The sequence below is a fragment of the Rattus norvegicus genome, chromosome X (genome assembly GCF_036323735.1).
Source record: "Rattus norvegicus strain BN/NHsdMcwi chromosome X, GRCr8, whole genome shotgun sequence".
Classification (NCBI taxonomy): Eukaryota; Metazoa; Chordata; class Mammalia; order Rodentia; family Muridae; genus Rattus; species Rattus norvegicus.
This window is the reverse complement of record NC_086039.1, coordinates 137,567,787-137,689,963: the sequence shown is the minus strand read 5'-3', so window position 1 is coordinate 137,689,963 and position 122,177 is coordinate 137,567,787. Positions and strand designations below refer to the sequence as shown.

Below are 122,177 nucleotides of genomic sequence, written 5' to 3'. Positions count from 1 at the left end.
AAAATTATTAGCATTACATCCCCTCAAATGAGGTTAAATAAATGCGGAGGCTTTCTTTCCTAGCTGTTAGCTACCTTCTGGCTTTGTTAGGCAAACAGCTAAAACATTATACTAAAAACAGAAAATCCTCCATGATAGACTATAGCAAGTATCAGGCAGATTTGGGTTATATCTGGCCTGTTATGGCTTAACAATAACTTTTGAAGCATCTATTTTTTTCCTGTAGTAACTAATGCCGTGGGAGCATTTACTGTTCTATGTCACCTACCCTACTGTAGCTAATGAATGTTTCGGATAAGCCCATGAGGAAAACAGCACTGGGCTGCTAAGATAGCTCAGCAGGTAAATGTACTTGCCACCAAACTTGACCACCCGAATTCAAGTGCTGACACCTCCAAGGTGGAAGGAAGAGAACCTATTCTCAAAGGTTATCCTCTAACCTCCACACACCCTCTATGGGATGAGTACACCCCCTCCAAAAATGTGAAAAGAGGAAAAGACAACACTCCCACTACCAGGTTCTAAATGTCAGTAACCAGATGCCAAGTCACTATTAAGGGCAGACAATCTAGCCCAGAGCAGGGCCAGAGCTCTTGGCTACCCACTCATTCAGCAACCATCATGGAAGCTGTCTTCTAGGCACTCTTCAACTCACCTAGTGCACACCAGTGAATGACACAGGTGGCAACTCAGCTAGAACCCACACCCTTGGCAGGCAGAGGCAGGAAGTCTGAAGCCAGTCTGGAATAAGAGAGCCCTGCCTCGGTGGTTTTGCCTGCTGGACATGGTGGCATACCCCTTTCATTTGAACACCAGGGAAGCAGAGGCAGATGGTTGTCTGTGAGTTCGAGGCCAGCAAGGTTTACATAGTGAGTTGGAACTATGTAACAGACAGACCTTGTCACAAAGTGGTTTGTCTTCTATGGAACTTAGTCTAGCATGGGGTTGGGCAAGTAGCAAAGAATGAACACAAATGTAAATTACATGGCATCCTATTCATTTACATCCCTTCAAACTGCCAATATCCAAGTCAGGAATTGTTTCACCTACGAAAAGTCATCTCACATGGCTCTATAACTAGGGTCCGCAGGTGGACCTCGGTAGGTGACATTCTATGGGAGGAAAGGACTCAGCAGTTATTCTTGACACTGTTACTGTGTCACATGTAACACCACCAGGCTATGAAGAAGAAATGAGAAAACAGAAGGGAAATGTTTTGTAACCTAGTCAGGAATGTGGCAACTCTTCATATTTAATTACATTTGTTTATCAGCTTGGTATATGTGTGCACATGCGTGCCTGTGTGTAAAGGTGACGAGACAACTTCTGGAGTCCCCTCTTTCACCATGTGGGTGCTCCTAGTGATGGCAGCAAACCTTTGCCAACTGACCCATCTCACCAGCTAGACTGGAGCAGGTTCTTACTTATTGTTATTTAAACTTACCTATTTTGTCTGGAGAGATGGATCATTGGGTAAGGGCAGTGACTGCTCTTCCAGGGGCCCCAAGTTCAATTCCCAGCAACTACATGGTGGCTCACAACCATCTGCAATGGGATCTGATGCCCTCTTCTGGGCTGATGAGGGCTACAGTGTACTCATAGACATTATTTTTTTAAAAAAAAAAAAAGCTCCCTATGTTACCGCTAAAATAAGAACACTGTCTAAAAGGAATAAAAATATGCACTGTACCACAAGGTTGCTAGTTCATACCTCACAGTAACAGTTTAAAATATTTCTCTTACTCTGAAAAGACAAAACAACTGTTTTACTGTTATTGTTCTTTGCTCAATAAAGCTTTATCCACACCAAAAAGGTAACAGGACGGGATTTAGCTCAGTGGTAGAGCGCTTGCCTAGCAAGAGCAAGGCCCTGGGTTTGGTCCCCAGCTCTGAAAAAAAGAAAAAAAAAAGGTAACAGGACATGTCTGAAAACAAACTGTAGGTCAGACTGCAGTCTGAACAACCTCAGAAAGCTAAGAGAAAGCCATGTTCTCTTATAAAGCATAGTAAATCATGCTGAGTGTATGTAATTGATTGTTTCAGGTAGGTAAGGGCTTTCCCGCTCTACCATTCTACCACATACCACTACTTGCAATGCTAACCCAGTATTAAAACTAAATTAGCTACTAAAACATGCAAAGGGGACCCATGGAAAAGTATACTAAATTAATTTGTAGAGAAATGATAGGCATGGAGAATTCCTTTAAAGAGATAGTCCTTAGTTTTAAGGAAAAAAAACTCAAAATTTGTAAATTTTTAGAATGTATTTATTTGCATTTAAAAGGAACGGTTGACAACGATTCACACTGCTGAAACATGTTTATTCCACTGGGGAAACCTCTTAGATGCTGTTACTGATATGAAACTGAGCGCTTTAGACTATTCTAAATTAACAATATCACATCTTTCTCTCCTGAATATATAAAAATTAAAATACCAATTAAAAAACTAATACAGCTTCTTTTTAAATCCTTCTTACAGATACAATCTCAGTATTATTATTTAACAGTGGTAATTTAAGAGATCTGTCTGTCTCACAAGGGAAGTGACAATCTACCTGACGGTAGGCTGCCTACAGGCTCATAGTGCAAATCAAAAGGGACGCAGCAACAGACATTTCTAAAAATAAAAACCATAAAATTCATAGAAGGTTCATGCAAAAGCTTTACTAAGTAGATGGCCACAGGACTAGAACGTCTGCTAGTTCTTTACTGGCCACATCAACAGGACTCTTGTAGATTCAACTTGCCGCTGTCTTTTAGGCTTTGTACTTGGCTTTTCCACTTTCGCTGATGACACAAACATGCTATAGAATAAGACATTCACATTAGAAAAATGGATTCTGAAGAGACAACACCAGCATTAGAGAATCCCCTACACCGCCTGGGTTCCTACCAAGCAAGGTATTTTGGACCAGCAATTGAAGAGAACATACTTTGAAAACAAAGCAGAAAATTGTAGTCCATTACTTTGCCTTTTCTTTGTCTTACTATGTTAACTTTAAGAAACATAAAGCTGGAATCAAAATAGGGGCCCAGGTAAGTAAAATAAAAAGCATACTTTAGATAATACTGTCCACATAGTCTTTCTAACTGCTCCTGGGCCATGCTCGGAAAACTCGCCCGAGGGGCCCCTTCCCTCTGAGCAGGAACACTGATATCTGAAGCAAAGTCAATTACAAAATTCAAACTGAATCATTTATTTCTTACTTATGACTATATTTATCATGTGAAATAACAATGAGACAGTTATTATATATTAAAGCTGTTCAACTATTTCAGCCAGCAAGGAGTGTCACCCTAGCCTGGCCAAGTTCCAGTTCTAAGGACATCTGTACTTGACTACAGCTTTATGTGACTAATGGGAACCATCAGTCTGGTCAAATTACGAGGTGCTGGAAGGAGAAAACAATTCTTCCCTTTCCTAAATTTTTATGTGGGTTTTTGAAAAATGAGAGCGAGAAAAAAGAGAAGCATTACTTACATTCAAATCCCTGAAGTGCTCATTATAGTCAAGGGCATATCCAACAACAAACTTGTCTGGAATTTCAAATCCAACAACTGTAAGTAAATAATCACAATTTCGTCTTTAGAGAAAATAATAATACTTTCAAATTAATAGTTGCAAATGTACCTTACAAATGTTCTCTACGGTTAACTCTAAGCCACTTCATAGTTAACTGTTTCAGTTACAAGATGGATAAATGATTGGCCAAAGGGTATCTACTTACAGTCTGGCCTGTATCCAACACTTCGAGAGGTCCTTTTCACCAGCAAGCTGTTAATTACAAAAAATTACATGGGACATATGGGAAGACTACAGAGCATTACAAAGAAAACATCAGCGTTCTTAAGTAGTATCATCTGCATGTAGAATATGGTCAGCTTTGCATACCCACAGGAAGACTGAAAGGGAGAAGTAAATCCCAGAGAGTTCACATGAAGGTCAATGCCCCTCACTGCTCAGCACCTGGAACCTGCTAAGATGCTTCTGAGAGCAGAGTCCTAACCACCCACACTGAAATGCAACTCATGAGGAGGACGAATGCATGGGGAATGCCAATACTCGAATGAGAAAAGCTAAGGGGGCTAGATTCAGAATCCTTGAAATACAAGCCCTGTGCCTGTAAGGGAGGTAAGAAATGCTTCCATCAAGACCTTTAATACCTGCCTCATGAATGGGAAGTTTTTGCAGTGGATACTGAACCCAGAGCCTTGATCACACTAAGAATGTACTCGAACACTGAGCTACTTACTCATTCCATTTTTAAATGATATTTTCAACTTTTTGACTCTTGCTAAAAACCTGTTTTATTTTTTACATTATACTTTTATTGATTATTTATAGAAATCATGAATTTGCAAATGTAGTTTGATTAGATAATTATATAAAACTATAAAGTTAAATGAGAATTTTCTAATGTTTGTCATATATGCATACAACCATAGTTGAAACCCTAATATCACCAAAAAAGGTTAATGGCTTTCAAAATTTTATTTTCACAGAAGTCACAAAAGAAAAAAAATCACAAGGCTCTCTAGTGTCATATTTCAGCAGATTATCAGAACCAGAACATGGACATTGGTGAACTAAGTGACTTTGTACAGATTTCACCAATTTTATATCATGAGACACTAATCTAATCACTACCACAATCATGCACGCTCCCTCCTGTATTCTCTCAACCTCTGGCAACCCCCAATCCATTCTCATCTGTCTAATTTTGTCATTTCAAACTGGGTTATATAAGTAGACCCATACAGTTTTATTGCTTTGCCTTTAGTGTCCTATTATACTAGCCTTGAAAATTTTAAGAAACCTTGGGCATATCAAAATGGGGAGACAGGTAAGCAGTTTAAACAGAAAGAACAAAGCCCGCGCCTTATGTCCTTCTGAAAGTGCTGGTGGTACAGTGCCAGGAATGCTCCTCTCAACTGCCGCATAATAACGCTTCTTCCTTTTTATTGCTGATTTGATGGGATAAGTGTGCTCCAGTTTTGTTCAAATTTTGTGCTTCTTAATTCTCGGCTATCACAGATGATGTGAACGCTCGTACTCAGATTTGAGTAGGGAGATATAAGACAGGTTCTCATGATACAGCTCAGGCTGCTGTCTCAAATTCAATATGATCCTCCTGCCTTCACTTTCCAAAAGCTGAGATCATAGGGGTGAACCAACATACCTGACTATCAACCAATAAATATAGATGTTGATAAAATATATCAACATATATTTTCACTTTCCAGGGGTAAGTACTCAGTACAACTTCTGATGTCTTCTGATAGTTCCCTATGCAGTTTTAAAAGAAACTACTTTCTAAAGTAACCGTACTACTACAAAATAAGTCTTTAATTTTTAATTTGGGAAAGACCAAACAAAATACACTTGTGTAGGACAACTACGTCATCAGAAATTATTCAAGTATTCTCTGAACACAACTCCCTCCAGCATGACAAAAATTCACTGAGGCATATTTGCACCATCTATCCAAAAAGACCATGAGGATAAACTACTGAAATAGGTTTGAATAAAACTATAGCGATTCAAAGACTTTCCAGAGACTCTGATCTTTTCAAATGATTTTATAAAGCCAGGTTAATTGGTCAGCACAGATAGCTTAGTAGTGTATAAGGCTACTGCTGCCAAGACTGCCAACCTGTATTCCACCACCATCCCCCACCCCCAGGACTAACTCCCTTAGGCTGTCCTCTGAGCAACACAAGTGCAAGTGGCACGTGCCTACATTCCTTCCACAATAAATAAGTGTAATTTTTTTAAAATTAAGAACCAACTAATTGACCAAAAAGACCTGAGCTTTCCTCTATACAAAAAGCACAGATTAGTCAAAGATTTTAAAATAAAAATGAAACTATAAAAGTAAAAATAAAGCAAAAAACAACAAAATAAAAAATGTTACTTTTAACAACAAAATCCAATTTAAAATAGCAGAAGCATCAACTGGGCCAGGTTCCCTATGTTCGAATCTTCTCTCTATAACTTATTAGCTCTGCGTCTGTGAGCAATTCCCTAGGCTTCAGTATCCTCATCTATAAGATAACGCTTATAGAATCAAGCTATAAGGAAGGATACAAACAGAAAAGAACTATGAAAGCAAAAGCCAAATATCCAGACACTGCAAGCTGTGAGACTTCAGAAAAAGGAAGCAAGTGTGGTAAAATTTCAGTGACAACACAAAATAGGAAGCCTTATTCACCACTCCAATCCATGAGATCCAGATGTTAGGGTCCACCACTTGTTACTACCTTTGGTATGACTTCTTTCAAATTCACAAGGGGACCTTAGATCATCTGCCATGGTACTCAGAACAAGTGTGATATAAGTGACGTGCTGCAATACCAATTGTTATTGAACTCTGTGCATGTGAGAGTTCCATTTCGAAAACCTCGTGGATCAAGACGAGACATTGTAGGCATTGGGGAGGTGACTCAGTGGATAAGAGTATTTGGTCTGCAAGCACAAGCTCTTGAGTTGGACTCCAAATGTTCATAGAGAAAGTTGGCCATGGCTGTATGTGCTTATGACCTCAGCGCTGGGGTTGGAGATGGATGCAAAAAAAAAAAAAAAGTCACCAATGAGCCTGCATGGCTAAAGCTTTGAGCTTACAGCTCAGTTAGAGACCTCATCACAGGCAATAGAGTAAACAGCAGTTGAAGATATTGAGTCCTGCCCTGGTCTTCACCTATCTGCACATGAATGTGTGTACTCACCTGCATATAATACATACATGACACACATAAATAAACAATACTCTAAATAACTATACTACAAATATCTATGAACACTGTGATAAGTGTTATAGTATATGGGAGAATATGCATTAGGGTCTGTGCAAACACTCTTATCATTAAAAAAATTTGTACTTATTTATGTGTGGGTGTAGTACACATGGAGGTCAGAGGGAGTCAGTTCTCTCTCTCTACCACATGGGTCCTAGGGATCGAACTCAGGCTGTCAGGCTTGGCAACAGATGACTTTACTCACTGTGCCATGTCACCAGCCCTTCTGACATTCTTTATGAAGGACTTAAATATCTAGGTCACACATCCAAGAGTGTATGTGCAGCACCAATTGTTTGGATAGGTTAAAAAAAATACAAAGTTGGGTAGGTAGGGAAGGGAGGACAGATCTGGGAGGAGTAGGGAGAGGGAAGGAACGTAGACAAGATGCAGTGTTAGTATCTGAAGTAGTTCTGAACCCAAGGCCTTACATATACTCCGTGTGTGTGTGTATATTTTATGTGTGTGTGTGTGTATACATATATATATGTGCATATACATATATAAGGAATTGACTATAATAGCTTTATTAACACACAAAAGCATCCTACTTTAAAATGGCATACATACCTTGCAACCTTAACCATTTTGGGGCTGTACTGCTTGACCAAGGAAAGCAAAGTCTGCATTGTTTTACCAGTGTCAATTATATCCTTTTAAAAAGAAAAGACACATTTAATGGTAAATAAAATGAGCACATTTTTAAAGTCAGTCATTATTACAAATGTAAATACCAAACCCAATATTCTAGTATTCTATGGCACAATTTTCAGCATCACAAAATCTCACAATTCAAAGATAGTCTGGAACTTACTGCCTATCTGGTTCTAAGCAAGCAGTGGGAATGTCAATCCCAGAACTAGATTTCATAGGTGTGACAAGGTCAAAAACAGTAAACAGAAATGTGTACATGTAAACACCACACACATATGCATTTTTTTTGTTATATTTCACACAGGGTCTAGCTATGTAGCTCAGGCTGGTGGCCTTAAACTCAAGATCCTCCTGCTTTAGACTCCTAAGAGGTAGGGCTGCAGGCATTAACTACCATGCTTAATTCTGTACAGGGTATACTAGATTTTCCTTTGTAAATTAGAGACTAGAGACTCTTACATCCCAAACTCTAATACTCTAAGAAACGTTGCTTTGTGTTATCTCTTTTTACAAAAAGATGTATTTAGGGCCAGAGAGATGGTTCAGTGGTTAAGAGCACTGACTGTTCCTCCAGAAGTCCTGAGTTCAATTCCCAGCAACCACATGGTGGCTCACAACCATCTATAATGAGATCTGATGCTCTCTTCTGGTGTGTCTGAAAACAGCTACAGTATATTCATATCTAATAAATAAATGAATAAATCTTTCTTTTAAAAAAGAGAACCGGGGTTGGGGATTTAGCTCAGTGGTAGAGCGCTTGCCTAGGAAGCGCAAGGCCCTGGGTTCGGTCCCCAGCTCCGAAAAAAAAAAAGAACCAAAAAAATAAAAAAGAGAACAGTGTCCCTCACTTGGCAGTCACACCAGACACTGTACAGTGCCATCATCCTACATGAACTTTGTAAAAATTACATTTGTTGGGTGTGTGTGTTTACAAACTGGCCATGGTTCAAGGACAGCCTGGTTTACATAGCAAGTTCCAGTACAGCAGGACATAAACAGTGAGACCCCATCTTCAAAAAAAATGTGACGGAAGCCAGACACAAAGGGCAATTAACTACTATCTAATTCCATTCGTATATGTCCTCAAAAAGCAAATCTTAGAAACTGGCGAAGGGGAAGGAAGAAAAAAGAAATGATGTCTAAGGACACTGGATTTTCTGTAGGGAAATGAAGATGTTTCATAGACCTCCATGTGCATTCTGTGTCAAGCCAAAGGTGGGGGATAACTATAAAGAAACAATGTTTTCTGACACAGTACAGCAGTTGCACATTGACATCAGTTGAGAATGTATGCACAAAACCTGTGCAGAATCATAACAGACAAAATTCCCAGCATGGAATGAGGGAAGTGGACATCATGCCTACCCAGAGTGAGGGAATTAATTGATGATAGCTTTGGATAGAGGAGTCAGCTTTCTTTAAGTCTATGTCTCCTGGTGTGTTGACCACTCTCTTGTGAAGGTCACACATCCAAGAGTATATGTGCAGCACAAATTGTATTGATAGGTTAAAAAAAGACACAAAGTTGGGTAGGTAGGGAAGGGAGGACAGATCTGGGAGGAGTAGGGAGAGGGAGGGAACATAAACAAGATGCAGTGTACTAAATTTTAAAAGAACCAATTAAAAAGAGAAGAGAATCTTGAAAAGAAATGCAAACAGATCAATGGCGGTACACACCTGCAATTCCATCATGTGAAAAGGCAGAAGGGTTAAGAGTTTAAAGCCAGCATGGAGGGCAGGCATGGTGGCCTACAACTGTAATGATAGCATTCGGAGGGAAGAGGCACCAGGTCTGCATAGTGAGACCCAGGACAGATGACGCCACACTAAGACTAGGTCTCATAGAAGGAAAATACCCATCTTGAGCTGTATGACAAGATCCTGCTGAAAGAAGAAAAGAAGGAAGGAGGGGGTAAAGGATGAAGGGATGGAATAAGGGAAAGAGAGGGGGAAGAAGGGACAAGGAGGATGGTAGATGCCTACAATCCCAGGACGTGACTTGAGAGGTAAAGGCAGGTGGGATGGAGGTAAGAGTCTAGCCTGAGATATTTATCTATCTCTCTCAAAACAAGCAAACAAACACCAAAGAACTATGGGTGAAGCCTGGTGGTAGAGCACTTGTTTAGCATGCTCTGGGTTTCACACCTAGCACCCCACAAAAACAAAGAATAAAATTTCTTTTGTTAAAAAAGGGGGCCGGAGAGGTGGCTCAGTGGTTAACTATGGTAGCTAGAGTTTATACCTCACTCAGCACTCACACAAAATCCAGGCAATCTGCTCCCATCACACCCAGCTCTGAGAAGGCAGGAAGCAGGAGGACTGCTTGGGTTTGCTAGCTTCTGGTCTATGTAAGAAAATGTGAGGCCCAAGTTCAGGGAGAGACCCTGCCTCATAGGACAGACAGCACAATAGAGCAGGGCACAAATCCTCTCCTGGCTTCTGTTGTTAAGCACAGGCAAGCATACTTGCACACACATACATATACACTCAGATAAACAAAGCAATGCACAAAAATAAATGACAAAAAGCAAAATAGGAACCAAGAGATTACAAAAACGAAAAGCAACTACTAAGGGATAGAAAAATGATGCTCCTGGAAATGCAGAAAGTATAAAGAATGAAAAATGATGGAGAATGAGGTTGATATGTATTCTGAAACGACACTGAAAATCTATTAAAAGGAATACTTAAGAACTGAGGAACAGAGTCAAGGTAGGAGGAAGATCACAATCTATGATGTACAGGGGTATGTATAGAGTTCAATTAGGCAGGTAGATATGAAATAGGGAAGCCACAGACAAAAAATAAAGTGTGTGTGTAGGAAGTTAAACAGTGATTTAAAAGAGTTCTAAAAGCAAAAGGAAATCGAAGACATGGAAATGTAAGATTTATGTAGGACAGCCAAAGAAGGCCTTAATGAGAAAGTGATTTCTGAGTAAATCAATGGTTCTTGAAGCTTAGCATGCATCAGAATCAGCTCAAGGTTTGCTCAAAAAAAAAAGATTGATGGTGTTCATCACAAAGATTCTGAGTAAGTAGGCTCCTGGCTGATGCTTTTGGGCTTTCGGGATAGCGATGAAAAGCAATGGGCTATAGCCAATGATGGTTTGAGCCTTTACTTACTTGCTAAGAATATTTGATACTTTAGATAAAATGATAAAATTCTTATAACATTCCATAAAATAAGCACACTAAATCACATACACCTTTCTATATACATATAGTATGATTAGTTTTAAAAGAAATATCAGAATTGACAAAGGAAGTGTGTAACTTTTTTCATGAGCAGCAAAATAGATCGCTTACAAAATAATTGTGTTTTGTTTTGTTTTTAAAATAAAATAAGGATTCTCTCTGGCTTTGCTTTAAAGTCACTATGTAGCCCAGACTAACCCAGGAATTCATGAGCCTCCTGAGTGTTCCAGGCATGCCCTACTGTACCTGGCTTCTCTTAGGGTTAGAAAACACAGGTCTCCCTGGCTTACCTTTATTAATATACATACCAATTTAGAAAACTGTAAACAGTATATCAAAAGTAAATGTAGAACTTACTTCAACAATCAAGACGTTCTAGAAGAAAACGGAGAAATAAAAATTTTTACATGAAGTGAGATAAGTATTTCCAATTATCAGTGAAATCATAAAACAAATTCTAAGAAATTACCCCAATTCATACTTATAAGTACTTTCATTAGTGAATCCTTCTTAATACAAGTGGGCTATTAGAACTCAGAAGTCCTTAATATTAAATCTTTCATACAGATTTGACCCATGTGTTCATTTCTCATAAAAGGCTCTTAATCCTTAATGCACGATCTTAGGCAACTTGTGAAATTTCTCTGGATCTCAGTGTCTCATATGTAAACTGAGGAACTTGAACCAGCTGGCCTTTATGCATATTGATTCTAATATTCCAAGAACTGTAATCTATACAAACATATTCAAAAATAATGTATTTAACATAATATAGAATGCAAAATTTTTATTTTCCCATCAAGCTAAAACCAGCCTGGTTGTGCACCTATTTGGGGAACTGCGAAAAGATACCAATACTCCCACCATAAACCCTAAATCCATCCCAACTCACTCTTCTTCTCTTTTACTCTGTAGCCCAGGCTGACTTAGAACTCATAATGTAGCCAAAGCTGTCCTCAAACTGGCAGCACCATTCCTGCCTCAATCTACTGAATACTAAGATTACAGTTGTGATTTCCCATGCCTGGTTCCTCACTGCCCCACCTTCTGTGTTTATGCTAGTTAGAGGAACAAGGTGACATTTCACATGCCCACAATGCTCACTGAACAGATTTATTCTATACTGTGTCTATAGTTCCTCAATTCACTCTGCCAAACAACCATAATATCAGAATTGCAATGTCCTCTTTATTATTCTAAGGGAGTGATTATCAAGGTTGAATACATAGCATTCACTGGAGTTCATGAAGATTCAAAATTCTTTCTCACCTTGTAGTTTGAAAAATTTCCCCCATAGGTTCTAACATTGGAATGCTTGGACCTTGTTCGTAGAACTGTTTTGAGAAGGATTAATAGGTGTGGCCTTGTTGGAGGATGTTATGTACTGGGAGTGGGCTTCTAAAGTGACATTTCAAAAGCCCACACCACAGTCTCTGGTACTCTGTACATCTAATGTGTACATAACATGTAAGCTCTCAGCTACTGCTCCAGTGTTATGCTGCCTGCCTGCCACTAGGCTACCCTCCAGGATGATTATAGACGTACCCTCTGAAATCACATGCTTTCTTTTATAAATTGCCTTGGTATTGTATGTATTCAAAGTAATGAAAGACAAACTTCATTTTGTTTAACCTATAGTTTTAAGTACTTTACAGGCTGGAGAGATGGCTCAGTGGTTAAGAGCACTGGCTGCTCTTCCAGAGATCCTGAGTTCAAATCTGCAGCAACCACATGGTGGCTCACAACCATCTGTGATGATAGCTGATGCCCTCTCCTGGTATGTCTGTACTAATATATAATTTACTTTAAATAATATATATTTTATATTAATATATAATTTACTTTAAAAGATAAATTACTACCAAAAGACTTATGTAGTTTATAAATACATATGTTGTGGGTAAATGTGTTTAGTGATTGAGCATGAAAATATTTGGAGAATCACAGCTTATGCATTAAAAAAATTAAAATCAAGAAAACTTCTAATGTCCATGTTTTAGAGCAGTTTATCAAAGAAGGCAGTATCTAGGAGTATCTAGGTCTAGGAATAATATTCAGACATGGTTAAGCCCAGAACTTCTGGCAAACAAGCTACAACTGCAGTCCATTCTATAGACAGGAAAAGGTCACTTTAAAGTAAAGCTCAGGATATGCACAGAAAATAAAACAAGATATTGTAATTTGGGACATTTTAGAGGCATAGACTATGGAATAAATGAATAACATGACTATGTTTTAATTATGTGGTTTATATAAATTCTAAGTAAACTGAATATGCATTAATATACTGAGAAAAAAGCAATGTAGCTACTCAAATGAATACTAGTATAGTGTAAGAAACACAGAACTGGACTAAGACATTTCTTTATTCAAATACTGGTTCTGTCATCTAATAGTTGTATGACTGAATTTCAACATCTTTCTCTATGGAAAAGGGATAATGAGTCCCTTATAGGGCAACTATGAATGCCACATAAAGTCATAAACATAAGATACTACAATGTAAATCTTCAGCAAAAGTAAAACAGTTAACTCATGAATCAGTAATTGTTTCCTTATCCACTATGCCTTTTCTCAACACTTTGGCCCCTGCCTTGAACATCTGAAAGGTAACATAGCCCATCAATAAATGGTTCACAGCTGCAGTTATACTGCTGCAATATTATAAAATTATAGAGTGGTAAAGCATGGGCTTTTAGGACAGATGAATTACTGGTCTAATCTTGTATCTAACAGTAAACAAACTTTGTTGTGCACATATGTATATATTTTAATTCTTTGCATTTACTTTATGTTTCATTGGGGAGGTTGTAGCATAGATTACATGTAGAAATCAGGTCTTAGTGGTGTTTTCTTGCATCAACCCTTCTTGCTGGCCCATCACTATAGATTTTATTAGCATAAGCCATCTTATACAAACCAACAAAGTCCAGAGGTTAAGTATTTTTACAATACAAAACTGTACTAGACTATTGTTCTACTATAGAGGCTGAGAATTGCTACCACAGTTTATTTTGTCAAGTTGCTACTCATTACTTAATAATGAAAGCAATGAGGCTTGGTTATCAAATAACCTGCCTAAGGTAGTAAACAGAGTAGTGCAAGAGGAAGGGTTTGAATAAAAGTGAATTTTGGATTCAAACACTACATTCTCAAGTGTTAATGGGAAAATGTGTGCATTATGTCTGTACTTGAATACACATAAGATAAATTTCCACAAAAAATGTTTTAAATAAACCCATAATCTCATCCCCAAGATTTAACTTCACTAAAATTTTACTCCTTGATGTTCTCCACAATAAAGAGAATCTATTGTGGCTATCATGAAAAGGTATTTTAGAAGCAGAGATCTGTTGAAGATCATAGAGCTGTGTAGTGGGACAGAGCCATTAGGTGAAAAAGACAAGGTTCAACTAAATCCCAGGAGGCCTTGAGGCTAGGCCACTTCTAGGCCAAAAACTGTCTAGGCCAAAAACTGATTATAGAAGATTTCAAATAGCTTCTAAATATGGACAAAGCATGCCAAAAGGGAAGGAGGTCTGGCAGTTGTACACCAAAATGGACAGCAGAGAAAAAGAACCAACAGATTGCAATCTCTCCCCTTAGTTTCTAAACACTGCTGATAGCAACATTAGTTTGGCATGACCCTGATACAGGACTACAGAATTTCACAAGTATTTTATGTTAAAGTTCCCCTAAAGATGTTCAGTATAGTAAGTAGGAGTAAGTTGTGTAAGGAAGTAGTGAGCACTAAGAGCTAAAAGCTACAGGGAAGAAAATTTGGCGCCAGCATGCATGCTCTTCCACTTCCTGCTTGTGTGATTTTGAGGCTGTTTACATCTCATAATCCCATGCAGTTTTTGAAAATCTAAGTGTACTGCTTAATTTCCTGATCTGCAAAATGGAAATTTAACTGTCCTCACTAGATTACTGTGAAATTTACCAGATTAATACATATATGGCACAGTGCCTACAAGTAAAAAATAACTAGCAGCTTAGAAAACATATCAGTCTAGTATGGTGGCTCATGCTTGCAATCCTAGCTTTTGGGAGGCTGAAGCCAACCTGATTTGTATATGAGATGTTCAAGGACAGTGTGAGCTACAAAGTAAGGCTGTGTCTCAGGAAAAACAAGCAAGTGCTGGTGAGACGGATTGGGCGGAAAGGCACTCAGCACCAAGCCAGATGATGTGAACACACCCCTGAACTTTATGGTAGAGAGAACTGACTCCTGTATATTGTCCTCTGACATCTACACACTCATGCCTGCCTCCTACATGTGCACACACACATGCACACACAGGCACATGCACATAGGAATAAACCAATGTTAAAAATGTAACAAAATAAAAAATAAAGCAAGACTCTACAGATTTCTCTCATAGTATTATATTTCAATTTATTCACAGTATTTATTTATCAGAAACTAATATAAACTCTAATATGGTAAGAACTCTACCAATAAGCACTTAATCCTCTTACTCTGCAGTAGCCACCACTAAGACCTTAGGTCTACCTACCTCTGGGGCACAGAGGATGCCTCCCCAATGTCACAGAGTTAGGAAAGGCTGAGTCAGGTTTTTGATCAATACTGTCAGATTCTACAACTCATGTTTCCAGCCACAACCCAATACAAATTTTCTGTCTTTTTAGGGATATCAAAGGGGGGAAGCCTGGGGGCTCATGGGTAAGAATCATAAGGCCTGGAGTTAAGATCACAGCACTCATATATATATAACAAGTGGTGCATCCTGTAATGCCTGTAACTTCAGCTTTGATGAATTTAACACCTCTTCTAGCCTGTGTGCATATCCAGGTTCGCAAACTGGCATACACACAGAGAAGTGCGCGCTTGTGTGAGCACACACACACACCTTAAAATGAAACTATATTTGAATCTATTTAAAAAAAGACTGCCCCTCCCCAGCCGTATTTTCTGATGGATCACAAGTTAGATTTTCAAAGTGTTATAGAAAGCAGTAATTAGCAATATGGAATGTGATGTTCTGCTGTCATTTAGCTATAAATCCAGGAGATTAATCTATATCATTAATCTATAACATTAATCTATATCAAGTACTTTTAAGAGTTAAACAATGCCTCCTTATTTTTATTAATAAAATAACTCTGAGTAGTTGAAAGCAGTTACTAATTGATTCTTGGTATAAAAATGTTTTCTTTCCCCTTCAAGATACATACCTTTCCAGTTAAAGTTGAGAGATCATCTCCACCAATAACTTTTATGTCCCCCGTTGACTGGTCATTCTAGTTAAAAAAAATCATTTATATGCATATTCTTGTGTGCTTACAAGAATCTCAAATTATTAGATGTCATCTATAAGATCTAAGAAGTTAGCTATCTAATGGTTACAATATTATGGTATTTTTAATTATATAAATTATAAGAATTAGGTTTCTAGAAATGAATGACTAGGTAAATTTCACATAGAGATTAGTACAAATTAAAAATCTTAATTGGCGGGGGTTGGGGATTTAGCTCAGTGGTAGAGCGCTTGCCTAGTGAGTGCAAGGCCCTGGGTTCGGTCCCCAGCTCCGAAAAAAAAAAAAAAAACCAAAAAACAAAAATCTTAATTGGCCAATACTAGTATTTGATACTCTGAAGAGTCCTAAAAATAGAGTATATCCATTTCTGAGTGGGAATATTATAGCTACTCATCATCAATCAGGTGCTTCTCAACCACAAAGGACAATTTATTAGCATGACAGGTGTCTGCTTCTGGCCCTGTACCATTCCTGTGACTTACACAAGTTGTAGGAGGTGGTCCGTATCACATTCAACCCTGCTCATATCCAGGTCATTTTCAGAACTGTCTGAGAAACCAGGTCTGAATACTAGTCTATTAGAACATACTTCTTAGGTTCTCATTTCCTTCTCAGAGAAATTAGCAGAAAACCTTACAGCGGTTTCAAAGGAGAGTGATTAACACTCACTACAGTTGGTGGAAATAGCTATAATTTGGATGTGCTGGAATTAAGATAAAACTGAGTTTAAAATGGATGATTAAAAGAGCTTGGGCTTACTCTACTGGGACAGCAAAGCATACCAAAAGCTACAGCAACTCCCTTGGTATAGAACCAGCACACTGACTGACAAAAAGTTCAAGGGACCAAGTAAAATCCAGAAACAGACCCAAAAACACATGACAATTTAGTATATGACAATGATATTTTGAGTCAGTAATTAGGAGATGAATTACTCAACAAATGGTGTTCGGTCAATTACTTATCCATTTGGGAAAAAATAAAGCATGGTTCCTACCTCACACCATGCACAAAAATAAATTCCAGATGGAATAAAATCTAAATGTAAAAAACAGAACTATAAGTGGATTAGAAGAAAATGTAGGAATATATTTTATTTTGAAATTTATTTATTTTATGTATATGGATACACTGTAGCTGTCCTCAGACACACCAGAAGAGGGCATCAGATCTCATTATAGATGGTTGTGAGCCACCATGTGGTTACTGGAAATTGAACTCAGGACCTTTGGAAGAGTAGACAGTGCTCTTAACCGCTGAGCCATCTCTCTAGGCCCTAGGAATATATGTTTTTCCCCTGTATTCTTGGCAAAAAACTAATCCCGGACATCAACTAAAAAGCTCTGTAACCACCATTCCTAAGGTATATTATTCTTCAAGGTAAGAGCCCACCGGACGGGACTGGAGAGAAAGATCAGCCATCACTAGCACTTGCTCATCTTGCAAAGGGCCTGAGTTCAGTTTCCAGCACCCGCACGGCAGCTCACAACTGTCCACACCTCCAGTTTCAGGTGATCTGATCTGATCCCTTCTTGTGGCCTCAAATGCAACAGACATTCACATGGTGTGCATACATGCATCCTGGCATTCACACATATACACAAAGCAAAACAATTTTTTTAAAAAAAGAACTGCTGGAAAATGTTGAACAATTTATAAAGTCTATAACATAAAATGATGGCAATCTGACAAATCCTACATGTGATTCTACTGTGTTCATGCATCCACATTTACAGCACTTAAACCTGATAATATATTGAGGAGAAACAAATACTCAAGTTGCTGGTTAGATTACAGAAAGCAATATGACATCTTTTGAAAAAACACAGTAATGCCTATTAATATTATACACAAAAGAAATACTACTATTAAAAAACTATTAGGGGGTTGGGGATTTAGCTCAGTGGTAGAGCGTTTGCCTAGCAAGCGCAAGGCCCTGGGTTCGGTCCCCAGCTCCAAAAAAAAAAAAAAAAAAACTATTAAAAAGAATCACACAATTGAATATATTCTTTTTTTAATCGAATATATTCTTGTATGTATCAATACGAGTTAATAACACCAAGTAGCAAACCAATATACTACCTATCAAACGATTTTTATTTGGTATTTTGAAGTATGGGGGGGGCACTTTGAAGGTGAGGAGCAGGTTTCAGTTGGAGATTACTGTGGGCTACCTTACAAAACCCTATCTCAAAATATTTTTCTAAAAAAAAAATGATAGCTTAGTTGATAAAATGTTTACCTAGCATGTGTGTGTGGGGGGGGGGGCAAAATAAAAATATACTACTAGTCCAAGCTGTAACCTAAATATTGGCGTTTTAATTTTTGCATATTATTTCTTGTATTAGTCCAACCTAGAACTCAGAATTTCAAACACACAGAACCGATTAATGGCACAAAGAAAAAAGAAAAAGAACTGTACAAAACTTGAAAGTAATAAAGAGGGAATTATGCTGAGTGCTATCTAGTAATGGCAAACCCTGGTAAATCCTGCCATCTGCTGTAGAAAGGTGGTATTACAGTCCAGCACCAATTCCTTCCCATTTCAAAGGAAGGGCAGACAAAAGGAATTAAGATCTAAGAATTCAACGGGTATCCAAAGGCTACTGCTACAGGGCCAGAGGAAACAGAACCCCAAAGCACACAGAACACTGGCACTCTAAGATGTTCAAATTTCTACAGACCTATTAACCTCAAGTGTTTCAGCTTATGTTTACCTGAAACTTTTTTCTAGGAAACAGCTTCCTTTTAAATGGAAGCTAATAAATAAGTTCATCAAAAGTTGTTATGCAAGTGCCTACACTGTTTACAAATGTAATCCATAAATTAATTACCTAACCTGAGTGGCCAGAAAAACTCTAGCAACCTCCCTGTCTGAACACAAATGTCACTTGGTGCCTCTCACATGCCTCATGTTTATTACTGTAAACTAAGAAGCCGTGATTGGAATGAAAAGGACAGTCCTTCCTCTCCAGATTTCCTCTTCTCTTTCTTTCCCTTTCTTTACTCCATCAGGCTGAAGTGTCCTTCATTCAGGTGTCACTACTGTCCGTTACCAAAAATTCCCAGAGGCGGCTGAAGAGGTGGCCCAGAGCAATGGTTAAATTCCCAGCATCCATACAGCCCTTCTCAATTGTCTATACCTGGCAATTCTAGGTGGGGCAGACACCCTATTCTGGCCTCTGTGGACTTCAAGCACACATGTGGTACACAGACATGTATACAGGCAAACATTCATTGCATATATATTTTCCCCAGAAGCTCAGGTTTCTATAAATACAGCCTCAATGTTTGTTTCTACTTTGTCTACCTCTCTGAATCCAGATGGGGAAAATGGGGCTGACAGGAAAGAAGTTTTATTCCTATTTTTCCATCACTGGCACTTCTGACAATCTCTAAATAGCAACAAGAGCTTGGGGATTAGAGCATATTTGCTTAGCATACTTAAGACCTTAGATTCATCCAACACTCAAAATAATTACAAATTTAAAAATAAAACTCAAAACATTACTTGTTTACTGACAAACTTTCCTCGTAAGGTCTAATTTTTTTATTCAACTATTTTAGAATTTTATAAAACTGAAATAAAACTCAAAATGGAACTTATTTGTGGTAGCAGAGTGCTGGGAACAGAAAAATGTCACCAAATATATAACACTGTATTTCACTGTTTGAACACGCACGTTCATACTTTATGAACGTTTATGTTTATCTGAAAACATAATTCATGGCACCATGTAACTAGAGAGGTAGTTTCTTTCTTAACAGCAGGCAAATGCAGTGGTATTGATTTTATTAATAAAATAGATATCTGGAAACCCTAGGTAGTTAAAAACTACCTGAGCTAACACTGATTATATAAGCTCTAAGTAGTATGAGTACATGTACAGAATGCGAAAACTCTTTCAATATTCAAAATAAAAAGTGCTCACGGGAGCTAGAGAGATGGCCCAATGCTTAAAAGTACGTACTGTCTTGTAGAGTACCCAGGCTTGGTTCTCAGCACCCACATGGCAACTCACAAACATCTGAAACTCCAATGATCCCATGTCTTCTGGCCTCTGCAGACATGAGGCACTCATATGGTCCACATACTCACATACACAAAAAAAACCCTCAAAAACATCAAATAAAATTGCATCTATTTTTTTAAAGTACACTGTGGAATGATTTAAACTTTTTCTCTATAGTTTTCTGCACTTTTACTTTTAAAACAAATACATATTTTAGCCAAGCAGTGAAGGTATACTCCTTTAATCCCAGCACTCAGGAGGCAGGGGGCTGAGTTCAAAGCCAGCCTGGTCTACATAGTGAGTTCCAGGACAGTCGGGACTACATAGTCAAAAAAGGAAAGGAAGATGACATTTCTTTTCTTTCATCATACTGTCAATGCTCAGTCATTTCAGACTCTAGCAAAGGTAAAGGGGCCCCAAGTCAAAAGTATTTCCTGTTTTCTGAGAAATAATCGCAATGTTAATAAGGCTTTGCTTAGACAACTCAGAATTCCTCTCAAAGCAATTTATCTCCGGTGAGATTTGCCACCATCATATACAGTGGAGAAAACACCAAGTCTCAATAGCAATTCTTTTTAAAAAAAAATTCTGTGTATGGATATTTCTGTTGCATGTTTGTTCCCCATTTGAGAGGCTGGTGCCTTCAGAGGCCAGAAGAGGGTGTCAGATCCCTAGGACCGGAGGTACAGAGCACTGTGATCCACTACATAGGTGCTAGGAATTGAACCTGTGTCCTCTGAAGAGCAGCCAGTGCCGCTTTTGACTATTGAGGTACTATAATTCTCTTAAGACTGAAATATTTTTATTTTATGTTTAGCAGTTTTTCCTGCATGCTTATATGCATGGAGCTTTACTACACAGATCATCTGGAACTGGAGCTACAGATAATTGTGAGCCATCTTTTGGGGTGCTAGTAACCAAACCCCAGTCCTCTACAAGTGCTTGTGACTGCTGAGCCATCTCATCTCTCCACTCCACTCAATAGCAATTCTTAGCACTTATGTTTCTGAAACATGAGAACAGCTGTGTGCAGTGCTGCCTATACTCCCAGTCCTAAGAGAAAAGGACTGTCTGAGCCACGCAGTTTGAGATTAGCCTGAGCAGTGTCAGGAAACAAATCAAAGTTCAGATCAAAATAAGACAACAGAAACATGTACAACTTTTATGTTGGTCATGAACTACAGTGATTAGTATTCTGTGTTGTGATGTAAAGTATCAATGAATTAATGATAATAATAATAGCGACAACAACAATCAGGGCCAGAAGTGGTAGCACCTGCCAGCAATCCCAGCTACTTGAGAAGCTGAGGCGAGATAACTGACATTTCCAGACGAGCCTCTGTAATGAGTTCAAGGATGGTCTGAGCAAGTTAGTGGAAAGGGTCTCAACTAAAATTTTAAAAAACAATTGGGATGGGCTAGAGATGGCTCAGTGGTTAAGAGTACTGACTGTTCTTCCAGAGGTCCTGAGTTCAATTCCCAGCAACCACATGATGGCTCACAACCATCTGTAATGGGATCTGATGTCCTCTTCTGGTGTGTCTGAAGACAGTGAAATTGTACTTATATATAATAAATAAATACATAAGTCTTTAAAAAAAAGACTGGGATGAAGCTCAATTTTATAATACTTAGGCCCTGGGTTCCACTCCAGCACAGAAAATTAATATATAATAATAGTAATTGCACCATCATCAAGTAAGATGATTACAGTATAGTTTAGAGAACTTCAAAGAAAAAAATATAGATACAACTAGAATAGTCCTTTTTTAAAAAATTGTAAGTTAATTATACTTACACAGTAGCTCTTCAGTCTGATAAAATCTACAGTCATAGGAATGGACCTATCACTATTTCTATTCAGCGCTTTAATGTAATCCAGCAGGTCAGCAAAGAACTTATAGCCCCCCTTCAGCACACAGAGGGCCACAATGTGATGGCCTCCCATCTCCTTCATGACATCTCGAGCAAGTCTTTCAGTCCTGCAGAAATAAAATCAGAAATTAAAGATTCTGAATATTTGTTTTATAACAAATACCTCTTAAGCATTAAACTTCTACAGGACACATCCTGTCTCCATGAAGGCAATTCTTGATTCATTAAGCAATTTTTTGCAAAAGTGAAGACTTTATTTTTCATATACCAAAGGTAAGATTTTTGGGGTATGGGGGGGGCGGTTAAAGAGAATTCCTTTAAATAGCCCAGGCTGGACTCTAAATCATAATCCTTGTCTCTATTTCCATGTGCGGAGATTAGAGATATACACCAATACAGACAGCAGCTCAACCAAAGTGAAAACTGGATACCTTTAAAACAGGAAATATGCTAAGCATGATGCCATGAGTTGAAAGACAGCCTGGACTACAGAGTACTAGATCACTTAGGGCTACATAACAAGATCCTGCCAGAGAAGAGAGGAGAGGAGAGGAAACAAGACAAGTACACTATAATATAAAATTTAAGATAGAAATAAAAAGATGTAATTTTCAAAGCTTACTAGATTGGCAAATATTGGTTAGTTGTTCTCTAATATATAATATTAGAAGAGCCTAAAGACAAACGAACTCTCACATACCCCTGAAGTACAAAATGATATAACTTTTGGAGGATGATTTTTGTCAGTATAGAAACATCCAATAAATACCGTTTCCTTGGCTAGTAATTTTTACTTGCCTAAAGCTAAGCAAGTGTAAAAGTGTGTATTTAAGATTTATTCCCTCTAATATAACTCTACTAAGTACAAAATATTGGAGATCTTAAGATTTATTATAATGAATAGACCTTTTTTATTTTATTATTTTATTTATTTATTTATATTATTATAACGAGTAGACCTTATATATAGACCTTATATATGTCTTCAGACACATCAGAAGAGGGCATCAGATCTCATTACAGATGGCTGTGAACCACCATGTGGTTGCTGGGAATTGAACTCAGGACCTCTGGAAGAACAGTTAGTGCTCTTAACCATTGAGCCATCTCTCCAACGAAAATAATGGAGATCTTAAGTGCCTATCAATAGTACAGGGTTAAATCAGTTATGGCACATTTGTGAATATAGTAGCCTATAATCTTTAAAATAAATGTAGCAGAGCTAGGATGGAGCTCAGCTGGTATAGTACATGCCTAGTACACACAGGAGGTCTTGAGTTCTACTCTCACAACTGCAAATTGGGCATGATGGCACACCAGGAGTTGAAGCTGTAGGATCAAAGTTCAGACCATCCTTAGCTACACATTGACTTAGAAGTCAATCTAAGCTCTTTAGGACAATTAAAAACAAAGTAGCATGTAGGGTTGAGTATGGTACACATACCTATGAGAGGCCGTTTGGAGGACTGCTGAGTTGAGGCCAGTCTGAAAGTTTCAAGCCAGACTGAGCTAAACAGTGAGATCCTATCTCAAAGAGCAAATGCTTCACACACACACACACACACACACACACACACACACACACACACACACACAGCTACATCAACTGTAAAGTAATTTTTAAATAACACTCGAAATGTATATAAGAAATACTCAAGTTAATAAAAAAAAAAAAAAAAAACAAAGTAAAGTAATTTTTAAAAGATAAATGACAGCTCTAGATGTAAATATTAAGAAGTCCATACATTTTAGTAGTATATGACCCAGTATGTAACTTGCATGCCTGTGTGTGTGTGCATACTTTACTTACAGTGTATGTGAATTGGTATTGTCTAGGTAGAAAATATGTACAGTAAGCTGAGAAAACAGAATAATCATCTTCTAACCTTCCTTCAAAAAGGTTGATTTATTTACTATGGATTCCCACTATTTATGTCTAAAACTGGGTGATTAACTAGTAAGGCTTCCTGCTGTGTGTGTGTGTTTGTGAGGAAAGGACTTTAAAAATAGAAAACATTGGGGCTGGAAAGACAGTTCATCAGTTAAGAGCACTCCCTGTTTTTGCAGAGGACCTAAGTTCAGTTCCCAGCACCCATACAGTGGTCCACAATGATCTGTAACTCCTGTTCCAGGGAATCCACCAGACTTCTGGCATCCTGGAATGCATATGCTTCACATACATACATGTAGGAACTCATATGTACAAGTAAAAAAATAGAAAACTTGTATTCATTAATAAATTGGCTTAGCTTATATATTCAAATATCAACTACTTAACAATTGCTAAGTTAGAATTAAAACCCTCTTGGCTGGAAAGATGGCTTGGCGTGTGAGAGCACTTGTGCAAGCATCAGGCCCTAGGTTTAGATCCCCCAGCACCCATATAAAAACCAGGTGTGGCTGCACCTGCTTGTAACTTCAGCACTGCGGGGCCAGATACAAGCAGATCCCTGGGCCTTGTTAGCCAGGCAGACAGCCTACCCATATCAGTATGTATGCTCCAGGTTCAATGAGAGACACTGATTCAAGGGAATAAGAGAGCAAGAGACTAGGATACCTAATGTCCTTCTCTGGATTCCATATACATGCATGCACTTCACATATATATCACATATGCCCCCCCACACCCCTCTAAAAATAACTTCAATCAAGGTCTTACTAACCTGTCCATAATCAGTCCATGAGGAATAAACACCTTTTCCAAATCTTCAGCATAATGATTAGGTATGCAAAATAAATCTAGGTCATAACCTGGTTCATCATCACTAATCTGCAAAAGAAAGACAGCTGTTTCAAAACAAAGCATTATAAGATATCCACATTTAATTCAACTTAAATAATAAGTCTTAGTTTACCAGAGGAATTTAGGTATGAGGGGGTATTTAGAGCAGTTAAATTTTACCGTTTTTGTAATAAATTATACTTCTCTAAGAAAACCATGTGTCTTATTGCTGAAAAGGGTCAAGAATGAGAAGTAAAACATGACACAGGGGTTGGAGATTTAGCTCAGCCGTGGAGCGCTTGCTTAGCAAGCGCAAGGCCCTGGGTTCGGTCCCCAGCTCCGGGGGCGGGGGATGACACAGAATTCCCTTTGGGTCACAAAGAGAAAAAGAGAAAAAACTGAGGTATGACAAACGTGACATATATAGAGAGAGTTCAGAGATTGAAACTGGGTCTAAAAATTTTACTTATGTTTTATGACTGGGTCTCTCATTGAACCTGGTCAACCAATTTTGCTAGTCTAGTTGGCCAGGAAGCGAAGGGATCTTCCTGTCTCTGCCTTCTCTGTGCTGGGGTTCCAACTTCAGGTCCTGAAGATGACATGGCCGGCACTTTATAGACTGAGCCATCTCCTTGATCCCCTAGATTATGTTATCTGTTGTGTGTGTGTGTGTGTGTGTGTGTGTGTGCAGGTCACCAAAAAACTGATCCTTCAAAAACTCAAAGTTAAAAGTCTGAGATGATTACAATCTAATACAATAACTTCACAGAAGATACTCCAAAACTGTTTTGCATTGTACCATATTGGTTATATTAGTATGTCCAGAGCCCAGCATACAAAATATTTAATAGTATTAATGATATGGTACCTTGGTGGAGAAAATATAGTATGATAGTTTTATAAATATACATGTACCTGTACACACAGAAAAAAGTACAGTAAATTCATTTAACAGCTAAAGCGGCACATCCCTATTAACCCAGTCCTTGGGAAACTGAGGTAGAAGTTCCTGAATGAGGCCAGCAGGTGTTACTAAGTAAATCCCAGGCTAGCTAGCTAGAGGCTACAAAGACCCTGTCTTTAAAAATATCCCCAAACTGTAAATCATAAAAGCCATTATCTTTGACAGTAAATGTTATAGTGAGATAGTGCAGGACGTGGGTGGGGTCTCTCTCATGGATCCAAACTGGGCTCAAACTCACTGTGCAGTTGACCTTCTACGCGTGAACCTTTGGTTTCTCCCTCTTGAGCATTTGGACTATGAACATGAGTTATCACAGCCCAGTTTACCTAGTGTTCAGTGTCAAACCCAGGGTTTCATGCATACTAGGCAAGCACTCCATCACAACCATCTGTAATGAAATCCGATGCCCTCTTGTGGTGTGTGTGAAGACAGCTATAGTGTACTTACATATATAATAATGAAATAGATAAAATTATAAAAAAACAAAAAATTCACATAATATTTACATTAAAATACATTTACTGGGTTGGGGATTTAGCTCAGTGGTAGAGCGCTTGCCTAGCAAGTGCAAGGCCCTGGGTTCGGTCCCCAGCTCCGAAAAAAATTAAAAAAAAAAATAAAATAAAATACATTTACTAGCAAAAATAGAAATTGGACATTTGTATCATATAAAGGAACATTCAAAGAGTATTTTATAAAAAAAAGCAGTTTTGTAAGTTTTCTTAAAAAAAGGTTCTGTGTTCACTCATATTTATTTATTTATTGATTTATTTATTTTTATTTTTTTATGTGCGTACACTGGCACTCTCTTCATACACACAAGAGGGCATCAGATCCCATTAACAGATGGTTGTGAGCCACCATGTGGTTGCTGGGAATTGAACTCAGGACCTCTGGAAGAGCAGTCAGTGCTCTTAACTGCTGAGCTATCCCTCCAGCCCCTGTAAGCTTTATTAAGGAAATTTTAGTTTATGTTTTGAGGAAAGATGACAGACTGGCAATTTTATAAGAAAAAAACATTCATGCCAGGCTCATGAGAATGTATGTACTATAATCTAACAAAAATAAACTCGGATCATTTCAAAGTACCTTAGAATCAAGATTAGTATACCACACGGACTTTCCTGAGGCATACTCACAAGCTCCACCGGCTCACTCGCTGTTTCTGTTGTGGCATATCACACCCAGGTTTCATCATACTACTGCACCTACCAAAATGGCTCAGTGCCTGACTACAGGTTCTACAGGTAACTACCCAAGAACTTCAAAGACTATTTCAATTAAACCCCATATGAACTCTGCCAAGTTCATCCCAGTCTTTTTATGTGTGTTGAAACAGGGTCTTATTATGTAACTCTATCTGTGCTGGACCTAGATATAGAGACTAGACTGGCCTCACACTTGCTATCATCTTCTCTCTGCTTCTTGCGTGCTGGGATTACAGATGTGCACCCAACTCTCAGTCATGTAGCCTAAGAATTCAAACAGATAATCAGGAATTACTCAAAAATAGAAATTCTATTTCTGTCATCACACCAAACTATTCACCAATGCAAAAGTCTTGATTTCTAATTAAAACAGATTCATGTTTGAGAATTTTCGTTTTGTTCTGAGATATTTATATTGTTATTTTAACAGTAAAAATTTTGTTTCTGATTTCAGATAGTCTTGGCTCTGTAGTCCACCCTAACCTGAATCTCATGATATAGACCAAGCCATCCTCAAACCTGGGGCAATCTTCCTGCTGTGGCTACCCATATGATGGGGTTTACAAGTATGAACCATCATACCCAATTTATTAAAGCCACAATGATACAATTCTTCCCCAAAAAGCAAAAATAGTGTTACAACTCTTCATATTAGATGCTTGTGTGTGTGTGTGTGTGTGTGTATTTACATGGGTTTGAATGTGTGTATGTGAAGGTCACACCTAGCAATTTCTGTCCATTCTAAAACTTTGAACATGCTGATTACTATTCCTAAAATACACAACAATTTTCTATTATTCTCACACACACACCCTTTCCTGTTTCATCACTGGCTGGTTTGGAACTCTCCCTGTCCTTGCTGGGATTAGAAGTATGTTCCACCACAACTGGCTTGTTATCCAACTCTTAATTCATAATAGTTTTCTTTTTTGAGACAGTCCCATGAGCTCAGGCTGGCTTTGAACTCACTATGAGGCTGAGAATGATTGAAGCCAACCTTCTCCCCCTGCCTCCCAAGTGAGTCCCACCTCCATTTAATGGAGTCTTGCTTGGGCCAATGAACAATGTTATTTTACTACAAAGGCTTACATAATCTGAATTGTATACAATGAGCTGATCATAGCTTAAGTTCATTTCCCCTTTTTATATTATTTCTGATAATGTACCTGTGTAACAAGAAATTTTATGTGGAAACCACAAGAATTTTCATGTGACTGCCATTAATACAAATATGCATTAATTTATAATAGGGATTTGTGCTGGGCGTGTTGGCATATACCTATAATCTCAGCATTCAGAAGTCTGAGACAGAAGACTACCAACTCTGAGGCCAGCCTTGGATACATAGTGAGACACTAACTTAATTCAAATATATTAAAATTCTTCAAAAACATTAAAACAGATAATAGGCTATCCTCAAGATAATTTATTTTACGTCTTAATATGATTTAAAAATTATAATTTAGTGATAGATACTCCTAAATGTGAAAACAACTTAAAATAGTACTATGTTCATCTTCTAATTTTTAACTTATAAGTTGTATAGAGTGTTTTTCTCCTTTCTAAGGGTTAAAGCTATCAGAAAAATTAAAATAAGGTAGGACTATTCCGCCCAGGAATAAATTATAACCACTCTAGGCTAGGAGGCCCCCGTAACTACCATACTGTATATGAATTTTAAAAAAACATAATCTTTCCCTTTAGTAATATGCACAGTAGTATAATTGATATGTTGACACTGAACAGCAAGAAAAAACTGAAGGTAGTTTCAAAGCAATTTGAAGTGTATGAATTCCTATTAAAAACAGATTATTTAAATTTTAGTTATTTTGGCAGTCCTCAACAGGAAAATAACAAGAGTCTCAATAGTACTATTATTGGTAGAAATTAACACTTTTATGTGATCTATCAATGTTAGTGAGTCCACACAACATAAAATTACAGAAAGACTGAACAAACACAATTTCAGTACCCCTTTACTATATAGGGAAGAAAAATTATATGGACCACTGTTTATCTAATTAATTATGGAAGAGTAAAACACATTCCACTGGGTATAGGGTGTCTGTAGTCCTCACTACCTGGAAAATTAAGGCAGGGCTAGCCTAGGCAATATAGCCAGATCCCATCTCAGGCTGCTAAGATGGTATGGTGGATGGTTTGGCTTGCTGCCAAACTTAATCTAACCTCTACACACAGTAGTAAGAGAGTTCCTGAATAGCCGCCACTACATAATGACATATTATCTCAAAAAAACAAAAAAAAAAAACAAACAAACCAAAAAACTACAAGAGCTATGCATGGTGGTAGATACCTATAATCCCAACACTCAGGCAGGAGGAATTTCTCTCGGTCCCACCCCTAGACAAAGAACTACAGGCAACCAATGACAACTGGGAAAAAATTTGCCATTCCCAGAAAGTTATCTTTTTGGCTATCCATTGCAGAGTGATCAACCTTGAAACCATTTACAGAGAACAGACAATATATGCCCACACATTTACATACATGTAACAAAAAAGGGACTCTAGGGTGGGCAAATGGGAAGAGTCAAAGGGAGAAAAGGGAAGGGGAAAGTGATAAAATTCTATTTAATTTGTCAAGTGTTGTGACACATGGCACACCTTTAATCCCAGAACTTGGGAACTAGAGGCAGGCAGATCTCTGAGTTCAGGGCCAGCAGCCTAGTCATAGTAAGTTCCAAGACAGCTAGGGCTATATAGAGACCTGTCTCAAACAAACAAACAAACAATAAAACAAAGAGTGAAAACTTTTTTTAAAAATTGAATGAAAATTTAAAAACCTGTAAAGGTCTCTGAACTATCAACTACACAAAAATATAAAAGTGAAAATTAAAATCGGGCTGGAGAGATGGCTCAGTGGTTAAGAGCACCCGACTGCTCTTCCAGAGGTCATGAGTTCAATTCCCAGCAACCACATGGTGGCTCACAACCATCTGTAAAGAGATCTGATGCCCTCTTCTGGTGTATCTGAGGACAGCTACAGTGTACTTGTATATAATAAATAAATAAGTCTTTAAAAAAAAAAAGAAAATTAAAATCATGATAGTAGTTCATTGTAACAATAAAACAAATTAGCTGTTTTTCCTTTCATCTAAAATTATACAAAGTGAAAAATACTGGGCATGGCAGTACATGCTTATAATCCCAACACTTAAGAGACTAAGAAGGATTCCCAGTCTGAGAGTAGCCTGACCTATATAAAGAAAATCTACCCTAAACTAAACTAATCCCTTGCAAAAGAACCCTACCGAAAATAAAACCGTAAGGCATCTTTTTTCTAATATAATTAAGTATTTTTCCTACCTGCTACAATAATCCAGATTTGTATTCAAATAATTAAGATAAATATATAACAAGAGTACAAAATTTACATAAAGAAACCTCTAAGAAGAACTGTTCCCATTTTTTAGTGATCAAAATAATTCATTTTGGTCTAATTTAGAAATGGATGATTTTTTTAGTTATTGACAATAACAAAAGTGTTAGACAGAAACTATAATATTTAACCAATTCTGAGAAAAAAAAAACCAGGGATTGTACGATGGCTCAATGGTTAGTAGTACTTGGACTACCTGGGGTTAGACCTCAGTGGGAGACCTGCTGGGGCAGTAGCAAAAGGGGGCGCTCCCCTTCTCTGAGGGAGCAATGGGGGGGGGGAGGAATTATAAGGGTGGGAGCGTAGGACTGGGAAGAGAGGAGGGAGGGGGCTGTGATCAGATAGAACATGAATTAAAAATAGATTAATTTTAAAAAAGTAGGAAATCCCAGGAGGAGGCTCACAATAGTTTGTTAATTCCAGTTCTAGGAGATGAAATGCCCTTTTCTGACATCCACAGGAATCCTAATGGTACACACATATATAATTCAGGCAAAACCCTCAAACATGTAACAGAAATAAGTCTTTAAAAACTGAAAAAATTAGCAGATGAATAAAGGTATAGTTCAATGGTAAACCATGCTTATCAGGGTATGTAAGACCTCGAGTTAGATCTTCAAAACACAGACTCACCCTTACTAGCACACCAAGCATGGCAGAATATGTCTATTTCTTTTTTTTTTTTTTTGGTTCTTTTTTTCGGAGCTGGGGACCGAACCCAGGGCCTTGCGCTTCCTAGGTAAGCGCTCTACCACTGAGCTAAATCCCCAGCCCCAGAATATGTCTATTTCTAATTCCCACACTCACAAGAGTTGGGAGACCAGCTTAGAACTACAGAGAAAGTATCTCAAAAAACATTTAAGCCAAGGGCTCATGATTCTAATTCTAGAACATGGAAGACATGGAAGGCAGAAGGATTAGTTTAAGGCCAGTAGACAACATTAATTTACAGAGTGTATCTTTGTCTTAAGACATTTTAAAATAAAAAAACATCGTTGGGTTTGGGATTTAGCTCAGCAGTAGAGCGCTTGCCTAGCAAGCACAAGGCCCTGGGTTCGGTCCCCAATTCCGAAGGAAAAAAAATCATTTAACAAGCTTTAAGTTCGGGGTTGGGGATTTAGCTCAGTGATAGAGTGCTTGCCTAGGAAGCGCAAGGCCCTGGGTTCGATCCCCAGCTCCGAAAAAAAAGAACCAAAAAAAAAAACAAGCTTTAAGTTCAGTTACTATATCATACTTTTATCTGGGTCATCCTGAAGTTTAAGTATACACCATATCACCACATAAAACCTATCTGGTGTTTCACATTAGTTTGCAAGAAGCCAGAAGCCTTTTCTAGACTGATAGTTACTTACAAACAGCATGTTTTCTCTCCATTAGGCACATCCTTCCTCTACCTTGTGTCACCCTAGTCACGTTAATGTTCATCACAAGGGGTACTTATTACATAACTTTAGGGTGTTGACATTAGATAATGTCCACAAAACAGTTGGCAATGCTAAAGGCAGAGCAAGTATTTAATAAACATCCACCGTAGCTCCTGACTTATGTTTACTGGTTAAGGGTAGAATCTGGGGCCAGATCAACAAGTTCAAATGTAGTAGCACTGAATGATGAAAGCAAGTTATTTAACTCCTCTGTGTAATTAAAGATGAAGTTAGGTAGGGGTTAGAGGGTGGCTCAGAGTACTCATTGTTCTTCCAGAGGACCTGGGTTCGATTCCCAGCACCCGTATGGCAGCTCTTCTGGACTCCACAGCAAACACATAACACACACACATATATATAGGCAAAATAGCCATATACAGAAAAAAATTGGAAAAGTCAAGTCAGCTAAAGAGCTTAGCATAGCAAGCAGCATGTAGTAAGCACTTTTTAAGTGTTTGTTATTCCTAGCAGACAATTTAGGGGAAGGAAACAAAAAAAAAATTAAAAAAGGAAGGGGAATTTGCAAACTAAAAATACAGTGAATTTCTTGATATTCAAACAAAACTAAGAATAGCCACTTCTAGCCCGAAGAACTAATGAACTCTACACTAAACAAGTACCATATCTCAAAGCTTAAAAGCAGCCATATAACTTCCTAACGAAATAAAAGTAACACCTACTGTATTATCTAATGTATCCACCATACAGTATGTACTTGCATAGACCCCAGACACAGACCAAGATTTGAAACATAGCTCTACTTTCTAAAATGTATCCTTGCTTCTGGTGCTGGTGATCTAAACCAGGGTTTAGTACCTAATTGGGGTGGGGCTCTCCCCTCTTGTGTCTGATAATGTGAACATGTCATTGTTACAGGGTCATTCTGAATACTAATTAGGATATGTTCCCAGTCAGGGACTACGTAAGTGTTGCTTACAATCTTCCAGTCCTTTCAACACCAGCAGCCAGCATCTCAGAAAAAGGCAAAACCAAATGGTAGTGTATGCTTGCTTTTAATTCCCACACTCGGGAAGAAGCAAGATGGCTGTAAGTTCAAGGCCTCTCTACTTGGAGCAAAGGCTACACAGGAAGAAGTTGTCTAAAAAAGAAAGCTTGAGCCCAGGTGAAGAAACTGAAGCCCACACAAAACATATTCTCAACAAGCAGGATTCCAGGTCACTAAGAACAGTGGTTTTGCCTTAAACCACAATGACTAATACAATGAGACAAGACTTTAGGGTTCAAATGGTTATTAATTCACCCAACAAACTATTAGTGAAAACTCCCCACAAACCAGACATTACACATGCTAAAGCTGTGAGTCCTGCCTTTAGAAGGGTTGTGTAGGGGCCTAGCCTTTGGCCCAGTAGAGAACTTGCTTACCTAGTAGAACAAGGGTTCTTTCCCTAAAATGGACTTTAAAATTAAAAAAAAAAAAAAACCAGCAGGACATGGTGATGCAGCATTTGGGAGGCAGAAGTCAGGATGACTGTCACAAGTTCAAGGCCAGTCTGGTGGTCTACATCACGACAATTACAGACCAGCCAGAGCTACATAATAAGACCCTGCCTGAAAAAGAAAATCAAACTAAATTAAGTATGTGTGAGTGGGAAAGTCAATCAACAAGTGAGTAGATAACTGCTAAATCTGTAGTATATAACGCATAATAATATGACATTTAAGTAGTACCAGAGGCAGTAAGAGAGAAGGCTAAAGTGGTGAATCAGAAGCAGTTTTGGGATGGTTTAGCAAGCATTATCAGCAAGGTTGTGAGGTGGGGGTAAATAAAGGGACAACAGCTTGGCAAGTTACAAAAATAGAGACAATGGGAGAAGAGGCGAGATATCATTTAAAACAAACAACCAAAATCCATACTTGTTATTTTTTTAACTCCCCACAGCATCCGAGGGCATGGGCTCCCAAGTCAACTGTATCTGAAGCCAAAGCCATTATTCTGGGCCATGGGGAAAAAAAACAAAACGAGCCGCCTTTCCACAATTCAGGTGGAAAATAGGCGTGATTTCCACTGCGCTGATTCAACGGAGCAATTGCGCATTCCCACAAATATGAATTATGGCATCTGCAGAATTAGAGGCAAAGCCCAGGCCTGAACATGCCCTCCCATGCTGTCGTCTGGGGTATCGAAGCTCCTTCTAGAGGTGCTCCCTGGCCGCCGAGTCCCAAACTTGCAGAGCTGGGCCTCTCCCGAGAGACCTCCCCCGCCCTCCCCGTGCGGGATCATTCCCGAAGCCCCCCCCCCCCCCCTCACCGCTGAGCGCGCCCGCTGGCCGCACATGTCAAGTCCAACGCCATTTCCACCTTCTGGGCCCACACGCAGCCAGCCCTCTCTCACTCTCTCGGGGCTCACTAGAGGGGCGCCCCGGCCCCGTACCCCGCCATTCCGTCCTGCCCGTCGCCCTCATGGGGCAACCAGCCAGACTCCAGGAATCTGCGACCGCCCACGCCCCCGAGAGTCCCGGCCGCCCCAACGCCCAGAGCCGGCCTCAGGAGCCTCAGGGCCCCGGCCGGCGTCACTGTGCGACCGGCCGCGTGGGGCTGGCCGTAGGGCTCTACCGGAGTCCCCCTGGCTCACCACGACGCTGGGACTGAGGGTCGACATGACAGAACCGGTCGGCTCGCGGGAAAAGCGGTCTGAGGAGGAAGCTGGCGGAGGAGGTGCTACCGCTAGGAAAAGCAGTGAGGTAAGTCCAACGCTCGTCTTCGCCGCCTCGACAACACCTCAGAGACGCCACGAATCAGGCCCCGCCCCTCGGACCGCCCCTCGGACCGCCCCCTCGGACCGCCCCCTCGGACCGCCCAGGTCCGGTCCCCTGAGGCTCTGCCGGGCGTTCTCCCAGGAGCCTCCACAGGCAGTTCCTGGACTCTGTTCTGACAAGTTGGGCCTGGGAATTTTGTTCCTGAAGAAAATGGTACTGGCCGTGCTGCAGCCCCCAGGCCCACTGTAGTCCCCCAGAGGACTCATAACCATACTTAATAACCCAAATAACCATACCTAACTCCTTCCGCATTTTACTCCCTCATGAGCTCTTAGGGTTCCCCCCCATGATGTGATTCCTCTTAGGCCCAGTTCTTTCAAACATTCTTACTTCGTCGTAAGAATTGAGCACCACAGCCCTAAACAGCCAGATCAGGGTACCAATACAAAAGGAAAACGAAGCTCCTTGGTAAGCTTATGAGAATTAGACCCTAAACTGCTTTGCCTTTACATAAAGTGAGCATTTTAAGCCTGGTATGGTGAGAATGGCTTATATGCCCAGCTACCAGGAAAGGAGGATTAGATCGCATGTATATTCAACCTACCCAGACAATTGAGATCTTGCCTCAAAATAAAATCTGATAAGGTGGAATAGGGTTTGAGAAAGACATCTTGTCATCAAATTGTGCCCTCCTCAAGCACCTGCACATGACTACAACACACACACACACAAAGAAATGGTGATAGAGATTCATATGTTACCAAATATATTACCAAATAAGATGTCATTTCTTAGATGTTGATTTTAGCCTCGTGTGGCGACACATACTTTTAATCCCAGCACTACAGAGGGAGAAGTAGGAGAATTGCAACTGTGAATTCCAGATGACCCTGAGTTACAAAGTGAGATCCTGGCTGAAAAATGATGAATGAACAAACAAACTGGTTAATGTTTGAAAAAAATAAAAGCCAGGAATATAACATAGCAGGGATACATTTGGGATGTAAAAGGCTCTGGGTTCAACTTATACAACAAGAAAAGAATGAATAAACAAATAAATAGGTAAGGTGAGCATATTAACAGTACTTGATGAGAATATGGGGAATTAAAGGACTCTGCACATGCATTTGAGCGAGCATACATATGGGACACAATATATATGCAAACTGTGGTTGTTATTCACATTTATTTTCTCCACAATTTCCTGCATGGATATTGCTTTATATTTTCCTTATTTATAAGATAGTCTGTTTTTGAGACAGGTCTGCCTATAGCCCAGGCTGAGTATGGCCTGGAACCCGTGTTCCTTTTGTCCCCACTTCCCAAGAAGCGGGATTACAAGCAGCTGACTATCCAATGTGGAATTAGAAAACAAAATCATCCTTTATTTACTCTCAGAAGCAATCAGCCGTTGCTACTTGCTACCGCTGATATTTCCATTAGTATCTGTCCAGCACCAATCACCACACTTGACTGTGGTCAGTGGCCTCTCTTATATACTAATACGAAAGATGTGATGGTAGATTTGGGGGTTTTGTTTTACTTGGTTTGGTTTGGTTTGGTTGTTTTCTGAAACAGGGTCTTTCTGTGTAGCTCTGGCTGTCCTGAGACTAACTCCATAGACCAGGCTGGCCTTGAACTCACAGTGATCTGCCTTCTCAGGGATGGGATTAAAGACGTGTGCCAGCACCGCCCTGATCTTCTTACATTTTAACAATGGTCTAGGGAGTTTTGTTTGTTTTGTGTCTTTTTAGTCCCTGTTGGCCTGGAATTTCTAACCTTCTTGCCTCATTGTACGGTGGGAAATAACCCACAGGGTGCAAGCTGATAGAAGTCCTGGTATTTTGAGAAGTTAACAACTTGGTATACAAAGCACTTTACTGAGATCAGACATTACATAGAATTGAAATGTTAAGTGTATTCATTCAAACTTTTGTTTTCCAATTTAATATGAGAATGGGAAAGTGACTATTACTAATTCTTACATGATACTACTGAAAATAATGTCATATACAGTCAAATGGATCCCAAATTTTCTCTGCCTTGAATCTGGAGTAACCCACTCATAGTTCAACAACAGGTGAGAGATTTGGGACTGACTCCAAGGCACTGCAAAAGAAAGAAATAGTACCACACTCCTACCTTTGTTTGGACAGTTATGAATTATCTGGGTACCATAAACAGTTCCATATATATGTTTCTGCTCCACAAGTTTCTTGATTTATTATTCATCTTTTCTGTTTCTTTACTTGCTTTCGTTTCCTTTTTAAGACAAATCCTGTCTCTTAGCCCATGATGCCCTTTAACTCCCTATGTAGACCAGACTTGAACTTAGGGTGATTGCCTGCTTTTGCACCCTGAAGCACTCAGACTGTAGAAATAAGTCACTATGTCAAGCAAGACTTTGGGCTATTATGTAATTGTTTTGGGTGTGTGTGTGTGTGTTGGGAGGGGTATTTGGAGGTCTGAGGGAGGATGAGAGGGTGATGTCAGTGTCTTTCTCAATTACTCTCTATCTCATATATTGAGGCATGGTCTCTCACTTGAACCCAGAATTCTCCTATTTGGCTAGTCTAGCTACTAGCTGGTTTGTTACGGGGACTTCCTGTCTCTCCCAAATGTGCGCTGGAATTACAGATGGCTACTAGCCTTCCACTAGCATTTATATGGGTGCTCGGGATCTGAACTCTGCTCCTCATGCTGCTATAGCAAGCATTTTACACACTAAAGCCATATCCCCTGTTCCCAAGAACCTAATTTTTACCTTGGTGTTATAGCATACCTCAGCTAGGTCTGGGTTCCAAGAGAAGGGGTGTCAGGGAGCAGCGAAACTTGATGTCAAATAGTGGGTCCAAGCCAGCAGCCTATGTTCTGTTGAGATAGCTTTCCAGAGTGCTCTCCCTCTCTCTTCTCCTCCCCTCCCTTCCCCTCTCCTCTCCTCTCCTCTCCTCTCCTCTCCCTCTCCTCTCCTCTCCTCTCCCTCTCTCTTCTCCTCCCCTCCCCTTCCCTCTCCTCTCCTCTCTTCTCTCTCTCTGTGCGAGTATGTCTGTGTGTGTGTGGGGGTGTGGGGTGGGGGTGTGGGGGTGTGTGTGGTGTGGTGTGGTGTGTGTGTGTGTGTGTGTGTGTGTGTGTTCTGTTCTGCTCTAGACAGCTTTTTCTTGCTATTTTAAAAACTCTTTGGTTGAGACAGCTAGCTTTTCTCTGCTAGTAAAAATCCTAAAAGGGGCTGGAGAGATGGCTCAGCGGTTAAGAGCACCCAACTGCTCTTCCAAAGGTCATGAGTTCAATTCCCAGCAACCACATGGTGGCTCACAACCATCTGTAAAGAGATCCGATACCCTCTTCTGGTGTATCTGAAGACAGCTACAATGTATTTATATATAATAAATTAATAAATCTTAAAAAAAAATCCTAAAAGTTCTCTGGATAGCTCATGGGTTTTCTGACCAAAGTCAGAACTGCTACTATAAAAAAAAAATTCTTGGTCTTCTGACCAAGTCAGAAATCCTATTAGGAAAAAATTTGACAAATAATTCTTGGGTTTTCCAATAAAACTCAGAAAGCCAGAAAAAATTCTAAGATACCTTGCTCTGGATAGCTGCTAGAAAACCTTCTTAAAAGAGCTGTGTTAGATCTCTACCTGATTCTTGGGATTTCTGATCTATTAGAAAAAGTCCTAAAAGAGCTACGAAAATTTCTAATAGAGCCATATTCGCTCTCCATGGATGTTCTGACTAAAATCAGAAATCGTTTTTTTTATTGGAGATTTAAATTTACCTTTCAAATGTTACCCCCTTTCCCAGTTTCCCGTCCATAAACTCCCCTACCCCACTCCCCTCCCCCTGCCTCCATGAGGGTGCTCCCCAACCCAACCACCCACTCCCTCCTGCCTCCCTGTCCTGGCATTATCCTACACTGGGGCATCCCGCCTTCATAGGACCAAGGGCTTCTCTTCCCACTGATGTCCTACAAGGCCCATCCTTTGCTACATAAGCGAATAGATCCATGGTTCACTTCATATGTATTCTTTCGATAGTGATTTAGACCCGGGGAGATCTGGGGTGTCTGGTTGGTTGATACTGTTGTTCTTATGGGATTGTAAACCCCAGAAAAAAATTCCTGAGTTTGCTCTCCCTCAATCTCCAGACAACTAAGTTCTCACTAGAGAAAAATTCTAAGAATAGCAGAAAAAGGACTGCTATTGTTTTATGCTAGCTCATCTCCTGCAGACCAAAAGCCCACGTTTTATTTACATATCAACGATTTATTCCAGGTTCCCTCTGGACCAGCCTATGAATCTGCATTCCATGACCTTAGCCCCAAGACTCTTGGGAAGAGACAGCAAGCAAAAGATATCTGGGTGGGACCCCACCCTGGAATTACCATTCCAATCGTGCTTGGCCCTAAATTCTCAAGCTGACCTTGAACTCAGGAATCTGCCTGCATTTGTATCTACTATCTTTGTATCTCTGACAAGCTGACTCATAGTGGAGTCTCTGTTCCTTTAGATCTGTGAATCTCTTTATATAATTTATATTTATTTCATCCTTATATTTTTGCATAGCTGAGAAATTATATATTTTTGAACTCATGCTTTTAGAGTTCTTTTCCACAGCCTTAAGGGCTGTCCTGAAGGGTCCAGTCTTTTTGCCATTTTGCTGAGACATTTGTCACACCTTCACCTCCTGGACTCAGGCTGTCTGATTGTCACTGTCTGATTGTCGTGGAGTCATGAATGTTAACAGGGTGGACATTCTTCAGAGGAACATGTGATAATATGTGCATTATTATACAATCAAGCCTTATGCCCACAACAGCCACTGACATTCGTGGAGGCCCATGCCTGCTAGCCCTGTCCCAGGGGCAGGAACCCTGTCATTCTGTCCCTACCAAGGCCATACTGGATTCTGAAATAATCCTTCAGATTTCTGGAGTTGGCTGAGATAGCTTACACTTAGAATCCCAGCACTTGGCAGGCTAAAGCAAGAGAACAGAGATCCTTTCATTTGTATCTGTCTGGAGATTGTGTGGGATAGCACATTTGAGGGCAGGCTGGGCTACAGAAGACTCTATCTCAAAAAAGAAAAGATATATATTTCCACAGAAATATTACACAAACCACTTATTCTATTTTTTTAATTTTTTAAGAATTATTTATTTCATGTATATGAATAGTACACTCTCACTGTCTTCAGACACACCAGAAGAGGGCATTGGATCCTATTACAGATGGTTGTGAGCCACCATCTGAGAATTGAACTCAGGACCTCTAGAAGAGCATTTAGTGGCCTTAACCACTGAGCTATCTCTCCACTTATTCTTAACATTAATTTTTTTTAAGTTTTTTGTTTTGTGTGTGTGCATGTGTGTGCTTGCTTAGGCGTGTGTGTGTGTGTGTGTGTGTGTGTGTGTGTGTGTATAATGTATCTGTGCATATTTAATATGTGTGCCCATGAGCATGGGGGCTAGAGGAGGCTCTGCCATTCTCTCCTTTATTCCTTGATCATGGAGCAGTCTGGCATCTGGACAGTTGCATAATTCTTCTCCATCCAGTCCTGTCCAGTTCCATGCTGACCTAGCTACCATTCTCCCCTTTTCACTGCCTCCAGAAGCCTTAAAGACAAACAGGAGATCACATGAATCCGACCTCCCGTCCTTACGCTTGCTCAACAAGGGCTCTAACTCACAATGTTGGAATTTTTTAAGTGACCCTCATTAGACTACATCTCCTCAGCTGATGATCATAAGAGAGCAAAGATCGACCTCCCTTGAGTGAGAAGGTATTTTTCCAGCAGACTGCATTGTAAACAGAATGTCAGCTCTTCCCTGAGTCTCCAACCTACTGGGACTACCCCTATCAAATTGGGACTCACCAGGGCCTTCACAATCATGTAAACCAAATTTAAAAAATTCTCTATCCCCCACCTCCTCTCTCCCCAAATAAATATCTTGAGAGATCTATGTAGACAGATTGGCTGTTTTTATGGAAAACTTCAACTAATAAAACTGATTTTCTAGTTGAAATGTCCAGTACCTAACTTGCATTCTTGAGCTATCTGTGAAGTCCAGTGATTTACTAGTGATCCTTATTAAAAGTATTGCATTACTTTTCATAATGAGCACAGAAACTTGATGTGGAACATAAGGCAGAAGAAGAGTCATTTGATCTAAGTAAAGGGGATTCAGAGGGCACTGGAGAACAAAGATTTTTTTGGGCAGTAGCACCTTTCTGCAATCTTTTAAAGCCCCCGATGAGCTCCCTCTCTTATATTCTGAATATAAGTTTCTCCAGTAATTTGTTTTCATTCAACCCTCCCTACATGTACTTGTTTGGAGACAGGGTGTCATACAACTCAGGTCACCTTGAACTCTTTTTGTTGCTAAGGATGACCTTGAACTTCTGATCCTGCCTTTATCTGCCAAATGCTACAAATTCTCAGAAAATGGGCTCAGTGGATGAACTACATAAATCGCATTCCAGATCTTCTGCCCTCTCTCTTTCTCTTCTTTCTCTTGTCCCTTCCCCCTATCTCATTCTCCCATTAAATCTCTCCACATGGAAAAAAATTGCATTCCAAACATATCTTCACTGTTTCCTACACCCTCTGTTCATCCACACCTAGAGTTGAGGAGTCTTGGGCTAGAAGATCCAATTTTGCCATGTGTTTCTGCACTAGGATCCAATCCAGGGACACATGTTATCTTTTTTTTTCTGTTTGTTTGTTTGTTCGTTTGTTTGTTTGTTTGTTTTGGAGACACCGCCTCACTCTGTAGCTCTGGCTGGTCTAGAATTACCTATGTAGACCAGGCTGGCCTTGGACTCAGAGAGACCCACCTGCCACTGCCTCTACCTCGGGAGTGCAGGAATCCACCATGCCTGGTTTATCTTTACTCATTTCCTTACCCACCCCTGGTTTATCTTTACTAATTTCCTTACTCTTTGTTGCCATGCAAGGCTTCTTCAGTCTCAGCCTGTCCTGTATTTCTGGAGAACACTGGCCAATTTCCACCTCTACATAGGTAATTCTAGACCAGCCAGAGCTACAGAGTGAGGCGGTGTCTCCAAAACAAACAAACAAACAAACGAACAAACAAACAAACAGAAAACAGAATTCCCTTCCAGTTGGGTTAGTCTGATATTACCACGTGATTAAATTCCAGGTGTTCTAATAAGTACCAGAAATGTAGTAATGGCGCTTGTCTTCAGTGTTCAGTGAGAGGTACATTTCCCAAAGAAGAAACACTTACTGCTTCTAGACAGACTGAGATTATTAGTCATCTTCAAATTAAGATGTGAGGGGATGGCATGTGGGGCTCACTGCCAAAGGTGAGTTTGTCTGCGATGCTGGGGATGAAACCCAGGACATACTAGACAAGCATTCTGCCACTGAGCTACATCACCAGCACCATTCGATTCCAGTTGAGGCTGTTAATAGATAACTTACAAATAGTCCTGAGGTAACTTTGGGCTTATCACAGGAAGATTAAGCGATAAGAGGACTGGAATTTGAGTTTCACATATGACATTTGGGATGTCTGGAAATCCAGGTCTATAAAAGACCCTTGAGCTGATCAGGGAGATTGCTATGTGGTTGACTTCTAGTGAATGCCAAAAGCAAGCTCCATAAATTTTCACCAGCATGATTGCCTATGCTGGAGCTACCCAGGGACAACAACACTGTGGGACAGGCCAAACTGAATGGGGAGTCTCATGAGGCCTCATCCCTACAGAATGGAGTATAGGAAACTGGGAGCAGAAGAGTGCTCTTCCCCAGGGAAGAACATGCCAGTCGTTTGTCCAGTGCCAAATGGCCAGCCCTAAAAACCAAAACATGGGGTTGCGGATTTAGCTCAGTGGTAGAGCGCTTGCCTAGGAAGCGCAAGGCCCTAGGTTCGGTCCCCAGCTCCGAAAAAAAAAAAAAAAAAAAGAACCAAAAAACACAAAAAAAACAAAAAAAACCCCAAAACATATAGTGCCAAATGGCCAGCCCTAAAAACCAAAACATATATGCAAGTAACATTATACAGATTAAGGTTTTATATATGTGTGTACATATGTATATATGTATATATATATTTATATATATTCCTACTCATACACAAGCAATCAATAATAATTAGTGAAAAAAGAAGTTATGAATTTGAAGGAGAGTAGGGAGGTATATATGGGAAGATTTGGGGGGAAGAAATATTATTATGTTGCAATCTCAAAAAAAAAAGCTAAAGACTCTTGAATAATAAGGTGCCGTGCATTTCGGGGATGCTAGGGGGAACAGCATGACCACAGAGAGCATGAGCACTCCATGACCCCACCCATACGCCATCTTTTCTAATAGCCTTTAGAGTACACTGCTAAGCATTAAGGGATTCCCTGTACTACAACTGTGCTTACCAGAACTGAATCTCAGGAGGTATCATGAGAACCTCTGTTTAATTGCTGGTTGGTCAGAAGTACAGGTCACAGCCTGGGACTTGGAATTGGCACCTGAAGTGGGAAAGAGTCTTATAAGACAGAGCCCTTAACCTGTAGGCTCTGATGCTATCTGCAACCTGGAGTTACTGATGTTATTTCTACCCTCTGAGATCTGTGAGGTCAATTGTTTTTTTTCCAGTCACAAGACATCCAGACGTTACCTTTTGCAGAATCTCTAGGAATGTGGGGATTTTCACACATGTCTGGCGACAAGCATACATTGTGCAATGTGTAAAAGTACAGACTATGGGGCTGGAGAGATTGCTCAATGGTTAAGAAAACTGGCTGCTCTTACAGGGGACCCAGGTTTGATTCGCAACATCTATATAGCGACTCACAATCTGTAACTTAAGTTTCACGGGATCCAAAGCTCTCTTCTGCCCTCCAGGAGTACTTCACACATATGGAATGCAGACACACAGGTAGACAAACACCTATTTACATTTTTAAAGATATATTTTTTAAAAGTGTAGACTATGATGAGCTCTAGTTATGGTATCCCATGTTCCACCCACCTTTATAGTAATAAAGTAATTTAGTAATAACCTCCTAGATTATTTCTGTTACCAAAGGCTAGCTTCTACATCCCATGACCCAAATGTTGTTGCCTCAAAAGCAAAAGGAGTAGAGCAGGGCAGGAGGCATAATTAATTATGAACTCCAGGGGTAGGTCAGTACTGAGCATTTGCATGGTCCTGAGTGTGGCGTTTTTTATACATTTTGAATAGATTTTTTTTAAAGATTTATTTATTTACTACATGTAAGTACACTGTAGCTGTCTTCAGACACACCAGAAGAGGGCATCAGATTCTGTTACAGATGGTTGTGAGCCACCATGTGGTTGCTGGGATTTGAACTCAGGACCTCTGGAAGAACAGTCAGTGCTCTTAACCACTGAGCCATCTCTCCAGCCACCTTGAATAGATTTTTGTACAGGGTCAGAGACACTAACATAAAGAAAAATGGAAAAAATAAAATAAAAGAGAAAGAAGGGCTAGGAAGATGACTCATCTGGTAAGGGAATTTCCCACCAAGCCTGGTAACGTTAATTCCACCCTTGAGATCCACATAGTGGAAGGAGAGAACCAATTACCATGAATTGTTCTCTGATCAACACATGTGTATAGTGGCACATGAAAACTCACATGCACAAAATGTAACAAAATTAGTTTGTTTTTATTTTACAATGATTGTATTAATTACTTATTATTAATTTATAATTTTAATTACCTTTGTTTTGTTTTGTTTTATTATTTTATGTGCATGTATGTTTTGTCTATATGTATGTCGATGTACCATGTAGGTGCCTGATACCCACAGAGGGCAGAAAAGGACTTCAGATTACCTAGAACTGGAGTTATAGACAATTGTGAGCCACCATTTGGGTGAAAGAGCAGACTGTGCTCTTAACCACTGAGCCATCCCTCAAACCCCCTGTCAAATTTACTAAAGTGAGAAAGAAGCGTGACTCATGTTAGGTTGTTTTTTAATAGGTAAAGTGTTTTTGTAATGAAATTATATCTTTTCCTGAGCCATCTCTCCAGCCCTTCTTTGAGAATCTTAATGGAATTGTTTCTACATTTTCCAGTGGGCATAGGCAAGCCCCTTGCCTATGTGCTTTGCCTCCAATCTTCAGTTTAATACAAGATGTCAGGTTATTAGTGCTCACATTTTGTTTTCATGCTGTTGGGAATGACTCCAGAATAGTCTATGAGCCATGGAAGCACTCTGACCCTGACCTATAACCCTAGCTTCTCCGTACCATTAAGGTGACCATAATGTCTCAAAAATTCATTACCAATGGACCATTCACCTCAATTTCTAAACCAAAAAAGTGTGACTTGCTGCTTGGTTGGTATGTTATTAGACTTTTCTGACTTGTGAGTAGGGTGTGCTTAAAGAAAAGGTTTCTAAGCTGTACTAAGAGGAAAACTCATAGCTCTGAGTGCCTGCAGAAAGAAACAGGAGAGAGCATATGTCAGCAGCTTGACAGCACACCTAAAAGCTCTAGAACAAAAAGAAGCAAATACACCCAGGAGGAGTAGAGGGCAGGAAATAATCAAACTCACAGCTGAAATCAACCAAGTAGAAACAAAGAGGACCATACAAAGAATCAACAGAACCAAAAGTTGGTTCTTTGAAAAAAAATCAACAAGATAGAATAAACTCTTAGCTAGACTAAACAGAGGACACAGAGAGTGTGTCCAAAGCAAAAAAATCAGAAAAGAAAAGGGAGACATAACTACAGAATCAGAGGAAATTCAAAAAATCATCAGATCTTACTATAAAAGCCTATATTCAACAAAACTTGAAAATCTGGAGGAAATGGACAATTTCCTAGACAGATACCAGGTACTGAAGTTAAATCAGGAACAGATAAACCAGTTAAACAACCCCACCACTCCTAAGGAAATAGAATCAGTCATTAAAGGTCTCCCAAACAAAAAGAGCCCAGGTCCAGACGGGTTTAGTGCAGAATTCTATCAGACCTTCATAGAAGACCTCATACCAATACTATCCAAACTATTCCACAAAATTGAAACAGATGGAGCACTACCGAATTACTTCTATGAAGCCACAATTACTCTTATACCTAAACCACACAAAGACCCAACAAAGAAAGAGAACTTCAGACCAATTTACCTTATGAATATCGACGCAAAAATACTCATTAAATTCTTAGAAACTGAATCCAAAAGCACATCAAAACAATCATCCACCATGGTCAAGTAGGCTTCATCCCAGACATGCAGGGATGGTTTAATATACGGAAAACCATCTATGTAATCCACTATATGAACAAACTGAAAGAACAAAACCACATGATCATTTCATTAGATGCTGAGAAAGCATTTGACAAAATTCAACACCCCTTCATGATAAAAGTCCTGGAAAGAATAGAAATTCAAGGCCCATACCTAAACATAGTAAAAGCCATATACAGCAAACCAGTTGCTAACATTAAACTAAATGGAGAGAAACTTGAAGCAATCCCACTAAAATCAGGGACTAGACAAGGCTGCCCACTCTCTCCCTACTGATTCAATATAGTTCTTGAAGTTCTAGCCAGAGCAATCAGAAAACAAAAGGAGATCAAGGGGATACAGATCGGAAGAGAAGAAGTCAAAATATCACTATTTGCAGATGATATGATAGTATATTTAAGTGATCCCAAAAGTTCCACCAGAGAACTACTAAAGCTGATAAACAACTTCAGCCAAGTGGCTGGGTATAAAATTAACTCAAATAAATCAGTAGCCTTCCTCTACACAAAAGAGAAATAAGCTGAGAAAGAAATTAGGGAAACAACACCCTTCATAATAGTTCCAAATAATATAAAATATATCAGTGTGACTTTAACCAAGCAAGTAAAAGATCTGTACAATAAGAACTTCAAGCCTCTGAAGAAAGAAATTGAAGAAGATCTCAGAAGATGGAAAGATCTCCCATGCTCATGGATTGGCAGGATTAATATAGAAAAAAATGGACATTTTACCAAAAGCGATCTACAGATTCAATGCAATCCCCATCAAAATACCAATCCAGGGCTGGAGAGATGGCTCAGTGGTTAAGAGCACCCAACTGCTCTTCCAGAGGTCATGAGTTCAATTCCCAGCAACCACATGGTGGCTCACAACCATCTGTAAAGAGATCTGATGCCCTCTTCTGGTGTATCTGAAGACAGCTACGGTGTACTTAGATATGTAATAAATAAAAATAAATCTTTAAAAAAAATACCAATCCAATTCTTCAAAGAGTTAGACAGAACAATTTGCAAATTCATCTGGAATAACAAAAAACCTAGGATAGCTAAAACTATCCTCAACAATAAAAGGACTTCAGGGGGAATCACTATCCCTGAACTCAAGCAGTATTACAGAGCAATAGTGATAAAAACTGTATGGTATTGGTACAGAGACAGGCAGATAGACCAGTGTAATAGAATTGAAGACCCAGAAATGAACCCACACACCTATGATCACTTGATTTTTGACAAAGGAGCCAAAACCATCCAATGGAAAAAGGATAGCATTTTCAGCAAATGGTGCTGGTTCAACTGGAGGTCAACATGTAGAAGAATGCAGATCGATCCATTCTTATCACCCTGTACACAGTTTAAGTCCAAGTGGACCAAGGACCTCCACATCAAACCAGATACACTCAAACTAATGGAAGAAAAAGTGGGGAAGAATCTTGAACACATGGTCACTGGAGAAAATTTCCTGAACAAAACACCAGTGGCTTATGCTCTAAGATCAAGAACTGACAAATGGGATCTCATAAAACTGCAAAGCTTCTGTAAGGCAAAGGACACTGTGGTTAGGACAAAACGGCAACCAACAGATTGGGAAAAGATCTTTACCATTCCTACAACAGATAGATGCCTTATATCCAAAATACACAAAGAACTCACGAAGTTAGACTGCAGGGAGACAAATAACCCTATTAAAAATGGGGTTCAGACCTAAACAAAGAATTCACAACTGAGGAATACTGAATGGCTGAGAAGCACCTAAAGAAATGTTCAACATCTTTAGTCATAAGGGAAATGCAAATCAAAACAACCCTGAGATTTCACCTCACACCAGTGAGAATGGCTAAGATAAAAAACTCCGCGGACAGCAGATGCTGGCGAGGATGTGGAGAAAGAGGAACACTCCTCCATTGTTGGTGGGATTGCAGACTGGTGCAACTATTCTGGAAATCAGTCTGAAGGTTCCTCAGAAAATTGGACATTGAACTACCTGAGGATCCAGCTATACCTCTCTTGGGCATATACCCAAAAGATGCCCCAACATATAAAAAAGACACGTGCTCCACTATGTTCATAGCAGCCTTATTTATAATAGCCAGAAGCTGGAAAGAACCCAGATGCCCTTCAACAGAGGAATGGATACTGAAAATGTGGTACATCTACACAATGGAATATTACTCAGCTATCAAAAACAACGACTTTATGAAATTCATAGGCAAATGGATGAAACTGGAAAATATCATCCTGAGTGAGGTAACCCAATCACAGAAAAACACACATGGTATGCACTCACCGATAAGTGGATATTAGACCAAATGCTTGAATTACCCTAGATGCACAGAACACGTGAAAGTCAAGAAGGATAACCAAAATGTGAATGCTTCACTCCTTCTTTAAAAGGGGAGTGAAGGGGTTGGGGATTTAGCTCAGTGGTAGAGCGCTTGCCTAGGAAGCGCAAGGCCCTGGGTTCGGTCCCCAGCTCCGAAAAAAAGAACCAAAAAAAAAAAAAAAAAAAAAAAAAAAAAAAAAAAAAAAAAAAAAAAAAGGGGAGTGAAGAAGAATACCCTTAGAAGGGGATAGGGAGGCAAAGTTTAGAACAGAGGCAGAAGGAACACCCATTCAGAGCCTGCCCCACATGTGGCCTATACATATACAGTCACCAAACTAGACAAGATGGATGAAGCAAAGAAGTGCAGACCGACAGGAGCCGGATGTAGATCGCTCCTGAGAGACACAGCCAGAATACAGCAAATACAGAGGCGAATGCCAGCAGCAAACCACTGAACTGAGAATGGGACCCCCGTTGAAGGAATCAGAGAAAGGACTGGAAGAGCTTGAAGGGGCTCGAGACCCCATATGAACAACAATGACAACCAACCAGAGCTTCCAGGGACTAAGCCACTACCCAAAGACTATGACCCTGGACTCTGACCTCATAGGTAGTGTAAGACTCTCAGAGAGAATCTTCCCTCAGGAGGGAGATCCTCAAGCCCAATGACCAGACCGAGTCCACAGGCTGCAATCTGCAAGAGGATTTTTATTGATCAGGATACACAGGTATCTGTGGGCGTCCCAGTCAATTTGGAAGACTGGCACGCCTAGCAGAACCAGGGACGGGTTTTTATAGGGCATTGGGGAGCAGAAGCAGGCTTACAGAAGCAGATGCATGGTTACAGGGATGTGATTGGTGGAGTAAATGAGGCATACGTGTATGTTACCTATTTTGGCTATAATCATAACAGTGAGTTAGCAAAAAGTACATGGTGGTCAGGGCTTCCGGGGGGTCAGGGACTTTTTCTTTTTCCTGCCAGGTGGCCCATGGAGCAATGCCCATAATTTAGTCTGGTTTCTGCATTTTGTTTTCTTTTATGGTCTGTTTCGTCTAAATGATGGGTCAGCTTGTCCCACATATCTAAAAACTTACTTTTTACTTCTATAGTTGAGGGCCTTGGGCTTGTACAATTCCCTTTCTGGGAGGTGGTCTTTCAGTAGCAATGAATAGCCTAGTAAGGGCACCAATGGAAGGGAAGCCCTTGGTCCTGCTAAGACTGAACCCCCAGTGAACAGGATTCTTGCGGGGAGGGCGGTAATGGGGGGAGGATGGGGGAGGGGAACACCCATATAGAAGGGGAGGGGAAGGGGTTAGGGGTATGTTGGCCTGGAAACCGGGAATGGGAACAATTATTGAAATGTAAATAATAAATACCCCGTTTAATAAAGATGGGGGAAAAAAAAGAAAAGATTTCTTGGGGCTGGAGAGATGGCTCAGCGGTTAAGAGCCCTGACTGCTCTTCCAGGGGTCCTGAGTTCAATTCCCAGCAACCACATGGTGGCTCACAACCATCTGTAATGGGATCTGATGCCTTCTTCTGGTGTGTCTGAGGACAGCAACAGTGTACAGTGTACTTACATAAAACAAACAAATCTTTAAAACAGAATATCTTTATGGCTTCAAGTGGAGTTCTCATAGCACACCTTCCTTGACTATACTATATATGTATATGCATGCAATTCCACATGTGTAATTATGTGCACACTGGGAAGGTATGAATATATGTGCTTGCATGTGTACTGCAGAAGTATCATCACTACTGTAAAAGGTCTGGGCTCCTCTGGAGGCAGCCCTTTCAGTTTTTAGCGTGAGAGTTTAAAAAAAAGAAACGGTTTCTTGTATTCTTGTTGTGCAGCGCAGGATAGCCTAAAACTTGAGATCCTTTGTCTTTCGTTCCTTCATGCTGGGTTACTGACATGTGCAACCATGAACATTTTAAATATCATTGTTTGCTTTTCACTTGCAAAAATAATTCTAACTACATGTATTTATTTGTCCACTTATTTGTTTGCTGATGTGTGTGTGTGTGCATTGTATGTATTCGCACATGTATACCGTGACCTGCTTATGGCTGTCAGAGGACAGTTTGCAGAAGTTGGTTCTTCCTGCTGGGTCCCAAACTCAAGTTGTGAAGCTTGGTATCCGGCAGCTTTGCTCTCTCTAAGCTGCGTTTCTGACCCTCGAAGTACGTTTTAAAAAAATCTCATTGTAGTTCAGTCTGGTTTGGATCCGAGCTTCTAGCTAAGGCTGGCCTCAACATTCTGGTAATCCTTCTGCCTTAGGCTTCTCAACTGCTGGGATTCCAGTGTGATGCACTGTTCTCATTTGCTTCCCACTGCTGTGATAAAATACTCCAACCAAAAGCAACATACAAAGGTTGCCACAATTCATCATGGACGGAAGTCAGAGCAGAAACTCAAGGCAGGAACCTGATCACTGGCTTGCTCTTTTAGTTGTTGTTTGTTTTGTTTTGGGATGTGTTTGTTTGTTTTAGAAAACATTTTTTGGGCTGGAAAGATAGCTCAGTTGTTAAGTGTACTGACTGCTCTTCCAGAGGTCCTGAGTTCAAATCCCAGCAATCACATGGTGGCTCACAACCATCTGTAATGGAATCCAATGCCCTCTTCTGGTGTGTCTGAAGACAGCTACAGTGTACATATAATAAATGAATAAATCTTTAAAAAAAAAAGAAAACATTTTTTGACATTTTTTAATATGCATGGGTGTTTTGCCTGCATGCATGTCTGTATACCACACGTGTGTAATATCCATCGAGGCCAGAAGATATTGAACTCTTGGAACTGGAGGTTCGGGGAGCTATGAGCTACCATGTGCTGGGATTAGAACCCGCATCCTCTGGAAGTACATCCAGTACTTTAACCACTCAGCCATCTCTTCAGCCCCAATGATAGTTTTCTTTACTTTCTTTCTTTCTATGATTATTTACTTACACTCTAGCTGTCCTCAGACACACCAGAAGCGGGCATCAGATCTCATTACAGATGGTTGTGAACCACCATGTAGTTGCTGGGATTTGAACTCAGGACCTCAGAGCAGTCGGTGATCTTAACCCCTGAACCATCTCTCCAACCCTTTCTTTTTTTGAGACAGGTTTTAACTATGTAGCTCTGCTGTCCTGCAACTCACTATATGTACATCAGGCTGCCCTCAAACTCACCGACATCCGCCTCCCCTTGCCTTTTGACTGCTGGAATTAAAGGCATGTGCCACTGTGCCCAGCCAATGCTAGCTTTCCTTTATACCCCAGGTCCCACCTGTCCAGGAACAGTGTTGCCCAAAGTAGAATGCTCCCTCCCACTTCAGTTAGCAGCTAAATTCCTCACACCCCACCCATGGCCACAGACCAAATAGATCAAGGCGGTCCTTCGTTTGATGTTCCCTACTCCCAAGTGACTCTAGGTGGTGTCAGGTTGATATTAAATGCTAAACAGAATACTCAACATACCCATCTAAATGTCTGTGTGTATGTGTGTGTGTGTCTGTGTGTGTGTGTGTGTGTGTCTGTGTGTGTGTGTGTGTGTGTGTGTGCTTGTGTGACTTCAGCATCCTAGTTGGAATTATATCATTCTCTCTAGTCTTTTTTTTAAAAGATTTATTTATTTATTTATTTATTTATTTATTTATTTATTTATTTATTTATTATGAGTACACTGGTACACTGAAGCTGTCTTCAGACACACCAGAAGAGGGCATCAGAGCTCATTACAGATGGTTGTGAGCCACCATATATGGTTGCAGGGAATTGAACTCAGGACATCTGGAAGAGCAGTCACTGAGCCATCTCTCCAGCCCCAATATCATTCTCAAGGATTGCAAAGTACTGTTAAAATCCAGGAGAACAGATAATGTTTCAACTGCAGGACAATTTGTAATTATTTCTTTACAATTTTAAATTAAACCAATTCAGTTTGAATAATGTTACTTTTGTGCATCTTTTTCAGGGCTAACCACTTGGCACTGGATAACCAATTGGTATGTGCTGGGAAAAACCACTTCTCCCACACCTTGGGTTGATTCTCTGTGTATCCTTGGCTGTCCTGGAACTCACTCTGTAAACCAGGCTGGCCTCAAATTCACAGAGATCCACTTGCTTTGCTTCCCAAGTACCAGAATTAAAGGTGTGCACTGCCACCACCTATCTAAATTGTGTTTTCAAAGAGGATCTGACACTTCAGCCTACGTTGTCCTGGAACTCACAAATAGCATTAACCAGCTGAGATGTAGTTTCTAAGTTCAATATTCCAATGCCTTTCTCAGGACTTCTCTTGTTCCTGGAGTTTGCTGTCACTAGATTTTACCTTCTTCAGAGCCTCTGGAGAAGAGTTGCTGTTTTGGCTAGTATATTCAACTTTGTGAAAGATTTAAAAATCACAGAAAAGTTGTACAAACGCCCCCTTTGTTCCTAAACACTGAATATGTTTTCTAAGGGCAATATTCTTTTATAAATTTCTTACATTTTTCATTTCCTCCCTTCTTTCCTCCTCCTCCTCCTCCTCTTCCTCCTCCTCCTCCTCCTCCTCCTCCTCCTCCTTCTCTCTCTCTCTCTCTCTCTCTCTCTCTCTCTCTCTCTCACACACACACACACACACACACACACACACACACACACACACACACACAGGAGTGTACACCTGGAATCTCAACCCCCAAGAGGCACAGGCAGGCAGATCTCTGTGAGTTTGAGGCCAGCCTGGTCTACAAAATGAGTTCCAGGTCAGCCAGGAGTGTTTACACATAGAAACCCTATCTCAAAAAAACAAGAGAAGATAGCCCTGCCCCTTGCCAGTTGTTGCATTCAGGAGAGCAGGCCCTGAGCCTCTCCTAGGCAGCACAGTAGAGTTGGCCCTGGTAGGGGGAGCACAGATTAGCTGGTCCTGTGGTTCCTTGTGCATGAGCTCAGAAGAGCTGGCCCCTAGATCATGAGAGATGGAAAGCTGGTCTTGCCTCTCACTGTTGGGAGAGCAGGCCTTACACCTCCCCTGGACAACACAGTGGAGCTGGCCCTGATCTCGAAGTCATGGGTGAGTCAGCCCCAAGGGTGTGATAGGACAAGAGCTGACCCACCCCCTTGCTGGCTGCAGCACTTGGGAGAATGGGCCCCATGCCTTGACTGTGCAGCACATTGGAGCCAGGTCCAGTCCCAGGGCAAGAGAGCAAGAGAACTAACCCTGCCTCCTGCTGATGTTGGCATTGGATGGTTTAGCAAGAGCAGTGCTAGACAGTTTGCTTGGGTGGTGCAGATAAGAAAGAGGCTCAGATCCAGGCATTTGAGATGGCCCAGCCGGACAGTTGTGAACTCTTAGGGCACTTCAAAGGGCCAGTGCTGCTTATCCAAAGCTGCAGGATCTCCATGACACAGGGCAACAACAGGATAACCTGAAGGAGTCCTGGTGAGGATCCAATATTGATGGTGTCACAGAAGCCAGAGGTCTCAAACCAGACCAATGACTCATTGCAGGGAACATTAGCTAGTGAAGATGTGTGGAGAGTGGGACACAGTGTGACACACTACAGCTTCCAAGACAAGATGGGGTGTGTGTGTGTTTTATTTTGTGAGGGGAAGTTGCAGGGGAAGAGGGCAGATATGAGTAAACAGGAAGATGAATGGGACTGGGGTGCATGATGTGAAACTCGAAAAGAATCAAAAAAAGAAATCCCCCTCCAAAAAAACTGTGAGACGAGAGTAAGACACACACACACACACACACACACACACACACACACACACACACGCACACACACAGAGAGAGAGACAGAGACAGAGAGAGACAGAGAGAGACACACAGAGAGAGACACACAGAGAGAGACACACAGAGAGAGAGAGAACACAAGAGATCGCAAGAGCACAGGATACACAGAGAGACACACAATGGAGACTGTACCACACTGCATATATGGAGGTCAGAGGACAACTACTGGGAGTAAGCTTTCTCCTTCCACCACATAGATTTTAAGAATCAAACTCGGGGTCTGGAGAGATGGCTCAGAGGTTAAGAGCACTGACTGCTCTTCCAGAGGTCCTGAGTTCAATCCCAATAACCACATGGTGGCTCACAACCATCTGTAATGGGCTCTGATGCCCTCTTCCGGTGTGTCTGAAGAGCGACCATGTACTCATATACATAAAATAGATAAATAAATCTTAAAAAAAAAAGAATCAAACTCAGGTTGTCAGGTTTGGCAGCAATCCCCTTTACCTGTGGAACCAACTCCCTAACCACAATATTTTTTATTTAATTTATTTATTATTATTTTTTGTTCTATTTTACACTCCAGATTTTAATCCCCTCCCCATCCTGCTGAGGCGGAGCATGACCCTGTAGGAAGACAGCATTCTCAATATTTTTTTCATTTTTGCAGTACTAGACTACTGTGCTACAACCCAGACCAAGGAGATTCTCTTACATAACTACAGACAATGACTACAATCAGGAAATTGACACATTATGTAGTACTCATCCCATATTTACCTTCAGCTTGTATACTTTCTAAAATGACCTTATAGTGAAATGGTCATTTTCTGATTGGGGGTGGAATTCCACATTGAGCATTCCTTCGGGTTAGCTTACCCCTTTTGTCACCATTTATCTCAATCAGATCTTAAGCCTTTCTCTGGTTTTTAAGACTTTTTTCAGGTGTTCAGGCCAGTGATTTTAAAGAACAAACTTCAACTTGTGGGTTTCTGCTATTTATTTATGATTTATAGCAACAATAAAATACTGCAAAGAATTCAAATGGTTCATGAAACAAAAGTGTGCTACAGAATTGACTATTAGGTAGCCAGTAAGAATAAGAGTTTATTTCATGACCTAGGAAAAGATTGCAATTTCTAAGCAAAAAAATCCTATTTATTTATTTATTTATTTATTTATTTATTTATTTATAAATACACTATAGTACTGATACACCAGAAGAGGGCATCAGATCCCATTACGGATGGTTTTGAGCCACCATGTGGTTGCTGGGAATCGAACTCAGGATCTCTGGAAAAACAGTCAGTGCTCTTAACCACTGAGCCACCTCTCCATCCTGAAAAAAAAACCTTAATGGGTGTGATGATTTGTATATGCTTGGCCAAGGGAGTGGCACTATTAGGAGGTGTGGCCTTGTTGGACTAGTTATGGCCTTGTGGGTGTGTGGCTTTAATATCCTTGTTCTAGCTGCCTAGAACAAGAAGTATTCTGCTAACAGCCGCCAGATGATGTAGAACTCCCAGTTCCCCCTGCACCATGCCTGCCTGGATGCTGCCATGCTCCAGCCTTGATGATAATGGACTGAACTTCTGAACCTGTAAGCCAGCCCCAATTAAATGTTGTCCTTATAAGAGTTGCCTTGGGGGCTGGAGAGATGGCTCAGCGGTTAAGAGCACCCAACTGCTCTTCCAAGGGTCATGAGTTCAATTCCCAGCAACCACATGGTGGCTCACAACCATCTGTAAAGAGATTTGATGCCCTCTTCTGGTGTATCTGAAGACAGCTACAGTGTACTTATATATATAATAAATAAAATAAATCTTAAAAAAAAAAAAAAGAGTTGCCTTGGTCATGGTGTCTGTTCACAGCAGTAAAACCCTAACTAAGACAATAGGTATAACAGAACATTTGTATAAAAGTTGTAGCCTTATGAGGCCTAGAACTCTCTATGTATACTAGGCTGGTCTTGAACTCACAGAGATCAAGGAGACTGAGAGCAGTAGAAAAAAACTGCCCAGATTCTACTTGCCAACATTCAAATTCAGTCGCAGGCTTTTTGGGCCATAAAACTAACTTTCTTTCTTTCTTTCTTTCTTTCTTTCTTTCTTTCTTTCTTTCTTTCTTTCTTTCCTTTCTTCCTTCCTCCTTCCTTCCTTTCCTTCCTTCCTTCCTTCCTTCCTTCCTTCCTTTGTTTTACTTTACTGTTTCTTTTAATTAATTAATTAATTAATTAATTTATTTATTTATTTAATGTATGTGAGTACACTTTCAATGTCTTCAGAAACACCAGAAGAGGTCATCAGATCTCATTACAGATGGTTGTGAGCCACCATGTGGTTGCTGGGACTTGAACACAGGACCTTTGGATGAGCAGTTAGTGTTCTTAACCACTGAGCCATCTCTCCAGCCCCTTTTACTGTTTCTTTACAAGAATGTGGGTACTTCCTTTATGGGCTGAAGGAAGAACAGAAGGTATTTGGTTTCTAAGGGGTGTACCAACAGGTGGTTCTGTTTTGATCGACGGGCTTATTAGATTATGTAAGCTTTTGCTCTCAGTACATGCCTGTTCCCACAATGCATCTGATTTTAATCATATGCACACCCAATTATGCATAGGTACAAGCAGGTAAAAAAGAGTTTTTCCCTATAATTCGCTCTAGGACAGTTTACTTTTCTGTGCAGTATTCCAAAAACAGTTCAGATAACTTCCTTTCCTGCCTGACAAGCTCACAAAAACCTGGGAACATATTTGAGTGGAAACTGACCAGAAAAGGAGTATTTTTCAAGCTAGAGGAGGAGAAAGGTATTCCATTGTTTGCAATATGGTGTACCTGCAACTTGATGAAGGTGGACATCTTAGGTTGCCAGGTACATTGTTAAAGGAAGGGTGCATGTCTAGGCCAAGCCAACTGCAGGCCCAGGTTGATAAGCTATCTCTAAGCTTACATGCCTCACGAGGGCTTCAATTTTGGGTTTTGCTTGCTTTTGAGTCAGAGTTTCACACCCTAGCCCAGAATGGCTAGAACATACTATGTATTCCAGACTAGCCTCAAACTCATGACAATCTTTCTTCCTCAGCCTCCTAAGTGTTGGGATTATGGGCAAGGGCCAACACCTGGCCTCAAATTTTGATCTGGCTTTATTTTCCATGCAAGATTTTCCCTAAGCAAATCAGTTCTGAAAAACCCCCATTTCTCCTGACACACCTTGTTTCCGCTTCCATTCCTCTCACTTCACTCCTGCCCCTTTTATGGCCTCAGGATCTACAGTCGTCTACCCTTATATCTGGGCAGTTTTGCCTTTACTTTGCCAACAAATTACCAACTTTGGGGTAGGTTCCTATTAAATATCTGCCAGCAACTAAGAGGCTAGGCCAAGAGTCTGTGTAGAGCCACAGACTTTTAAATTTTAGTCCTACCATCTAATAGATGACTTCTATTTTGGGGTCATTGACAAAAGCAGATTAGCTGAGGACCTAGAGACAGCACTTAAACTAATGGGAATAAAAAATAAAGCCAAGGAGTAAGGGAACAATTAGAAAGGCCACTGGTCTTTGCAGCAGGCACTGCAAACTCTGTCAGACTTGTTGAGAGTAAAATGAAAGCAAAATTGTGAGGTGCGAGCCAGCTTTAGAGACAACTACGTAAGTAGAGGTGAAGTAGAAGTTACAGTTGGACACGTGGGACAAAGGAGTAGTACAAAATTGGGGAAGGAGAAGTGAAACCAGCACAGTCACAAATAACCTTAGAATGCAGATGAACGACAATGGCCAAGAACTGCCCCCAAAAGAAAACGAAAGAACTAAAAGAAAACGAAAGCATTCTGTATGGCTTAAAAAGGGGAAGTAGAAGGGAAGAGACTCTGAAATGGCTTAAAAAACAACTTCTGCAAGTTGTCCTTTGACCTTTGTACACGTGTCATGGCACATGTATGCCCATACATTAACACACATGTAATAAATATATAGTTTAGATATAGACAGATTGTACATGCATGCCCACACATGAACATAGATGTTCTTGGATGGATGGATAGATTAGGTGGCTTTTGTTTGCTTTTTGAGTCAGGGTTTTACACTGTAGCTCAGAATGACTTGGAACATACTATGTAAACCAGGCTGGCCTCAAACTCATGACGATCCTATTTCATCAGCCTCCTAAGTGTTGGGATTATGGGCAAGATAGATAGATAGATTGATAGTAGGTAGGTAGGTAGGTAGATAGATAGATAGATACATAGATACATAGACAGACAGATAGATAGATAGACAGACATATTATTAGATAGACAGACAGATGACAGACAGATGGCACATGCATGCTCACACATGCACATATATGTGATTAGATGGAAGGAAGGAAGGAAGGATGGATGGATGGATAGATGGACAGACGGATGGATGGATGGATGGGTGGGTGGGTGGATAGATGGGTGGGTGGGTGGATGGATGGATGGACAGATGGATGTACAAAAGAGAGGATGGATCTAAAAGACAGAGGGACATATTTTTGAGAAATTTAGTAGTAGGTGGGGGTGGAGATAGAAGCCCATAGCTAGCAGACAGCAAGAACTCAAGGTCAGGAACATTTAGGTTGGGATTCATGCTTGAGTAGACATCACCCAGGCTAGAAATATCCATGAGAGGAGCTGAGAGCCTGGAGCTTCAGTAATGGATATCCACGTGGAGTATATAGGTGGGCAATGGTGAGAATATGGCAGAGACTGGAACACCAAGGCTATAGTTTGATCTGGTGTCTCCCTGGGGCACACATAAAAAGCTAGGTATCTTTGGCATGTGCTTGTACCCTCAGCTCCAGGGAAGCAAGACAAGTGACTCTCTCGGGCCTGCTGGTTAGGTGTGTTCGCCTGCTGGTGCTATTCTGAGGCTGTGGAACCTTTGGGAGGTGAGGCCTAGCAGGAGAATTTTAGGTTACTGAGAATGTCTGTGTATGAGAGTGTAGGGTACTATTCTCATCCACATAGTTTCCTGGATAAGAGGAGCAGTTCTACTCTGCTATGTGCTCCCATCATGGAAGACCTCATTAGAGACCCAAAGGAATGTGCCACTTACCTCACCCTGGGACTCCCAAACCTCAGAGCACAAATGACTTCTTTTTCTTTGAGTGTGTTGTGGGGAGGAGGTGCACACATTCATATGTGTTCCTGTATGTGTACATGGAGGCCAAGGTCAATGATGGGTGTCTTCCTCTATCATTCTCCAGCTTGTTTCTTGAAACATGGTCTGTCACTGGAGGTTATTGATGCAACCAGACAACCTGGTCAGCAAGACCGAGAGATTCTCTTGTCTTGCATCCCTGGAGCTGAGGGTACACGTGCATGCCAACCACACCTAGTTTTTTATGTGGGTGCTGGAGAAAAAGAAACAGGTCCTGATGTTTACACAAGCAGCACTTTACCATCTGAGACATCTTCCTAGTACCTCCTTTTTCTTTCGTGTGTGCATGCATGGTGTGTGTGTGTGTGTGTGTGTGTGTGTGTGTGTGTGTGTGTGTGTGTGTGTATTATATGTGTATGTGTGTATGGTGTGTGTGTATATGTGTGTGTACACAAATGCATGCATATGTGTCTGACGTCTAGAGATCAATCAGTATCTAGCATCTTCACTGCTCTCCACCTTATTTGAGATAAGGTTGCTGACTGAGCCTGCAGCTCTTCCTTTCAGCTAAACTGGCTAGCCAGAAAACCCCAGGGATTCTGTCTCCATTCTCCAGTATTAGGATTTTATACATGCACTGCTACACCTGCCTTCTACATGTATGCTGGGAATTGGAACTAAGTCCTGGTTTTTATATATCAGGCATGTGACCCACTTATCTCCCCAGACTCCTTCCTGTATCTTTTCCTTTTTTAGATAAAGGGTTATAGGGCCTAGTGTAATGGTTTGTATATTCATGGGCCAGGGAGTGGCAGTATTAGGAGGTGTGGTCCTGTTGGAGTAGGTGTGTCACTGTGGGCGAGGGCTTTAATACCCTGGTCCTAGCTGCCTAGAAGTCAGTCTTCTCTTAGAGGCCTGCAGATGAAGATGTAGAGCTCTCAGCTCCTGCACCATGTCTGCCTGGATGCTGCCATGCTCCTTCCTTGATGATACTGGACTGAATCTCTGAACCTGCAAGCCAGCCCCAATTAAATGTTGTCCTTATTAAGAGTTGCCTTGGTCATGGTGTCTGTTCACAGCAGTAAAACCGTAAGACACGGGTTGGGGATTTAGCTCAGTGGTAGAGCGCTTGCCTAGGAAGCGCAAGGCCCTGGGTTCGGTCCCCAGCTCCGAAAAAAAAGAACCAAAAAAAAAAAAAAAACGGTAAGACACCTATTTTGGCTTCCAACTCATTAAGTAGCTGAGAATGACCTTGAACTCCTTGAACTCCTGCATGTAGTGCTGGGAATGAAACCTGAGAATTCCCTCATGCTAGGCAAGCTCTCTACCCACTCTATCACTAGCTTTAAGTGCTACCTATTTTGTTCAGCGTTTATCTTACACTCCCAGCATTCTGGCTAGCTCCCTTAAGTCATTGGGGTACATAGGATAGGTTGAAATGCTCGAACAGTTCTTTTAAAACATGCCTAGAAAAAAAATATACTTAAAAACCATGCTAAACTGGAGGAAGGTAGGGATGCAAGGCTTTAATCCCAGCACTTACAAGGCAGAAGCAGGTGGATGTTTGCATTCAAGGCCAGCCTGGTCTACACAAGGAGTTCCAGGACAGCTGGGGTTACAGAGAGAACCCTGCCAATAAACAGAGTCAGTATGTAAATTAAGCTTGCTGTTGGCTTCTTTATCTTTAATTCCATCTCTTAGGGAGGCAGAGGGAAGCAAACTTCTGTGAATTTGAGGCCAGCCTGGTCTTGCTGGGTTTTAGTCTCATTCCTGTCTTCTCTATATCCTCATTTGAAGCCCTAGCGACTCCTGTCTTTAAACTATTTTCAGAAAGTTCAATTGAATCATTACTCCTTTTTAAACCATGTTATCCTGGGAAAACATCACTTTTGTCATGTACTACAGGTAAACTGCCCAGAGAGGAGTAGGACGCCTCCACAAAATGATCACAACAAGCTAAATACAAAGAGAATACAATGACATCAAGCACAAGGAGCCCTAGCAACAACTAAGGGCACCCTGGGCATAATCCCTGCAGGGCTTTGCTTCTCCAAGGTACACTCATAGTAGCCATGCTAACGGGTGAGCTCCAATGCTGGATGCAGTCCCACTGGCCTGGACACTGCCACCACAGAAAGTTCCAGAACTCTCAGGACTAAATGGTGACTTTTTTTCACCACCAGAATGTTAAGATTTCAGCTTTTAGTGCCCAGAGAGATGGCTCAGAGGGTAAAGCACTTTCGTACAAGCACAAGGACCAGAGTTTCAATTCCAGGAACCTATAAAAAAATCCAGGAATGCATGCGTGTAATTCCAGTGCTCCAATGATGAGATATCAAAGGCAGGTTATCCGGGTGTAAGCAGCAGCAAACAAGGTACATGGTGATGGCTGGCACCTAAGGTTCTCCTTGACCTACACATACACTCACACACACACACACACACACACACACACACACACACACACACACACACAGAGCAGCGCTCTGTGATCAGTAATTTTGGAAACCACGTATCTTCTGTGCTTGTTCTCTAACTAAAAACACATGCAAAGAATCATTGCAGGGTTGGGAGGAAGGAGGAATGGCTGGAGAGATGGATCAGCGGTTAAGAGCACTGGCTGCCCTTCCAGAGGTCCTGAGTTCAAATCCCAGTGACCACATGGTGGCTCACAACCATCTGTAATGGGATCTCATGCCCTCTTCAGGCCTTCAGGCTGCATGCAGGAGGAATACTGTATTCATAATAAATAAATCTTAAAACAAACAAACAAAAAGAATCATTGCTTCCAGTGCTACCAAATCCATATCAAATATAGAATGTAAGTCTATTGGGGGCTTAAGGATCAGGAAGATTTGAAAATACTCCTTTGTATTCAATTGTCTACCGGTGAAAGGTAAATGAATGACTGTAGTTCCAATGACTATTGAAGTTCTAAGTTACACAAAGGACTCTAATGAAGTCACTTTATTTTGTTGGCCCTACCTAATTATTTAACAAACTGATAATGATCAAATAAATACAAACACAATCAAAGGCTGGGTTACTAGTAAAACATCAAAATTGTTTTTGTAATGCTTGACATTGCAAAAAATTAAAATGTTTTACTAATGTTATAATACCGATTAGCATAGAATGTAATTTTGGGAATTAGAAAATAATTTCATGTGTTGATTCAGCCTTGACTGCGTTCATTTAGATACTTTGATGTGACTAGCCAGCATAATAGGTCCCTGTTTGTTTGGGTTTTTTAACTAATAATTTCTTTTCAGACATTGTAGACATTGCTAAATTCAAATTGCTTGTAATTGCCTTATAAAAAATCATTTTTAGCAAATGAACAAAAGCTCATTTCCTAGCTAGTTTTATTATTTATGCAAAGCCAAAACAAGCAGCTGAAAAGTTAGAAGTTCAAATGATGCTTTACTTTTTCACAAAAGCAACCAGCTGTTAGACACAGTTATAACTGGGGTTAAGAGCCACGACACAGCATAAAGCTATGCAAATTCTTCAGTAATATGTTGCCCTTGCCAAGTACATGGGACTGAAGCAGTATGACCCTGGATGTGGAGAAGCAAGCCTATCTGGAAACACTAGACAATAGTGCAAAACATGCTATTCTTCAGAAATCAAGAGAAAGGAAAATGACCATCCACCACGGTTAGTAAAACATAGGAAATGAAAACAGTGTGGTTTTGGGTTGAGGTGAGTAGGGGCAAGGTCTCCTGGTAGCACAGGCTACCTTTGAACAAGCCATGTACCTGAGCATGACCTTGAACTTCTGACTCTCCTTGCTTCATCTTCCCAAATGCTGGAATTCCTGGGGTAAATCACTAGTCCCAGCCAAAATAAAGCCTTTTAATTCTTTTGGAAATGGAAACATAGTGAGTGCCTGGTTTCCCCAAAATAATTCACGTATCACTGAGATATAGTCATGGCTTCACAGAAAAATCTAAAACCCACAGAACCACACCATGTTCCCCCTCCCCATTAATTTTAGCACAGTTTACTTTTTTATTTATGTAATTGGTGTGATGGTGTCAGATATCCCAGATCTGGACAGTTAGAAATGGTTGCAAGTTGTCATGTGGGTGCTGGTACTTGAATCCAGGTCCTCTGGAAGAGAGCAGCCAGTGCTCTTAACCACCAAGACACTCCTTCAGCCTTTTCAAGTACATTTTTTTCCAGAGACAGGGTCTTACATTCTCCTCATGGCTGGCTGAAACTCATTAGGTAACCCAGGCTAGCCCCAAACTAATGACAGTCCTCCTGTCTTAGGCTTATTAGTGCTGGAATAAGATTATGGGCATGAGCCATCATGGCTGTCAGTACCCTTCAAAAGTTGAAAAGCAGACAAACAAGTTACAAATGGCATGAAATGTTGCTTGAGTGGCAATTCTTATCATGACTTATCATGACTTGAAACATACATACTCAGCCCATACACACCCAGAACCCAGAGGTTGGAGGGAGGGAGAGAGGGAGGGGGAGGAGAGAGAGAGAGAGAGAGAGAGAGAGAGAGAGAGAGAGAGAGAGAGAGAGAGTCTTCTATATGCATAAAAGCATGTATAAGGAAACTTATGCAATAGTTTGGGGGAAGTAGATTGTGGGGAAAAGGGACAGTTCACATATACCTTTCTACACTTTAAATGTATGTAATGACCACATACTAGGTGTGTGGGTGGGTGGGTGCTCTTATGTAGCTCAAGTTGTTTTCAAGCTCACTATGTAGCTGAGGACATCCCTGACATTCTAATTCTGCTTCAGCCTCCTCTGGGCTTATAAGCAAATGCATGCAACACCATTCCCAGCTTTAGTTTTGTAAAATGCTGAAGTAAAACTCATATAACATCAAATTCTTTCTCTTAAAGTGTGTTAATTCACTCACAACTAAAGGCTCAGAGATCATTTCAGAAGAGAGAGTTGAAAGAATCTGAGAGCCAGAGGATCAGGCAGTGGCTGTGAGATTGTCTTCTAGGAATTTCAAGCTATCCCCATAACGTCTCAGCAATATGATTGGATTGCCCAAACATGAGCTGAACAAGGGTGATAATAGACATGCTAACATGGAAGGGGGAAAGGCCTTGAGCCCTCAAATCTCCAAGAAGAAACAATGGCAAATGAGGAATGCTGACAGCGGGAGAAACAGTCTTCCAAGTGAAGAGCTCACCAATCAGTTATCCTATACAAAATGGACAACCCTAAAACCATACATACAAGTAAAATACTGGCTAAATAGGTTATATTTAGGAATATGGTTTTTTTAAAATATGGAACGCTTCACGAATTTGTGTGTCATCCTTGGGCAGGGGCCATGCTAATCTCTGTATCGTTCAAATTTTAGTACATGTGCTGCCAAAGCAAGCACTAGGAATATATATGGGTGCAACAACAATTAATGTAAAAAGGAGACCACTGGGTGGGGGGGAGGTTGGAGAGATGGCTCAGTGGTTAAGAGCACTGACTGCTCTTCCAGAGGTCCTGAGTTCAAATCCCAGCAACCACATGGTGGCTCACAACCATCTGTAAAGGGGTCTGGTGCCCTCTTCTGGTGTGTCTGAAGACTGCTACAGTGTACTCATATAAATAAAATAGATCTTTTTTTAAAATTTGAAAGGGAACAAGGAGAGGTTACATAGGGAGAAAAAGGAAGGGGGAAAGGATGTAATTTTTATTATAGTCTCAAAATATAAAAAATAGTTTAAAAAACAAGTGTACAATTTGTAATATCAGTGTATTTGTAAGGTCATAAAACTATCGACCATTATCTTTTTTCACTCTTCATTGACAAAAGATAGCCCTACACCTACTAACATATTCAATGCACCATCTCTGTACATACTGACGATAATCTGCCTTTTTTTTTTAACTTTTGACTCTCTGGGAACCTTGTATAAATTAAATCATACCATTTGTAACTTATTGTGTCTGGCTTCTTTTTTTAAAGCTTAAATATATACTGTAGCTGTCTTCAGACACATCAGAAGAGGGCATCAGCTCTCATTACAGATGGTTGTGAGCCACCATGTGGTTGCTGGGATTTGAACTCAGGACCTCCAGAAGGGCAGTCAGTGCTTTTAACCACTGAGCCAACTCTCCAGCCCCCATGTAGGCCCTCTTAGTGGTTGGTTTCTCCTGGGACTTTCTCTTTTGCCTCTAAGGAATGATAAAGGCTTATCTGAACCTTATTAGAGTTGCTACTGGCCCTCACTGGTCTCAGTGGGAGAGGATGTGTCAAATCCTGTGGAGACTTGATGCCACAGGGAAGGGGGATGCCTAGGGGTATAGATGCCCTTTTCAGGTGAAGGGGAGAGGGGATGAAGAACTCTGGGAGGGGGACTGGGGACAAAAATGAGCATGTAATGATCAAAAAATCATGGCCCCTGTGCTGGCTCAGTGATGCATTGTAGTGGCTAGGCTGAATTGTATATATTTCCTGTGTATTTTCCTGTATGAGTTACCCTTTCCTGTGTGGTTTTTGATTAGAGAGATTTGTGTGTTTGTTGTGTAGATTTGAAGTACTGGGGAGGGAACTCCAGGCCCTACACATGCTAGGCAGGGACCCTACCACTGAGCTCTATCTCTAACCCCATTAGAGTGGTCCATAAACAAATGCACTGAGGTGGAGATGTGGAAGGCAGAAGGAACGCTATGGGCAGTTTTCAGCACACACACACACACACACACACACACACACACACACACACACACACCTTGACCCATATGTGCCGACACTACATGTGATCTGAGCCTCTGACTGATCAATCAAACCTTCCACGTATCCCACAATTTCTGTCCCATGATGTGTTTCCGTACTGCAGATTAAGGGACATCGTCCCCTCTCAACCATAAAATGAAAACTTCAGCATGAGATATCAAGCACCTAACTTACTCTACAGAGACTGTTCCCCAGCTCCTATGATATGAGCTGTCAAATCCCAGGCACAGATGCTCTCCTCTCCACAATGTGATGGGGTTGCCACCCCACAGTCAAAACTCTGACCCAGAATTGTTCCTGTTTGAAAGAACTGCAGGGACAAAAATGGAGAAAATCCTGAGGAAAAGGAAGTACAGAGTCAGGCCCAAGGTCGGATCCATCTCAAGGGGAGACCCCAAGACCTGACACCATTACTGAGGCTATGGGGCGTTCACAAAAAGGGAGCTCTCATGACTGCCCTCCCAAAGACCCAACAAGCAGCTGAAAGAGTCAGATGCAGATGTGTGCACCCAACCAATGGACAGAAGCTGCTGACCCCTGTGGTTGAATTAGGGGAAAGCTGGAGGAAGCTGAGGAGGAGGGCGGCCCTGTAGAAGGACCAGCAGTCTCAACTAACCTGGACCCCCGGGATCTCTCAGACACTGGACCACCAACCACGAGGCATACACCAGCTGAGATGAGCCCCCCAACACATATACAGCAGACGACAGCCCGGGTCTGGGTTTAGTCAGAGAAGATGCACCTAACCCTCAAGAGACTGGAGGCCCCACATGGAACCTATCCTGTCACATGGACCTTGATGTGTCGAAGTTCAAATAACTTGGTTCCAAACCCAGAATTGTAATAAAAATCAAGATGGCTGCCTGCACAGACAGCACAATTTGCTGTCTTTTTGGCCCCATTCCCATGAGATGGCAAGCCTTAGCAAAAGCTAGGATTTGTATTAAGAAATCTCTGAGCTGATCACTATACTTTTTGGTCCCAAAGGCAGCTATAGAGCTGACTCCCCATACACAAATGGCTTTTCACATGTGCTTGACCACCCATGTCAACCTAGGCCATTTGGGTCCTGCAGCCAGTTCCTGTCTTAGAGCTGCCTCTCTGAGAGCCATCATCCCCAAGGCTAGACCTGAATCAAACCACTCACTATGACAGCATAGCATCCCAGGGCAGTCTGAAAACACTAAACACCAGAGCCAGAAAGCCAGTTGAATGAGGTTTATTGTTTCAGATTGGGTTTGCCCCATCCCTTGAAGTTTTACTCCCCGCGCTGGCATTGGTGGTAGTAGGCCTCCCGCTCTTCAAGGTACTTGGCCCTCAGAACCGCAGCCCTCTCCTCGTAGGGGATTTTATCCGCTTCTGAACACCTGGCCCACATCCTCCCTGCAGCCTTGGCCACCTGCGCCACAGTCCAGTTTGGGTGTTGTTCTTTTATCTCGTCAAAATGGTCCTGGGAGAAGAGCAGGAACGAGGATGGTGGCTTCCGCGGTGCATCTGGATCTCTCCTTCTTCTCTCCCTTCTCGGTCCGGAATAGTTTCTCATTTCACGTTGGTACCGATCTTTGTCGCGCTTGGCCAGGGCTTCATACTTCTTTTTTTCCTTCTTTGAGATGGTCTTCCATTTTTCAGAACACTTTCTAGAAAATTCGGTAAAATCATAATAGGTGTTTGGCTGTTGCTCCCTTGTTTGATTTCTGAAATCCATCATAAAATGGACATAAGGAGAGACGTTCACTTTCGGTCTTACTTTGCTGTCTTTTCCCATGTTTATAGAAGCTCGAATTCCGATCCTGCTGATTGGAGAGCAGCGATTGGTCTTCACTACAGGAGCAGCCTAGACAGTGTCCTCCATGGGGTGAAATCTTCCCTCTGTGTGCGCCTCAGCCAGGGCCCAGCCTTTTCAGTGCTGGTGGGCATTGTTGCGTCAAAGAAGGGAAAATGTGATGTCATCCCTGAGCTGACCAATGGCAGCCAAGCTCAGTCACTTACAGGAAGGCCCTCTTCTTTAAAAAAAAAAAAGATTTATTTATGATATATAAGTACTCTGTAGCTGTCTTCAGACACACCAGAGGAGGGCATCAGATCCCATTACAGATGGTTGTGAGCCACCATGTGGTTGTTGGGAATTGAACTCAGGACCTCTGGAAGAGCAATCAGTGCTCTTAACCACTGAGCCATCTCTCCAGCCCTAGATTCCTTTTTTAAAATTATGTGTCTGTATGTGGGAATGTCCGTTTGTAAGTACAAGTACCTGAGGTACAAGTCCAGAAGAAGGGTGAGATCCCCTGAAACTGGACTTACAGGTGGTTGTGAGCTGCCCAACACGGGTGCTGGAAAGTGAAATTGGTTCCTTTGCAAGGGTAGCTGTAACTCCTGAGCCATCTCTTCAGCTCTTCCACAGTACTTCTATAAAGGATTTAACCTCTATTTCTAATTATATGCATATGTATGCATCTATATGTGGGCACGTGTGCATGAGTACAGGTGCCCAACAAGGCCATGTAATGGATCCTCTAGAACTAGAATTAGAGGCAGTTTCCTGCTCATTGTAGGAACTCAACTTCTGAGTCATCTGTCCAACCCCGTAGATTACTTTTGTAAGTTAAAAAAAAAAGTCTGTAAGCTGATTTCTAAAATGTGCAGAAACACTTTACCCTTATATACAAATCATTTTCTAGAAATCCCAACAGAGCATCTTGAAACCCAGCATCCGTGTTACACTAGTTTGGCCTCAATAACGCTCAGTAATCTCTAGCAAGAGATCGTATTTCCAAGATTAACGACCCCCATTCAAAACCAGTTCTTTGTTTCTTGTTTGAAAAGATGGGTTCTAACAGGCTCCCAAAACAGGACTTTTGTTTTCACATCATGTTATTTAAGTACTATCATTCATATAGTACACCTGGCCTTGTCCATCCGGCTTTTATTTTCCTAATCTCCCTGCCAGTACCATAAAAGAAACAGAGCTACGGAGAAGTAAAAGGCATAATTTGGAAGTCTGAGATCTGTTCTTTTCTAAGACAGTCTTGGGTAGCCAGGCTGGTCTTGAGCTTGTTAGGTAAATGAAGATGGTCTTAAACTCCTGATCCCTTAAATGCTAAGATTACAGGTGTGTACCACTGTTCATTTTTTTTTTGTGGTTCTTTTTTTCGGGGTTGGGGACCGAACCCAGGGCCTTGCACTTCCTAGGCAAGGGCTCTACCACTGAGCTAAATCCCCAACCCCCACTGTTCATTTTTGAGACTGAGTGTCACCAGGTAACCCAAAGTTGGTTCTAAGTGTATGATCCGCTTACCTCTGGCTCCTGAGTGCTGGAATAAATTATGGACCACTTTGCCCCCCTGCTTCCCTCCTGCTCTACAGATTACATCTCCATATGTAGCTTTGTAGACTAGGCTGGCTTTCACTCACAGAGATCCAACTGCCCCTGTTTCCCAAGAGTTGGAACTAAAAGTGGGTGCTACCATGCCTAGCTCTCTGCTGTATTTTGACAAAAAGTCAGGTCTGATTGACTTCACAACACTGACCACATACATGGACAACATATCTACCACAGTGAGTTTCAAATATAACTTTTCTTTTCTTTTTTTTTTTTTTTCGGAGCTGGGGCCCGAACCCAGGGCCTTGCGCTCGCTAGGCAAGCACTCTACCGCTGAGCTAAATCCCCAACCCCCAAATATAACTTTTCAAGTAATGGTACTTGATAGTTTTTCTCTTCTGCATGAAGTCAAGTGCATGTTTGTCATATACTATTTATGTCCATTTGAATCCTCATCCAAACAAGGTGACCAGAGAAGTACATGAACTAGCACTTTGCCTACACAACTGAAGACAATATACAAGGAGGTTTTCCTGTTGATATTTTTAAGAGGTAGATGTGGGGATCAGTAGTTTAATTTGTTGCTTTTGCAGAGGACCCAAGTTTGGTGCCTGGCACGCATCTGTCATATGGCTCACAGCTCCAGGAGTTCTGCTAACCTCTCCTGGATTCCTCAGAAACTGAAACATCCTCTCCCTCTCCCCCCTCCCCTCACACACACTTTTCTTTAAAAAAAAAATTGGACCTAGTAGGTAAACTAGGCATAGCTATATACACACACCTCTAACAACAGTACTTGGAGAGGTAGAGGCAGGAGAATCAGTAGATCAGTCACCCTTGACTATATCGATTATGCTATGACACCTTATCTCTAAATAAATAGACAGATGGCCTTGTCATTGAATTTTGCTCGAAATAGTAATAGGGTTTTGGTATGTCTTTCAGCAATTGCTAGGGACTGTAGATGAAACATTAAGCAAATTGTCAACAGGTGTAATTAGCTAAAGAGAACCATGTAACTAATTTTCATGTTTGTATTATAGTCTTTTAGTTGAGACTTAATCATGGATTTTAAATACACATACACACACACACACACACACACACACACACACACACACACGGGCTGGAGGGATGGCTCAGCGGTTAAGAGCACTGACTGCTCTTCCAGAGGTCCTGAGTTCAATTCCCAGCAACCACATGGTGGCTCACAACCATCTGTAATGGGATCTGATGCCCTCTTCTGGTGTGTCTGAAGACAGGACAGTGTACTAATATATAATACACACACACACACGCGCGCGCGCGTGTAGTTATGATATATAGGAAAGCATGCTCTGTGTGTCCCAGCCATCTTTTTATAAGAACAGAGGGTTAGAAACTACGCCTGGGAAAAGTGAAGTCCAGGAAGAAAAACTTTGATTTCTGACCGGGGTAGGAACCAGTAGCACAGATGTACAAAGTTCCAGCAGCAAGCGGTCTGTGGGAAGGGAATAACCTAGGTGTATGGTGTGGAACAGCTGAATGACCTGTTACCTGTGAAATAATCTGTACAGGCATGTTGGTGTGCTCACTCTCAGAGTTGCATACTGACTTGGAGGCAGTGGACTTGATTTAAGCCGTGGGGATCTGCACCATGTATCAGAAGGACCAAGACGAAACACAACTTTCTGGTTTTTCAAAGGCTGCTATTTCTCCCCATGATGTCTTTATATTGTGAAAGTCTGAACTGATCATACTCATTTTTGTTTAACCACAGCCCTCCAGTCCATCTGTATTTTGAGTTTCTTTGTTTGTTTTGTCATACCAAGGGACTGAACTCAGGTCAAAGAGTATGCTAGAACTACTCTTTACCCCCTCCCATATCTGTTTACTGTCCAGCTATTAAATGTCCTAGGCATTTGTAGTACTTCGAGGTAAAGCAAGAGAAACACGGCACTATAACTGTTACCCCTGATACACACTTTCACAAAACAGAACCGCAGACCTGAAATTCAGAACTCATTTATTGAATGAATAGTATATGCAAGAATACCATTTAAAGGAAACTAATACTACAAACTACAATTTTGAAAATAAAGCCAATATAACAGGAACAAAATATACATAACATTGAGGAATGTTTGATTTCTGACCCATGATGCATTCCTTATCTTTACAATTAACTTAAATGTCTGTTAAAACAAAACTGTGCCTTGGTCTAACTTCAGTGCTTTTTCAAAAAGCAACAACATTCTACAACACTTTTGCTTTGAGATATTTGAGATTCACACATTTGTTCAAGTACATAGATTCGATTTGATAGCAGATCTGTAGATCGATCATGTTACTCTCTTAGGATCTTGAGTCATGTACTAAGCAAGTACCACCTCAAGTTTGGAAACTGCTGATCCTTGACATGAAATTCATTTCAGGTGTGGCTTTTAAAACAATGAGATGAAAGCAAAACTCCCCCTCCCCCCAGGAACAAAGAGGTCTTATTAAAGTATAGAAACTCAAGTCTACCCTTCTACTCTAAAGAACATGTCTCACTAACATTTCTGGTAAGGCAATAAATGCTCCAGAATAATCTTCAATATACGCTTGCAAAGATTACACAGTTTAATATTAATAATGACAAAAAGGAACAAAACAAATGAAGAAAAAAAACAAGAAAAATAGACGCATCAAAATTTCAGGCTAAAAATACGCGTTAGACGGCAATGGAAGTATTTTTGGAAATGATGTAAATGCCATATATTTGCCAAATAATGTCATGCTTATTAAAACTACAGTTAAGGACTTAAGAGTTGTACAGTAAATACACTGCTGAGGTCTATTTATCTAAATATTAATACCACAATGTGATTGCTAGCCAGATGATGAAGATGCTACTTGGGAACGTAAGTACTGTACAATTTTTACATTGTAAGGCACTTTTACTCAGCATAGAATGAAAACAGGAACAAAGAATCAAAATATTGGAAGTTTACAACCAAACGTGAGTGTTTAATGTGACTTCAGTTTACATCGCAACTTTAAATGAAGGTTATTTAGCCAATCACACCACAGTGAAAAAAAAACCAGGTAGTTAGCCACTTATCTAAGCAACCAAAAGGTAAAGTGCTTTTCTGGTTGCTAGTGGCAGAGAAAGGGCTGAAGAAACCCATACAAAGTCATACATGTATTACATATCAAATCCATCAACTGACAGCTATAGTATTTGAAGTCCTTTATATAATTATTGACTGGCCATAATTACCCCTGGCACCTTCCATTTTTCTTTAAAAAAATCATTACAGTAGTTGTCCAAAAATGAAGGAGCTCTATTTCTCCATGGGTAATTCTATGGCACACAATGTAAAAATTACCTAGACACAGTGATTTAAAGATTTAAAAAATAATGGTTTTCAAGCTGTTATAAGGAAATAAAGTACAGATCCTTTGGGAAAAGTCACATCGCTTGGTAAACAAACTAAGATCTGTCCTTGCACTTCAAGTCGTGATGAACCTTGAAAATTAATCATACACATCATGGCATGTTAAGAGCAGAAGGAGAAGACGCACAAGGCAATCCACTACTAAAGCTAGTTTCCTTCTAAAATAACAATAAAAGATGGTTAAAAGAAAGCGAGCATTGAGTCCCTTGATTTAAGTAAATGTGTAAATACACACCTTAACAAAAATGATCTTAAGGGACTAGCAGTTTAAAAACCCAGTCAATAAGCACAGTGTGATTTTCCACCTGTTACATTTAAAAATGCTGCTCTACCAGCTACAGAACAGAACAATGTACAGTCAGTTAGTACGGTATTTCTTATTTGCAAATCTGATTCATTGTGGTAGGGTAACTAATGATTTGGACTCAGAATCCTTACCTTTCATATTGAGGTGCTATGGTAACATTAGGCAGACTGCAACTAAAGTTTTTGGTTTTGCCATAAAGAAATATGTAAGTGTGCTTCAGCAGGTAAGTGGATGTGTGTCACAAGCGAGAAACACCAGGGGAAAGCCTTTCTAAAATTCTGGTCATTAAGAAAACACTTGTGAGCCCTCGAAGAAAAACAGGGCACAAAAGCTTATTCAACATGTAAGCAAACTGATGACTGAAAGCGTTAATGTTTCTAAAATAGTGGTCACAGAATCAAAAATAAATACTGTTTTGCACAAAGATGGTTCCTTTTTTTAAAAAAAAATCTTTTAGCACATAAGACCTCCTTATATACATTGGGCCAATATGTGAAGTGTTCCACACAACAGGGCACTTGAGAGAAACTGGTTTCAGACAGGATGTCCAAAGTCCTTAGCGCGTTGGTGACCTCTTTCATCTCAAAGAGGTTTAATCTGATGTTGCCAAATGTTATTTTGATCTTGGTACGATTCCATTATGTCGCCAGAAGCTCTCTGTACAGCACAGAAAGGCGCACTGTCAAGAGTTTTGGCAGAAGCACTGGAACTCAGTTTGTCATCACCAGTCGCCCAGAGTCCATGCTGCTCAGTGACAACAACTGTAAAAAGGACCAAAGGAAGGCTTCAGCACGCTCCTTGAAAGAAATGGTTAGAGCATGTGCTGTCAAAGCCAAGACCAAAAGAAGGTTCTCTTCATTTGTAGTTTCCACTGCTTGAGTATGAAAACAAGAAAAAGTCCCCACATTACCAGATGTTGCTACCAGAGGCGTGTTTGCATGGTGAAGCCCAACTTGCTTCCGGTTTCCTTTGCGCATGGATCTACTACACAAACTTAAACACTCTAAATAGTAGAACTTTGTTCAGTCCAGAAATACAGTTTACTTCACTCAATGTCTGCTTTAACTGTTGACAGTATACACAGGGCTAATAGTGTTTCGATTGCTTCCCAGAAACTGCAAACTACAGCTACATAATATCAGTATGTCAAATCCGGCCATCTACTGAAGGCTAAGAAAACTAACAAGGTATTTTTAGACAGTTCAATGAAGGATCTAAGAGGCGGGCAGTAAAAAGTTACAAACCCTTTATTTTAGAAAAGAGTGGAAAAGAAGCACAGGAGTTATAGTTGTCTTATTCTCAGTTTTTTAACTCTCTCTGTCCCACGAACCTGTTTAAAAGATGATAAAAAATGTAAAATATGATGCTTAAGGTGATATAATCAACATAACATTATTGAGGAACAAGGGTATCTTATTGATGCCATATTCTAACTATGAGTACTGATGACATAGATAACTTGGTTATGACTCCAAAATTGACCAGCTAAAAGCAAAGCAAATACAACTGCACAGGGCTACACAACCCTAAGCATCCTGCCCCCACTTTTATAACTCCATACCACTTAACGCTTTTGCTGCATCCCGTCCTTCTGTTTCAGTGTGCATGGTATTCTGACAACAGAGCTTTAAATCAACTTGCATACCTAGTTTCCGTTAAGCTGCTGCTGGGTTAGTTGCTGATCAATCGCTACTCTTCCACGGCTTTTACTCTCTCGCTCCTCGTCTTCTTCATCTCGTTCATCGTTCCCACTATGGTTTTTACAATATAGTCTGCAATGATGAAAGACAAACATCTCAAAATCCTTTCTCCAATGGTGATAAGAATATAACCATCACTGCTAGCAGACGACGTCGGTTCCCTTGTAAGATAAGGGTTTGCTCGTTCACACTTGGTACCATGAGGTACGTCATCAGGTAATGGCACCTGACGATAAAAGCCCACATGGCGGAAGGAGAAAATGGACACAGAAAAGTTGTCATCGGATCTCCTCTTATACACCATGCCACACACGTACACCCACCCAACAAATAAATAAAATACACTTAACAAATTTCTTCTAAAACACAACTTTTATGGATAGGAGGGCTTTTATGAGTTCAAGGCCAGCCTGGGTTCCAACCCGACACTGTGTTTTAAGACAATTCAAAACAAAATCCAAAAGTCAACTTTGAGGTAAACAAATGAACTAATCAAACAGCACAAATTTATATCATGTACATAATTTACAACTACACTTTAAGAGAAATGTAGTTTTAAAGCATATTTACTTTGTATTTGTCTCTGTGGTAGGCACACCCAAAAGCCAGAGAAGGAAACCAGATCCCCTCAAAGAGCACAATGATCCATCTCTCTGGCCAAGGAATATATTAAAGGTGCTTTCCACCAACCCTACTGTCCAGTGTTTAATCCTCAGGACCCACATAGTCGGAGAACACAAATGAACGAATGAACACACACACACACACACACACACACACACGCACACACACTCATGCACACACATGCACACAGTCATAGGAAAGGTGATCTGAAGAAAATATGGCACATGCATTCAATAGTTTTGCTTAGCCATCAAGAATACATTTGTATTGGTACAGAAAAATGGGTGGAAGTGGAGAGAATGTCCTGTTAAGACCAATTTCATGAAGACAAAGTGTGTGGAGGTTACAGGCTGGAAAGACCTCAAAACTAAAAGGGGACCATTAAGCATGGGGTAGGGGAGAAGAAAGTAACAGGGCTGAGGGTGAGTAAAGTATATTGTATAGATACTGTAACATAGCCCACTTATACAGTTAGCATATAGTAACAAAAAGAAGGGGGAGAAAAAGAGGATGGTGGTCTAACTCAAACTTGGTCTTAGGTAGCTTTTACACTACACAAAGATAGAACAGTATCCTTTTGTGGTTACCTCTGGATAAAAATAGGCATTTATTCCCCACAAGGTTTACAACTAACATTTGAATAGAATAGACGGTAAGCATGGGCTTGGCGTATTGTAATAACTGACTACAAGCTATGTGAGGATTTTTGAGAAGGGGTCTCATTATGTAGCCAATGAGAACAAGCAATCCTAGAGGCCAACCTACAATTTGTATGTAGCCTAGCTCAGATTCATTATTGTATGAGTGACATCAATGAGCTATGTCTCCCGCCATCCTTAATTTAGGACTTTTTGGTTTGTTTGTTCTGTTTCACCAAGATAGACTTATATAGCCCAGGTCCCCCTCAAACTCATTGTAGCTGAGGCTGGCCTCTGTATTCGGAGTGCTAGGATAACATGCATGAACTATTCTTGCTCAGATTGTCAATCTAGTTTTGTTCATACCTCAGGTTGTAAAACATTTAACAGCTTCACAGAGATCTGTACTCTTCAAATACTGCACATTGGAACTACATCATGTAAATCAATTATTCTTAAACCAGACGTTCAGAGATTCAGAGTGAGAACTCTAGGCAGCACCATCATCTGTTAAGCATCTTCCCCCAAACATAGCCCCAGTCTAACTTAAACCTTTGAACCAAATTGAAGTTTACAGGAAAGGTGGAGAGGGAAGAGGAAACAGAGTAAGAATCAGGACAGTAAACAGAGAAGTACAGAATTAGAGAACTTTTCCAAGGAAGCTTACAAAGATCATTCAAGTAGGAGAGGAGAGATGGGAGTGATGGGGTGGAGTCTGTACTAAGTGTTTTCTGTTCTATAGAAGAACCATCATGGCATCTGCCTCCCTACCCCACATCTCTCTCTCTCTGGCATGTACCACCACACCCAAATTCCCTTGACTTTTCAACTATAAAGTCAGAGATTAAAAATAGCTGTTCGACGGGGCAGGAGAGATAGCTAGGTGGTTAAGAGCGCCAGCTGTTCTTACAGAGGACCCAGGTTCAATTCCCAGCACCCACATGGCAGCTCACAACTGTCTACAGCTCCGGTTCCAGGGGATCTGACACCTTTATACAGACAAACATGCAGTCTAATCACCGATGTCCATAAAATAAAAATAAATAATTTAAAATGGCTGTTAAAGAAGGGAGACCATACTTAAGTGGCCCAGATGCCACTTCATTCAGAAATATTCCTTTGCATTTGCTATTTCTCTCCATAATCTATGTGCACAAGGACACCCATTTGAGATCAACAGTCTATCAACAGATGTTACGGGGATTTCAGGAGACACACACACACACACACACACACACACACACACACACACGATTTTTTAAGTTTGTTTTCTTAAGATTATTATGTACAAAGTGTTCTGCCTGCATATAAGTCTGCATGCCACAAGAGGGCATCAGATCTCATCACAGATGGTTGTAAGCCACCATGTGGTTGCTGGGAATTGAACTCAGGACCTCTGGAAAGGCAGTCAGTGCTCTCAACCGCTGAGCCATCTCTCCAGTCCTTAGGAAGCATATTTTACTGTGAAAAGTTTAAAGAACAATTTTAAATTATCATGGCCAAATACTTTTTAGAGGTGGCCACTGAAACATGACTTTTTTTCTTCACTTATTTGAGACAGTAGGCACTCATAAAGCCTCATATGACCTTGAGTTTGCTATAGAGCATAGGATGACCTTGAACCGCTAAATACCCATCTCCACACTCAAAGTGCTATACACACCCATTTTTATGCTGTGACAGGGATTGAATTCAGGGCTTCATGCATGCTAGGCAAGTCTCCACCAACTAAGCCAACCCAGCCCCATAATATGATTTTCTGGCAGCCAAGAAGTTAATCTAAATGTCTAAAACAGGAGCCAATAAAAAAGTGATTAACCAATACAATGAAAAACCATACAACCATAAAACAGATGTAGAATTGTTCAATGTCCCAGATACAACAAAGGGAAAACAGATTGTAACCAACTGTCTCCCACATCTGACATCTTTTCTGTGTGCCCCTCAATCCTGTTTAATTATGCTCATTACTGCTTAGATAAAATTGTTAACATTTTTGGATCTGCTTAACATTCTATTGGTTTTTACATTAATTTGGTGACTAGGTATCTTTCAATGCTAAATCCTTCTACTGAGGAATGTAATATAGTTCACTTGAGTGCTTAGCAAAATGCAATTGTTTTCAAAGCTGGATAAAGTATGTGCATGTGTGCATGTGCACATAGGGAGACAGAGGGGAAACATTTTTCCTTTACATTTTCAAACCAATTATGACTGAAATTGCCTTTTAAAAAGCATCTCATATTGTACAATCTTAATTTGCTTTCATTCATTTTCCTGAGTTTACACTTGATTCTTTTGTATTTTCTTAGTAGATAATATCAGTAACCAGAACTAATCACTGTATTTATTTGTTTTCTTTTTGTGGTGCTGGGAATGAAACTTGGCTTTGAATGTTCTAGTCAACTGTGCTGCTGTTGAGCTACACACTAGCCCTTCTCTCTTCTTTTGTTGCAAGAGCTAACCCTGTGGAGTATGTTGGAGATAATGCTGGTGTGGGTGCCTTTGTCTTGTTCCTAACCTGAATAAATATGTATTTAGTCTAATTGTTCTATTAGGGATGAACATGAGAATGGCCTCAAGTTTGACCCTCATTGCAGACCTACTGAATTAAAACATCTGTGGTAGGACACAGGCATAGACAGTTCCAAAAAAGGCCCAGTCTAAGTCTGGTGATTCTGAGGCCCAACCCTGGGTTGGGAACATTGCTTTTACTTTAACACTAAATAAACTATTTGTTGATTTCTCCTGGTCATCCTATTAAGATTCCCAACTTAGTAAAAGTACCCTTGATATAATACTCTAAGATTCTGCATTGACACTCAAGAGTTATAAACTGGACTCTCACCTTTTACTTGGGAGGTGGTAACATGGTTTTTTTCTTTGCTAATTTACAATAAATCACATGAACACTTATTTTCAATTTTTTGAGTTGTATGTTTATAATTTATATTAACATATATAAAATTTATACTGACTTTATAATTCATACTGATGAGACAGGTAGTTTGTTGATTTGAATTGTTTGCCATTAGTTAAGAATGTCTTACACAGGGGTTGGGGATTTAGCTCAGTGGTAAAGCATTTGCCTAGCAAGCACAAGGTCCTCAGCTTCAAAGGAAAAAAAAAAAGAAAGAATGTCTTACACAATAAAGTAGAAGTCTTCCATTTCTTGCTTTGTGTTAGATGTCTATATAATAATCTTCACAATATCTGTTGCTCAAAGGCCTAACAGCACTAGCATATTTTTTAAATATTTATTTTATCTATTTGAGTATATGGTTGCTATCTTCAGACACACCAGAAGAGGGCATTGGATTCCATTACAGATGGTTGTGAGCCACCATGTGGTTGCTGGGACTTTAACTCAGGACCTCTGGAAGAGCAGTCAGTGCTCTTAACCTCTGAGCCATCTCTCCAGTCCCCCAGCATTAGCATGTTATGTGGGCACCCAAAGGGTTTGATGACTTAATGTGTAGCTGCTTTATCCACAAACACAAGAGCACAAAGTAATTGTTTCATTGAATGTTAGTTATTGTTTTACTGCATATTAACCCCCATGAAAGTGTTTCACAAGTTTCAAAGACACATCAAGTTCAGGGATTCCTATCCAATTACTCTGCTTCTGATGGAAAGAATGGAACCAGTATAAATACACAGGTAAGTGGAAAACGAAGAGCAATGTGCAATCCTGAATTTCAGAATACATTCTATCTGCAGCTCTTAGGGGAGGAGTGACAGCAGAACTTAGATACAACAAACAAGCACCTGAATCTGAGAACATGAGGTCGAGCAGAAGCAAAAGGACACAAGAGGGATGAACAGGCTATTGAGAGTGACCGAGGTGGGAACTGGTGACACTTTAGTGTGCAGTTGTGAGGGTAGCCACCAAATACAAATACCTCTAATCCCAACACCAAGGCAAAAGATGTTTGAGTTGGACACCAGTGAGGCTACACAGTGAGAACCCTGTCTTAAAAATAAAATAAAACCAAAACCAAGTCTTAAGCTAGAGTTCCTCTCAGTGCTGGCGTGCTTATGTACAGCAGGTTCACCTTTGCCCTCTTGGTCTTGGCTCTAGCACATTTCAAAAGCAAACTCAAATACTTCTTACCACGGGTTAGGTCACCTCTTTCATCTCCAGTATTATAGCTGTTTGTAACTACTTATGAGTGAATACATAAATACATTTAATTTAAAAAACTAGTGTTATCTTTTTAAGGGCACTAGGTGTTTTTATAATGTATAATTGAGCACTGATTTGTCTGGTCATTTAATTAAAAGGTAGAGCTGTAGGGAGAGCCCAATAAACTGTAAGCTTCCTGAGTCCAGTCTTGTCAATATCAGCTCCCGCATAGTTTACAAATGGATGAATGCTAAACCAGGGGCGTATATACAGTCAGAGAAAAGGCTAACTGGAGTTCTCACTCCTTGTACAATAGTCTTAATATTCTAAATTTGCCTGAAACATTGTCAAATAATAGAGATTAAAAAAAAAAACTAGTGTTCCCTTGGGGACTCCTAGAGACTGAGCCACCAAACAAAGACTGAGCTTGGGCTGGAGACAGGCCCCTGCATATATGTAGCAAATGAGCAGCTTGGTCTTCATGTGGGTCCACCAACAACCGAAGCAGGCTGTCCCTGACCCTGTCCTGACCTGCCTGTCTGTGGATCCTGCACACTTAAATGGGTTTCAGTGGAAGAAGATGTGCCTAGTCCTATAGCAACTTGACTTGCAAGAATAGGGGTGGGAGGTTTCAGTGTGGGGGTGACACCCAGAGAGGACTTCTCCTTCTCTTTTGGGAAGGGACATGTTTGACCCTGTTGCCTGCTTGCCTGTCTGTGGATCCTGCACCCCTAAATGGACCGCCTTGTCTGGCCTAAGTGGGAGAAGATGTGCCTAGTCCTTTAGCAACTTGATGTATAGGGTGGGGGTGGAGGGTGACACTGAAAGGAGGGTTTCCCCTTCTAAGGGAAATGGGGGAAAATTTAATAAAAAACTAGTGTTATCTTTTTAAAGGCACTAACTTAACTGACATGTTAGGAAAAACAGACACTTGTTATCTTACTTGTAAATTCCTCGGGACATGTTTTCAATGTATTTTGCCTTGTCTTGTACTCCACAGTGGTAATGGTAGGTTTTAACACAGGCTTTTATTTCACATCCAATAGTAGCACCAGGCTGACTGCAAAGTGTACATTTCTGTTAAAAAAAAGAAAGAATAATGAGGGGCAATACTTCAAGGTTCAGGCAATCTTATGTATTCTATGTTTTAGCCAACTACTTCAGTTTACACACACACACACACACACACACACACACACACACACACACACACACACACACACACACAAAGAGCTGGTGCAATAACCCAGTGGTGAAGAGTACTGGCTGTTCTTGCAGAGGATCAGAGTTCAGTTCCCAGCAACCATGCTCCATAGCTCACAATGCCTATAACTCCAGCTACCTAGTACTCATGGGTTGCAGGCAGCTTGTAACTGCCTGTAGCTCTGGGTACCTGATCCCCTCTTCTGGCCTTCATGGTCAACCACATACATGTGTGCATACAGCCAGACAGACATACCCATAAACAAAAATAAGTAGTAAGAAAAGAAGAAAAACAGTAGCCATTTCTGTGGCAAAAAATACCCCAAAAAAGTAAGTTTATATAGCATATGATCAAAGTCATGACTCCATGTAAGGTTGGACTCTAAATATAGATGACACTCCTTAATTTTACTAGCACAAAAAGAATGATACTGTATATTTTAGTGGTTTGACTCCCTTTCCTTCCTGAAATGAGATCCTTTCCAATTATGATTGGAAAAAATGAGAAAAACAGGAAAGCAATCCCTGCACTAGGAGGCTCTGTAAAGTTTCCAGAATGGAACGGGGAAAACGATGGGGCCAAAATCCTTTCAAAGCTTCTGAGTATAGCCTAGATAAGCTTCTCCTAAATAAAGCTGCGAGATTAACTGGTGCCCGCTGCAAAAGAGGGTTCATAGTGCACTCAGACCGACAAGCAGGAGGCAAACATTCTTTTTTCTAGAATGTTTCAAAGCCCTTCTCAGGGAAGGGGGGCATAGCAAACAGCTTGCAAGTTCATTCAACTGCAGATGCCCTTTTATTATTGAGTGCTGGGGGAGGACTGTGATGGGCTCACTTCTATTAGAGTACATGCAGGGGGCTGGTTAGCATTTACCCTAACCTTTAACAGAGCCATACAGTAAGTTCATGAAGAAAACTAAACTTCTGTCCCATTCACTTTAGACTTCTGTTAAACATCATAGCACTGTTTGCTGTGGAGAAGGTGGTTTTCCTATTAGGTTTTAGTACTAACGATTTCAGTGAAAGTGATCAAAATTAACAACCAAATGACTTGAATCTAAAAAACAGGTCATTTTCCCTTTAAAATAAGAAGCTCCACAAAAACAGGCATTTCTAGTGGATCTGACAAGAACCATAACCATCTGAGGTTCACACATGAAAGACTGAAGAACTTCACAAAAGGGGAAACAAATGGACCAACTCATCCCAGACAGCCATTGTGGACTTGATAAGTCCACATGGGATGATACAGTCCTTCCTGTGTAATAGTATTATGGCTCTAAGAGGTGAAACCAAGTCTGTTTATGTCCTTATGTGTAATTCCTATTTGACAACTTTTTAAAAATTGTCTTATATTATGAGTGTTTTGACTGAATGTATGTATGTATACTACATGAATGCCTAGATCCCTTGGAACTAAAGTTACAGACAATTGATCACTGTGTGGGTACTGGGGACTGATCCTGGGTCCTCTGTAAGAACAGCCAGCACTCTTAACTGCTAAGCCATCTCTCTAACCTCTTATTTAATTTTTCAAAGTATTTCTTTTATTCTAAATTAGGTTTCTATGTGTGTATCTATGTGTGGAAATGTGCACATGTGAGTACAGGTACCTGTAGAATTCAGAAGGGGTGTTGGACCTGGACCTAGAGTTACAGGGAATTACAGGGAGTTACAGGGAGTTATGATCTGGGTGCTGGGCACCTAATTCAGGTCCTCTCAAAGACAAGTATGTTCTCTTATCTCTTAGGCCTTGAGCTGTCTTTCTAGGCTTTGTAATTCCCGCTTTAAATATAAATATGGAGGATGAAAAAAAAAGATTAAAAAGAAAACAACGGGATGTAAAATAAATCATAGGAAATGACGTAGAGGGGGCTAAAGAGATGGCTCAGCAGTTAAGAGCAGATTCAATTCCCAGCAACCCTGTGATGGTTCAGAACTGTCTTTAGCTCCAGTTCCAAAGTACCCAAACCAATAAACCCATTTTCTGACCTCCACAGGCACTTCATGCACATGAATATATGCAGACCAAATACCCATCCAGATTATAATATATATGAGAACCACTGCAGGAGCTGGGGAGATGGCTCAATTGTAAAGAATATATACCAGTCTACCCATCCAGATTATAATATATATGAGAACCACTGCAGGAGCTGGGGAGATGGCTCGATGGTAAAGAATATTTACCAGTCTTGCAGAGGTGCATCCACATTGTGGTTAACAACCTCCTGTTACTCTAGCTATAGTGACTCTAATGCCCTTTTATGGCTTTTGTAGGCACATGCATAAACATGTATACATAGAAATACATACATACACATACACATACATACACTGAGAGAGAGGGACAGAGAGAGAGGAGGAAAGGGAGAGGGAGAGGGAGAGGGAGAGGGAGAAGGAGAGGGAGAGGGAGAGGGAGAAAGAGACCTAAAAATAAAGTGTAAAATTGGAAAAAAGCCCATAAGACATTTCATAGGAAGACCACTGAAGTTGCTGTTCACCAGCCTAGCTCCAGGTTCAGAGAAAAACTAATTCAAAGGAACAAGGTAGAGAGAAACAGAGCAGGACACCTGACATCTGACTCTTGCCTCCAAACACACTCACACAGGCACAAAGCAACACAGACACACACAGACACACACACAGACACACACACAGACACACACACACACACACACACACACAGATCATAAGAGTTGATACAACAAGAATTGAAAGCACAGGTGACTTCAGTACTATACCTGGTAACTTGGTAACTGATGAATCAGGGTAAGGACTGGTATTGTTACCAGCCTGAAATTTTTCAAAACCAAACTTGAAAAAGTTTGCCTTCCACTGACACTCTCTGCAGTCACCAACTCTAAGGTTACACTTCTTAAAGCTACTGGCCAGTGGCCATATTAAAACTATGAAGTGCTTTACATTAATTTTCTTGATAACTGGATAGATAGGGGATGTATCCTAAATTTAAAGCAGAATCAAAAGTATCATGGCATAACACAAATACATATATAATAAAATCACAGACCATCCTTTTTCCTCGCTTAATCTCCTGAAGTACAGTTTTAATATCAAAATCTCCAAATTCTGCTCTTGATGTTGTTGTGAGCTGCACAGTGCCAGAAGAAAACAACTACAAAAGAAAAACACAAACCATCACTCCTGCACCGCTCTCAGGAGAAAAGACTGTGAACAGCACAGTAACAGTGACATTCATGAACCTCCCAGAGCAAAAGACTTTGCCTAAGGAATCAGTATCAACTCAAGTATTTTAAATATTTTCTTGTCTCATTACAATATAAACCAAAATGGAAACAATTAAAAACCCAACTAAGATTAAATACCCAGCTTTAAAGAACAAAGATTCCAATAATACTATCACCCTGTTTGCCTAGTTAATATTCCCAGAAAATTTTTGAAAAGTAGTTTAAATTGGTGAGTTTCAACTAATGATACAATTAGAATACTTTCTGATCTTCTAATTCTAAAACAAATATATAAAGTAAAATCTAATCCATGCAGGTCCCTTAAGACACATATTTTGAAAAAGAAAAATCTGGGTAAATCTACTATGCATTCTAGTCCAGAACTTCTGTTTATTTGGATATTTATTGAGGGGTTATTGTCTTAAATTTTTTATTATACTTACACATTTCTATATGTGACACTTTATGTGGGTGGAGGTCAAAGAACTCAAAGTTGTCTGTCCTTTCTGACTTTCAAGTCCTGGAGGTAGCAAATGCCGTTACCTGACTGGGCCCTTTGACTGGTCCAATTTATTTAGATTTTAAGGCAGTACCTCACTATTTGCTATAGGCTGGCCTTGAACTTAAACTTGAGACACTCCTTCTGTTTCAGCTTCCAAAGTGCAGGGTTCGCAGCCTCATGACTTCACACTTAAGTAACAACTTCTTATCTAAATAACTTTTCAAAATTAATCATAAGTGAGATTAGTAATTCGATACAATCTAGCTCAAAAGATCAATCAGATCAGGATCTGTAGGTGTAAAATAGAATCTCTCCAAGGGACATTAGAGTCTAATAGAAAAAAATACATTTATAAATAACAGCAATATAGTGTGTTATATACCATAATAGTGATATTTATTAGGTTATAAGTTGAAGCCCAAAACATTTATACACATTCATAAATGTTTTAATGATGATTATAAAGATGAAATGCTTATACTATAAATTAATTATAGTATATTTCAATATGTTTTTTAAAAAAGTCATAAGTGTATTAAGACTTGGTGTCCAGTGGTGGTGGCACAGGCTTTTAATCTTAGCACTCAGGAGGCAGAGGCAGGTAGATCTGTGAGTTCAAGGCCAGCCTAGTCAAGTTCCAGGGCAGTACAGGGCTATACAGACAAACCCTGCCTTGAAAAATTCAGAGCATAACATATTAATTGTGATGATTTGTAGTCATTGCCAATTTGACACAATCTGTCGGAACCCTGGAGACAAATCTTCAGATGTCTGTTAGGGAATTTCTAGATTAGGCTGAGGTGAGGAGACATACCCTAAATGCAGGTAGCATCACTTCATGGACTGGGGTCCCAAACTGAATAAGAGAAGCAAACTGAGCACCAACGGTCACTGTCCTGGATACACTGTGACCAGCTGCCTCATGCTCCTGCCACATCACCTCACTTCCCCATCACCATGGACATTCCCCTCATAGTATAATCCAAACTAAACAAACCTACCTACTGTCTTCCCCTCCCTCCCTCTATTTTTCTTTTTCTTTTTGTCTTTTGAGACAGGGTCTCATTATGAAGCTCTGGCTGGCCTTGAACTCCGAGACCTGCCTGCCTTTGCCTCCCTAGTGCTGGGATTAAAGGCAAGCGCAGCACTCCTTTCCTCCCAAGCCTTCCTTTCTTAAGCTGCTCATGTATTTTGTCAAAGCAATGCGGAAAGTAATACTTCACTATATTTTACTATGCAAAGCCCTAAAACAATGTTGGAAGCAAAAGTACCATATTAGATTACCAGCTAAATGATTTTTTAAAAATACACAAGAAATACCATGCCTACCATGCACTTGTAATGCGCGGCTGCCTTCTTGGCATTAAATATATGCAATTTCCCTCTTGCTTCATTTTCTTCCTCCCCTACATGGCAAAATCCACATTTAGGCCTGGTATCATTAGGACTGCTCCTGTGTGGAGACCTATCTCGCTGTAAATAAAAAGGAGGAAAACCCTTATAAATCGATTCAAAGCTTATTTACTACTTCAAACAGTAAGACTTCCCTGTAGACACAGTTCAAATGAAACTATTCATGTTGCAACAAATGGGAGAAGTCCACTAGGTCTGACTTACGTAGGAACTGCTTTCCGTTTCATCTGTTCCATGGGAGGATGTGGATCTGGTGTCTTCCGCCAGACCTTTAAGGTTGGTTTTTCTTGGTCTTCCTTTGCGACTTTTCTTCTTAGTTTTTGGAGATGAGGGCTCCAGTTCATGTTCATTAAAACTTTCTTCTAAATCAGCTGCTCAAAAAGAAACCGAAGCTCTACATGGGTCAACCTTAACAACCAGCAGTAGATCCAGGGGTCTCCAGAAACTATGCTTTTCACTAGCATGAAGGAGCCCCTAGGAGGGACGCCTGGTCTATGGTCTACTCAACAGGGTTCAATCTCATGTCTCAAATAACTGAATACAACAAGCCTTTTGATTGTAACCACTGTAGCCTTATTTCCTTTGACTTTGTAATTCTATAAAAATGGGTTCTGTGATACAAGTTGTTTGGCTTCTAAACATTATTAGGTCAGTTATAATAAAAAAAAAATCTGACTTTTTTCTATGCACACTGACCATATCTCAAAACCTAATTTGCCACACCAGGCAAGTGGCAACAGTGTCAGCAGACACCTGACCTGCTACCATTACTGCATTTTGAATTGGACAGCATTGATGTAGATAGTTCCTCCATTATGAAAACTGAATGAACAACTTCAACTTGAAAGCCATCTATGATTGAGCTAATCGATCAAGTAACGAAACATGTTCCAATACAAAAAGCTCTAACATAAGCAATAAAAAGCCATTTTGTGAGTTAGCTGTATATACATATATACTTTCATGAAACTCTTAGAAATACAACTACTTTTTCCCATAAATAAAACAATTCTACCATTAACAGAAAGTGTTTGACTCAGCTATTCATTATAAATATTTATTTATTAAAGGCCCACTATATGGGTCCATGAAATGGCATGTTGGGTGAAGGTGTTGCAACCAAGCTTGGTAACCTAACTTTGATTCCCAGAACCAACAGAACAGTGGAAATAGAAGTTGTCCTGACCTCTACATGTGCTCAAACATGCATCATACATACACACAGTAAACATTTTTAATCTCATTATATATAATGTATTTAGTATTGAAAATGGTATAACAACCAAATATTAATTCACCTTGGGTCCAAACTATAAATGTTTTAGGCAAAACTCTCTAAAACATTCATTGACTTTCCTTTAGCATGCTACTGACTGTAATTTTAGAAACTAATTTTTCAATTAGAAATTATATCAGCTCCTATTCTCAGATGCCAATACCTTTCTTTAGGACATGCATTCACGACAGTAAAGGACATTTCAATTGGTATATTTGAATACACGTAAACTCAGGCATAATACAAGTATTAGATTTTAAATGTTATATCAATTAGTCCCAAAGTGTGAGAAGAGAGTATTGAAAACCAACTTTGGGGCCTGTGAAATAGTGAGTCAGTAGGTAAAGTGCTTAGTGCCAACCCTGACTACATGAGTTCAATCCCTAGGATCTGCATGATGGAAAGAGAGAACCAAGTCTAATGTGCACACTGTGGCATGTGCATGATCCCCTCCCCCCAAACACACACACACACAAGTAAATGTAGTAAAAACGTTAAACTAATTTTAACAGCACCTTTGTACTATTTGGTGGTTTAAAGAAGCTGCATCTGCTTTTCTAATTGTAAGAATGGGGACTATTCATCCATCCCTGAGGAGAATATATCTCGTACAATTTTTATTCTTTTTTACTTAGAAAGCTCTGCTTATTTTATTCTACATGTATGGATGTGCCACCACGAATGTATGTTTATTATATATGTGCCTGATGCTGAAGGAAGTCAGAAAAGGGCACTGCACCCCTCAGAATTGGAATTATAAACAATTATGAGGCACCCCATAGGTACTGGGAACCAAATTCAGGCTCTCTGCAACTGCGGCATTGCTCCAAACCTCTTTTAAACATTTTTCAAGACTGGTTTGCACTTTGTAGTCTGGGCTGACCCTGGATTTATGGCATCCCTCTTCCTTGACCCCTGAGTGCTAGAGCCGTAGGTTTGAGTGGCCATATCTGCAGCCTAAAAATTATCTTCAAATAAACCACCTTTCATAATCATAGTTTCTTGTAGCTACTCAAAGTGCTTAGTGGTTATAAATTATGCTATCAAATTATTTCAATAAGCATAGAAGAGTAGTAATAATTGTAAGCTAGACCTAGTTGCTAATGCTAATACTCACCTTTTTAAAGATTTAGTTTTATGTTTTTGCATGTGTACACACTCACACTGGCTTCTACAGAAGCCAGAAGAAGATGCTGGATCCACAGGATCTGGAGTTACAGGAGTAGCCACCTGATGCGAGTATTGGGCATTGTGTATTCTACAAGAGCAGCACGTGCTCTTAACACCGTGCCAACTATCCAGCCCCGTGTTTATTAATTTAAAACTTCTATTGAAGTTGCATTTCTTTTTACTGTATGTGTATGGGTATTTTGCCTGACTATATGTCTGTGTACCATGTATGTGCAGTGTGTACAGAGGCTAGAAGAAAGTGTCAGTACCTCTGGGTCTGGAGTTACAGACAGGTGGCATGTGGGTGCTGGGTACCAAACCTAGGCTCTCTGTAAGAGTACCCGGATCTCCGAATTGCTGAGTCATCTCTCTGGCCCCATGATTACTATCTTTAAGCTGTTGCTTTCAAAAGGAGTAAAAAGGGGCCAGAGAGTTGGCTCAGTGGGTTAAGATGCTTGTCACCAAGCCTGACAATCTGAGTTTAGCCCCTACATACACATACAAACTTGTGCATGCACAAATACATACAGCTGTAAAAATGTGCAAATATAAAGTGAATAACTACAAAGTTAAAATAAAGACTAGAGCTCCTATCCGAACACACATGCACAGGAAGACAACAGAAGGTGTAGGCCTCCGCTAAGCCTGTGACAAATGCCCATGGTGCCTGCACTCAGCCAGAAAGCAGCAGGACACTGAGCTGGACATCAGCCTGGACTACACAGTGAGATCCTGTTTGAAAACAACACAAGGCAAAACACATGGGACTTGATTCTGGAAACTCATTAATTATATCAAAAACCTTGGGGTCACCTCTGATACTTCTGCCTCATCTTGATACTAGATTTAACCTTCAAGTTTTATTTCCAAAAGAGATGACATGGGTTTCAGACACTTAATATAAAATAATATTTTACTTAGGATTGGAAAATTAAATTGCTTTATTATAAAACTATACTTGAATTTAGTGTTCCACAACACTTCATGTTGTATAAGGCTAACACGACAGATTAATATCAGAAATATTGAGCTACAGACAGTAAATGGTAAAGAAACTGTCACAGGTATCAAGTCCTTTGCTCTAGAGACCAATGAAGTACATAGTTCTCAGGGAATGCCTAAAATAAAATCCTTTAAATCTCCATCATAAATTACAATCATAAAGTAGAACAAATTTCCCATCAGAACAAATCTTCGCTGTTTCTGACAAAGTACTCAATAGAAAATAAATTTGAGCTAAAAAGCCAAATTCTCTAAATGTAAATATGGCCAATACTGGGGCCAGGGAGATAGCTCATGGGTTCAAGCACTGACTGTTCTTCCGAGCACTCACACAACAGCTTGCAACTCTCAAGATCTCCAGTTCCAGGGGATCCAGAGCCTTCTGGCCTTCTCCATGGACAATAGGCATACGTGCAGTACAGGTGTACACAGCAAACGATTGTAAAAATATATCTTAAAAACTGCAATACTTGAAGATTATGCCTCAAATGCCACAATGTAAGTATAAACGTACGCTATATACGAAGGAAACAAAAAGGCCTGATAATCTATAGAACTATATTGTGAACCAAAATCAAGCCAATTTGAAGTTGTTCGTATAGTATGAAATAGAATTAGAACTCTCTCACTAAGAAAAAGTCACTCTTAAGTCATTTTAGTTGAGTCTTTGAGAAGATTCAGGCAGAAAAGTGCACTTACTAAGGCTGAAGACATGAATTCAATTCTGGGTTACCCAAGACAGGAGGAGAAAACTGACTCCCACACGTTAGTTTCTCTCTCTCTCTCTCTCTCTCTCTCTCTCTCTCTCTCTCTCTCTCACACACACACACACACACACACACACACACACACACACACACACACACTAAATAAATGTTAAAAAACAATTTTTATTCATCCTTGTTTATACAGTCTACACTGCAGTGGCTTCTCTCTACCACCAGAGGGAGAACTGGCTTCAGAAGTCTAGAAAGGAAAATAGGAGCCAGCTATGTTAATCAGTATATATTAATCATCTTTAAGTATTTCAAGTATCCCCGTCCAGTCCATTCATATACTTGTATTAATCAGATCATGAATCTTAATCCTCAGCTCTTCACATAGATGGCCACTCTAATCCTAAAGGACACTGCATAAATACACATTAACATCTTGAAGGAATGGAACTAAGGAACGCTCCCTTCCAACGGGTCTTCCTTTTAGGAATGGAACTGAGGAATGCTCCCTTACAACGGGTCTTCCTTTTAGGAATGGAACTGAGGAACGCTTCCTTGCAGTGGTTCCTTCTTCCTTTTTTTTTTTTTGGTTCTTTTTTTCGGAGCTGGGGACCGAACCCAAGGCCTTGTGCTTCCTAGGCAAGCGCTCTACCACTGAGCTAAATCCCCAACCCCCTTCTTCCTTTTTAAATGCAGTGTTGGAGTTAGAACCCAGAGCATCATGCATGCCAATCAAGCCACCTACCACTGACATATACTGCTAGTCCCTACTTATAGCTTTTCACAAAAGATGTTAGATTCAGTTCTAGAATTGAGAAAAAATAAAAACATAGTTATATGGGCTTTTCAGTCGCACTCTACCACCTCAAAGTATTTTGTTCTTATTGTTTATCCAGGCTATTTCCAATAAGGCCAGAAGAGGGCACTGGCTCCCTGGAGTTGGAGTTGGAGTGGGAGTCACAGGCAGATGGAGGGGCCTGCTAGGAACCAAAACCTTAGTTCTCTACAGTTAGCATTCAATGCTCTTAATCTCCAAGCCATATCTCCAGCCCTATACTCTCCTTTCTGAAAAAAGCACAAAAACTCTTTTAAAAAGTTCATTTATTATTTATGTACACGTGTGCCTGCTCATCTATATTCAATGTTGAGTTGAATTTATATTCAACTGCTATTTTATTTGTACATATTTATTTGTAGAAGACAGCACAATAACTCAATATAATCATGGTTACATGTATGTCTACTAAATCATTTCTTTTAAATATCTTAATTAACATATAATAAGTATGATATATACACAGCACAGGCAGATTTTAATACATGTATACGATGATAATATTTTGAACCAGCAGTTTGTATTAATATAGACTTCAAATGTGAAAATAGTATGGTTTTCTATTATGAAAACAAATTGTAAGAGATCAAAAGGAAAACCAGGTTTAATATTTATACTAGGAGTTAGGTACATCTATTCTAAAGATTTACTTTGCTATTCTTGTGTGTGTGTGTGTGTGTGTGTGTGTGTGTGTGTGTGTGTGTGTGTGTGTGTGTGTGTATGTTTTAGGTATATATGAATATAGGTGCCCATAGAAGCCAGAGACATCAGACCCCAGGAGTTGCCCAGCATGGGAGTTGGGAACTCGTCTCAAATCCTTTACAAGAAGGCTATATAACTCTCTAGCCTCTAGCTAAGTCTTTAAAAAGATCAAACTTCCAAAGCCCAGTATGGTGGCACACACCTTTAATCCCAGCAATTTTGGGAGGCAGAGGCAGGTGAATATCTTTGAGTTCAGGCCAGCCTGGTCTATAGTAAGTTCCAGGACAGTCCAGGCTACATAATAGAGACCCTGTCTCAAAAGGACCAACTGGCTAAAATATCAGTATCTGATCCATTTTTGCCTTTGAACAGAACAGTCTTAGAAGGTAACAAAAAATTAGATTGAGTCAAAGCTAAATGAAAACAGAATAATCTGAGATTGAATCTAATCCATGTTATACTGCAACTAAATGTATCAAAACATCTGTTTGAACAGGTTTGACCCAGAGCTGGAGAGATGGCTCAGTGGTTAAGAGCACTAGCTAGTCTTCCAGAGATCTACGTTTGATTCCCAGCAACCACATGGTGGTTCACCACCATCTAGAACTCCAGTTCCAGAATATTTGACACCCCTTTTTGAACTTCATGGACACCACACATGCTCATGGTCCACAGATATATGCAGGCAAAGCACTCACACACTTAAAATAGAATAAACATTTTAAAGAAAGTTTGATTCAAGTCAGAGTTCAACTTTAGAACTAACTTCCTCAGATCTTTTAAAACCAAATATAACTTGGCTAACAATATATAAACATCACTAAACTAGTTTTATAAATTTAAGTGAAAACAAAGTATAAGATAAATTGATAAGCCTCTATTTTAAATTTAGTTACTTACAAACTTTTTTCTGGAAATCATAGTATGTCTCCACTTATTTCTCAGAGGGATGTTATTCCCAGTGGATAAACAAAACCATGAACAATACTAAATGTGGTTTCCTACACATGCCTACACATTATAAAGTCTGACTTAAAAATTTTGGACACAGTAAGACATTAACAACTATTAATAAAACATAATATATTTAAATCAAACTGATTTAAAATGTGTTTCTTTTCGGAAACTTTCATTTTTGGATCATGACAGCTCATGAAATATCTGAACCATGAAAAAACAAAACCATAGATAAGGCATTGAAATTTTACCAGACTGTATACTGATCCAAAGTACATTAGTATTCCTAGGTTCACGCCATCTATAATAGTGGATGGGAGGAAGAATCCCAATTACCAACCGCAGAGAAATGGGTCACCCCTACCACTGTTTCTTCTGAATATGCCATAAGTTTTCAGTGTATACTTTACAAGATTTCTAGGACAATTTTTTTATTTAATAATTTAGCTCTTTTTGACTATTTACATTGGTTTGATATAATAACATCCCCAATTATAAAGATATTGAATAATAAGACCTATCTTAAGGAAAAACTTAATTTAGGACTATTTGTTCACATTTTATTCTCATTTCCTCTTGAAACTTACAACTGTCTAAAGAAACATACCTTCAGAGTTATGGGCAGTTTTCTTGTGTTTTCGACAATAAACCCTGAGGGGGGAAAATACAAAATTAGGAACTACGCAAACTAAATTCAATTCATTTTTCATATTTCAAAAATGAGCAGCACAGTCCACCCTATTCATAAACTGGATTTATTTTTATAAACCTCTGTATGACACTTCTTTAGTCATTTCTTTAATATAGTGATGATGAAATGATTTGAGTGGAGGAAGATGTGAAAGCCTGAAGGACAGTGTGACTGCTTTAAAACCAAGCAAAATGAAAGAGTTACATGTAAATCCCTTGCGAAGGTTTCTCTCGGATCTGAGCTTTATCATGCAGTGCACAGTGGTAGTGGTATGTCCTGTGGCAGGTTTTCACATCACAGCCAATGGTTGCTCCAGGACAATGACAAAGAGAACACATCTAGGGAAAAACAACAAAACAATATTCAAATGTAATTCTGCTAATACTGTCACAAACAGGCTAGGGACACTCCAATTTCTGCCAGAAAAAAAAGCAAACTGGTTATAGAAAAAAAGTCGAATTCATGTTATTTTTCTTATTTTGCCTCCTGAAAAATTAGAATAAAATTATCCTGATAGTACTTTTTATTTTACTGACAAAATATATAGGATGTTATAAATGTGTGACATTGTGCTGTGGTCAAGAGAACATTTGAAATACTGTAAATCATGGAGCACAGCTATATGTAAATAACACTATAAAAACAGATCTCTTTTGCAATCCAGAACTTGCTGGATACAAGTAATTAGGAAAAATCTCTCTTGAGAATTTCTTTCTAAAACTTCCACTTAAATCAGTAAGAAGGCTAATGATACAGTTCAGTACTATACTGCTATCCCAGCCACAATGGCTTACCACCAGTCTGAATATCACTGTAAAAATTTTCTTACAATCAGATTTGAATGAAGATTTATTAAAGATTTAAAGAAAATCAATGAAGATTTAAATGAAAATCTGTGAAGAAAAACTTCCCCACACTAGTTTGTGAATCTGGTGAAATCAATTGGAAGTTAGGCCAGTAGAGAGGATAAAAGAATTATATAGTACTTTTAGTACCTTGAGTTGAGGATACTTTGTAATAGCTAATTGATTATACTGTGAAAATATGTCTGTCTCCTTAAATTTAATCTTACTTATCTTCTGTATTATGAATTCAAGTCAACAGAAAAAAAAAAGAAAAGATTCTTTCAACTCAATTTATCTCACATTCTGAACCTATTAGATAGTGATTGGCCAGCTCTATATTTCAAAAACAATTCTTTTTTAAAAGTTTGCAACGATCATTAGTAATAGTTTTTGTTCACAAAACAGTGTACCCAGTAGGCTTTTAATGCGCCATCTCCTAATCTATAAATGCCATATCAAAGTGAATCATAGTAAGGCAAAAACAAAACCTTCAGGTTATTTCCTGGTTGCCAGATACCTTGTTCTAAACAACAATCTCAGTACGCAGGAGGCCACGGCAGGATTGAGTTTCAGGCCAGCCTGCGCTACATTATAGAGACTCTATCTCCAAAAACCCAAACCAAAATCAAACAAGATGCAAACAGACACTTGTGATCCAACACCTGGACTACTTGGTCCCTAAGCAATGTCGATGTACTAAGAGGCTAATATAAATTCAAATAAAATTTCTTACATTTCTCTAAGGAAATCAAACACTCAAACCCATTCATGATATCATTTTTAAAAATACCCATGTAATAAGGGAAATGCAAATCAAAACAACCCTGAGATTTCACCTCACACCAGTGAGAATGGCTAAGATCAAAAACTCAGGAGACAGCAGATGCTGGCGAGGATGCGGAGAAAGAGGAACACTCCTCCATTGTTGGTGGGATTGCAGACTGGTAAAACCATTCTGGAAATCAGTCTGGAGGTTCCTCAGAAAATTGGACATTGAACTGCCTGAGGATCCAGCTATACCTCCCTTGGGCATATACCCAAAAGATGCCCCAACATATAAAAGAGACACGTGCTCCACTATGTTCATCGCAGCCTTATTTATAATAGCCAGACGCTGGAAAGAACCCAGATGCCCTTCAACAGAGGAATGGATACAGAAAATGTGGTACATCTACACAATGGAATATTACTCAGCTATCAAAAACAACGAGTTTATGAAATTCATAGGCAAATGGTCGGAACTGGAAAATATCATCCTGAGTGAGGTAACCCAATCACAGAAAAACACACAGGGTATGCACTCATTGATAAGTGGCTATTAGCCCAAATGCTTGAATTACCCTAGATGCCTAGAAAAATGAAACTCAAGACGGATGATCAAAATGTGAATGCTTCACTCCTTCTTTAAAACGGGAACAAGAATACCCTTGGCAGGGAAGAGAGAGGCAAAGATTAAAACAGACACAGAAGGAACACCCATTCAGAGCCTGCCCCACATGTGGCCCATACATATACAGCCACCCAATTAGACAAGATGGATGAAGCAAAGAAGTGCAGGGCGACAGGAGCCGGATGTAGATCTCTCCTGAGAGACACAGCCAGAATACAGCAAACACAGAGGCGAATGCCAGCAGCAAACCACTGAACTGAGAATAGGACCCCCGTTGAAGGAATCAGAGAAAGAACTGGAAGAGCTTGAAGGGGCTTGAGACCCCATATGAACAACAATGTCAAGCAACCAGAGCTTCCAGGGACTAAGCCACTACCTAAAGACTATACATGGACTGACCCTGGACTCTGACCTCATAGGTAGCAATGAATATCCTAGTAAGAGCACCAGTGGAAGGGGAAGCCCTGGGTCCTGCTAAGACTGAACCCCCAGTGAACTAGACTGTTGGGGGGAGGGCGACAATGGGGGGAGGATGAGGAGGGAAACACCCATAAAGAAGGGGAGGGGGAAGGATTAGGGGGATGTTTGCCCGGAAACCGGGAAAGGGAATAACACTCGAAATGTAAATAAGAAGTACTGAAGTTAATAAAAAAAAAAAAAAACCCATGTAAGTAAAAAAAAAGTTCTCGGGCTTGGGGATTTAGCTCAGTGGTAGAGCGCTTGCCTAGGAAGCACAAGGACATGGGTTTGGTCCCCAGCTCCAAAAAAAAAAAAAAAAAAAAAAGTTCTCAACATAGGTACTTCCCAGAAAACACGAGGGCTACTATCCACTATTAATACACAAGAAAGAACCCACTTCTTCAAATGAGTACTGAAACTTCAAGTAATTACCATAAAAAGAAGCGATGTGCTAATGGGGGTATAACAAGATCATAGTGCACTTGCCCACACATGTGAGGCCCTAGGTTCAAATTTCAACCCCTCCAAGGACTAGAAATACTGCCTTTCCAAAGTTTATATAGCCCTTGTTCTAATAATTATATGTCAACTTATTTACTGAAAATAGTAGCAGGCATACACAATGTATATATAAGTATATTCATTGCAGAATAGTTGTGAATACTCCCAATTATAAAACAACTGAAATATGCTTAAATAAATCACATCCATATGAAGGAATATTCTCTGCAGCTCCTTCTGAGAATTTTTCTTTCAGAGAACATCTCCGATTGTTGGCTAAGTTAAACTTAGATTGCGATCCTGCAGCTTTAAACTACCAAGTGCTGGAATGGCAGGCGTGAACAGCACATCCAGCTTCAAAGTAATGGGCCTATATATGTTAAGTAGAAAAGCTATACGGACTCTGAAACATGTGACTTTCAATCTCAATAATGTTCCCAGTATATAACTTTGAAAATGGGTGGGAAGTAAATAAAGCAAAATGCTGCATTGCTATCTTTGAACGGTTTTCTTAATGCTCTGTATTTTCTGATTTTTCTACAATATTCAAAGTATTTTGTTATACAAAAATTTATTTTTAAAAGTATCAGGAATAGTGTGGCCAATGCATTCATGCCTGCCTCTTAACTGAAAAAGCAAAGGAAACCAAAATATTTGAACAATTGGGGGGGGGGATCTATAAATTCAGATCTGTTCAAAGTTAGTGGTTTAAGTGACTAATGTAACAGAAAGCAATTTCATAAACAGTAATAGAAAACAGAGTAAGACCATTTTTAAAATTTTTTAAAAATTATTTATATTTATTTATATGAGTAGACTGTAGCTGTCTTCTGACATACCAGAAGAGGACATCAGATCCCATTACAGATGGGTGTGAGCCACCATGTGGTTGCTGGGAATTGAACTCAGGACCTCTGGAAGAACAGTCAGTGCTCTTAACCGCTGAGCCATCCCTCCAGCCCCATTTTTAAAATTTTAACATCTGCTGCATGTACACGCATCTGCCAGCAGATGGCACAAAATGCCCTTATGGTCAGGAGCCAGCATGTGGTTGCTGGGAATTGAACTCAGTCAGGACTTGTAGTACTCTAAACCACTGAGCCATCTCACCAGCCCCAGAAGATCAGCTTTTTCAAGTGATCAAAGCTTATTTTCTTTTTAGTTCTATTCAATGAAGGGTAGGACAAAATATCAATAAAATATTTTCCAGTAGAAAATAGTTGTCGAGGTTAGGAATAGAATTTCTTTGGAGCTTTAGATTTTGGGGAGAGGGTGTTTTACTTAATTTTTTCCTTATTTTTTTATGTATATGGGTGTTTATGTGCCCAAGAAAATCAGAAGAGAGCATCAGATCCCCTGGAACTGGAGTTACATATGGTTGTGACTGTATGTGGGTGCTCAGAATTGAAGTATTGTCTTCTGGAAGAATATCAAGTGCTACCAACACTGAGCCACCTCTCCAGCTACTTATTTTACTTCTTGAGATAAGGTACCACTAGGCCAATCCAGCCTCCAACTGGCAACCATCCCATGTCAGCCTCCCAAATGCTAGGATATTAGGCATGCGCTCTTATACCTCTCATAGTCCTAAGAGTGAGTCTATGCTAATAGCACAAATCCCTGTATTAATGCTCCCCCCTGAACTCCTATGGGACAGGACACACACCAACTTCCTCTTAGCTCTTATAATTTTGATCCTTATTTGACTATTATTTTATAAATGGATAGACTTTACTAACTATCCATTCTATATTATTTTAGATAACACTAGAGAAAGCCTTTGTGCATGGTAGGCAAACACTCTCCCACTGACTAACAACTCCAGCCCTAGACCAAATGAGCTTGAAAACTAAGAGCACATTCAGTAAATTTGTTGATTCTAAGTTAATTCTGTTACTGAAGATTGGAACATCTTATGTCACATTTTTTTCCTTGTCCATGTTTTGTTGTTTTTTAATTGCTGACTTAGACTGGCAAGATATCTCAGCAGGTTAATGTGCTTGTCTGGTGACCTGAGTTCAATCTCTAAAAGCCACATAAAGGTAGGAGACAACTGACTCTACAAAGCTGTCTTCTAACACACACACACACACACACACACACACACACACACACTGAAGACTTTACCTAATTACCTTACCTTCAGGTATTTCTAAAAATAATTATGAACTGGATGTGGGTATATGCCTTTAATAGGAGAACTCTGGAGACTCAGGTGAGAGGACTTCATGTGTGATGGCAACCTGAACTCAGGGTTAGCCTAAGCTACATTGAAACCCTTACTCAGAAACAGTAAGAGGGATGACCAGGTTCAGTTCTCAGGATCAACACAGTGGCTCATAACAATAGGTTAGTTCTACTTCTAGGGGAATCCGACATTCTCTTCGGACCTCTGAAGGCACTGCCCAGCACATGCACAACACTCACATACATTAAAACAAAAGACGCACAAAGTAACTTAGGAGCTACATGATCAAAGACCGGAAAAGTAAATTTGAGGACAATTCGGTTCAATGAAAACAGAATGTAGGGAAATCAGATTAGCTCTTCGAAACAAAATTGAAAGCTTACAGATAAATATCATAATTAAAGAAGCTAGGAAAGAAGATAGGTGGGTAGAGCCACTTCTGAAATGTGGTGGCAAACCAGATTGAAATAAAAGAGAAGGCTTTTTGTAAAACAAAAACCATAGAAAGGAGGGGAGAAGCACTGTCCTTTGGGGACCTGGCTGCTGATAGGTTCCCCATACCCCAGTGGACGGTGTCACACACATGCACATATGGGCAGCAATAACTGGACTCACGGAGCTAGGAACAACAAAAGGAAGGCCATGGAGTTAGCAGGGTGACAAGGTGGGCAACATTAGGAGCAGTTGGAGGGAGGTAATGGTAGGTGCATATGATAAGAGTATGAAATGTTCCACATATGAAAAGTTAATTTCAAAGCATGTTGGGCACAGTGCACGTGCATTAATCTCGGCTCCAGGGAGGTAGAAGCAGGGTCAGGTAGATGTCTGTGAGTTCTAAGCCAGCTGGGGTACAAAGTGAGACCCTTCTCTAAAACAAGAGACAAATGACACCCCACAATTGCTACCATCAAGGTATGTGAGAGGAATGTAACTCCATATCCAGTGTCTGCCTTCACAGAGAATATCTTCTCTAAAGTTTGTCTCACTCTTTACTTGTCTCTAGAAGAAGAACGTCAGCTGCCATTTCTATCCAATGTGTCCCTATTGTCTTCAAATGTGGGAAAACAAAACTAATCTGACAGGAACATGTTTTTCAAGAACAATGGTGTCCTTTCCCTGCTCAAAGGGGGGGGGGCGCTGACCTACCTACTAAATATTCTCTTGAGAGCTAATTTCCTTTCCCCCCCGATGTAGGTGTAAATGTTAATTCTCAGCTTACTCTGCTGGTATCCTATTCCACGCTCTTGTTTTAAATAGGCAAAAACATTGTCACTGATAATACTTTGCTTTTACCCCTTCTTCACCTTGCTCCTGGAAGGCCTGAGAAACCTCAATTCGGAATCTCTGGCTCCAAAGGTGGAGAGTTTGGGAAATGGAGCCCTGTCCTCTCACGAGGGTTCCTCCGCCTTTCTGCAGTATGCTCAGAAGCCATGGTAACAGCCCGAGGTTCTGGTATGCTGACATGGGTTAAGCTGTACCACAGAAGCAGGTCTCAAGAAGCTGACCCCAGAGATGAAAGAGGAACCAAGTCACGCATGAGAGGCCACACAAAGAACTCAAAGACGAAAACTTAGCTGGACCTTAGGAAGCAGACAGCGAAGCATACCTGCGCTTCAGTCAACTGAACAAGGCCAAGAACGAAACCAGGTCTCCACAGAGTCTTAAGGATCAAAAGGAAAAACACTGTTTTCTCAGTAGCCGAGGGGAAGAAAATGAAAAAGAGGTTGCCAACTTCATGGCTAGGCAGAAAAAGAAAGCGTTTGTGGAAAAACTAGAATCCAGTGGCTACATGGAAACCCTTATAGCACAGTCTCACAGAGCTCAGCTCTGGCAGAGGAACTCCCAGCACACACACATTCTCACAGCAGATCAATGTGGTTAACTGCGTTGGAGAAACTTGCTTCAGAAAACTGCTTTGAATACAGAAAATGCAAAGGAAGATATAAAAAGAAGCCACGGTCCTGAGCCTGTAAGGCAAAGAGACAAATTGTCAAAAGCACCTAAAGAAAGGGATACCCATATGTAGGGTGTTTTCACAAGAGACAAACCCACCTTACAGTGGCCCGGCTCTTTCTTTTGGCTGTAATAACACTATCTCCCATAAAAACAGAAAGCAGGACAGTATAGTGAAGGCAAATAGTCAGAAAGTCCCAATATTGCTGTATAACTCCAGAACCACAGTTTAGAATAACAATACCTCATGTAGACAAGTCAGTCAGAAGCAGCCTCTGGCCTACCTAATTAGCTGACAGTCACCAAATTACTTGTTATAAGTTTTAAAAAGAATGCCATGCCAGGGATGGGACATGAATTGCAAACTGCTTTGATGTGATATTATAGCTCTACTCTTGTTTTCAAAGTCTTTTTGAAAGGGATCACAAATAACTTACTTAGGAGGGCTAAAAGGAAACTTAAAACCCTCAATAAAATCTGAGCACTCTCAAGTCCTTGAAAAGTGACAAGTTGCTTATAAGACAGATTTGGACTTCAAATTCCGGTTACCTCTAAAAAATAGTCAATGAAAAGCACTTGTCATGTCATATACTCTTACCAGCGTAACCGACTAAATGGAAGTAGGCGAGGGAGACTTGGAAACTGAAGGACAGTAAACTTGGACTGTGAAGTTCTTGCCTAACTTAACCCCCTCTGACCTGCTGATCTAATTACCCAAACCATGTCTGAGAAGAAAAACATTCTCCAATTGGACATTTCGAGTTTCTTGTTTCCTTTTCTTCCACTGAAAATTTCAGGCATTTTGCAAGTGCAGACTTTTTTGTTTAGATTTTTCTCAGCTATGGGTCTTTGCAGCTGAGAATACTGTGAACTTTCAGGGTGCTTGCTATATTTAATCTGTAAAGAAGGCCCAAAACATAGGCACAGTCAAGTGAGCACCAAGAGAGTCCCCCAAGCCACACAGAAATTCTTTGACATTATTGCTCAATTGTATTTGTGGTTCTGAGACTTGAACTCAGGTCCTTACACATGCTATGCAAACCATCTAGCAGCGAGCTGCACCTCCGAAAGTGCTGGTTTTATATTACTGGTTTTGGTTCTCCTCCGTTAGCAAACACCCATGAGAATTTTATGACATAAAGTTACAATTACAAAAACCACTACAGGAAAGCAAAGAAAAAAGAGTGCATTTAAATAAAGGCATTTCCGTAATAGCCAAAGACTGTTCTCTCTATCACTGCTTATTCTACTTAATCACCACAAAGGTAAAATTCACTTTAATAGAAATTCCTGATAAAACACCTCAGACATTAATATTAACTTGCATGCCATAACTGGCTTTTGAAAAGAATTCCCACTTGCACGAATGCATTCATAATGCATGTGTACACATGAAGATGAAGAGAAAAATCTTCATGCTGAAAATGTACCTTTTTTCCTCCCCAAGTACTCTGTGGCAAATGTGCCGGGAGCATCATGGCCTACCTCTTGTTCTTGTAAATGAACTGTAACTGCAGTGCAACAATAAGCATTGGGTTTTTGTTGCCATTTAACCACAAATAGCGAGGGGAAGCCTTACAACTTCATTTTATGAGACAGTTTGCCTTGTGACAGACACCTGTACTCCTAGCATTCAGAAGATTAGGGCAGGAGAATTTCAAAGTCAGCCTAGAGTATACAGTGAGACTATTTTATACAAGCCAAGCTGTGCTTTCCTTAAAACCACCCCTTTTCTCATTTGGTGAGGGATCACTGTTAAAAGAATAAACCTACGTAGCATCCAGTCACCCAACACCTCTTCCTTGAAATCCTCCTTTCCACCTTTGAGTTCCACAGTATCAGACCACCTTCTTTTTTTTTTCAGGAAAAAGTAATCCTCTGTAGCCCAAGCTTGCCAGGAATTCCCAACCTCCTTCTCCTGCCTCAGCCTCCTGAGTACTGGCATTAATGATGATTGTGAGAAGGCTCAGATGTCATTTCCCACAAAGCCTTTGACTTCTCAGGTATATCAGCTGTGGTCTTCTCTCCCAGCCCTCCCACAGCACTCTACTTCTAAAGCTGATTTATTTCAAGTCTGCTTCCATAGTACCTAGCACTGTGCCTGTCACGAAGTAGGTGCTGGAATAGTTGATAAATACAGCTAAAGATAAAGTCTAAGGTTTACCTGACAAATATGATGCCCAAGAATAGAACAAAAATAACAGCACTGGGTGAGTGATGGTTAAAGAGATATTTGAAAACATTTCTCATGTTTGAAAAATATATATTCCCTACCATACTGAAGAAATAACCAGGCTATTTTTTTAATGTAGTTCATTCTACTCCCCTTTCAAACTGCCAAAGCCTCAAAACAACACTATAACACTGATTAACCAAATCAGGAATTTTTATGTTATTCCACTTTAAACCCAGCCCATTCTTAAAGGCTTCCCTTTTATCTTCCTAACCAGACCCATTCCTCTTTGAAATGCAAGGACTGATCAGTGCCCACTTACATATTAGAACAGAACTGAGCACAAAGAAGATTTAAAGCACTGTGCCAAACACTTCCATGTGCTATGCCCATGTGATGCTACCCGCCAAGCAAAGAGAACATAGTTTCAACTCTCTTAGAGACCTCAGTTCACCATGGAAGAAAAAGCTTGCCCATGTGTCCTGACTACCAAGCATGCAGTGCTAGTCTATATGGCAGAGGCAAGCATGAGTTTGAACTGAGCCATACAAAAGGAACTTTTGTGACACAGCAGTGAAGGAACACAGAAAGGATGTTTGAAAAGGCGAGAAAGGAGACAAGGCTGGGAAAAGTACATTAAGACAGAACTTCTCAGGATCGTGGTGGCTCTCTCCTTCCACCATGTGCTTCCTAGGGATCAAACTCACATTGTCAGGCTTAATGGCAAGCACCTTTACCAGAGCTGAACCATCTCACAAGCCTGGCAGTAGCTGTTAAAAGCAGTTAAGCAAGTACTAGTGATTATGTTTACCAGAAAACAAGAAGAGGAAAGCTTGACGTAAAGTACCGTTAAGAAAAATAAGACAGGCTAAAGAGATGGCTCAGTGGTTAAGAACACTGACTGCTCTTCCAGAGGTACGGAGTTCAATTCCCAGCAAGCACATGGTGGCTCACGACCATCTGTAATGGGATCTGATGCCCTCTTCTGGTGTGTCTGAAGACAGCTACAGTGTACTCATATATATAAAACAAACAAACAAATCTTTAAAAGACAAAACATGCTCAGAAAGAGAATCCACAAACCAGGTGTGAAAGAGTTGAAGGTAAAGGATTGGGGGCGGGGGTGGAGGGAGAAGAGAATCAGATTTCAGGGTGGGAGGTTATAAATACTGGTTCAGACAGGTGGAGTTTAACATGCCTGCAGGACATCAACAGAGAGCAGGCCAGTAAATGGCAACCATTATGCTTCATCGCCACAGTAGCTGGAGTATAAAACTTGTCTCCAAATAGTCCTATTTGCCTTTCTCATTCTGAGTTAAAACTCTTGTCCGACATTTTAAAATACGTGACAACCATTCCTATTCAACTCTAATCTGGTAAAACTTGAAGTGTTTCTTTCCTACATTCATTCCAGTATCCGACTATCTCTAGGAAGAAATCTTAACCTTTTAAATAGGGAACACACTCCAAAAAGAATGCACACTAGGAGTTGTCAATTTAAATCATAACTATACTCCCCCTGCCTCTGCGGTGCCACACGCTCCCCTCCTACTGAGTAAATGCTATATAGAATTCGTTCTCTTATAATCAGAGACTACAAAAAATATCTTCAGTGTAAGAATAGACCATTTTTTACCTAGGATACTTATAGAGTTCTGTCCCAACAGTTAGCAAGATAATGCTAACTGACAAAATACATTAAATGGGAGTCTGAGTATGCTCTATACTTGGCCATCTGCATTAGAAAGCTATCATACTTTTTAAAAAATGAGATTTGGTATAGAGCAGCTTAAAAGAACAGCCAGTATAACCTGATGATTAGGAGCTCTGGCTGTGGGTTCAAATCTACAGCCTGCTATGTGCTAGCTATATGATCACAGACTTGACTTCTGCGAGCCTCGGTTTCCTTTTGTGTAACGCAGGAACAGATACTTTCATTTCTTGCGGTCCGATTGTGAGGCTTAATTAGGATCATGTATTTAAAATAGCCTATTCTTAGCACACACCAAGCACACACTGTCAGCTAGTTCTACTACTAGAAAAAGTATAAGACTTTCATTCAGGGGAGTTCATAAGGTGTGGTACAAAAATCTCATTTAAAAATAGGACACTTTGGGAATCATGTGAGGAAGGCCACTGTGTGTAGGTAGGGTTCTTTTTAAATAAAAAGAGGGGAAAAAAGACCCTGAATACTTCTCTAATGAAAACAGAGATAGAATAAAGAGCTTCCAATTAAGAGAAGTGCTTGAATCACAGATGGATGAGTTTCTCCAATACATTCCTGTTCTGATTTTGTGTGACTTGAGTAGACTGAGTTTCCTAACACCAGACAAGGCAGAGGAGCATACCATCCTGGGTGACTTAGGTAATCTTGCCTAGGGGTAAGGAAGGTGAACTACATGACCTCCTGAATTCTTTTGACATCTGTTATCTATCTGACACAGGTACCAATTAGTAGAAGTAACTATCAGTGTTAGATCTTAGTGATCTCACCAAGTTGCTTCAGAAAGAATACATTCTTCAAATACCCCTCGCTAGTGTCTCACGACAAATTCAAAAAGTCAAGGGCTACTTAAAACGTTACTTGGAAATTATATTTTTTGTCTATATGGTGAACAAAAAAGATAGTTTACAGGTGGCTACAGTTCATACCTATAATCTCAACCCTTGGAAAGAGGAGTCAGGAGGATTAGTAATCAAGGCCATCCTGAGCTACACAGTGAGTTTCAAGCCCACCATGGACACTTTACCCCCCGACTCAAAAACAAAAACAAAATATAGCTGGTACAGGGTACAGATATGGCGTCTTACATGTCTTCAATAAGAACTGGAAGTTATTATGGGAAAATAAATAAGAATTACAAATACAGGGTTTTTTTTCTTTTCTCTTCCTATATCTTAGGCTTATAAATTTATTTAGTTAAGTTTTTTTTTGGGGGGGAGGGTTTCTTAGTGTAGCTCTGGCTTTATAGAGTTAATTTGTAGATCAAGCTGGCCTTGAAATCACAGAGATCTACCAGCCACTGCCTCCCAAGTACTGGGATAAAGGCATGTTCCACCAAGCACAGTTTGGGGTCTATATATTTAATATAATGGAGAAAAGAGATAAATATGTTCATACAAAATAACTTTTCCTCTCTGATCCATGAAGCTGATATTGAAATGTGTGGAAACGTGCTTATGGGTACGGGAAGCGTATATCTGCAGGAACCACATACCCATGTTTCTTGCTTTACTGAGCATTCCCACCTCGGCAAGATTTGCATCCAGCCACCTGCACCTTACATCATGCCCCGAGTGAGCCCCTCTTCTATGGGGCAAATGACTACTTCAGGAGCAACACCAGGTACTGAGTGATTTTACCATGAATGCACAGCAGCCCGGGTTCCTGCTTTTGACTGGTTTCAATGGGTATTCACGACCCTTTTCATCTTAAGATGTACAGGAACAAGGGCAAAAAGGCTCACAGAATCAAATGCTTTAAAAAGCTGACCAGGGAAGCCAGTTATGTGGCTTATATGTACCTTAGATACGTAAAGCTATTTTTTATTCTTTCCTATTTGATCTGTGGTCCTTTTATTGCTTAGACAAAGCTACACCAGGAAAAGAAAACTCAAAAAGAATATTGGTCATTTGGCGGTACCTCATTAAAAGGAAAACGATATAATGTACAGAGGAAACTGAAAACTAAGTTATTTCAGTGCCTGGAGAGAGAGTTTATCAGTTAAGACACTATAGTACTTTTGCAGAAGACTCAGTTCTGCTACCAGCATTAATATCAGCTAACTTATAACTGCCTATATTCCTGCTCCAGGGAAACCAGTGCCTTCTTCTGGCCTCCATGGGAAACTGCACTCATATAAACATATAATCATATAAACATACCTGGACAGAGAAGCAAACATATATATAAGTAAAACAAAGCTAAATCTTAGAGGCTAATGAGATGGCTCAGAAGTTAAGGACACTTGTTGCTCTTTCAGAGGATTACCTACATAGCAGCTCCAATATTGGAGGAAACCAACATCCTCCTCCAGCCTCCATGTGCCGCAGGCATGCACATAGTGCACATACATATATACAACAGGCAAACACTCATGCACATAAAATAAACAAAAAGTTAAGAAATCATTTCAAACTGAAACCTATGGATGCTGCTCTCCAATTCACTATATAAGTAATTGAAATTCTAAGACTTGGATGATGAAGAAGAAACAGTCGAGGCTCGAATACACTTGTCTTTTGCCGATATCCCACAATTCAAGACACCCCATAGTGTCAAGTCACTTTTGAAACAAGTCATAACTCTTGGTAATAGTGTGCATGCTTGAGAAATGTTCTATCAATGAGTCACCCCCACCTGCCTATGGTAAATTTTTCTACCTTTTATAACAACTTCTTGTCATTGCTGTTTGGTGTGTGATGGTAAAACAGTATCTACTGACAGGTGGCAAAAGGCAAGGAAGTTAGTGACTTGTTTAACATAACGGTAATGTGTCCATGGTCATTTTCCAGAAAAAAGGCTATAGGGCTGGAGGTATAGTTTAGGAGTAAAGCATTTGCTTTGCATATTTAAGGCATGGATTCAATCTCAAGCACCTAAAAATATTTGATCTCGTGACTTGTCTACCTAGCATGCTTTAATTAGTCTTCAATGACATTAGCAGGATTTTATTTTTATCTATAAGGAATAACCCCAGAGGTGGCTACCATTGATCAGGTCTTTACTATGTGCTGAGCACCTTAATTAGTCCTGCAGACTCTCTTTTAATCCTAGTTATAACTCTGTGAGGCAGGTCTGCTCGTTATCCCTTCTATAAGAATGCATGGCTTACGGAAGGAAATAACTTACTCAGGGTCACCCAGTTAGTGACAGAGATGGGACTCAAGCCCAAGTCTATTACTATTTCTAGGCATTTAACCCTCAATATTATTCCACTCACTAGACCAAGGAGCAATTTGAGTTATTTATAGCACACTACACCTGTGGTGGGGTGAGTGGGGGAGAGATTAACATACCAGTTTATGACATTCAAAACAAAATAGTTCCTAAAAGTAAAAGGTATCAAATTCTGGTATTTTCTTTACAAACAGGTTCAAATGAATTAAATTTTGATTTAATACAGCAACACTGACAGATGTAAACTTCTGCTTCACGTAACACTTAAAGCAATGGCACTGAATTTCATAATCCTCTTTCAGTATCAGAGGCCAATACCAAATTTGACTACAGGAGGTATGATCAAGTGGGCCCTGTTTTAACATACATATCAAGAAGGGGAAGGATTTTTACTTATAATGACAAAGAAAAGGCAAAGAAATAAGGTTTACAGCACTATTTTCAAGTAAACAGCCTTTTCTTATTATATCTGAATTCATTTTAAGGACAAGGAAATAAAAAAAATATGGTATACTGGTTTCTTTAAAACAATCAGCACACTACAGTTACATGAGGCAATGAAAAGCCATCAAAGAAATGGAAATCTTTTGTATTCTTATAAATTTTATAATTTTAGGGTTGGGATAATAAGATCCACTACAGTTAAGATCTCACTACAACAACGGATAAAATTTCAATTAAGACATCAAGCAAGCAAAACAGCCAACTGAAAAGAAATCTTTTAATCAATTAAGTATTTCGTGATAAGTCAGGTGTTGTAAATACCAATTGAGATGAGGCTATTTTTCCCAAGGAGCAATATAACATCTTGCCAATCTGGTTATGGTGATAAGGATAACTACGGGAGCATAACTCTAGCACAGCTTCGGAAAAACTCCTGGAAAATTCACCAAAAGTTAGCCAAAGTCATATATGCTGTGTCATGTAGCCAAAGTCCAAAACAAGATTCTGTTAGCAAGGGTTATCACTTTCTGGCTGAGTGGCCACTGTCATCTCAGTTTGTTATGACTCCTAATAACTCTATGATGAAAAGGGAGGACATAACAGAATTACGAAAAATACACAGGAATGAAGATTTTAAACATGATGCATGCAAATTAAGTAAACTGCTTATTTTGTAAGTGATCCCAGTCTTTAAGAAGATTTATCCTTTTGAAAAGAAATATTTCAAGGTATTGATTCACTCCTTTTTGTTGAGGCAAAAACAAATCAAGCTTTGAATTGACTAGAAAATAAAAACTGCCCAATTTAAAATTATAGGAGATTTACAAAGTAATACACTTTAAAATAAGTAATTTCCTTCTTCACGAGTCTTAAGTAATTCTATGCTTAAGAGGCAGAAATACCAACTTACCAGCTTTGTGCCTCTTTTAATTTCCTTTTGGACATCTTCAATAGAAAATCCACCAAGACTCTCATTATCAGAATGTGAGGATACCAAAGCAGATGAAAACAGCTATAAATAACATTTGAAAAAATTACCGTTCACATATAATTACATCAAGACAATGACTAAGATGTTAAACTTAAAAATTAATTTTCTATTAAAATGACATTGCACAGTGTTAAACCATTTCTAAAAGATCTAACTGGTTTTTGCTTTCAAAGTCAGCAATACTAATATGTTAGTTATTAAGATTGATTCTTTCTTGAGAATGGTTTTGAAGTCTCTTGATGTATGCCAATATACTCACCATGCACTTATGGTGTGCTGCCACCTTCTGGTTTTCAGATATCAGTAATTGTCCGCATTCCTTGTCTCTATTTGACTTACAAAAGCCACATTTGCGCTGTCTCGTAGACCCTTTTTTCTGTTCAATTGAGCTTGACATGATTTTTAAATTGTTTAGAGAATGCCACTTTAAGCCTCAAAAAAATGCTACAGAGAATAAGAATGGCAATGAAATGGTTAATTTCAATTAGAAATTAGGTCATACAGATCCACACAAGCAATGTAATGGCTGACCTAGGTTTTAATATAGTTACTTAAATATTAGTATAGATAAATATCAAAAACCCAAGATGCTTTGCATACATCATACATCTTAAGAAAGGGAAAGAGAGAAGTGGCAAGAATGCAATCAAATCTAGAGTAATTAAGAGAAATCAAAATAAATTCAAATTAGAAAATATGTGAAATAAAATTACTCTTGCATGGTAAGAATGTATATCACAGCTACACACAGTGGCACATGGCTGTCATCTTAGCACTTAGGAGATCCAGGCAAAAGATCAGCAATCTGAGGCCTGCATGGGCAACAAGTGAGCCTGAGGCCCATCTCAGAAATACGCAGAAAACCAAAATCACAAAGCTAACTCCTCCACGAGTGTCATTAAAGATAAAAATAAATTTCAAGCTTAGGTATTTGTCCATGAAGGAAACAACATGATAAAGATCTAACAACAATTTAAAACCACAAAGAAAACTACAAAATCCCGAGAGAACTGAATTCTTTAATTGCCTAATTCCTTCCAGCTCACATACTGAATGAAGTATTAAAAGCAAAATTAGGCATAACTTTGAAACAATTATTTTTAAAACTTGAAATACTTCAAATTTGAGAAAATTATGTTTTGACCCAAGACCATCACTTTTCTGTTCCTTTTTCATGTAATGAAATAATAAAACTTCTAATATTATACCATAAAATAGTCTTTAGGGCCCCAATATTTACTAAACCATTTGATTTGACTGAGCTTTATCCCAAATCTACTTATTAAAAGCCAATCCGATAGTGGTCTCCTACATGCAGTAACTTCCATCCATAAGTCAGCAATGGTGTGCGGTGGAAGGACAATTCTGAATGAGCATTTGATCAGATTATCATTATAGGTTGTACAGTCAAACCAAAAAAGGGAAGAGAAGCTGTAACACAGAAGTCTACAGATATGGATCATCATTCTCAACACAGATCATTTAATACCATCACTCAACAAATTTCAAATCAGTATTTTGATCTGTATAATTCACTCAATTACTGGGAATAAACAGCCTACCCAGGTTGCCATTAACACTCATCACAATCAATAGAATCTCAAATATCTGTCTTCAAATTAGCTCAAGTTATTGCCATTGATACACATTTAAATATTTTCAGGACATTGTGCTTAGAGACTTGGCTCAATAACTCAGTTGGTAACTCTCTGAGAAGCATCTCTGCAGCAGCAGCAGCAGCAGCAGCAGCAGCAGCAGCAGCAGCAGCAGCAGCAGCAGCAGCAACAGCAGCAGCAGCAGCAGCAAAGGTAATACGCCATTCGGAGCTATTCACAGTGGATCATCAGGATGTAACGTAATATGAAGCCACAAAGAAAACATTTCTTCTATTAATTTATATCCACTATTTGCTTTTGAACAAGACTTCAAAGGCCTTGCTGTCTCTCCTTTGATGGGTTTAACAAACTCTTAGTGCTATCTCTAATTTTAAATACCCCAGTCTCCCAAGTGCCATGGGGTCCTTCTCAATAATACTGATTTCAGAACACTCGCTATAAACTGGGAAGCTGATTGGAAATAGGCGGCAAATCTTTTAGCATTTTAAAAAAAGAAAGCAGAGAAACAAAAGAAACAAAAGAGGAAGTGTGTTTGCATTTGCTCCGGCAAGTATATGTTCACTTGCTTTATGAAAAATATAGCTGCTCCAGTTTTCAGAGCTATGCAAAAACACCAAGATTCATAAATAGCACCCAGATCTGTGACTGGAGTTCCAAATGTGTTTTCTTTACTACCATGCAATGAATAATAGGCACTGGTAAGTCACCATGATGTATTCGGCATTTCTCCAGGTCATCCAGGCCAGCTGAAAGGGTGGTACGTTATAAATCTAATCTTCATAGGCATCTTTAATTTGCCATTTCTATACAATCCTAGCACTAGCTTGAAAAAAAATGGCTGGAGATAATAAGCAGAATTCTTAGAGGGAAAATCACTCTTTCTTCCCAAAATTGACTCTGAAATGGTACTCCCCATTCTATCTTCATTGAACACTGCCTCCTTTTCACTAATAAACAGTGTATTTTTTCCTGTTAATTTTCAGAACCTGCTTTTCTAGATACCAAAAATTCTAAAAGCTAAAAGAGAATACATATACATATACTTTGCATTGTAAAACACTCAGGTATTTCTTGGTAATTTATATTTTATTTGTAAAGTGAACAGAAACACAAAAATGTGCAACAAACGATTAAAATTTTGCCCTGCTATGCAATGACTAATTGGATTTTTCCACTAAAATTCAAATAATGCATGTGTGCATAGCTTGCTGATTTTTTACATCTGCCTTATAAAACATGCAGCAGCAGAGCCCCTCATGGAAACAATGACGCCTAGCAAAACTGTCTATCAAAAAAATACAGATTTTTATCTACTGCTGTCACACTTGTGGTCTAGGGTTAGGCGGAATAAGGACGTTCAATCAGCATTACTATGGGCTTCAAAAACAACTATTTAGTGCTTTCGTTTTAATTTAAAGGGTTTTCAAGAACAGGCAAAGCTCAAAGTTTAATATTTTAGCTTGACAATGAGACCTTTCCCTTCAAAGAAAGGTAATATTATGGATAATGTGTAAAGGTGAAAGAAACAACAGTATCCTTATGGGAAATATTGTTTAAATGTCTGAAAAATGTACCCGGCTGAAACAATGAATGCATTTCCGATTTTCCATGATGCTGTGAAGCATCGAGGTAGAAACCACCTGGATGACCAAGGAGGGCATTCCGAGAACCAACTCGAGAGCTCGTTCAATGGCTGGTATCTGAAAAGAACGTTTTCTACAGAAAAACAAACAAAACAAAAACTGCAGTTCCGGAAGATGAAAAACCTTCCGCATGCAAGCCAGTTGAAATTCACAGATATAAGTCCGATCCTCCAAAGATAACACGGCTCTATCAGCAAAGTTGCAGTGAAGAGAAATAAATGAATAGGAAATGTACCGGAAGGGCACCTGAATTTGGTTGCACGATATTATTACATGCTTCGCACTGCTTTTTTTTTTTTTTTTTGCGGTTATTCAAAAGGAAACTAAAGGAATTTTCCAGTTGTTTCAAGCCAAAGGGTAGTGAAGAAATTTGAACTGTATGAATAATACCCGATATTACGTAGGAACCAGAGGAAAATTAAAGGCTTTTCAAAGATCAAAAGATTTGTTTTTCACTTTCACACAGAATATCGAAACGAATAGAAATTGAAAAAGAACGCCGTGCTGTTCGCCCATGTAATAAAGGACCAGACAGGAAACAGAGCGGATTCTCTCCGTTATTTATTCCCCAATCGCACACTAGCCTCCTAGATCTCCCTCTAACCAAAGCGCTGGATAAACTCGAAAAAAAGTCTCTTCCTTCCCAACACTTCAGTAGGTTCCTTTCAGCCAGAAAGTCGGGGTCCCCCCCCCCTTCCAATTGTCCTTGGCCAAGTCTCTGGAATTCAGGAAAATTTCACCTTCTTCACACCCCTCCCCTCCCCAGGAGTTCGTCCTCTAAGGACCTGACTCCAAAGCATCTCCTTATCCATCACTTTCACCCGATTCCCCTTACTAGGGAGTTTTTCTTTTTCTCCCCCTCATTCCGAAAGGCTCACCCTCATGCCATCCTAAACATTTTTTTTTTCTCTTACACTTCGAAAGTAGAGTCACCGTCCTTAACCACTAAAACCGTCTAAGCGACAGCAGAGTTTTTTTGAACCCCCATCCCAGTTTTTCTCTCCTCCGATGTGAAGCCCCCTCCCCCGAAGTCCAGGCTGCCGCCTCGCATGTCCCTCAGCGCCCCCGCCGCACTAGGTCGCCAGCCTCTGTAGGGAGCACCGACAATGAGTGGCGCCTCTGGGGGTCCCTGACAATGAAGGAGACCACCGCGAGTCCCCCCCCGTAACAACGGGCAGGGGCGGCGGCCTGGCCACCGCCATCCTCTTCGTCTTCTCCCGCCAGACAGAGAATGGGGGGCCCCTGGCTACCGCAGGGAACTCACCAGTGGGGCTCACGGCTGGGCGAAGGGAGGACAGCGCCCACGAGGGGAGACGGGGAAGGCGGGAGTCGGTTCTCCGGCAGTGCCGAAGAGCGGAGCTCTGTTGCCAGGGGTTGTTTCCTTTCATTCGAGGAGAGACGGGCTGGCCGAGCGCCCTTACGTTGCCTCCCTCCGTACGCACACGACCCACAGGACGTTGAGACGTCTCGAGCGCGCCGGGGACTCTGATTGGCCAACGAGCTGGGGCGGTTGAAGCCGCCGAAGTATGGCGCAAGCGCACAGACCAGCCCCTCGAAAGGTTCGGGGCGACCGCCCCGCCTCCTGCTCGCGCGCGTACCTTCTATTCTCCGCTCTGCCGCCCGGCTTAGGCTTTGGGGGCAGGAGCGGAGGAGACGGGGAAAGAGATTCGAGGAGAAAGCTGGGCACTGGGAGGAGAAGGCGCTGGGTTGGGGCCAGAAAGCCTGGAACCAGGTCCTGGGGAACCGGTTTTCCAGCGACGCAAATGCACAGGCCTTAGCCCTTGCACTTGTTCGTCGAGGCCTTTTTACATCCATTATTTCATTGTACTCTCCTGGCATCCCTGTGGGGTCCTCCTTTCGCCTGATTTCACTGCCAGCAAAGACAGCTCCCAGTGCAATTTGCCCGTGTGCATGGCTGTCTTCGGACTAATCGTTTTAATTACTCAATCTTTTTTTTTTTTTGAGGGGGGGATGTCTTGGAACGAGGATGAAATACCTCCCAAGTTTATTGTGAAGAAGACTAAGGATGCAACTGAAGCATGTATTACCGTCCCCGGTGTAATAGCTGGCTGGCTCTTTGTAAATGCTGGAATTACCATAATCAAAAAGGATGAGCGATTTTCTTTCTATTCCACATAAATTAGCTACACACCTAAAACACCGCCTTTTTTGTAGCTTATTGGAGCCACATTCTTGACTGAATCTCAGTTCCCTCACTTCTAGCTCTATGACCTTGATCACGTTGTATTACCTCTTATCCCTCAGAATTGTCATTTCTAAAATGGAGAACGCAATGGTGTCCTTCACAAAATGTGAGAAATGAGTTAATATATACAAATCTCATCAGAATAATGCCTGGGGACATAGTATACCTTATGTGAGGGTCAACTTTTGTTATTTTCTGCTGGCCTCTGTGACGGAAAACCAATTTTTTAAAAAGAAAATCTAACGATCCAGTGAGGCTTAAAAAGCTGTCTTTGATCTAGCCATGTTTCCTGCAATGGGAGTGGATTTACACTCTGGATCCAATGTTTTCACACATTGTTTCTTCAATCTTTAATTTTTTTTCTTTTCAAGGTCAACCTTAAATTTCATTGTGCAAGAAGACAGTACCCATAGTGGTGTAACATCGATTCATTCAAATGGAACTCAATGAGAACCTACACACCAATCATTTAGCTACAAGGTATCTTTCTTTAATGCAGGTACTGAGCTATCTGTTGGTCCTGATTTTAGCAACTAAAACTGTGCTTTCCCCCCCTTAATTTGCATCTCTCCTGTGCTCTGGAAGCTCCTTTTGCATCAGGCACCAGTTGCTTTGCCCCTACTTGCCTTCACTCTTAAAAGATCCATCTGCTTCCACTGCCCTTTGCCTCAGGTTACTCTCTAAGACAGTGACTAGAGATTTGCCTAGGAAGATCCACAATGTGTATTCCATTTAAACTGTATGTAAATCATAGACCATCCACCACCATCTTCCAAGATTTACAGGTTTATCGATGCCACAGTGACAGAGATAAATATGTAAGAGAAAATGCAGTGCTTGAACAGCATGTGGTCTTTTTGACGCCCTAGTCCCACATGTTTTTTTTTTTTTACCTTCTTTCAGTCATTCTTTCATCTGTGCACTCACTTGAACACAATTGAAGCCAATAAAAGTTTGCAAAAATCAAGTTCCAAACGAAAAGGAAACAGATTAATCCAACATGAGTTCACTATCTAAATACTGAGGCCATCAAGTAAACCAATACAGACTTGACACGGTAAAGGTGCACACGCCTAAGGCAGAGACATGCACTACCTGGTGCGTACAAAGTGCTGTGGTCAGCTACAGCACAATAATGATTAAGACACAGCTTTTCCTTTCAACTGGTTCCAGGCTAATAAGAAAAAGACAAATGGCTACAACAAGAGACATTAGCAAGAAGTACCTCACAGACAGTGAGAAGTAAATGCAGAGTTCCAAGAGGGTTATCAGTGGATTTAGTTACTTTCGGACCCAGCTGTGGTGACCAGCCCCAATTAGCATGACTGACAGATGCAGCCTGTTATTTCATGCTCATGGTGCCTGGGGATATAGCATAGGGCACACTGATCCCCTATTGATTCACCAATACCAATACTCTTCTGTTCTCCTTCGGGCTCCAGTTACTGCTTCTTTTTTTGTACTTCATACTCACCAAAGGTCCCCACATCATCTGAGCTAAGATCTTCTACATCCATCTTGCTCTGATCCATTTGCTCTAGCCTGGGGCACCAGCTGCTTAGCTCTAGCTTGTCTCTACTCTTAAAAACATCCATCTGCTTCCACTGCCCTTTGCCTCCAGTTACTTAGTCCCCAGCCATTTATTCAACAGAAATTACAGGTGGATTCTGCATGGCAAGTAGTATGGGAGATTCGAGAGATTTGAAAGGGGACTTGGCATAGCTCCTTACTAACACAGCAAGTGGATGCTAGATGCGACTGAGGGTGCTCACCTGTAACCCCTGCTCCCAGGAATTCGAGGCAGGAGGACGTTGAGGTTTCCAAGCTAGTCTGGGCTATACAGCAAGACCCTGGCCCAAAAATAAATTTGCAGTTAGAGAGACGGTTTAGAAGTCAAGAGCACTGGCTGTTCTGGCAGAGAACCTGGGTTCAGTTCCTCACACCCACATAGTGGCTCACAACCACCTGTAACTCAGAGTCCCAGAGGGACCAATGTCATCTTCTCAACTCTAAAGGCATTAGGAATACACAAGGTATACAGACAAACATGCAGGCTGAATACTCATACACACAAAATGAAAAGGAATGAATTTAAAAGATAAATAAGGGGAAACCCCCACAAACTCATCAAGTTACACAACTTAAATATATAAATTATTTTTGAAGTATATCTCAATAAAACCAAGGGAATAAAAGGGCTGAAAGTAAAGACAAGGACACAGGTCCTGCCTTCAAGGGATTCTCTATGTACAGAATGTAGTAAAGCCCACTCACTAGGTTTCAGTGTAATAGATGAACTTCTCTAACATAATCACTCTCCCCGAGGATTTGGACACTGCCCAGAAAACCAGGAAGTACATCCCTGAGAGCCATTCCTTTGATCTGGATCTTTGAGGACAGGTCAAGGGTCCAGAAAAATATGAATTCTGTTGTCATGCATTTACTAAAAATATGCTCAAAGCCCATGATGAATTGTTTTCCCTGTTTTTTGGGTTTTTTTTTTGTTTTGTTTTGTTTTTTTGTTTTTTTGGCTTTTTTTTCATTCCATATCAGGTACATTGTATACTTTGGGCTATCCATTTGACTTGAAATTTCCATTTTTCTTACCTTTTAAAGATTTATTTGTTTTTAATCTATGCATCTGGGGATTTTCCCTATTTGTATGTATTGTGCACCACATGTGTACCTGGTGCCTACAGAGGCAAGACAGGGGTATTGGGCTTTCTGATATTGGATTTACAGGCGGTTGTGAGCTGCCATGTGGGTTCTGTGATCTGGACACCTCTCTCTGAGAGAGTAACAACATCCTCTTAACCACTGAGCCATCTGTCCAGCCCTGAATCTCCCATCTTCCTTGGTTCAAAGCAACAGTTCTTGAGATTTTTCACTTGCATGCTGTGTTGGTTTCTTCTAAAGTTTCTTCTTTCTCTTTATGATATAAGGCAGAGTTTTCCCAAGATACAGTCACACCCTGTGCTGGTCTGCTGCTCTTCCATGCCAAGCAGTCAAGCTATGGAAATAAGATCTGAGGAACCTGCTAAAACTGCAGTGGGTTTGTTGTTCGGATGTTTGCTTTGTAAAATCTCCTGTGTATAGGAACATGCCTCCTTAAACTTCTCAGGCCTTCTGCTGATGCTCACATGGGAGAAGCTCAGAGGTAAGAAACCTTTCCACTCATTTCAGGAGGATTGGTGTAATGTTTTGACTGTAACCTAAGTATGCTTATATGCCCATGAGCTTCTGGCTGTAGTCAACACTGGTAGATCACTCATCTATTCACCGAAGACACGCCAATTGCTTCCTACATGTTAGATTGAAAGTGAACTCAGTAGGTACGTACATTCTGGTGCAGTAGAGGAGGTTACCATGAGGAAGTACAAAAATAAATGTGAACTTTCACCCATGACAGAAGTGTCACCTCTTTTATTTAGGTTTCATTTAAATAGAAGTTGAAATAAAACTGAAAATTAAAATTAGAGTAAAGCTTTTTTTTGTGGCAGAGGAGATTGAACTCACGCTATTTTTATTATTTATTTATTTATTTATTCATTTATTTATTTTTGTTCTCCCATTGAGCTCCATTCCCTGGTCATAGTTGTGGCTTTTATACCAAATGTTTTTCTATTTCTCACTTTTTAAAATTGAAATTGCCTGGGTTAAATATTGTAGATGTCCCTGTAAAGAAACATGATTTCGCTGTATGAGACTTTGTCTAAGAGAAAAGGAACCTGAATGTGGACTCTTTGATCACTCTGAACCTTAATTTCTACATCAGTCGAAAGAGAAATATTTACAAGATTTGATTGGAGTAAAAGACAGATAACAATTTAAATCACGTTTCTTCCCCAACAAATATGACAAGTTTTACTGATCCACTGGCTGTTATATCATCTGGTAACTACATTGTGCTTCACTTCCCCAATAGTGTTAGCTCCCAGCATTCTGCAACTCATTTTGTCTTCCATAAAGTTTATCATTGAGGCTTTGCAACATACCTAAGTCTGTCTAGTCCATGTGGCTTTCCAGATACCTGCTTGGGAGCTAGGCTTTTGAATGGACCTATTTGTTGATATACCTTCTCCACTTGGAAATTCAAGGCTTAATCTGATATAGCCTCTGCCTAGGAAACTAGCTATGGTGGCCAGAGGAATGATTTTGGGAACCATGGACACCCCGTAAAGTACTGTTGAATAAACACAGAAGCTGAACTTAATGTATTGCTGACACTGTAAAACCATCATACTGATGTCTGCAAAATGAGGAGTTAACTGTCAGTGACAATGTAACCGACAGTTACGATGTAACAAAACAGTTTCTGTTTTTATCTCCTTTCTTCTTTTCCACTTAAGGATTGTCATTTGTTGCATTTTACAGAGGAAGAGATTGTTGAGCAATTAAGTAACTCTTCTAAGATCACAGAGACAACAAAAGAAAGAAGCTGATTCAAAGGCTCTAAAACTTTTATGTCCAGAGCAAAACTTCTGGGAGGAGGGATGTAGCTCCCACAAATTGTTCTCTGACCTTCACCCATGTAGTGACACACATAGAAATGTCCCCAGCTCTTTGGATACGTGAAATAGAGACATTCAAGCGTTTGATTCATCACACATCACTCCTCACTTCCTAGAACTCTGTTTTACAATGTTTTTTGAAAATGTTATTGCATTACTTTACAGGTAAGGGTGTTTTCTATGCATGTATGTCTGTGCACCGCATGCATGCCTGGTATTCAAGGAGGCCAGAAGTGCGCATTGGATCCACTGAGACTGGAGTTACAGCTGCTTTTGTAGGTACTGGGACTCAAACCCAGGTCTTCTGGAAGGCTATACAGTGCTTTTAACTTTTAACTTCAGAGTCCTTTCTCCAGCCCCGGGGGCTATGCACTTATCTAGTAAGGCTGCGATGAGCATAAAAGTTTAAGACTGTCCGCCATTACAGTGTAATACATATTAAGTCTCAGGTACTTCGTGTGTTTGTAACATTGGAAGGCCCAAGAAACTTCATTCAATAATACTAATATCATCCCCAAACACAGGATTTAGTGAGGACGTACTAATTTGTTGTTGCCACTGGCAACTACTGATTGTTGGTTATATACCATGACCAGGTCAATAGATCTCCACCACCTCTAGTGTTGTGTAGTAGTAAAACTGGAATATGGGAGACATTGTAATGGGACAATACTTGTTCAGGATCTGACATTCCCAATGAATCGCAAAATGTGGAGGCAAAGGGCAGGATGAACTGAGGACAAATAGTGATTGGCTCATAGCTGCCTGTCACTCCAGCTTCAGGAGACCTGGCAGAAGCTGCTTTTACATGCTCACACACATGTGCAACACACACACACACACACACACACACACACACACACACAAAAGTAAAAATAAATTATAGTTTTAAAAAACTTTATTTTAAAGAAAAAAACTTTGACATTTTCTGTCTCATAGAACTCTTCAAATATTAGCTCTAAGAGTTAGTTTTAGGGGCCAAGAAGCTGAGAAAAGACACATCTCCAAGCCTCTGAGCTCACTCCTCAGTAAGGGTACCGTATAAACTGAGGACACAACTGCTCCGAGGCATGGGCAAGGGAAAGGTTTTTAATTGTAGCTATGAGATGGTGGGGGAGGGGGGGAGGAGAGGAGAGAAGAGGAGAGGAGAGAGAGAGAGAGAGATTTGGAAGAGTCCAGAGCAGAGGGAGAAAGAAGTAGATTATTGATGGCCAGCAGACTGGACATAGCCAGGGCTATTTGAGAGAGAGGGAAGAATAGTAAGGGTTAGAGAATATTAAAAACATAGGGAGAGAAGCAGAGACACACACGCACACACACATGCACACGCATATGCACACGCATACGGAGAGAGAACCTATTGAGAATAGCAGAGTTACTAGGAGAATGGCTAGCTGGAGAGAGGGAAGCCTATGAGCTGGAGTTTAAGGTGGAGGAGCAGGTGAGAAGGCTAGGATGCTACTAGCATGGACTTTGAAATGTGTAACTGGTACTTGTGATCCTATCATGTGCTTTGATATGCTAATAGGTGCAACAGATAGCCATATGTCCCTGCTGCTAGAGATAAGGTAAATGACTCCTTTCGCCAGATGGGGACCAAAAGTTCCTGGGGAATACTGGCTTTTATCTAATCTCCAGAAATCCTCCCATAGTCCAAGTGGAGCTCATTTCTGGATAGCTGGACTGTTTTTTGGATTTGGGGGGGCTGGGCTTACCTTCAGATGTACCCAATGGGTACTAATTGTAGTTGATCTCTGACTTCCACGTGGGTGAACGTGCCTGCATACTTGGACACACACACTAAATGAATTTTAGAAGAGTTAGCTTCACAGTTGCTGATTTGGAATTCTTTTCCCTTATTCTATGTACAGGGAATTGAGTGTCCCATAGCTTTTTCTGGTAAGTGAAATCAAGGGGCAAAAGCCTTTATTTTATCTAAGCATCACTTCTTACTTCCTAAAGCTCCGGTTTTATAGTTTTCTTGCACTAAGACCCTAAGTCTTCAAGATTCAGTTCAAGTGGCAGCCCTATATGTCCCTAGAGCCATGCCTTACCCCTTGACTAGGTGAGGTTTCCTTCCAGTTTGTCCCCATCCCAGACCTCTGTCTTAAAATTGTCCATCGTACCGAACTTGCTTGTGCTTTCTTCTGCCACTCCTACTAGGCAGTGGGCCATTGAGGAAAAGGGGCCAGCCACATCCTACAGCTTTTTCTTATCCTATGCACCTAGCATACTGTTTGTCTAATGTTCTCAAATAAGTATGTGACAGCTCTTCTGTTTGAAAGATTTCTCCAGTCTAAGACTGCTGCCTTATACTCTGGGCTCTGGATCCTGTACCTTGCTGTTGTACCTACAGTCACACAAAGCAATTTAGCATTTAATTGTATACAGGCTGCTTGCAATTTTCTAATCGATTCATATGTTAATCCGCCACTTAGATAGTCTTCCTTCAGGCCCTAAGAGAAGACATTATTATGAATGGAAAGTAACTGATCCAGGTATAAGTCACACCCAGCTGTCAATCAACTCTGCCTACCGACTGTATTGTGAATGCTATTGTTAGTCACCAGAGGTGAATGCTGTTCTCATCTATTTCCTCGAAATTGAAACATTCTATCCTAGAGGGGAGAAGGAGACTCATGAGACTCTGGAGCTAACAAAACTTAAAAGGCTCAGGAAGCTCAGAAAGGTAGGAGTGGAGGCCACACCCTAGGGGGTTGTACTGAGAAGGGAGACTTCCATGGAGTCACCTGCAAGCTGGGCAGGGTGTTCCAGAAATATAACCTTCATGAGCCCTCACTGGTGCTCCGGTGGGCTTTTTGGTGATGCAATTGCTTTTGAGTCATCTGAGCTCCTTCATAGACCTGTAAAACTCATTTGAAGCATGCTTCCCTTGATTGGAGTCATTTTTGTTGTTGTTCTGTCATGAGTATCCTATCTGGGATGGATAGAAGAATGTCGTCACTGCTGGGGAAAACTCATATGACCAATGCTAATACAAAGGCAGGATCAGTTGGATCATTTATCATATGTGCTGAGAAGAATGCCTCCACAGAGTAGGTACTCAACCGATATTCTTTCAGGAGCCAAAGAGAGCACACATACTGTCTTTCCAGGGGGCTGGAGTTCCTGTCCTAGCACTGATATCAGATCACTTTCAGGGACTTGAAACTCCAGCTCCAGGGGCAT

At 40.2% G+C, this 122,177-nt stretch overlaps 3 protein-coding genes and 1 non-coding gene across 7 annotated transcripts; all 4 read right to left on the bottom strand.

Annotated features, from left to right (window-relative positions):
* Positions 1 to 2,245: 2,245 nt before the first annotated feature.
* On the bottom strand, positions 2,246 to 34,220 carry Hprt1 (hypoxanthine phosphoribosyltransferase 1). Of its 2 annotated transcripts, none has more exons than XM_039099447.2 (9): positions 33,804 to 34,030; positions 24,481 to 24,587; positions 21,741 to 21,924; positions 15,846 to 15,911; positions 11,004 to 11,021; positions 7,368 to 7,450; positions 3,731 to 3,777; positions 3,484 to 3,560; positions 2,246 to 2,806 (listed from the first exon to the last, which is right to left on the bottom strand). In XM_039099447.2, exons 1-9 carry the CDS (start codon positions 33,828 to 33,830, stop codon positions 2,759 to 2,761), a joined length of 657 nt encoding a protein of 218 aa, XP_038955375.1. In that variant the 5' UTR covers positions 33,831 to 34,030; the 3' UTR covers positions 2,246 to 2,758. The 2 variants fall into 2 exon arrangements, with proteins under 2 accessions (XP_038955375.1, NP_036715.1); NM_012583.2 differs by lacking the exon at positions 33,804 to 34,030 and adding an exon at positions 34,128 to 34,220 and having other exon boundaries at positions 2,250 to 2,806.
* Positions 34,221 to 63,905: 29,685 nt separating this feature from the next.
* Positions 63,906 to 64,009, bottom strand: LOC120099395 (U6 spliceosomal RNA). Its single transcript, XR_005498584.1, has one exon. It is a non-coding gene; the product is annotated as a U6 spliceosomal RNA (small nuclear RNA).
* Positions 64,010 to 66,562: 2,553 nt separating this feature from the next.
* Positions 66,563 to 67,332, bottom strand: Hmgb4l1 (high-mobility group box 4 like 1). Its single transcript, XM_003752159.6, has one exon. The coding sequence runs from the start codon at positions 67,122 to 67,124 to the stop codon at positions 66,618 to 66,620; it is 507 nt and encodes a 168-aa protein (XP_003752207.1). The 5' UTR covers positions 67,125 to 67,332; the 3' UTR covers positions 66,563 to 66,617.
* Positions 67,333 to 70,666: 3,334 nt separating this feature from the next.
* On the bottom strand, positions 70,667 to 113,750 carry Phf6 (PHD finger protein 6). 3 transcript variants are annotated; one of them, XM_039100498.2, is made up of 11 exons: positions 113,536 to 113,750; positions 109,272 to 109,456; positions 108,932 to 109,033; positions 93,373 to 93,506; positions 93,085 to 93,128; positions 86,024 to 86,190; positions 85,736 to 85,879; positions 83,727 to 83,831; positions 80,436 to 80,569; positions 74,050 to 74,176; positions 70,667 to 73,165 (listed from the first exon to the last, which is right to left on the bottom strand). In XM_039100498.2, the coding sequence occupies exons 2-10, from the start codon at positions 109,407 to 109,409 to the stop codon at positions 74,050 to 74,052; spliced, it is 1,095 nt and encodes a 364-aa protein (XP_038956426.1). In that variant the 5' UTR covers positions 109,410 to 109,456; positions 113,536 to 113,750; the 3' UTR covers positions 70,667 to 73,165. The 3 variants fall into 3 exon arrangements, with proteins under 3 accessions (XP_038956426.1, NP_001389157.1, XP_017457921.1); NM_001402228.1 differs by having other exon boundaries at positions 70,667 to 73,734; positions 113,536 to 113,724; XM_017602432.3 differs by lacking the exons at positions 108,932 to 109,033; positions 109,272 to 109,456 and having other exon boundaries at positions 70,667 to 73,734; positions 113,536 to 113,710.
* Between the last annotated feature and the right edge of the window lie 8,427 nt (positions 113,751 to 122,177).

Excerpts from the sequence above, each read along its gene's own strand:
- Hmgb4l1 (XM_003752159.6), bottom strand. The coding sequence starts at position 67,124 with ATGGGAAAAGACAGCAAAGTAAGACCGAAAGTGAACGTCTCTCCTTAT.
- Hprt1 (NM_012583.2), bottom strand. The coding sequence starts at position 34,154 with ATGTCGACCCTCAGTCCCAGCGTCGTG. Across the intron at positions 24,588-34,127 it reads CCCTCAGTCCCAGCGTCGTG|ATTAGTGATGATGAACCAGG; the intron begins GTGAGCCAGGGG and ends TTTCTTTTGCAG. Across the intron at positions 3,778-7,367 it reads AAAATGGTTAAGGTTGCAAG|CTTGCTGGTGAAAAGGACCT; the intron begins GTATGTATGCCA and ends TGTAATTAACAG.
- Phf6 (XM_039100498.2), bottom strand. The coding sequence starts at position 109,409 with ATGTCAAGCTCAATTGAACAGAAAAAAGGGTCTACGAGACAGCGCAAA. Across the intron at positions 93,507-108,931 it reads TTAAAAGAGGCACAAAGCTG|ATGTGTTCTCTTTGTCATTG; the intron begins GTAAGTTGGTAT and ends GTTTTTCCCTAG. Across the intron at positions 85,880-86,023 it reads AAACGGAAAGCAGTTCCTAC|CGAGATAGGTCTCCACACAG; the intron begins GTAAGTCAGACC and ends TTTTATTTACAG.